The sequence below is a fragment of the Syzygium oleosum genome, unplaced genomic scaffold, assembly GCF_021117445.2.
Source record: "Syzygium oleosum isolate NSW1041296 unplaced genomic scaffold, Sole_v2.1 Sole_v2.09, whole genome shotgun sequence".
Taxonomy (NCBI): Eukaryota; Viridiplantae; Streptophyta; class Magnoliopsida; order Myrtales; family Myrtaceae; genus Syzygium; species Syzygium oleosum.
In genome coordinates this window covers 7,361,867-7,504,480 of record NW_026607493.1, presented here as the reverse complement: position 1 = coordinate 7,504,480, position 142,614 = coordinate 7,361,867, and the positions used below count along the sequence as shown (strand labels likewise).

The 142,614-nt window shown below is 41.2% G+C and overlaps 10 protein-coding genes, 2 long non-coding RNA genes and 1 pseudogene across 26 annotated transcripts in view; 9 read left to right on the top strand and 4 right to left on the bottom strand.

Annotated features, from left to right (window-relative positions):
- Nucleotides 1-483, top strand: part of LOC130138954 (uncharacterized) — a 3,946-nt gene extending 3,463 nt beyond the window's left edge. Inside the window, exon 2 of the mRNA XM_056314732.1 lies at nt 234-483. Coding sequence (XP_056170707.1) covers nt 234-483 — 250 coding nt within the window. The remainder of the gene's footprint in view (nt 1-233) is intronic.
- Nucleotides 484-15,481: 14,998 nt separating this feature from the next.
- LOC130138978 (uncharacterized) lies at nt 15,482-16,438 on the top strand. The gene is made up of 2 exons (XR_008817224.1): nt 15,482-16,233; nt 16,294-16,438. It is a non-coding gene; the product is annotated as an uncharacterized LOC130138978 (long non-coding RNA).
- Nucleotides 16,439-42,658: 26,220 nt separating this feature from the next.
- Nucleotides 42,659-46,057, bottom strand: LOC115691075 (NADPH-dependent aldo-keto reductase, chloroplastic-like). Of its 2 annotated transcripts, none has more exons than XM_056314813.1 (7): nt 45,820-46,057; nt 45,674-45,724; nt 45,512-45,588; nt 45,056-45,143; nt 44,433-44,708; nt 43,610-43,855; nt 42,659-42,873 (listed from the first exon to the last, which is right to left on the bottom strand). In XM_056314813.1, the coding sequence occupies exons 1-7, from the start codon at nt 45,949-45,951 to the stop codon at nt 42,862-42,864; spliced, it is 882 nt and encodes a 293-aa protein (XP_056170788.1). In that variant the 5' UTR covers nt 45,952-46,057; the 3' UTR covers nt 42,659-42,861. The 2 variants fall into 2 exon arrangements, with proteins under 2 accessions (XP_056170788.1, XP_030473504.1); XM_030617644.2 differs by lacking the exon at nt 42,659-42,873 and adding an exon at nt 43,165-43,525 and having other exon boundaries at nt 45,820-46,056.
- Nucleotides 46,058-62,442: 16,385 nt separating this feature from the next.
- On the top strand, nt 62,443-68,204 carry LOC115690501 (transcription factor LHW-like). 2 transcript variants are annotated; one of them, XM_056314482.1, is made up of 13 exons: nt 62,443-62,596; nt 62,839-62,950; nt 63,050-63,326; nt 63,392-63,521; nt 64,088-64,279; nt 64,464-64,557; nt 64,663-64,704; nt 64,871-64,930; nt 65,011-66,174; nt 66,279-66,380; nt 67,084-67,251; nt 67,717-67,842; nt 67,949-68,204. In XM_056314482.1, exons 3-13 carry the CDS (start codon nt 63,236-63,238, stop codon nt 68,036-68,038), a joined length of 2,259 nt encoding a protein of 752 aa, XP_056170457.1. In that variant the 5' UTR covers nt 62,443-62,596; nt 62,839-62,950; nt 63,050-63,235; the 3' UTR covers nt 68,039-68,204. The 2 variants fall into 2 exon arrangements, with proteins under 2 accessions (XP_056170457.1, XP_056170456.1); XM_056314481.1 differs by having other exon boundaries at nt 62,839-63,326.
- LOC130138911 (uncharacterized) lies at nt 63,777-65,228 on the bottom strand. Its single transcript, XR_008817191.1, has 4 exons — nt 65,090-65,228; nt 64,887-65,004; nt 64,656-64,724; nt 63,777-64,532 (listed from the first exon to the last, which is right to left on the bottom strand). It is a non-coding gene; the product is annotated as an uncharacterized LOC130138911 (long non-coding RNA).
- Nucleotides 68,161-74,084, bottom strand: LOC115690520 (ultraviolet-B receptor UVR8-like). Of its 3 annotated transcripts, none has more exons than XM_056314483.1 (11): nt 73,700-74,081; nt 72,941-73,014; nt 72,769-72,853; nt 72,242-72,373; nt 71,922-72,158; nt 71,525-71,770; nt 71,088-71,131; nt 70,646-70,828; nt 69,808-69,898; nt 68,599-68,642; nt 68,161-68,506 (listed from the first exon to the last, which is right to left on the bottom strand). In XM_056314483.1, exons 1-11 carry the CDS (start codon nt 73,911-73,913, stop codon nt 68,384-68,386), a joined length of 1,473 nt encoding a protein of 490 aa, XP_056170458.1. In that variant the 5' UTR covers nt 73,914-74,081; the 3' UTR covers nt 68,161-68,383. The 3 variants fall into 3 exon arrangements, with proteins under 3 accessions (XP_056170458.1, XP_030472757.1, XP_056170459.1); XM_030616897.2 differs by having other exon boundaries at nt 71,525-71,764; XM_056314484.1 differs by lacking the exon at nt 70,646-70,828 and having other exon boundaries at nt 73,700-74,084.
- A 1,627-nt stretch (nt 74,085-75,711) lies between these two features.
- On the bottom strand, nt 75,712-78,464 carry LOC115690561 (tropinone reductase homolog At5g06060-like). Of its 7 annotated transcripts, none has more exons than XR_008817140.1 (7): nt 78,002-78,460; nt 77,787-77,880; nt 77,453-77,660; nt 76,721-76,937; nt 76,526-76,632; nt 75,886-76,187; nt 75,712-75,855 (listed from the first exon to the last, which is right to left on the bottom strand). XR_008817140.1 is itself a non-coding variant. In XM_056314277.1 (7 exons), exons 3-7 carry the CDS (start codon nt 77,873-77,875, stop codon nt 76,017-76,019), a joined length of 792 nt encoding a protein of 263 aa, XP_056170252.1. In that variant the 5' UTR covers nt 77,876-77,880; nt 77,998-78,024; nt 78,124-78,459; the 3' UTR covers nt 75,712-76,016. The 7 variants fall into 7 exon arrangements, 5 of the variants coding, with proteins under 5 accessions (XP_056170252.1, XP_056170248.1, XP_056170251.1 ...); XM_056314277.1 differs by having other exon boundaries at nt 75,712-76,187; nt 77,998-78,024; nt 78,124-78,459; XR_008817141.1 differs by lacking the exon at nt 75,712-75,855 and adding an exon at nt 76,277-76,445 and having other exon boundaries at nt 76,053-76,187; nt 78,002-78,464.
- Nucleotides 78,465-80,501: 2,037 nt separating this feature from the next.
- On the top strand, nt 80,502-83,185 carry LOC115690544 (ribulose bisphosphate carboxylase/oxygenase activase 1, chloroplastic). 4 transcript variants are annotated; one of them, XM_056314806.1, is made up of 8 exons: nt 80,525-80,669; nt 80,873-80,949; nt 81,028-81,330; nt 81,419-81,524; nt 81,620-81,705; nt 81,800-82,272; nt 82,484-82,765; nt 82,893-83,185. In XM_056314806.1, coding segments are annotated over exons 2-8 (1,368 nt in total). In that variant the 5' UTR covers nt 80,525-80,669; nt 80,873-80,947; the 3' UTR covers nt 83,009-83,185. The 4 variants fall into 4 exon arrangements, with proteins under 4 accessions (XP_030472802.2, XP_056170782.1, XP_056170781.1 ...); XM_030616942.2 differs by lacking the exon at nt 80,873-80,949 and having other exon boundaries at nt 80,502-80,669; nt 81,014-81,330; XM_056314807.1 differs by lacking the exon at nt 80,873-80,949 and having other exon boundaries at nt 80,503-80,669.
- A 17,399-nt stretch (nt 83,186-100,584) lies between these two features.
- Nucleotides 100,585-103,356, top strand: LOC115662457 (L-type lectin-domain containing receptor kinase IV.1-like). The gene has a single exon (XM_056314803.1). The coding sequence runs from the start codon at nt 101,014-101,016 to the stop codon at nt 103,015-103,017; it is 2,004 nt and encodes a 667-aa protein (XP_056170778.1). The 5' UTR covers nt 100,585-101,013; the 3' UTR covers nt 103,018-103,356.
- A 6,837-nt stretch (nt 103,357-110,193) lies between these two features.
- LOC115668104 (L-type lectin-domain containing receptor kinase IV.1-like) lies at nt 110,194-111,501 on the top strand. Its single transcript, XM_056314545.1, has one exon. It carries the CDS (start codon nt 110,194-110,196, stop codon nt 111,499-111,501), a length of 1,308 nt encoding a protein of 435 aa, XP_056170520.1.
- Nucleotides 111,502-112,914: 1,413 nt separating this feature from the next.
- LOC115668103 (L-type lectin-domain containing receptor kinase IV.1-like) lies at nt 112,915-115,260 on the top strand. 2 transcript variants are annotated; one of them, XM_056314804.1, is made up of 2 exons: nt 112,915-115,026; nt 115,079-115,260. In XM_056314804.1, the coding sequence occupies exons 1-2, from the start codon at nt 113,101-113,103 to the stop codon at nt 115,199-115,201; spliced, it is 2,049 nt and encodes a 682-aa protein (XP_056170779.1). In that variant the 5' UTR covers nt 112,915-113,100; the 3' UTR covers nt 115,202-115,260. The 2 variants fall into 2 exon arrangements, with proteins under 2 accessions (XP_056170779.1, XP_030445473.2); XM_030589613.2 differs by having other exon boundaries at nt 112,917-115,260.
- Nucleotides 115,261-119,754: 4,494 nt separating this feature from the next.
- On the top strand, nt 119,755-127,871 carry LOC115664010 (L-type lectin-domain containing receptor kinase IV.1-like; annotated as a pseudogene).
- A 1,316-nt stretch (nt 127,872-129,187) lies between these two features.
- On the top strand, nt 129,188-131,676 carry LOC115664009 (L-type lectin-domain containing receptor kinase IV.1-like). The gene has a single exon (XM_030585961.2). The coding sequence runs from the start codon at nt 129,423-129,425 to the stop codon at nt 131,424-131,426; it is 2,004 nt and encodes a 667-aa protein (XP_030441821.2). The 5' UTR covers nt 129,188-129,422; the 3' UTR covers nt 131,427-131,676.
- Nucleotides 131,677-142,614: the final 10,938 nt, after the last annotated feature.

The following is a 142,614-nucleotide window of genomic DNA, read 5'->3' as shown; positions in this document are numbered from 1 at the left end:
CTTGCGTCGAAAATCATATGAAAGTAACACGAACATTCTACCTCCGACGTTTCTTAATGCACATTGCTTCGACGAAGCCATTGGCTCGTCAACTTTCAGTGACGCGGACGACTATAAAACATGAATAGAATTGAGACGGAGCGATGAAGATACTCGTGCCACCGTGTTCTTTTTATCGGCGATTGGAACGACGTGAAGTTTAACTGAAGTCATGGGCTGTTTTTGCTGTGGAGGTCGCGAGAAGACGAAGAAAACGAAGCCACCCACTGCTCGACGGCCGTTTATCAATGCAGATCCGCCAAAAAGAGCGGCGTCCGCAGAGACGGTGGTGCAGGCGCAGCAGTAGCAGCCACTGCTGCTGCGGCCACGATCATTTACAGTACTAATGGTGGTGGCGGCTGCGCTTGCGGTGGTTCTGGTGGAGGAGCTTGTGGTGGTGGTGGAGGTTGCGGTGGAGGGTGCGGCGGCGGTTGTGGTGGCTGAATATTTCTGTTTGTTGCCGTAACCGGTACATGTATTTTATACTTTCACGCAGGACAAATGTTGTAACGGTTGGAGTTGGACATAGAAATAATATCAGAGCAAGTGCAATTCTATTTGCATCTCATCTTACCCTTCTCTTATCCCCGAAAGTGAGAAAACAACTATATGATGCTTACGCCACGGAGATCAAACTTATCTGAACCCATTACTCGTGTGGACTCCATGGTAGAGGCCACATGATTAAATGTTCGAATGTGATGCCGAAACGCGATAGAAAGATTGACTGAACAAGAAAATTCGACAGAAGAACAATTCGTTCTCCAAGTATGATTATCAAATCAAAATATCCAAAGTCTGCTTAAAGGAAACCCTAAAACAAGTTTATATATCCCTAAACCTAGCCCCACTAGGATTAGTAAACATCAAAACGTAAAATTACGAAACTACCCTTTACTAAATTAACCCATAAAAAAATACTAAAAAAAAGAAAAACCCATCTAAACGACCCCGAATCGCGAAAATCTATCGTTAGTCACGGCCAACGGCGTGAGTATTGATCAGCACGCCGTTTCGCTTCAGCCCACCAAATTTGAGCTCAATCCAAGATCGTTGACTTCGAGCCTGTCAGTTCGTCTAGTCGCATAACGGGTCCACCGATCCCCTAGGTGCATCATCCTCCCCTGCTAGAGAAAGATTCGTCCTCGAATCTGCTTCGCCTTCATTATCGTCGTCAATCTCCTCAGGATCTTCTTCCTCTTCAGCGTAGTAAGGTGACAAATCTGCTACATTAAAAGTTCCGGATACATTATACTTACTCGGCAATTCGATCTTGTAAGCATTGTCACTAATTCGCTCCAAAACTCTGAAGGGTCTATCAGCTCTAGGTTGAAGCTTGCGAAACCTACCCGCTGGAAATCGTTCTTTCCTAAGGTGAATCCAAACTAGATCACCTTCCTTGAAGACGACTCTTTTCTTGCGTATATCCACGCGCTGCTTATACTTCATGTTCTGCTTGTTGATCTGATTATGGACTTGGGAATGCAGCTCTTTGATATGCTTTGCATGTTCTTCAGCTTCTGAACTAAATTGCTTGAGAATTGGTATCGGTGTGAGATCCAATGGAGTAATTGGATTATGCCCATAAACCACCTCAAAAGGAGTCTTGCCTGTAGTTCGGTTCTCTGATCTGTTATATGCAAATTTCGCCTGAGGCAATGCCAAGTCTCACTGTCGCGGATTATCTCCAATCAAACTCCGCAGCAAATTCCCTGAGCTTCGATTGACAACTTCTGTTTGACCATCAGTCTGAGGATGATGAGATGAACTAAACTTCAAACTTTACCCATGTACCTCCAAAGAGTGCGCCAGAAGTGACTCACAAATTTCACATCACGATCCGAGGTTATGGATTTAGGAATTCCATGCAGCTTAACAATCTCCTGCAGAAATAATCGAGCAACCTGTGAACCATCATAGGACTTGTTACACTGGACAAAGTGGGCCATCTTCGAGAACCTATCGGCAACCACCATTATTAAATCCTTACTCCGCTGCGTTCTTGGCAAACCCAAGACAAAGTCAAGACTGACATCCTCCCACGGTGCAACTGGAACAGGTAGAGGCATATACAATCCTGCATTAGTACTCTTGGTTTTTGCCACATGACATACCCTGCACCTCTCTATAAAACGTGTCACGTCATGCTCCATCCGAGGCCAATAAAAATGTTCACTCAACAAGGCCTTCGTCTTATCCATGCCAAAGTTCCCAGCTAAACCGCTTGCATGTCCCTCAATAATAATAGATTCCCTCAAAGAACATTGAGGAATGCACAATCTGTTACCTTTAAATAGGTAACCCTTCACGATCTGAAATTGCTGAAAGGATTAATACCACGAAAAACCCTAAACTGATACACTTGTGACACATTTACCCCAAACTATTTTTTTGATCATAAAAAATCCTAAACTGGTACACCTGTGATAATTTTACCATGAACTATTTTTTTGACCACCAAAAACCCCAAACTGGTACACCTGTGACAATTTTACCCTGAACTTACCACAAAAAACCCCAAACTGGTACATATGTGACAATTTTACCCTGAATTAAAATTTTAATATTATTTTTTTATTTTTTTCGAATTTTTATTTATTTTTTATTCTTTTCTTTTCTTTTTTTTTTTCATCTTGCACCCTGGCCGGTCGCGGTCCGTCGACCGGCCGACAGGCTGAAGCCGGCGAGGCCGCCTCGCTCGCACGGCGAGGCGAGCCGTCGCTCGCCGACGTAGGCGAGGGCCGCCCTCGCCGGGCTCGGGGCAGGTCGCCCTCGCCGGGATTTTGGCGAGGGCGACCCTTGCCTGCGTTGGGCGAGGGCCCCCTCGCCTGAGTCGGGCGAGGGTCGCCCTTGCCCCGGGCGAGAGAGGACGGCCTCGCCCGACGCAGCGAGGGCCGCCTGATGCCGGCCTCGCCCGACGCAGCGAGGCCGCCCGATGCGGCAGGCGGCCCGCCCGACGTAGGCGAGGGTCGCTCGACGCAGCGAGGTCGCCCTCGCGGATCCGGCGGCCGAGCGAGGCCGCCGGCCGGCGAGGGCAGCCCTCGCCGGCTTCCGCCTCTGGCCGGTCGCCGGACCGGCGACCGGCCAGAGGTTGAAGGTGAAGGAAAAAAAAAGAAAAGAAAAGAAAAAAGAAAAAATTCAAAAAATTCAAAAAAAAAATATTAAAAATTAGTTCGGGGTAAAATTGTCACATGTGTACCAGTTTAGGGTTTTTTGTGGTATGTTTGGGGTAAAATTGTCACAGGTGTACCAGTTTAGGGTTTTTTATGATCAAAAAAATAGTTTGGGGTAAATGTGTCACAAGTGTACCAGTTTAGGGTTTTTCGTGGTATTAACCCTTGCTGAAAAGGTTCCATTTTGCTCTTCCTTCGGATATCCCCAAAATGAGGATCATCAACATATAAATCTTTAAAAGTATCAAAGCCTAGAACTTTTACCTGCATCGTAGACAGCAAAGAGTGTTTTCTGCTCAAAGATCTGCCACACTATTTAGCACTCCTACTTTATGCTTGATAGAAAAACTTAAAACTTGAAGGAACTTCACCCACTTTGCATGCATTGCGTTCAATTTGTGCTGCCCATTGATGTATTTCAAGGCTTCATAATCAGAAAATAAGATAAACTCTTTCGAAATAAGATAGTGCCTCCAATGCTCCAAACTCCTCACAATAGCATAAATTATTTATCATAAGTTGAATATTTCCTTTTTGCCTCGTTCAACTTCTCACTAAAGAATACTACAGGTTTACATTTTTGACTTAGGACACCTCCAATACCAATACCTGAAGCATCACAATGCACCTAAAAAATCTCATTAAAGTCAGGAAGCACGAGAACAGGTGCTTCAGTCACATTCTTCTTTAATAATTGAAAGGCAGTTTCTGCCTCCTTAGTCCATACAAATTTACTTCCTTTCAGACAATCCGTCAGAGGTGCAACAATAGTACTGAAATCCCGAACAAATCTCCGATAAAAAGACGCAAGCCCATGAAAGCTACTTACCTCATGAATATTTTTCGGAATCTTCCAATTTGTAATAGCCTCAACCTTAGCTGGGTCCATATGAATGCCCTCTTTAGTTACTATATATCCCAAAAAGGTCACACGATCAGTCAAGAAGTGACACTTCTTGGTATTAGCATATAATTTCTGCTCCCTCAATGTCTCGAACACCCTTCTCAAATGCTGCAAGTGTTGATCAGTCGATGCACTATAAACCAAAATATCATCAAAATATATGACGACAAACTGGCCAATAAAAGGACTAAACACCGATTCATCAGTCTCATAAAGGTGCTCGGTGCGTTAGATAACCCGAAAGGCATCACCATCCACTCATACAGATCATCTCGAGTTTTAAAAGCGGTCTTCCATTCATCTCCAGGATGCACCCTAATCTGATGATATCCACTCCTCAAGTCTATCTTCGAAAAGATAGTCGCTCCATGTAGTTGATCAATTAAATCATCAAATCTCGAGATAGGAAAGTGATACTTAATCGTGATCTTGTTAACAGCTCTGCTATCCACGCACATTCTCCATGACCCGTCTTTCTTAGGAACCAACAAAGTTGGTACTGCACAAGGGCTCATGCTCTCTCGAATTGCACCTTTTTCTAATAGTTCCTGTATTTGCCTCTGCATCTCCTCATGCTCCTTAGGATTCATTCTGTAAGCTGCCTTATTAGGAATAGCAGCTCCTGGAACGAGATCTATACAATGCTGAATGTCCCTCATGGGTGGCAATCCAGGTGGCAATTCCTCTGGTACGACATCAGCAGACTCCTCAAGTATAGGCAGAACTTGAGTTGAAATTTCTGGACTATCAAGATTCTGCTCCATGACTACAATAGCAAAAAGATCTAGGGCATTCACCGCCTCCTCCTGGAACTCTGATTTGGAAAGCAGATTACTTTTCCCTTCTTTTCTCAAATCTGAAGGACCCAGAGTAATGGTCCGGCCATCCTTCTTGAAGGTGTATGTATTTTTGAATCTGTCATGCTGTGTTTTCCTGTCAAACTGCCAAGGTCTTCCTAACAGAATATGACAAGCATCCATTGGAACTATGTCACCCTACACTTCATCGGTATATTTCTTCCCAATTGAGAACTGCACTAAACACCTCTTGCTCACTTTTACCTCATTCCCCTTCCTAAGCCATGACAGCTTATATGGTTGACGATGTTCGACAGATTTCAACCCTAACTTTTCTACCATAGTGGTAGATATTACATTCTCGCAACTTCCACCGTCAATTATCATACTACACACCTTTCCCCAACTAGTGCACTTCGTATGAAAGATATTATGCCTGAGCCACGATTCATCATCTACCTCAGCAATATTTAAAACCCGACGCACCACTAAAGACTCACCAGAATCGGCATAGACATTGTCCTCCGGATCTAGATCCGCATCTGCTTGCTCTCCATCATATTCATCATAAGTTGGGTCTTCATCAAAAGTTGGATTATCTATAAGTGTCACAAGCTGTCGGTTCGGGCAATCAGCAGCAAAATGCCCGAGTCCTTGACACTTAAAACATCGCTTGCCTGCAGCTCCTCCCCTGCTAGATCCAGCACTACCTTGCTCTCCTTTTGTTGCAGATTTTGAACTAGCGCTCTTAACTGCTGCCGGGGCTGAAGAACTCCCTGCTTTCCCCCGGGACTCTTTATCTGACCACTTGGAACTGCTGCTATACCACTTGGACTTACTGCTCTTTCTTTTAAACTGCCCCTCCACCTTCAGGGCTAGTCTGCACACATCCTCATATGTCCAATACTGCTATAATTGGACAACATCAGAGATCTCATATCGCAACCCTGCCAGATATCGTGCAATTGTTTGCTCGTCTTCCTCCGCCACATCACAACGCATCCGCAAGCGATCAAATTCTTCTGTAAATTCCTCAACTGTTTTATCACCTTGCTTGACGTTATGATACTCGATAAATGCCTCTTACCTATAATGGGTAGGCAAAAAATTTTTCTGCAATAACTGTTTCATCTTCTCCCAGCGATCCACCTTCGGCTTCCCCTCTCTAGCACGTTGCTTTTTCACGTGTTCCCACCAAATCGAAGCGTGTTTTCGCAGCCTAATAGCCACTAACTTCACTTTTTGCCCCTCAGTTAGGTCTTTAAAATCAAAAATCCGTTCTACCATATGTAACCAACCAATAAACTCATCAGGATGAGCCTTACCATTGAACTCGGGAATCTCGATCTTCATTCCGACATTTTGAGAAGAGCGCTGATTTCCAGGTCGTACTCCTCGATTTCGCCCCTGGTTCAGAACCCCGAAAGGGTTTACGTCCTCCTCTTCATCATCGGATGGATCCTCAGATTCTGCTTCTTCTTCGGATTGAACGCCCAACCTTGCCTTCACAAGTTGTCGCTCCAAATCCTGGATTCGTCTTCTCTGTTCTTCAATTTCTACGTCTCGCAGATGTCTTAGACGCGGTTGGTCGTCTACTTCAGGAATGCCTCCACGCCCTCGGCCACCACGAGCCCGCCATCTACAACCGCGATTCTATTCAGCCATTGATTCAAGCAACCGTGCTCTGATACCAATTGATGCCGAAACGCGATAGAAAGATTGACTGAACAAGAAAATTCGACAGAAGAACAATTCGTTCTCCAAGTATGATTATCAAATCAAAATATCCAAAGTCTGCTTAAAGGAAACCCTAAAACAAGCTTATATATCCCAAAACCTAGCCCTACTAGGATTAGTAAACATCAAAACGTAAAATTACGAAACTACCCTTTACTAAATTAACCCATAAACAAATACTAAAAAAAAGAAAAACCCATTTAAACGACCCCGAATCGCGAAAATCCATCGTTAGTCATGGCCAACGGCGTGAGTATTGATCAGCATGCCATTTCGCTTCAACCCACCAAATTTGAGCTCAATCTGAGATCGTTGACTTCGAGCCCGTCAGTTCGTCTAGTCGCATAACGGGTCCACCGATCCCATAGGTGCATCGGAATGTTTGTGGTCCTTAAGATTTAAATGTCGTGTAATTTACTGGTGGCCTTGAAGTTTTATGTCATTTCAAGTAACTCCGACAAAGAAAAAATAAAATTGATCGTCGGATGGATTAGGCATGAACTTTGGCTTTTTCGACACTAATACGTAATACCTTCTTGCGAGGTTCTATTATTCGCCATCCACAAAATCTCTTTATACTTTCAACTTAGGATAGTTCTTTGGTCTTCCGAGAAACAGATTCTCAAGTTACACGCAAAATCTTAGGGACTTTATGATCAAAGACAATGTTTAATCTTTTCTCTTATCGAACATTTAGCGAGGGATTGGAGTCCGTCCCCAAAAATAACATAGAAACTTCTACAGGATATCCTTGGAAGGCTCATGAAATTAGGAAATTGTTGTGTGGGGTCCCTCCTCACTTGGAGTGAGTGAGACCCACGTAGCTTAAACAAACAGGAAAGGAACGGAAAAATTGGTATCTCAGTTGGAGTAGTTGTAGTTGAAGCCCTTAACGTGGCAAAATACACGTCGCAATATGGTGTGGCTGGCGCATTGGGACCGATGCAAGAGAAAAAGCAAGAGTTGAGATGGAATAGAAGCTGGACAGAAGCCACTTTTGAGAGAAAAGTGAGCTCGTGCGAGAGAAAAACAGTGAGAGGAAGAGAAGCAAAAAAAGAAAAAACGTGAGCGTGTGGCTATGTTTATCAAGAATCCGACGCAGTGATTTCAATGACGAAATTCCAGTACGTTGCTCGTGGCGATGTGTGCTACATGTCGACCGGCGCCAATCATTGGAAAGCCTCTTCCATCTGGGCTTTGTCTGATTGTCTATTACATCAGAGCTGTGCTTATTGTGCTCGTTTAGTTTTCGCTGTACACAGTGTAACGTGTTCGCACTAAGGTCTTTCCCCAACAATGTGGTATCAGAGCGCTAGTTGTATTACATGCCGGTAGATCTCTCTTGTGAAGATGGAGATCTCTCGTGTGAAGATGGAGAGCACGAACAAAATCATTTGCTTGAATGGCACAAATTATCGTACGAAGAGTAAAATGAAGGTGGCATCTGCCGGTGTTTGCTGAGAAACCCGAATTCAAAAGTGATGAGGGCCGGGCATTTGAGCATCGGCAGTTTTGTGGGTTTATACGGCGATTCGTGCATGATAATGTATATAATCTCATCCGTAGTGAGACGCAACGACAACATGTTAAATTTGCAAACCCCGATCCTCCGACTATAAAAACAGAAAACCTTGAAATTCCTGGACGAATCCGTAAAGAGAAATCCATATACTTCTATATCGATCTCTTTGGGTGTCAAGACGCAGTGGTTGGACAAACCCAAAATATGACATGTGAACCGACATTAGAGCAAACGGAGACGACTTTTTCCTGCAAAGAATCAATCCGAGGAAAAGAGCTTGTTCCATACGCGTCCGCGAAGACTAGACAAAGTCTTATACGCGCTAATACGCTGAATTCTTATATTTTTATATCTCAAAGGGCTTGACATTCCACGAACTTTCCCGGTCTGACTATTCTTAACAAAGACATTTCGGAGATATTTGATTATTAGCAGGTGTCGTCGTGTATATAAATGGCATTAGAATGGAGAAACTCGTATCGAAACACAGAAATAGGCGAGAGGGGGGTTTCGGGCGACGGTCGAAAGTTGCAAGCTGTGAGATTTCACAGTATAAACTTTGATAAATCATGGGGTGCTTCTGCTTTGGAGGTAGGAAGAAGAAGGGAACCTGGCGTCCGGGGTCGGGATATTCTGGTGCAACGACGACAGGCGTCGTATCTGCTAGCACGGTCAGTGGTAGCGGAGGTTGCGGTGGCGGCGGCGGCGGTGGCGGAGGGTGTGGAGGGGGCGGCGGTGGCGGCGGAGGGTGTGGAGGCGGCGGCGGCGGCGGCGGCGGCTGTTAGAAGTTGTTATTAGTATGCTTATGCTGCTCATGAAATAATAATGTTACTTTACTAAATTACTAGACCTATATATTTAGTTATTTTTGTGCGTATGCGCGCGCATTTGTCGGTGTACTTCTTGTTGTATTCGTTGACGATATGGGATTGATGACATGTGTTTAAAATTTGGGATTCTTATGAAGACGATGGTACTGCTTGTGATAACCAATGATCATAGCATGTGCCCGCAGATGCATCCACGTCTACCTTAATAATTTGAAAGCCAGATGAGATGTGTGCAAATCTATCATACCCGTTTATGTACCCGTTTGCTATATCTTTCCCCATATATTGACACGTATCTAATCTATTTGGACCGCTCTCTCGCTCTCTCTCGATCCCGCCGCCACTCGTAGCTTGCGCCTACTGACACCAGAGCAAGTGTCGCGCCGACGACCGCCGTGCCCGTGCCACCGAGTTCACCGTGCCATCATCCACGCACCCTTGATCGATTCAATTAGCTAAATGCTTTTGCATGTATGATTGGGTTGGAACCCCATCATCGAATTGGGTCGAAAACCAATCCAGCCAAAAACCAGTTCAACCGAGTTGAATTGGGGTATATTAGAAAATTAGTTTTTCGCTTTGAGTAAAAATGATAGAAAAAGCAATAAATTTTCTGAGGAAATAAAGCTAATGAATTTCTCAAAGTCTAGTAACTTTTTTCCCAATGGTTTGTGGATTTTTATTTGGATTTTGTTAAATTGAATTCATAAGGGATTTGAAAAAAAAAATGTTTGAGGGTGGCAAAACAGGCAGGTCGGATTTATTTCGGCTTGGTTAATTTCGGGTTCGAGGTCATATATGTGGGTCTTCGGGTCATTTCGATTTACAAAACCTTGGGTGCAAGTCAGGCTAAATTCGAATTATTCCAGGTTCGAATCTCCCCGGTTGTTCGGATGCAAATCGAATCTGTTCTGAGGCATTACAGGTCTCGTGTTCTCTTTGGTTTTGAGTAGTTTGGCAAACAGGCAGATTGGGTCGGTTTTGATTTTATTAAATTCTATTTTGATTCATTTTAAAATAAAGAACATTTTGGTTTATGAAATTGTTTCGGGTCAGATCAGATCATCTCAACCTTGATTCGCTGCGGGTTCTTTATTTTCCGAACATAAGTTGGGATTGTTTTAGTTCTTTACTAATTTCAAGTATTCTCGAATGTTGTATAGCTCTCTTTAGATATGGGTCTGCTTCGGTTTTGATTTTGGTTTTGGTTCCACTTTCACTGGTTTCGAAAACATATTTGAATTTGAACTTTTGTTTATACTGATACTATATCTTAATTACAATTTGGTTTTGCATGGGGCATAAGTAAAATATATATACGGCAAAACTAGGAGGTAATTATATTTCTTCTAGACAAAACTACCCTAGTGTCTCAAGGGAATTTACACCAAATATCAAAACGCATTCAAATCTTCTCTCTCCCGAGTCATCTATCTCCGCTACTGATGCACCTGCGCCGCTACCGTCGTGTCCCCGGTCGCCGATGTCTAGCTTGCATTTGCTAGTCAGCCTTGTGCTCCCCTGGTTAGGTCGCATTCATAGACGCCACCCACACCTCCACTCTCTAGATCCCCCTCCCTTGTACGAGGCTCGGTGGCCGGGACCTAGCGACAATTGAGGTCGCAGTTATCCCGGTGTCACCACCTAGCTTAAGGCAATGCCAGCATGTGGCTGGTGAGGCCTCGATCTCCCCTCTCCTATCCTCATTGAGAACATATTACCTTCGCCTGAGGCCAGCGGGACTGGGCTAGGTTGTCGCCAGTCCTGGGATCGGCGATGTTGGATCTGGCGTCACGAACCTAGCTCGACCCGAGATCGATAGTTGCAAGGAGGGGGAAAAAGGGAGAGATGGGGGTATCGGGTCCTTGATGATGGGCCCATTCGACGGCGACGGCGACGAGGGGGTCTGGCAGTGTTGAGGACTGGCGGACGCACAGTTATGGCTGGGGGTCCAGGTTGCCTCGTTATATTGCACCATGATCGAGGGTTTGGTATCGTGCTCATCACGAGGATATGGAACCAAGGGCAAGAAGGGAAAGAAGAAAGAGGAAAAAAAAGGGAAAGAAAGAGGGAAAACAGGAAAAATGGATACCCAATTTGAGTCGCCTTATTTGCATGGTGCCCATATATTTTATATATTAAAGTGATTGTATTATCAAAATCTAAAGGAAATTAACTTTAGAAGATCCCGATTCTTGTAATAAATCACTTGTCCCCTTTATTGGACAACCTTTTAAAGGTTTCAACAACCACTTATACATGTCTCTTACGTATTACTCTTATGGTATTCTCGTGCATGAATTAGAGAGCTTTGGAGAAACCCATATCAAAACTCGAAAATAGACAAGAACGGTTTTGCACGACGGTTGAAACTCGTAAGTTGCGTGGTGGGAATCTCTTGGCGGCGGCGGTGGCGGTGGCGATGGAGGATGTCAAGGATGGTGGGTGGCGGCGTCTCTTACAATTTGTTAGTTGTGTGTTTTTGCTGCTCATGAAATAAAGTTACTTTGCTAAATTGCGCTGGACCAATATATGTGTGCGTTTGTGTGTGTATTCAGGGGTGTACTTCCTGTTGTATTCATCTATGAATTAGAAGTGATGTCATGCATCGAAAATTTGGGATTCTCCTGAAGACAATATTACCGCTTGTAATAGGAATATATAAGGGTTAATATCATGAAAAATCCAAAATTGATATACTTGCGATAATTTTATCCCGACCTAATTTTTTGATTACCAAAAGCCCTATATTGGTACATTTGTGATAATTTTATAAATTTTACTGTCAAATTGCTAAGTTTGATGACACGTAGTAGTTGACAAGTGTACCGATTTGAAGTTTTACTCCTCTGTTTGTCACAAGTTTACCAATTTGTGATTTTTCGTGATATTAATCCAATTTAATAGACACTAATAGAAGGTAAATTTGTCATAAATGTACCAGTTTAGGATTTTTAGTGGTCCAAAAATTAGTTTAGAGTAAAATTATTACAGCTATACCAGTGTGGAGTTTTTGGTAGTCAAAAAAATAGTTTGGAGATAGATATACCAATTTGAGATTTTTTGTGATAAAAAAAATAATTTGAGGTAAATTTATCGTAAATACATCAAGTTTAAAGTTTTTCGTTGTATTAACCTAATATATTATAAGCATGCGCACGCAGATGCATGGAAGTCTGCAATGATTTATGTACGCATGGTGCTATCTCATTCACTAGAGGTCTACGCATGTTTCAACCTACTTTTGCATGTACGTTTGGGTTGAAACTAGGGGTGTACAAAAAAACTGAAAATCGTCCGGACTGCTTAGAATCGGATCAGACCAGTCTAGAACCAACGGTCCCTATGAGGAATGGTCCGATTCCCGGTTCCGATTTACTGGAACCCGTGGGTATCGGTCCGATTCTCGATTCAAGGCGTGGAATTACTCACACGCTCATCCGGATCGAATCGGATCGGAATATATATTTTTTAATTTTTATGTTAAAAATTTCAAAACCCTAAAAGCTCTCTCTCTCATCTTCCCCATGTCAGTCTTTTCCCGTCACTTCTTTTCATGTCCCCACAAACACTCACACTCCCCAAGGTATGCTCTCTCTCTCTCTCTCTCTCTCCAGAGAGATGTAGGTCTTGTGGGTGCCCTATTTTTTGATCAGGCCGGCTCTGGGAACAGAGGGGAGGCGTGCTCTTGGCTGTTGGACTTGTCAATGGAGCGGTAGAAGGACTCGAGGAGTGAGGAGGAGAAAGACAGGGTGACGGGGTCTTTATTCTCTATGGGACAGTGGGTTGGGCGGTAGCTTCTTGGAGTGGTCTCTCTTGCTTGTTCATGGCGTCACATGCAGTAAGGATGCAGGAGTGGAGGAGGAAGGTTTTAAATAAAGAGAGAGGAAGCCAACCCAAATGAAAAACAGAGGAGTAGACAGCGGGGGTGTTAGTTTAAGGTGAGGGTTGTCTGCCGAGAGAAGGTCAAAAACTACAAGAGACAAACTGAAGTGAAGTGAAATCGCAAGCAAATCAAGTGGAGCAGAGCGAGGGCAAGAGGAGGAGGAAGAAAAGACAGAGTGGAGAATTTGGAGAAAAATCTATTCTTTATTTCGATTGAAAGGTGAGGAAGGGCATTGGAGGTGTAAAGGTTGCACGACACAAAAGGGAAAAAAATCTCTTCTTGAATGTCGACTAGATCGTCCTCCTCCGCCCCTCCCCACCCTTCTCTGCCTCTCCGCCAGTTCTTTGGACCCACCCAAGAGCCAGATCGGACGGTTCGATTCTCGGACTATAGAATTGACGAGGCGATTTTCGGTTTCGAAAATCGGAACCGGTCCTTAGTGGGCGGTGGAACCGGTCCTTAGTGGGCGGTTCTCAGTTCCGGCATGAAAATCATCCATTTGGACCATGCTCACCCCTAGTTGGAACGGCATAACTGGTTTTTGGTCACAAGCCTATCCAACCAAAAACCAGTTCAACCGAATTGAATCCAGGTAAATTGGAAAATTGGTTTTTAAATTCAGAAAACCGACAAAATCCTGAGGAATTAAAACTCATGAATTGCTTAAAATCTAGTAATTTTTTCCCACTGATTTGTGAAATTCTTATTTTTGGATTTCAATTAAAAGAATGCTGAGGGCATTTACAAGGAAATATTTGGGGTGGCAAAACAGGCGAGTCGGATTGATTTCGGTTCGGTTAATTTTGGGTTAGGAGTCATACACGTAGGCTCGGGTTAATTAGAATTTACAAAATCTTTAGGTGCAGATCATGTCAAATTTGCATTATTTCAGGTTTGATTTTTCCTTGATTGTTCGGATAATTCAAGGACCATTTGTGTCAAATCTGTTCAAGGTATTACACGTTTCGTGCTCTTTAGGGTATCTCTTAGTTTAGAAAACGGGCAGGTCGGATTGGTTTTGATTTTATTAAATTATGCATTTTCAAATATGGAACATTTAGGTATATGTAATTGCCTCGGGTTAGATCAGATCATCTCAACCTTGATCCATTTCGGGTTCTTTATTTTCCAAACATAAGTTGGGATTGTTTTAGTTCTTTAATTATTTCGAGTTCTCTTGAATGTCGTATAGTTCTCTTCATATATGGATCTATTTCAGTTTGCATTTTAGTATTGATTCAGCTTTCAGTGGTTTCGAATTAGACATATTTGATTTTGAACCAATGGGTCAATACTTATAAACTAATTTTGTGTATACTAATGCTATATTTATATTTACAATTTGGGTTTGCATGAATTCGGGCCACGTCGGGTTCGATTGTTTAGGATTCGAGTTTCTTCGGTTTCTGGTCGGATTGGATTGGATGAATGAAATATTAACCTTTTGTGGGGTCAGATTATTTCCGATACAGGTTGCGTTAAGTATAAATTGTTGACTTTTCTTAATCATCTCAAGTTGGGTCGGCTTAATTTTCGAAGGTCGAACAAGCATACTCCATTTGTGGTGAAGAGAGAGAGAGATGTGTTACGGGGCTGAGGCAGCCGCCTTGACGTGGTCATTTGGGCAACTAATCATGATAACATACTTGAATTTCTAAAACTTGCATTTTGTGCATTTAAATCCTAAAATTTGTTACCTTCTCCATATTAGTACACGATAGTTCTCCGTTCGTCCCCAACCCTCGCCGGTAGCAGTCTTCCCTTCTACAATCCTCATCTGAACGATCTTTCTATCAATTTTTTCTTCTTTTTCTATAATTTTTAGTTTTTTTTTTCTAGAAGCCGCGCGTCAACTCCACTCGTGTGAAAAGTGGAGGGGAAGTAACAGAAAAATGGTACACAGAATCTCCTTCCAAGAAAAAGCTTGTACGCTATAAGAAACAATGCATTCAAATGTGGACGAGAGTAACTAAGATTTCAGCAAAGACAAAACAGTCTTTTTCCGTAGAAAACTCAAAGGGGACAGTAGGTGGAACCCGCAGTCCATTTGAAACTTGTGTTCCATCTTACGCGTCTCGCAAAGACACTAACGTCCTTTGTCAAACCTTCTAGTTAAGGAATAAGGACAACTCCCTGTCGTTATTATGGTTGAAAAATTTAACTGGACAATTCAATACATTGAACATACAAGTGAAAAAGCAAATTACTTACTCGTACCGTGGATTTGGATCACATCAAACTATATCACACCTGTTGTTGTGAATAGAGGAATCGAATTCCATAAATTCACATGAAAATTGAGCTTGGACGAAGCTCATGCCCGTGTTAGAATATTTAAATAATAAAACAAACATTTATCTATGAGCTTAAACTTTTAGAATAGTCGATAATGGTTCCACAAAATCTCATATGATATCAAAACTGAAGGCCCTAAGTTCGAATATTTCTAGGACCCATTTACTTCTCTAATTAAATATTTCTATGCTTAGTATTAGGCAAAAAAAGACAATATTAAATATCTCACAACCCGTACCCTACTGAACTCCAGATTACAGAGAGAGAGAGAGAGAGAGAGAGAGAGAGAGGGGGGGGGGAGGTTCGCACTTGGAACTTGGGTGATTGCACTACATATAAGTATTCATGGGGTGCTCTTGATTTGGAGGTCGGAAAGAGAAGGAAACAAAGCATCCGAAGTCGGGATCTGCCGCCAATACCGCCGCTGCAACGACGGCAGCCACCATGTCTGCTAACGCTGGTGGTGGAGTCGCCACAGGCAAGGGCCTCGCCTGGTCTGGGTTAAAAAAAAATAAAAAAATCAATTATCGCGTTTCTCGACCTGGGTTTACCTGATTTTCCTGCGCGGTCTTCCAAACTTGGACGGCATTTTTGACGTTGACCAATTCCCTGGTCATTATGCAGTTCAGGACCGTGTTTATTATTCCTGTGTTATACTAGTCAAAGTATTGTTGCGTGTCCTAGATAATAGCCTTTCCTTGTAAGATAAGTTTACCTATACATGTCCGTGACTAGCGAGGAAACGCCATGAGTTTATCTATCCAAACACCGGCCCAGAAGATTTCTCTCAAACGCATGAGCTATCGGGAGTATTTGAGCTAACATAGGAAAAATGAAACCGTGGGCAGTCATAATAATAGTTTGGGCTGTCTTAGTCGCCATATCTGTTTTCGTACGCCTTCTCTGGCGAGGTGGACAGGGAGACGGCGGCAGATTTGGTGGTGGAGGCGGCGGTGGAGTTGGAGGAGGAGATGGAGGTTCTGCTTGTGGCGGAGGCGGAGACGACGGCGGAGGTGGAGGTGGGGGCTGCTTGCGGTGGCGGAGGTGGAGGTGGGGGCTGTGGCGGCGGCGGCGGAGGTGGAGGTGGGGGCTGTGGCGGCGGTGGCGGAGGTGGGGGCGGTGGCGGAGGCGGAGGAGCTGGTGCCTGTTGATATTGTTTTGGGAAATGATATGTATTAAATTTAAGCTCGCGATTTAAATATAGAGAAAACAGTTTGTATCTTAACACGTATTGCAAATTTGTATGTTTACACTTCCTCTCATCTTTTATGTTTTCCTGTCTCCAGTTATTTGTTATAATTGGCAAAACCTTGAAAATTTGGTTGAATCATGAATTGATAAGATCATATCATTAAGTGGTCCGATTATTATGGAAATTACATGTACATTAATGCGAAAGTTGAGGAGAAACTAATGGATAAACAATCTCGAGCATTGATCTTAAGATTATACATGAAACCGGTTCTCTCTGTTTCTAACAACACACCGAAAATTTCATCTAAATTGTGAATTTAAGAATCGTGAGTAGAGAGAAATCGGTTTTTTTTTCAAATGCAGCATCTTCTACGCATCCAGGTACCTTTTTTTATTTTCTATAATGCTTTCATGGAAATGCTCAGTTTTCAAGATCTGAACTTTTATGTTATCTGATGAGATAATTCTAAGAAGTGGTAACAGAGACTTGATTTTGAAAACTAGATATTTTTTGAATAAATGTTCTTACCAGATTTATGTTTTCTCTTCATTGGGTGTTTGAATGCTTTCTGCCATTTTCGTTGCCATTTTCTAAGGGGAAAAATACCAAAACAGTCTTAAATCTATTGCAATTGTGCCAATTTTGGCCAACCAACGGCTGACGTGATAATTTTTTAATATTGTTTTTTTGAATTTTTTTATTTTCTTTTTCCTTTCTTTTTATTTTTCCCCTTTTTTTTTTCATCTTCAACCTTTGGCCGGCGAGGTCAGCCCCACTGGCTGCTGGTGAGGCCAACCTCGCCAGCGACGGTGATGCTCGTTCTCACTGTTGTTGGAGCCTCGCCGTCGCTGGCGAGGTCCGCCTCGCCCGCCCCTAGTGAGGCCGACCTCGCCCAACCCCTGGCAAGGCTCGACCTCGTCGTTGCTGGGCGAGGTTGACCTCGCAAGTTGCTGGCGAGTTCAAGCCTTGCCAGATCTGGCGAGGTTGGCCCCGCCGGCCGCTGGCGAGGACGAGCCCTTGCCAGATCTGGCGATGCTCGAACTCACCGACAACTAACGAGGTCGAGCCTCACTAAGGGCTGGACGAGGCCGACCTTGCTAGTTGCCTGCGAGGCTCGGCCTCGCCTAGGAATGGCAAGATCAAACCTCATTAGGGGCGGGCGAGACCGACCTCGCCAGTTGCCGGCGAGGACGAGCCTTGCCATTGCCGGTGAGGTTGGCCACCCTAGCGGTCGGTGAGGCCGACTTCGCCGGCGCCTGCCTCTGGCCGGTCGTCGGACAGGCAACCGGCCAGAGGTTGAAGATGAAGATGAAGAAAAAAAAAAAAAGGGAAAAAGAAAAGGAAAGGAAAAAGAAAAGAAAAGAAAACATTTATAAAATTTATAAAAATTTGAAAAAATAATATTAAAAATTGTCACCTTAGCGTTGGCCGGCCGACCGGCATCTACGTCAGCGCCAGCTAGAAAAATTGGTCGGATGGACTGAATTGGCACAAATGTAAAAAGTTTAGGACTGAATTGGCACAAAAAATGTTTAGAATTGAATTGATACAATTGCAATAGGCTTATGACTGTTTTGGTAATTTTCCCATTTTCTAAGTGCAAAAATGTATCAATCGTGGTGGAAAAGTAGAGAAGAAGAAGAAGAACAGACAAACAAAGTATAAGTACTTATAGTTTTTATAGGAAAGTTTAGTCACTATTATCTTGATGAATGTCGTCTAATTAATCACCGTCCTGTCCGACATTTAGCTTTGACCAGAATTGTGGTGCAAATTACTCAATCAAAAAGCCTAGGATACATATGATAATGATTGTTATCCTGAATTATAATCTAAATCTTTAGTTTAGTGGTTTCGAAGTTACTGGTTGTCTGTTACATTGAAATTATATAATGACGATTTATATTAAACTATAATGACTTATAATTATTGTGTTATTTATATGCGTGTATTGTTATTATAGCTTGACAGTCACCAAAGTTACCAAATTGGAATGTCTTAACGAAAGGTTAAGAAAAAAATATAAGAATATCGTCTCACCATTTGGGTTTGATTGATTTTCTTGCCTAGTTTTCCAAGCTTGGAACGCATTTTTGACTTTGACAACTTACATATGATCATAATGCAATTCAGGACTGTGTTTTACTCTCTCCTTCCACATGTAAATGTTCAACTTCAGAAGCGTAGTTCTAATACCACTTGTTGAGTTGCGGAAGTGCGACTCTCATATCAATTATTGAGGAAGACACACAGGCTCCCTTCAAGAAAACACTCTTATTAGTGGAGGCACTTTCGTACAATGTTGATTGGGACAACTCTTATACACACACACTTGTGTGCCAATCACCCTCTCACCTTCTCACTTATGGGAGCTAAGAGCTCCCTCACGCTCTTACATGGATGCCAAGCTCAAGCTCCACAAATGAAGGTGCTTGGGTATTCATAGGTCTAAAGAGGTGGTTATACCTCCTAAAATATCTAGATATTTCTAGTCAAATAACTTCCTAAAAGTATCCTGCAAATGTCCTAGATGTTTCTAGATAATGTCTTCCTAAAGATATCTCGATAACATCTCCCTAGATATTTTTAGAGAAAAAAATATAGATATTTCTATCTTTCTCTAGATAATTCTAGAGAAAATATCTTCCTAGTTATTTCTACACTCTTCATTAAATATCTTTCAACAATATATCTAGGTATTTAGATAACCCAGAAATATCTAAAATTCTCGAGACAAGAGAGGAGGTGCATTTATTCAACACTCACCCTCATCAACTACTCTTCTCTCAATGCAGGTCTCGTCAACATGCGAAGTTGCCTTCTGAAATTCCTCAGCTTACTTTGGTGCTCCTTCTTGGCTGTACCCGCTTTCAGTGCTACTAACCTGATTTAACGGTGTCTGCTCTAGCTTCAACTGGCTCTACTACTGCGTCTTTCGACTAAGCTTTGTGAAGCTCAAATGTCAAAAACGCCAGTTCGACCTGTGCTTTAGTTGCTTTTTCCTTCATCTCACTTAACTTTGCCTTCGTTATCTGCCACTATTTTGTAAGACCTTTGAGATCGCAGCTCATATGGCCAGGTCTTTCACTAGCGGTTTTCACTTCGTACTTCAACCGATTCAATCCCTTCTGAAGCACTAAGCACTTCATCGTAGGCATCTTGGTCCTTTTTTTGTTATAGGACTTCTTCTCCTCACTCTTATTCCATCGATCCTTACAACATTGGATGTAAGATGGAAACGGCTTCTTTTTCTCATGGCAACCTTTCTTTTTCCCTTTCTCGTGTTCTCTATCCTCATTGAACTTCTATAGTTTCCTGAGCTCACACTAAAGCTTCTCGTGCTCCCTTTCTTTTATCTTGAGCTCCTTGTCTATCTTCGCCTTCTTGATTCTCGGCTTCTTCATCATCTCCCGCATCTTCTGCAGCTCCTTCTAAAGGCTCCATGTTAGCACCACCACTTGCTTCTTCGAGTTTCCCCTTGCTTGCTCTTCTTCTTCAAGGACATGACAAAGGTTGTCGCATCATTTGACTTGGTGATAGAGGAGGCTGCGATCTCTTCTTTTTGCTCCTCTACTGCAATTGCCGCTTGGAAGTCCCTCTCTTCTTCAGTGTCAATCACCTTCGGGATAGTAGTTGCGGCATTTCCTTCTATCTACCTGAATTGACAGACTCTGGCAAAGTGTCCTACTTTACAACAGATGTAGCATCGTCCGCTATGCTTGCTATTGCTTTCATCATCACAGTCATCCTTGTCCCAGCCCCGGTAAGCTCCCCCTGGCTGAGTGCTCCTCCCTTCTGGTCGCCCCCGCTAGTCTCCATTACTTTTCTTTTGCTTGCCATCTCTAGTGCCAGCACCATTTCTACTCTGGCTCTTGAACCCTCCTTTATTACTAAAGAAGGCGCTTTCATCATCCTTGACCGAGACCTAAGACATCTATTTGTCTAAAGCCTCTTAGTTGACCAATATATTTTCCAACTTAATCAGAGTTGGGTCTTTTGCACATCCTCGAGTGGCTGTAACAATGCCTTTGTACTCTGACCTTAACTCATGAATGATAATTCTTCTCATCTTTATCTCAGAGATGGCATTTTTAGGATCTAACTTTGAATTTCTTCACAAATGGATTTAACTTTGTAGAAGTATTGACTTATTGTCATATTTTATTGTGACGCTAACAATAGCTCGTTCTCCAACCTTTGCAATTTGGCACCGTTTGTCCTCGCGAACAGTGTCGCTAAGTTGTCCCATGCCTCCTCTAGAATTTTTGCTCTCTTGATGTGCTGTAACAACTCATTTTCAACAATGACGGCAAGAATGTATAGATCCTTACTCTCTTTGATGTTCAATTTTCTTAACTCGCCATTGTTCATGGGTGGTGTGGTGTTGCCACCGCTAGTGATATCTCACAAGTCTTGACCCAGCAGATAATATTGTATGTGGATACTCCAATTATTATAATTGGAGTTGTAGAGCTTCTCGACTCCTCTTGCCAAACTTGGGAAGTTCACCATCATGACTTGGTTATAATGCCTAATACTATACCAAGTAAGCTTGGTCTCATATCAACCAACTTCACAGTCTCTAACTTGTGCACTAGCAGAACTCCGGCGTACTCTGGTTTCTGACTTGTTGAGTTGTGGAAGCACGACTCTAATATCAATTATTGAGGAAGATGCACAAGGCTCACTTCAAGAAAACACTCATATTAATTGAGGCACTCTCTTGCAATATTGTTTGGGGCAACTCTTACACACACTTGTACAAGTGTGCCAAGCACACTCTCACACTCTCACTTATGGGAGCTAAGCTCACTCACACACTTTTATATGGATGCCAAGCTCAAGCTCCACAAATGAGGGTGCTTGGGTATTTATAGGTCCAAGGAACTGGTTATGCCTCCTAAAATATGTAGATATTTCGAGTAAAATATCTTCCTAGAAGTAGGAAGATATCCTGGAAATATCCTAGATGTTTATAGATAATGTCTCCCTAGAATATCTAGATAGCATCTCCCTAGATATTTCTTGAGAAACCATGTCTATAGATATTTCTATCTTTCTTTAGATAATTCCAGAAAAATATCTTCCTAGTTATTTCTACACTTTTAATTAAATATCTTTCAACAAAATATCTAAATATTTAGATAACCCAAAAATATCTAGAATAGAGAAAAGAGGAGGTGAATTTCTTCAACAGTAAATTATGATGCATGAATGTCCCACAGGCAAGAGGACGTAGTATGGTTGACAGGCCAACGGATTGGGTGAGCCCACGTAATCCTAGAGACTGTTAATTATTCCTGGGTTGTACTGGAACTGGACAAAATATAGTTGCTTGTCCTACATATCCACGTTTTAGTTTTCCCTTGAAAGATTAGTCTACAAAATTCAAAGAATGTCACATCAGGCTGTGGCTCACTGGGAAACGCCACGAGTATAAATTGTCTGGACATTGGCCTAGCAGATATTTCTCAAATACACGAGCTATCAAGAGTGCTTGATCTCCTTACCAAAAAAAAAAAAAGAGTGCTTGATCTAGTTTGAGAAAAATGAAAACGTGGGCAATCATAATAATAGTTTGGGCTGTCTTAGCCGTCGTCATTGCTGTCCTAGGTCTTAATTTTCTTCCAAGATCGTTAATGTTTAAGAGTTGGCGGCGGCGGCAGCATACATTGCACCCATCATCATACGGTGTTTGGAGGAGGAGACGGAGGTTTAGCTGCGCTTGTTGTGAGGGCGGCGGCACTAGAGGCACCGGCAGAGCTAGTGCAGTTTGACTACATATATTATGAGGATGATGAAACAAAGTGGTTGTATCTGTTGAATATTTTACCCTTATCTTGTTTTCTGTTTTGATTTTTTTCTAATACTTGCTATTGTTTAGGATGATTGTAGGAGTAGAGTACCTTTGCGCTTCCATTCATTCGTCGTCATGATAATCTCATGTCACAATTGTCAATAAAAGAATATGTTGACTGAAAAACCTTCTCCAATGACCGGAGGAAAACTGACAACAGGACTTGGCAGCTATAGAATTCTTATTGAGATACACGCGTGAACAATATTAGAAATGTCCCACGTTGAATAAATGATGTAGTGTGCAGTAATTAAAATATCATAATTGGTTCATAACTCATTAACTTAGATTTTTAGTAAAGGCAGGTTTAACTAGATATGTTGGCGGGTTCAGATTTAGGCTCTCTCTTTGCGATTTTTCTGGGTAAAAGTATTAATTTTCTGAAGAAAGAGACCATGGTGAAGGTAGGTGTTGATGGAAATTCAAGTTGAGATCTATTGGTGCACAAAAAACCTAACACTAAGCTCCCACGTGAGAAGGAAATTATTAAGATAGACGTGTGAGAAGTGTCCCGACATTCTTTTTTTGTGATTAATTTGTTAGATCTGGCGACAATGACTGATTAAATCTTTCTTAGAAAAAGAGCTCGTCAAAGTATATCCTGAGAATGTGAGCTTCGTAAAAGTGTTGAGGAACCTATTCTGGGAAAAGTAGCTCCTTCTCATTGCAACCGCTTTAGCCGTGGCTACTTTTCCGATAATTAATTTTAATGACATTAAAAAAAAGCCTAACAAGAGTATTCATAAACCAGCAATCTCAACTCCAAAAGAGATTTTAGGAGGGAAAAGTACCATAAAAATTCCTAACCCTATTACACTAGTACCGATTTAATCATAAATTTTTTAATGATGCTAATTTGGTCCTAAACCTTTTGACTTAAAGTTGATTCAGTTCTTCCGTCTTATTTTGGCTGGATATTGTTGACGTAGATACCAGCTGGTCTACGTGACATGATCGGCATTCGATGCTGACGTGGATATTTTTAATAATATTTTAATAATTTTCGAATATTTTTCTCTCTTTTTTTTCTTTATTTTTTTTTCAACAGTGCTGCCGCAACAAGGGCAGCCACTGTTTCTGCTAATGCTGGCGGTGGAGTTGCCGGAACTTCTGCTGGGCCTGGTGGAGTGGTCGTCCGCTAAACAATTATTAACTGACAATTTGGATCGCCAATTGTCCGGTTCCTAGCTAGTAGTACTTGCAAGTGGCGAAGTTGAAGTCTTCAGATTATATATCACTTAGGTTACACCACCACAAGTCGCCACTTAGATCTAGTTTGTTTTTTGGGTCAAAGCTTAGATCTAGTTGATAGGTTGTAAATTCGAAAAAAATTCCTTATTTACTACACAATATATTCACCGTATTAAACTATAAGTAGCATGTTATTTACTTTAATAGACTGTAGGTGAATACTTTTTTTTTTTTTTCAAAAAAAACAATGACTATGTCCCTTAATCTCCCCCAAAAGAGGGGCTTTTCTGGCGACCTTACCTGCACCTAGTAATTGAGGAGTATTTTTTTGCATGTTATTAGAATAAGAATTCTTCATATTCAACTATAGAAACTAATTGATAGATGATCCTTACCAAAAAAAAACTAATTGATAGATGATTATCTTTGTCAATTGGTGTAATCGTAACATTTGCAGTGAAGTCAGGTAAGTATTGGAATCTGACTATACCTGACTAAATTAATGAAATGTTGAACTAAATTTTAGTTATCTTTATAGTATTAATTTTCCTTAATTTGTTCCCTTTTTGTATTCATTTCAGTTTGATGATTATTTTTGAGGTAGCTATCAAGGATCACCAAAAGGAGAGGTGAATATGTGATTTTAAATAATTGTTGATCAATTTAAAGCGAAAGTAAAAGATCAAGAATAAAGTCTGAATAACGTTCAGATTTAAAACAGTTTTTGATAGCAAGTGTGCAAGTGTGCAATGTAATAGATGAAAGGAGCTTCAAGAGATGAGAAAATATTCTCACAAGATGTATAGTGATTCGGCTTATATCAAGCCTACGTCCACTATCCCAAGCCGATAGCTAGACATGTCAAATGGGCGAGTCGGGTCATAAATGGTCTGACCCAAATTGACCCATTAATCCGTTTATAACTTATTTATGCGCAATGCAATTTTCTTGACCCATACCCGACCCCACCCGTATTACTAAAACACTTTCATATTTAACCAAATATAATTTTTATGATTTAAAAAAATTTATATTGCTAATTCGTGGACAATTTTTATAATTTTAAAAATTAATTTTTTAATTTTTATTTCTTTCTTTTTTTTTTTCACAAATCTTGAAATGGATTTGAGTTTTAGTTTTGAATTAAATAGAAATGAGATCTTAAAAATTAACACCTATTTTTTTTATCAGATAACACCCGTTTAATAATACATTATTTGATACAATATTTTTTTTAATTTTAATTGCCGATTATGCAATTCTAATACCCATAAAGAAGTGCACAAATATAAAATAATAATGTCAATATTTATAATAATAAATTCATAAAACCAGGTTCTAGGTTCAAAAGCATTTACATTATAGACCTATCAAATGGATCCAAAATCCACTTGTGTTTGCTTAAATGGGTCGTTAATGGGTCATTCCCTTTTTTCAGATCAACCATAATGGGTTTTAAAAATAAGAAGGCCAAAATATATGGGTCTTAAATGAGTATATTCTAAACCCATTTACAATCCAATTTCTTTTCGATGAAAAGCCTGGCTCATGATCTCACTTCACGATCTTCTCTCCCTCTTCTTTGCTTATTGCTTCGATGAATCTAATTCGCAACCACCTCCGCCGCTATCGCCGACTTCACGCTGCCCTTCTCTGGTGGCTGAGGTTTTTGAATTTTAGTAACATTGAACGGGAATTGGATGTTTCAACAACTAAAAGACTGACACAAAAAGATAAACACAAATCATCTTCATTGGTTCAAGAGGAGACTTAAAGACATATTCAAATGCCCACTTGTTCTCCCGCCGCACCTCTTCCTCCTCCTGGTGTGAAGGCATTCTTGAATCCTTCATCCACTGCTAGATTATGGCCACCATGGTGACGGACTATGCAAGTTTTGCAATGATCAATCAAATATCAGAAAGGTGTCACAATGTCTTCAATGTTAGCTGTTATAGTACAGATAGAAACAAAGATTCTCACCATGAACTAAGGATGCAATTCTAAGTCTCTCGAATCATTCAGTAGTTGAATATTCTTCTCGATCCTCGTTAGCTCTTGACATTTCAACTAATTAGTAAGAGAAAACATAAATTAGAACAAGTTCACGATTGCACGTTATGAGTTCAACATAAGGGGTAAAGACTGAGTTCATACATGGAATTTTAATCAAATTAATAATGTGTCACTTGGAATTTTAAACCCCAAAACCCAAGTCTCCACTATCCATCAAAAAATTGTAGCATCCAACTGCCCATCCTACGACATTATACAAAAAGCTCCAAACAAACAGCAACCTTTTGGTGACGAAATCATCCAGATATCAAATAGGTGTATCATAGCAACATCACAATTAGCATACTCATTATTCCTCGCTTGTATCAGACAAACCAAAGAGAACGTGTTCCAACTATTTCACACACATACATAAACAGAGCAAGCGAATATAGAAAAATAGAGCAATTAGACGATAATAAAATTGAAATGCCACGTAACCAAATGCGCGCTTTCCCAAAACACATAAGATCAAAAAATAAACATGTCTACGAGCCTTTTACTTTGTTATCATGTCGCGACTAATGAATAGCAATTAACACAGCAACTACAGTGATCTCAACAGACTGAATTTTTTTATGAGAAGAATGTATTCTGACTATCCTAAATCACCTGCAATATGTCAAAGACTTGTGCTGCTATGTACTTTTGAAGTACAACACCCTTCTACTGCAATTTGTATGGATGAAGGCAAAGCAAGGGTTTCTGATAAGCTCTATTCAATACAGGTCACCACTCTTTGTCCAAAGAACTTGCAATGAAAATCACCCAAATACTTCAGCCGGAAGAATGGCCCAATTGAGAAGTGTGTTGAATCCAGCATGTCAAGCACATTAAAGAAGTTTTCATTTTTCGTATTAGAATATTGTGATTCAATTCACTACAAAGCAGAAGAAAGTATGAAACTTCCCTAGCACGAACCCAAATACCTTAAAAACAAAATTGTAGGCAAACTCAACAAAAAGGTAAGCAAATAGAGAAAACCCAATATCCGGAGACAAAAATGCCGGTCCCTTCGATCCCCGCCGAGTACGAGAAGCTCGACTCGTACGCGCTGATTGGCCTCCCTTCGAGCTATGAGACTCGATTTGTCGAGACAAACGAGACGAAGACCAAGTACTCGATCGTCATTGGGGGAGCGAACTTCGTGAGCACATGCCGGAGGCGCTTGGGACGGCGGGAGTCGAGGCGTTGGTGGCAGAGTCGTAGGCTTAGATAGTCCTCAGGAATTCAGTGGCGATCAGAGAGATTTAGCTGCAAGAAACGGAGTTTAGGGTTTGCGAGGAGTGCAGGAGGGCGATATTGAGTCATCGAAGAACCTCAGCTACGACGGAGATGGGCGGCGCGAGGTCGACGATAGTGGCGGAGGTGGCTGCAAATTAGATTCGTGGAAGCAATAAGCGAAGAAAATGGAGAGAAGATTGTGAAGTGAGAGTGAGATCATGAGCTGGACTTTTCATAATGGGTTATTAAATGGGTCGTAAATGGGTTCAGAATATAACCATTTAAGACCCATATATTTTGGCCTTCTTATGTTTGAAACCCATTAAGGCTGATCTTGAAAAAAAAAAGAATGACCCATTAGCGACCCATTTAAACAAACATGGGTTCATAAATGGGTTTTGGACCCATTTGACAGGTCTACTGACAGCCTACTGGCTGGATTCCACTAGATGATCAAGGAGATTACAGATGTGAGTGATAGCACTTGGTGAATAATGGGTCACACTATCTCACTTTTACAATGTATCTCTTAAGATCACAGATTTTAGCTCATGAAGGACAAGTAGTAAAGATTGGAGTATGCTCAGACTTTGGAATTGTAGATTTTGGATTTTGTCTCTTGCTTCTACTCCTCGGCACTTGGTCTCTTTTTATACTTCTCCGCTTCCAATCTAGCCGTTGGACAGTTTTCAGAGAATTATCTTCCAATCTTCAAGTTAGACATATTTGTATAAAGAGGATTGAGCAGTTGTTGACAAATTTAAATCCTACTGAATTTGATCGTCCATACAACTAAAGTCTTGGTTTTCATAAATAGAGATTCTCCACGAATCTTGCCTCGGGATTGATTGCCAATCAATTTAAGATATTTTGCATTATAAAGTTGATATGCAAAATAACCTTCAAGATTGAGTAAAACAAATCTTTTTATATGTGAAATACAAGTCAGATCACTAGCCGTTATGTTCATTGTGAGTTTGCGCCATAGTCTGGATTTATATCATCTAGACATGTATTCAGAATTTATGTCAAGATGGGTTGTTTTATAAAGTGTGAAACCTTTATTTCCAATGTAAAGTCTGAACCACTTCTATTGTATAAAGTTTGAAGTTCTTCACTTGCAGTATAAAGTTTGAACCTTTTCAACCGAAGTATAAAGTCTAAACCTCTTATAGTTATTTCACAACCTGAACTTAAATTAAGATAGCTATATCTTTTCTTCGAAAAATAACTTCCTGAATAAAAAATACTTCAAGGCATTTATCAGATTTACAAGACACACGTGGATAGTTTTGTCAACTTCAAAATCTATTAGGAGGTTTTCTAAACAATTTCAATCGGTCATAAACATATTGTACATATGTCAATTTAATCTTAAACTTTTCAATTTTGCTAATTTAGTCATAAACCTTTGCAAGAAATTCTAAATGTAGTCCTTCTGATCAAGTTTTGCCAAAAATTATTGACAGGTGGTTTAGTCATCGTTAGCCATTCTACATAGTACATCGCCATATCCGCAATTTTTGGCTAAAATTGCCCGGAAGAATTATATTGGAATTTTGAACAAAGATTTAGGATTAAATTAGCAAGATTGGAAAGTCTAGAGCTAAATTGACATCCGTATAATAAGTTTATGATTAATTAGACAATTTTCCTTAAGAAATTAAGTTATATATAAACTGACGTGAAGCGAAGACTAGGAAGTTAAAATGAAATGCTGGCGGAAAAATTGTCCAAAAAGTCCTAAACCAACGCCGGACGCCAGGTTCCCTTCTTCTTCCTACCTCCAAAGCAGAAGCACCCCATGATTTATCAAAGTTTACACTGCGAAACCTCACAGCTTGCAAGTTTCGACCGTCGCCCGAAACCCCCTTTCTCGCCTATTTCTGTGTTTCGATATGAGTTTCTCCAATCTAATGCCATTTACATACACGACGACGCCTGCTAATAATTGAATTTCTCCGAAATGTCTTTGTTATGAATAGTCAGACCGGGAAAGTTCGTGGAATGTCATGCCCTTTGATATAAAAATAAGAATTCAGCGTATCATCGCGTATAAGGCTTTGTCTAGTCTTCGCGGGACGCGTATGGAACAAGCTCTTTTTCCTCGGATCGATTCTCCCAGGAAAAAGTCGTCTCCGTTTTCTCTAATGTCGGTTCACATGTCATATTTTGGGTTTGTCAAAGGAGAACTGTCCATGCGTCTCACTACGGATGAGATTATATACATTATCATGTACGAATAGCCGTATAAACCCACAAAACTGCCGATGCTCAAATGCCCCGGCCCTCATCACTTTTGAATTCGGGTTGCTCAGCAAACATTAGCAGGTGCCACTTTCATTGTACTCTTCCTCGTATGATAATTTGCGCCATTCAAACAAATGATTTTGTTCGTGCACTCCATTTTCACACGAGAGATCTACCGGCATGTAATACAACTAGCGCTCTGATACCACATTGTTGGGGAAAGACCGTAGTGCGAACACGTTACACTGTGCACAGCGAAAACTAAACGAGCACAATAAGCACTGCTCTAATGTACTAGATAATCGGACAACGCAAACTGGCAAACGAGATTTTAAAGTGCAAACCACAACTGGGGAAAAACCACAGAGCAAGCTCGCCGAAAGCTTCCACTGTACAGAGCAAGATTACCTCTAGTCCGACTAGAGGTTAAACAATGAACCACCAAGATAAACTATCTTAGATCACAGCAACAACAAGCTTATCGCGACTAGATGGTTGACAATAATATAGAGAAAAGTGCGGCTGGTTCTCATAGAGTGCAAATGTCGAAAATGCACGGATGGAAGAGGCATTCCGACGATTGGCGCCAGTCGACACATAGCACATCGCCACGAACAACATACTAGAATTTCGCCATTGAGATCACCGTTGGATTCTTGACAAACATAGCTACACGCTCACGTTCTTTTCTTTTTCCTCTCTTCCTCTCACTTTTATTCTCTTGCACGAGCTCATTTTCTTTTTCTTTTTTTCCGAAAAATGGGTAAAGCCGAATACAAAATTTTAACGCTGTATATTTATTATCCCTATTTTATCACCTAATAAAATGTGAAGTAATTCTATAGGAGGTAATGAAAAGAAACTAGTATCTAAGTGCTTATTGATTCCGAGATTAACAAGCCAGTCAGCAGAGTGATTTTCTTTCCGAAAGTTTTTTTTTTTTTTTGGTAAGGTAATCCTTTCCGAAAGTTAAGTCGCACTTTAAACTTAAAAAGTGATAACGCAGCAGTCTTATGATATCTTTAATAAAAGTAGGGTTAGCATTATCAATCGTGCGCTCTGAACTGATCAGGATCGGCAGAGAAATTTTATTTTATTAAACACTAGCCCTCAATACCATAAGTTGCGGATGTAATGAAAAAGCCAAAGTTCATGCCTAATCTATTCAATGATCAATTTTTTTTTATTATCAGAGTTACTCAAAATGACATAAAACTTGAAGGCCACCAGTAAATTACATGATATTTAAATCATATAGACCATAAACATTCGAACCACCATTAATCATGTGCCCTCTACCATGTAGTCTACACGAAAAATGTTCCGGATAAGTTTGATATTTGCGGCGTAAGCATCGTATGATAGTTTTGTCACCGAGATAAGAGAAGGGAAAAAGTTGAGGTGGTAATATGAGATGCAAATAGAATTACACTTGCTCTGATAATATTTTTATGTCCAACTCCAACCGTTACATAAACATTTGTCCTGCATGAAAGTGTAAAATACATGCACCGGTTACGGCAACAAACATACAAATTCAGCCACCACAACCGCCGCCGCACCCTCCACCACCACAAGCTTCTCCTCCAGAACCACCGCAAGCACTGCCACCGCCGCTATCGGTACTGTAAATAATTGTGGCCGCAGCAGCGGTGGCTGCCACTGCAGCGCCCGTGCCAGCAAGAACAGCCATGCCGCCATCTCTATGTACGCCGCTCTTTTTGGCAGATCCGCATTGAGAAGTGGGTCGTCGAGCAGCGGTCGCAGTGGGTAGCTTCGTTCTCTTCGTCTTCTCACGACCTCTACAGCGAAAACAGCCCATGACTTCAGTTCAACTTCACGTCGTCTCCAATCGCCGATAAAAAGAATACGGTGGCAAGAGTATCTTCATGGCTCTGTCTCAATTCTATTCATGTTTTATAGTCGTCGCGTCGCTGAAAGTTGACGAATCGATGGCTTCGTAGAAAAGTCAGAGCGAGACACTTTGTGTTACTTTCCCATGATTTTCGACGGAATACTTATTCAGACTTGACCAAGTCAAAACTCATCGAAGATCCTCCATGATGACTTCGTTTGCAGTCTTTTCTTGCGTCCGTGGACAAAAGTTCATGGGAATTTCCTGTGTACTTCTTTGGACATAAATCGACTTTGTTTTTTCTTTTTGGTTTGGTTGGTCAACGGACAAGGCGAAAATTATCAAAAAAGTCTTAAATTTATTATGCTTTTGCCAATTTAGTCATAAACCTTTTAACTTTGCTAATTGAGTTCTAAACCTTTTTATTTCTTGCCAATTGAGTTCATCCGATCAATTTTGATCGGAAATCGCTGACGTGGACGTCGGACGGCCACGTGGTGTTGACGTTGACATTTTAAAATAATATTTTAATAAGTTATGATTTTTTTATGTTTTTTTTCTGGTTCTAAAATTAGGGCTGGTGAGGGTGGCCGGCCGACTGTCGCCGGCCACGAGCAAGGGCCGGCGACCCTTGTTGGCTCTGGGCTAGGGCCGGCCGACCCTCGCCGGCTTTGTGCGAGGGCTGTGACACCCTCACCTAGAGCCCGCGAGCGCCGTGACGCCCTTGCCGGCCAAAGCGAGGGTGTCGCGGCCCTCGCCCAGATCCGGCAAGGGTTGCGACGCCCTCACCCAATTTGGCCAGGCGAGGGCTTGGCGGCCCTCGCCAGCTCTAGGCGAGGGCCGGCCGACCCTTGCCGGCTCTAGGCGATGCGTCGCGGCCTTCGCCCAGATCCGGCGAGGGTCACGATGCCCTCACCGGATCAATGACGAAAAGAAAAAAGCATCAATAACTACATTTCTAGTTTTGCGGGAAAGTTTTAGTCACTATTATCTTGATGAATGTCATCTAATAAATCACTGTCGTGCCCGACGTCCAGTTCTGGTCAGAATTAATTATATTGTGGTGCAAATTACCCAATCAAAAAGCCTAGGATACGGACTATGATTATGGAGAGATGATATATTATATGTTCATGATATCTTATTTCGATAAGAGATAGAGATTAACAGCTCCCACGTACTCAGAGCCAGCTGAATTTCTTATGCATTAAGTGAAATATCGAACTAAATTATAATTATCTCTATTGTATTGATTTTCGTTGATTTGCTTCTTTATATTCATTTTAATTTGATGATTATTTCAGTATATGAACTTTCTATTTTTATTTTGTCCAATCATTTAATTTGAGAAATTAAGTTATATAGAAACCCACCTGGAGCGAAGACTAGAATGTTCAGGAAAATTACTCAATTGGTGATAAATATATTATACGAATGTTAATTCAATCTTAAACTTTTTAATTTTATCAATTTAGTCATAAATTTTTGCGCAAAATTTCAATATAATTCTTCCAATCTCTAATGTCTATAGACAGAGAAAATACGGTCTACGCCGGTTGCGTTCAACATCCGGATCTCAAAACAAGGCCTCACGAACTACCAAACAACCCCAACTCTCCATCGCTAAACCTGGTAGTTGAAGCCCTCTGGAACATATGGAAGAGCAGAAATAATTTCGTTTATCAGGAATTGCAAGATCAACACGAGCAGAACAGTGGACGAGACCCTTGACATGAACAAAAGCTACAGTAGATGGAACCATAGAAAGGTAAAAAAAAAAAAGAAGCCTCGCACAATACAGTACCTTCAACTTGGATTCCCCCGAAGAGAGACTCCCTAAAGCTCAACATGGACGGATCGGTTGTTGAAGGCTGGTCGGAAGGGACAATTGCATGTACTTGTCGCGATCATACTGGGAAATTGGTGGACGGCTTTGCTCGCTCGGTTAGGTTTCCTCAGCATGCCACGCGGAGGCTCTAGCTTGTTACATCAATTCAAGAAGAGATCTGAACTTTACTCTTGAAAGTGGCAACAAATCAGTAATAAGTTGCTTATCTGGAGAAGACCATCCTTCATGGGACGTGGAGACGGTCATTACTAGGTACAAAATGCTGATGGCCCATTTCGGTGACTTTGAAGCAGCTCATTCTCCGAGAGATTTCATTCGAGTTGTGGATAGCGAAAGCCCAAAGATCGAAGCATCTCCCTTGTAATTGGGTTTTTAATCCCCCTTCAGCTTTTTGGGATCTCTTAGTATCGGAAGCCCATATTTCTTATTCATCTGAAGCTACTTAAGAAATGGAAAAGCTTTTGTTTCAATCGAAAAAAAAATGTTTAGGATTGATTCGACATCTATATAATATATTTATGATTAATTGGATAATTTTCCCTAAATGTTAACATAAGGTGTCTGTAGACGATATATCATTTTGTCGTGTGCATGAGAGAGGAGAAATATGAGAGCTCATATTATAAACCGTGCATGTCAACGTGTCTACTATTTGGTTATGTCGAGGTGAGTTGGATTGCAATGACTGAGCACAGAATTCACGAAGCATGGTCATTGAAATTGTCAGCCGTCGAGAAGGGTTACAGATCAACGAGAAACTGTGTCACGTGCCCACTACTCCGCAAGGCTGTACATTGTAGGACTAGACTAGTTCTATGATGAAACAGAGGGACTAAATCACCAAGAAGCTGTCACTTACAAGAAAATTCACGTTGATTATGCTAAGATTGGATTAAGCATAGTAGTGGATCTACAAGATGATTTGACAGAGCTCATTACGTATCGAAAATGACCCCACATACCTATATTCCCGTCTATAATCTTGTTATATCAGTTTGTAAATCAATCGTAATAAACGTTTAAAATATAATCCATCTTTGTTTAACAATTTAAACTTTTATTAAAAAAAATGATTGTACACCCTTGGTACTTGTAATTAACTGGGGTATTGAAGTAATTTAATGTTATTGATCATGTATTGGGTTCCTACATATATATATTCACCTACAACTTATCGGATTTTGCGTGCTACATATTTTTAGTCATGGAGTATTAGTCTTTGCAAGACGTATAACATTGATATTTGAAATATAATCCGCATCATAATCTAAAAAATTCAAGCTTTTCAGGGAGGACGGTTGTCTATCCATCCGTACCATTACATAGCATCACTCAAACTTGAAATCTCCTCATAAATTCAATATAGCTTCAAACATCCTTTAATAACAGAAAAAGGAATCACAGGCATAATAAGATTAGTCTTTAAATAAATTATCGCAAGGCGCCATAAGTTCCAAAAGGTTAAGTTAAAATGTAAATATCAATGATTGTCTTGCGTAGTTTTCCAAGCTTGGACAGCGTTTTCATGTCGACCACTTCCATGGTCATCATGCAATTCAGGACCGGGACTATTATTCCCGTGTTGTTCTGGTCAAAGTATAGTTGCTAGTCGTAGATGTCCGTGTTTTAGTTTTCCCTTGAAACATAAGTTTAGAAAATTCAAAGATCAAAGTTGCCTGAAAGAGCCCCATATATATAGTATTACTTGGCGAACTAGGAAACGCCACGATTTATTTATCTGCACATTTTGCCCGGCATATGTTTCTCAGACACACGAACTATCAAGAGAGTTAAAGCTAGTTGGTAGAAAAATGGAAACGTGGGAAAGCGTGATTATAATAGTCCTTGTCGTGATTTCTGTCCTTTGTATTTTCTTCGGAGGTCGTCACCGCTTACAGTATGCCCAAGGGGCAGCTGAGGCCGCGGCGGGGGTGTCAGAGCAGGCAACGGAGGTTTATGATGATGGGCGCGATGTATGCCACCGCCGCCGCCAACTCTTGAGCGGTAACGACCTCGGAAGAAAAGACCTAGGACAGCAATGACGACGGCTAAGACAGCCCAAACTATTATTATGATTGCCCACGTTTTCATTTCTCTCTAACTAGATCAAGCACTCCTGATCGCTCTGGTATTTGAGAAATATCTGCTAGGCCAATGTCCAGACAATATATACTCGTGGCGTTTCCTAGTGAGCCACAGCCTGATGAGTGACATTCTTTGAATTTTCTAAACTAATCTTTCAAGGGAAAACTAAAACGTGGATATCTAGGACAAGCAACTACACTTTGGGGGGGCTGATATTTATTTGCCCAATAAACGTTTCATTGCTTTCCAATGATTTTCATTTGGACTAACTCAAAATCGACTTAGCTTGCTAACCGCACAAGCTATGTCCGGCCTAGTACGCTTCATGACATACATTAAACTCGCCTAGTATACTAGCATACTCATTTTGAGCCTTACTTTCACCAAGATTCTTCGAAAGATGTAAATTAACATCTATCGGAGTCTTTACTACAAATATCTAGATTCTTGCACTTTCCAAGAATCGTCTCAATATAATGGGATTGTGATAGAGCTAATCCTCCATATGTTTTATGGATTTTAACTCCTAAAATAACATCTCGCAACCCCCATATCTTTCATATCAAATTTACTTGTGAGCATGCGTTTGGTTGCCTTAACAACCTCACTATCGCTGCCCATTATAAGCATGTCGTCTACATATAAGCACAAAATGGCAAAACCATTATGAGTGTTCTTAACATATACACATTTATCACACTCATTGATCTTGAAACCATTCGACAACATGACTTGGTCGAATTTAGCATGCCATTGTTTCGGTGCTTGTTTCAATCCATAGAGTGACTTGATAAGCCGACATACTTTCTTCTCTTGACTTGGAACAAATGAACCCTTCCGGGTTGTTCCAAATATATTTCTTCTTCCAAATCCCCGTTTAAGAAGGCCGTCTTAACATCCATTTGATGGATTTCAAGCTTATACACCGCTGCTATGGCAATTAGCATCCTTATGGATGTAATTCTAGTAACAGTGAATAAGTATCAAAATAATCAAGACCTTCTCGTTGCTTGTATCCTTTTACTACAAGCCTAGCCTTATATTTATCAATAGCACCATCCGCTTTCATTTTCCTCTTGAAAATCCACTTACATTGTAGTGGTTTATTACCAGGAGGAAGGTCAACCAATTCCCATGTATGGTTTGACAAGATGGATTCAACTTCACTATTGATAGCTTCTTTCCGTAACGGCTTCGGGAAGCTCACAGCCTTCTTTGAATGTCCGAGGCTCATTCTCTAACAGATACGTTAAGAAATCAGGTCCAAAAGACGTGGAAGTCCTTTGTCTTTTACTACGTCTAGGTTCATCCTCAATTGGATCATTTCTAGATATAGTATCTCGAGACCTCTTATTATTATCAATTGGCTCATATACTATGTTATACGGAAATATATTTTCAAAGAACGAAGCGTCCCTTGATTCAATTATCGTATTAACATGTATATCTCTGGGATCTCCGACTTGTGAACAAGAAAACGATATGCATTGCTATTCTGAGCATATCCGATAAAAACACAATCAACAGTCTTTGGTCCTATCTTAACCTTTTTAGGCTTAGGAACCGCAACCTTAGCCAAACACCCCACACTTTGAGATAATTCAAGTTAGGCATTCTCGCTTTCCATTTCTCATAGGGAGTTTGTTGTGTTTTTCTCATGGGCACTCTATTTAAAATAAAATTCGCCGTCAAAACAGCTTCCCCCACAAATTCTGTGGTAAACTGAACTATTCAACAATGCATTCATTGTTTCCTTTAAAGACCGGTTTTTCCTTTCGCCACTCCATTAGATTGCGGCGTATAAGGAGGAGTCATTTGGTGAACGATACCAAACTCGCACAAATTTCCTCAAAAGGAAATTCATATTCACCTCCTCCGTCACTTCTTATCATTTTAACTTTCTTATTCAACCGAGTTTCAACTTCGGACTTATAAATTCTAAAAGCATTCACAAATCATCTTTGCTACTAAGCAAATAAACATAACAATACCTCGAGCAATCATCTATAAATGTGATAAAATACTTATTACCACCTCTTGACGGTATTGATTTCATATCGCATATATCGTGTGTATTAAATCTAAAGGTTCCGAGACTCTATTGTCTACAGTAATGAAAAGGAGGCTTAGAAAATTTAGATTCAACACACACTTGGCATTTCTCACTAGAACATTCGAATTTTGGCAATAATCCCATGTTCATTAATTTCTTTATCGACTTATAGTTAACGTGTCCTAATCTATCATGCCATAAATTAGAGACTCAAGCACATAAGCGTAATGGCTTTATTCATAACAACATTGGGTACAATAAATATTACATTTAACTTGAAAAGACCATCACCGAGGTAACCCTTTCCTACATACATCTCATTCTTGGAGAGTACAAACTTATCGGATACAAAAACCAACTTGAAGCCATTCTTGCTAAGAAGAGATCCGGACACTAAATTCTTGCGTATGTCCTGGCACATGTAGCACATTATTTAGTGTCACAACTTTCCCAGATGTCATCTTTAGAGCAACCTTTCCAACACCTTCAACCTTAGAGGTCGATGAATTACCCATGTAGAGTTTTTCATCACCTTCCATAGGCATGTAAGATGAGAACATTGATTTATTGGCGCAAATATGACGAGTTGCTCCAAAGATCAATCCACCACTCCTTGGGATTTCCCACCATATTACACTCGGATATCATGGCGCTTAGATTGATATCATCAACACCATTGGAAATTTCTTCCACCACATTAGCCTGAGTTTTCTGTCTTTTCTTGGCTCTGCAGTCTTTGGCTCGATGTCCGGACTCTGCCACGCTTGAAGCACTTGCCAACGAACTTCTTCAGGCCTTGGGTGAATCCCTCTCCGTACTTGCTAGTCATTTTTCTCTTCTTGTTGGGTTTTGATCCTTCTTCAACAACATTGACCCTTGAGACCGCCAAATTGCTGCCAACTTTCTTTTCGGAATTTCTATTGTCTTCCTCTATCCTCAACCGAACAATCAAGTCTTCAAGTGACAACTCCTTTCTCTTGTGTTTGAGATAATTCTTGAAATCTCTCCAGGATGGTGGCAATTTTTCAATGAATGCAGCCACTTGAAATGTCTCACTTAGAGTCATTCCTTCAAAGATGAATATCATGCATAATCACTTGAAGTTCTTGAACCCGACTTAAGACGGTCTTTGAATCAACCATCTTGAAGTCCAGAAATTTACCGACAATGAATTTCTTCAATCCGGCATCTTCGGTTTTGTATTTCTTGTCCAGACTATCCCATAACTCTTTAGCCGTTTTTAGCGGACTATATACGTTATAGAGAGTATTGTCCATCACGTTGAGGACATAGTTGCGACACAGAAGTCGAATGATTCCATGCGTCCACACAGCAGCTAAAGCTTTTCTTTATTTGTCTCTCCAACGTCCAATTTAGGACCATCCTCATTGAGGAATCTAGCCAAGTTCAAGGTCGTGAGATAGAACAACATCTTTTGTTGCCATCTCTTGAAATCCGTACCATTGAACTTTTCCGGCTTTTCTCTCGTGATTCGGAACAGATTAACCGAAGTCGAAGCCATTTCTGAAATATAAACACATACCATATTCACAAACAGAATTGAAAATTTCTAATATGAACAATATTCAAAAATTCGTTAACGAACAGTAATGTGCAAATAGAATCGTATTCTATACGATATGACAAGGAACATACGAACTATACAAAAGTTCGAATTAAAGAAACGGCAATATGATATTTGATATGAACAACGCATAAGAATATACGAACAGAACCGAAGCAAAATTCGTCTTAAGATTGTTGTCGGCTAAGTTCGTATATCAGAAATTAAAATCAAACGTTAGAAAAAACTAACTCGAAAGCGCAGCAACCAAATAAGCGTAATGTTGATCCGAGCCCAACGAATTAACGTCGTGTCCTTAAGACGAATTTGGCCCTCAATCGAGTACCCGAGGATATTGGACAATCGTCTCCCAGAGGATAGAACGGATCTCGTTCCTCCGAAGCGGTACGTATTCGGGAGGACTCCAACGAACGCAATTTTGCGAACAATCGCACCAAATGACAATGATGAAGTGAATATGCGTAGAGTGCGTCTAGGAAAAATGAATGCCACGAAGTGATATATATATTCCGAACTAAACTGTTCGGTCTTATTCAAGTGACGAAAAATGAAGAGTCGCGAGTTTTTCTGTTCTCGCGAACCGAACCTCACGAACATACATGTTTATTTGTCCAAAAAATAAATAAATAAATAAATAAATTCTAAACAACGTGTCTGTTCGAAAAAAATAAAAACCGATGGACCCGGCCGGCGGCGGCGGCGCGCGCGCGGGAGGTGGACCGACCTAGCTTGACGTAGGTCCTCTCTCTTCCACAAAAGTGGGCCCTCAGGCCCAAACCCATTTGTGAGGCGCTCAACTATTCAACCCATCTCCCATCTCTCTTCTACCCTATGACACTTTCACCCACACACTTCTCATTCACCCTATGGATTTTTGGCCCAAAATCCCAACAAGTACAACACACGAAAAATTGACGAGACAGTCTCTAGGATTACGTGGGCTCACCCAACACGTTGGCCTGTCAACCATACCACGTCCTCTTGCCTGTGGGACATTCGTGCATCACAATTTTACTGTCGAAGAAATTCACCTCCTCTCTTTTCTAAGAAATTCTAGATATTTCTAGAAATATAGATATTTAAATATTTTGTTGAAAAATATTTAATGGAGAGTGTGGAAATGACTAGGAAGATATTTTTTTTCTAAAATTATCTAGAGACAAGTAGAAATATCTATAGACATATTTTTTCTAGAAATATTTAGGGAGATGCTACTAGATATTCCTAGATATTTTTAGGGAGACATTATCTAACAACATATAGGATATTTCTAGGATACTTTTAGGAAGATATTTTACTCCAAATATCTAGATTTGTTAGGAGGCATAATCTCCAAGAACCTATAAATACCCAAGAACCCTCGTTTGTGGAGCCTTGAGCTTGGCATTCATTTAAGAGTGTGTGAGCGAGCTTAGCTCCCATAAGTGAGAGTTGTGCTTGGCATACAAATGTGTGTGTGAGAGTTGTCCCAACCAATATTCTGAGAGTTTTCTTGAAGTGAGCATTGTGTGTCTTCCTCAATAATTGATATTAGAGTTGTGCTTCCGCAATTACCATAATTTTCTTTGGTAAGAAAAGGGTATTGAAGAGGAAGCTGATTGTTTGTTGATAGAAAATTCGAAGGTGAAACACTCATTACTCACACAATCTCAAAGAGGAGAAGAAGATGGATAGACTTATTTGTTTTCTTTATTTCATCGTACTAGTTTTTAGCTTATCACAAACAATTACAAGACTCGCCTTTTACATGCTTCATACATGACTCTTGACTGACTCATAAATGTATATAACATTTTAAGGAGATAGGTTCATAAGAATTTACAAAACATTAACTAAACCTAAAAACATGAACAGTCAAGACATAGAAAGACGAACAGACTCTTTGAAAATAACATTACAATAAATACTCTATATAACTCATACACCGAACAATCATCAATATTGACAACGAGGTAATCGATCGACGATCGATAACTTCAACCTTGAATCGACAACTCGATAATTGATCGATAGCCTCAACATTTATAAATTTGGTTTAATTTCTAACAAGCAGTACTCCCACCAATGCCACAGCCGCCACCTCCGTCAAAAGCCGAACTGGCGGCTTAGCTGCCAGTTCTGCTTGTGGCGGAGGCGGCGGTACTGGAGGCACCGGCGGAGCTAGTGCAGTTTGATTACATATATTTTGAGGCGAATGAAAGAAGGTGGTTGGATCTGTTCAATGTTCTACCCTTAATTCTGTTCTTTTTTTCGGCTTCCTTCTAATACTTGCTATCGTTCGGGATGATTGTGGGAAGTAGAGTACCTTTACGCTTCGATTCGTTCATCGACATGATAGCCTCATGTTACTGCTATTAATGAAAGAACATGTTGAGTTGCAAACCTTCTCCAAGGAGTCGTTTCATGTGATTAGTTGAAACCCATTATAATCAGCTAATGTAAAGCGTAAGGAAAACCGACAACAGGACTTGGCAGCTACAGAACTCTATTGTTTCTTGTTTTGTCTCCTGTTACGTTTGGGGATCTTACAATTAGGACACTCATGTTTCCCGACATTCTTTTTTTGCGATTAATTCATTAGATCTGGTGACGACGACCGATCAAAGCTTTCCTAGAGAAAAGAGCTCGTCGAAGTGGATCCTCATAATGTCAGCTTCATAATGGCATCGCAGCAAAATATGGGAGAAGTAGCTCCTTCTCATTGCAACAGCTTTAGCCGATTCTACTTCTCTGATGACTAATCTTAACGATAAAAAATGAAGAACCAAACAAGAGTACTCAGAAACCAGCAGTCTCGACTCCAAAAGAGGCCTCCATTCGTTGTATTCACTATTCAAGATTACAAAGCATCACTCAAACTGGAAAGCTCCTCGTAAATTTAATATAACTTATAGACATCCTCTAATAACAGGAAAAAAAAAAAGAATCACATGCGTCCCAAGGTTAGTCGTTAAATAAATTATGGTAAGGCATGAGACATGTTCCAAAAGGTTAAGAAAGAAAAACGAATATCGTGCTTCGCCATTTGGGTTAATTGATTGTCTTGCGTAGTTTTCCAAGCTTGGATCGCCATTTTTTACGTTGACCACTCACATGGTCATAATGCAATTCAGGACCGTGTTTATCATATCCTTCCGCAGATGAAATGTGTTGCGTGTCAACCCAATGCGTTGAATGAGCCCACGTAATCCGAGAAATGGTCAATTATTCCTGTGTTATACTGGACAAAGTTCGGCTGCTTGTCGTAGATATCCACGTTTTAGTTTTGCCTTGCAAGATAAGTGGAGAAAATTCAAAGGTCAAAGTTGCCTCAATGACCACCATATATATATATATATAGTATCAGTCATCAGGCTGTGATTAACTAGGAAGCGCCTCGAGTTTCGTTATCTGCACATTGGCCTGGCAGATTTCTCTCAACAGACGAGCTATTAAAAGTGCTGGAGCTAGTCAGAGAAAAATGAAACCGTGGGTAATCATGATAATAGTTTGGGCTATCTTAGCCGTAATTGCTGTCATAAGTTATATCTTCCGAGGTCGTTATCGTTTAAGAGTTGGTGGAGGGGGCAGCTGGGGTGGCGGCGGAGGCGGGCATCATGCCCATGGACATACAATATTTGGAGGAGGAGATGGAGGTTTAGCTGCCAGTTCTGCTTGTGGTGGAGGTGGCGGTGCAGCTGCCAGTTCTGCTTGTGGCGGAGGCGGCGGTGCTGGAGGCGGCGGATCTAGTGCAGTTTGATGGCACATATTTTGAGAAGATTCAAGGAATGTGGTTGGATCTGTTGAATGTTATACCCTTAATTTCTTCTCAGTTTCAGTTTCTTTCTAATACTTGCAATAGTGTAGGATCATTGTTGAAGTAGAGTACCTTTACATTTTCATTCATTCTTTGACATGATAACCTCATGTCGCCATTGTTAATCAAATAATATGTAGAGTGCAATCCTTCTCCCGTGAGTTGTTTCATGTGATTGGTTAAACCCAGAATAATTAGCTTCTGTAAAACATAAGAAAACTGACAACAGGACTTGGCAGCAGAACTCCTCTGTTTCTGGTTATGTTCTTTGCACTACGGTTGGGGATCTTACAATTAGGACACTCATGTTTGCCGACATTCTTTTTTTGTGATTAATTTGTTAGATCTGGTGAAGAAAGGGGCCGAAAAAGCTTTTCCTAGAGAAAGAGCACGTCAAAGTATATCCTGAGAATGTGAACTTCGTAATAGTATTGCTGCAAAATGTTGGAAAAGTAGCTCCTCCTTGTTGCAACAGCTTCAGCCGTTTCAACTTTTCTGATGATTCATTAATGACATAAACAGAAAATGAACAAACAAACAAGAGTTTTCAGAAACCAGCAATCTAAACTCCAAAAGAGGCCTCCATTCGTAGTATTCACTATTCAAGATTCTAATTTAGGCCCCGGCTATGGTCCCTCATGCGACCAATCACCCATTGTAATCAAAGTATCCCAAGTTCATCTTTATCGTAATTCCTGTATAAAGTGTCGTAACACATTTCTAAGAGTTTATGCTCAATGAGACGTTATGCAAGAGTTATGACAAAAATAAGCTTAGTTTACGATCGTTACGTGGGGATTGGTTCCTAGTGAGGGATCATTTGCATGCCCTTCTAATCTATATATATCAGATTCAGGGTGTTGAAAGGGAGTTAGAAGAACTCTATACCATCAGTTTGCATCATCTCCTATTCAATCAAGAGGCAACATGTTATCAATCAAATTGTAATTTAGGATCGACCTATGCAACAGTAGACGGACCAGACGGATGGAAACAAGTCTGAGCAAATGTTAAAGATTTTACTATTCGGCGATTGATTCACCATGACAAGCCTAAGTTCACTACTAGCAAAGCCAAATTGTAGGTAGCAAACCTAGACTGATGTTTATCCTGATCAGAAGTTCCAAAACAATGGAAAACATGATCTTTTCAAAATGCTAACATTCATCTGAAGGTCTATATGCTTTTGAAAAAAGAAAAAGAAACAGAGCAATTATTTCCCTCTTCAGCGGCGTCGTACCAAGGGAAACCTAACTGCTCTCATATTTCGCCATCCCACAAATCATTCAGGCTTTTATAAGGACTGCATGTTTCATGGACTGCAAAGTTCCCTTGGAGAAGCCTTTGCTGTATCACAAATGTGCAAGGTCAAATGAATACATGCATCAAGAAAGAAGATCCAACAAGAGTATGGAGAGGTGACGTATATACCTGGTGGAGTCCAGAGAATTTTGCAAAGAGCTCAGGAGGGATGCTCCAACTGAACAAATCGAAGTTCTCTCTAATCCTGGATGCGTTTACACTTTTAGGGAGGACGCTGTGCCCCATCTGAATCCCCCAGCGCAGAGCTACTTGGGCAGGCGATTTATTGAGTTTCTTTGCAATTTCAACCAAAACTGGCTCCTTCAGGATCTCCCCCTTGACCCATGACCCTGGAGATCCCAAAGGAGAATAAGCCTGCAAAGAATCGAAATCCACAGTTGAAATTGAAGCTTCCATAATACACAATCATCAGTCCAAGATTCGTGCTATATGTTGTCGGATGCCAATAAAAAGCTCAGGGTGCATGTTTTAGTTGCAGGAAAACATCTCCTTTTCCACACTCAATACACTGAAAACTGAAGGAGAACTAGCTCTTCTTATGAAATGATGAAAGATGCACATTAAAGTTTGGAAGATGGCTTCCATGATCAAAAGACGTCTTGTAGAACTAGCTTGACTTTTATTTTGCTCCTCCCATGATCAACCGATGATCACACCAGTGACCATAGTCTGCCAGCAGCTGCAACCATCATTGCCAATGGTCACGACAACATAGGCCATCACGAAGGCAACTAGCCTACTCCGGCTAGCACTGTTAACATCAGGTTCAAAGCATCGTAGGTGAGACATATACCATTGCCAATCGCCAACCAACCCACATTGTCCAACTACTACTTGATGACTCACATCCTCCGATATTCTAAACGTAATTTTAATGAGAAGTTGAAATGAAATGGGAGAGTTTTGAGAATCTTAATTTTTCGGAGATTACCGAGAGATGGACACCAGTAGATTTGCACAAGTTGTGGAGTGCTGGTTGCTCCCAAACAGGGTGGCATTCGACCTGATTAACAGCTGGAGGCACTTTTGCATATTTGAGGAGATCCTGCAGCTTTTTAGTTGAGAAGTTGCTGACTCCAATTGCACGAGCCTGACCTGATGCATACAACCCTTCCATAGCCGTCCATGTCTCGGGAAGGCATAGAGGAACCATGTCTCCTGGGGCAAAGCCTCGAGTACCGGATTTCGTCCGCACAGGCCAGTGAATCTATTATACAGCAAAGAAAACAAGAAAATGAGTTAATGTAAAAAGCATCATCATTATGATAGGAAACATCTGCACTATGTCAGCTTCACTCTTGGCCTTTGGCCCGAACCTCAGCATCAGCCTCTACTAGAATTTTAGTTTTCCTTTTTTTCACTTTAAAATTGGCAAATGAGAAGCTTCTACTCTCCAATCTCAATCCTGAACTGCACAAAAAAGCTATGCAATATTCTACTTTGGCTATGATCAAGCTCCTCAGGAATGGCCAAATTCCAGATCTACAATCAATTGACTAATTTAAAGTCAGTGCACAAACAAATATTGGAAATGCTTGTGCCAAAACAACATACAAGATATAAATCAACGTAGTCGAGTTGCAGGTCTTGTAAGCTCCTAGTTAGAGCCTTGGAAACATCTTCAGGCGCATGGTCGCTGCACCTGCATTTGTAATCAATCTGAAACTTAAATGTTGTAGCGGTACATAAATAAACAAAATAGCAATCCAAACCAAAGTCACAAGGCCCAAAAGTTAAAACCATTCGTTTTTAGAAAAATCTTGGATTCGGAACCCATGATTGCTGTGGTTTGAAAAACTAAATTTGAAATTATAGACGTGAAAAATTATGGGCTGTTCTGCATCATCAGAACTTTTCTTTCATTTTTTTGCAATCAATCTGAAGTCACGAGAAATAATAACGGCTCACCTGTAAAACAAATGATTTAGACAAATTCTGCAACTTTGAAACAACTCCAAACCACAGAAATGAAAAATAATGTCTCAAGACAGAGGCTGAATGAAGGCATACCACAACTTGGATGTGATAAACATCTCATTTCGATCCACGTCTCCTGTGGAGAATAGCTCCTTCAACGCCACGCCTATCTGTAATATTAATTATTTTTCAACTACATAAACAATTGCATACTCAAGGCGAATCAAAAAACAATGGGAAAGAAACCCAGTTCACCTCCTTCTCATTGTCGTAAACGCGGGCACAGTCGATATGCCTGTAACCGGCCTGCATTACGAGGAATGTTGAAGCAACATCGTCCATGGACAAATCAATTCGGACCGTGATGAAAGGTAGAGAGAGGAAAGGAGAGGAGAGGGAACCTTGACGGCCTCGACAACGGCTTGGCCGACGACGCCAGGAGGAGCCTTCCAGGTCCCGAGGCCGACGGACGGGACCTTAGCACCCGTGTTGAGATCGAAGCACAGACACTCGCGTTCGCTTTCTCTCGCCATGCTGATTGGTTTGTTGCAGAGTATGCAGCGTAGTAGTAGCAGCAGTTACAGCTTCAATAAAAAACAATTCTAAACTGGGAGGAGCAAAGGAGCGGATTTGTTGCGCACGTTGCCAAGTAGAAGACGACGACGAAGAAAACGAAAGAGAATAAGGTGGCGGCGGAAGCGACACGATGAATGGTCGCTCCAATTTTGGCATTTTGTGGCCGATTTCTGTCTGAGAGACGGTCAAAGTCAAAGAGGCCAAGGGTCTTGCCGGACTAGAAGTAGAACCCTCCGACTATTTCAGCCTAAAATTCCTCCTTTTTCTTTTTTCTTTTCGGATTAATACAATAGAAAACACCAAACTATACCTGTTATGACACATATATCCCGATTTTTTTGTTACTAAAAAATCTAAACTTAACCATTACGACACAAATACTTAAAACAAAATTTTTGTGTCATAAAAAACCCCAAATTTATATTTTTTTTTTGGTAAGGAAAAATTTATATTAGTTTGATTTAAATCAAATCAAATTAATTAAGAGATAGCTCTCTTTCTCTCTCCCCTAAAGTCCATCCAAAAGTATCTTCAATGCATATATTTGTCACAAAATTTGATAATAGAACTTCTACTCAAAGTTTTGTAGTCTTCGAGTAAAAGCTTTTTCACGATAGGAAAAATCCCTATAGTGCTTTTTTCATGTTCAAAGGTACTTAAATGTAGAAGGATAACAAGCTTGGGTATGTAGAAACTTGGGAAAATTGTCCAAAAAGTCATAAATCTATTGTACGGCGGCCAATTTAGCCCTAAATTTTTCGATTTCGCCAATTCAGTCATAAACCGTTTTAAAAGTTGTCAATTCAGTCTTAAATCTTTCAATTGTGCCAATTTAGTCCTAAACCTTTTAATGAATTGTTAATTTTGTCCTTCCGGCTAATTTTGGCCGAAAATCGCTGACGTGACAGTCCAGCCAGCGCTGGCTGTACGTGGCGTTGACGTGGATAATTTTATATTTTTTTAAAAAAATTCGAATTTTTTTATCGATTATTTTACTTTTATTCTTTTTTTTTTCTCTTTCTTCTTCTTCATTGAGCTCGCCGGCTAAGGGCTGGCGGAGGTGGCTGGCCACTAGGCGATGGCCGGTAACCCCCGCCAGCCTTGGGTGAGGGCCACGAAGCCCTCGCCGGATCTGGGCGAAGGCGTTGTGAGCCCTCGCCCAGGCCCTCACGGGCCACAGCGAGGGTGTCACGGCCCTCGCCTGCCCTCGCTGCAACCAGTGAAAGCTTGGGCAAGGGCTGCGACGCCTTCACCAGGATATCGCGAGTCCTTGTTGCGCCGGATTTGGCGAGGGTCACGAGTCCTCGCTACGGTCGGCGAGGACATCACGAGCCATCGCTCGCCTCGCTGTGGCCGGCGACGGCCTGGGCAAGGGCCACGACGCCCTCGCCTCGCCAGATCTGGTGAAGGCGTCGCGGCCCTCGCCGGATTTGGCGACGGCTTGCAAGCTTTCGCTGCGGCTGGCGAGGGCATCAAGAGTCCTCGCCCAAGCCCCCGTTGGCCATAGCGAGGGGGGGCGAGGGCCGTCGCCCAGTGGCCGACGGGGGTCGTTGGCTGTCGTCCAGTGGCCGACCACCTGCGCTGGCCCTCTGCCAGCGAGCTCAACGAAGAAGAAAGAGAAAAAAAAAAGAATAAAAGTAAAATAATCGATAAAAATCAATAAAAAATTCAATTTTTTTTTAAAAAATAAAATTATCCACGTTAGTGCCACGTAAGACATCTGGCGCCGACTGGACCGCCACGTCAGCGATTTCTGGCCAAAATTAGCTGAAAGGATAAAATTAGCAATTCATTAAAAGGTTTAGGACTAAATTGGTAAATAGTCATAGGTTTAGGACGGAATTGATAACTTTTTAAAAAGTTTAGGACTGAATTAGCAAAATTGAAAGGTTTAGGACTGAATTGGCTGCCGTACAATAGGTTTAAGACTTTTTGGACAATTTTTCCATAGAAACTTGGATGGAATTAACTACAAGAAGGTGTTCTCACTACAAACAGGATAATGGTTCTACTATGAGTCTCTACAATCTTGGATGGAAGACCACACTCTTCGGGTGCGTTCGTTTCGTGGAAAATGAGTTATTTGGAAAATATTTTCCAAAAGCTGATTGCTTATATTGTTTAAAAAAATTAGTCAATACAAAATATTTTCATCATCAATAGTAATCTATGCCTAACTATTTTTATGGGCGATGAAAATTTTTTCCACTCACCTATTTTTCTAAACGATATAAATGATAATTTCTCGGAAAATATTTTTCAAATCACTCATTTTTTGTGAAACAACCGCACCCTTAATCAATTTGATTTGATTTCAAATTGGTGATTTATAATTTGTCCTAGGCGCTAGAATACACAAAAAGTGGACTGGAGAATATTAAAACAATTTAGCATATATAAATAGGTAGCAGAGGATGACAGACAGCAACAGATGCAAAACTATGTTAGGAAATTGTTACTACAAAGCTGCAGAGTGACGTTTTGCAATTGCTAATGGCGAAACCAATGTTTACTCGTGGGATTTGGATTTCAAATGTCCTTTGAGGTCTCATGGCTATAAATTTTAGTCAAAAGAAGTAGTAGAGTCGGAGGGAAATGAACAGAAATTAGTTTATATGCTCCGAGTGTTCATCTTCTTGTTGTTCTTGTGTATAGAAGTTGTATAAATACGTTTGTATTTATCTATAGAATCTGAGCATCTCTCATGAGAGAAGAAAGTGTTTAGGCTAATGAGGATTACTTATATCAGAAGCAGAGCTACAAGTAGGATGAAGCATCTTTAGACGCTATCACATCTCTACATAGTGGATTCCAACCTTGATTTAGGTTATTAGAGCTAGAGAGCGGGGTAGGTCATGATCCAGGTACTATGTATGAATTGGTAGCTCTACAAAATGGAGAAAACTTGGCCATATTTAAGCTAGGTGAAATGGGCAAAAATAAAAGAATTTGAGCGTTGCTGAGAGGTCTTGAGTCCTTTTATTTTTCTATGCTTGTAATACCCATTTAAGTATTGCTCTTGAGAGCTAGCAAGAGTGACAAACCCATTTTAAAACAAATAAGGGAAGTGTCGTACTTTAGAGTGAAGGCATTTATCTACCTAAGAGACAAAATGTGCAAGGGACTCTTTTTATACATTTAGAGGTGTGGTTAATAATTTGCAAAGAGGATCTACCGTACTGTAAGCACAAGCATGTGAGAACGACTATTGGAGGGTCCAATAATTATTTAACCTATAGCGGGGTTGCCGTAGAAGAAAGTCAGATTGTGGCGTTAGCAATTTTTAGACTCGAATTTGGAGCTCTATAAATTGGAGATTGCTCGGGCAAATCTGATACGGTTGAGAAGGGCAAAAATAAGAGAATTTGAGCAGCGTTGTGATGTTCTTGATTCCATGTCTTTTGCAAGATTATAAAATCCATTTGAGTGTTGCTCTTAAGAGTTAGCAAGAGTCACAAACCCATTTATAGACACATGAGAAAAATGATTATAGTTAGAGCGAATGCATTTGTCTAAGTCAAAGACAAAGTCAAACTTTGAGTTGTAATTAGTTTGAGGAGATGATCTACTGTGCTGTGTTTACAAGGTTATGAGAGGTCTAATAATTACTTAGTCTATAGTGGGGTTGCTAAAGGAGGTCAGATTTTGCATAACAAGAAGTTACTCACTGGTAATCAGATGGTATTAGTGGAATTTGGCCTATAAGAGAAGTAGCACACCTGAGTCAAATCTCAATAAATCTTGTTTACAATTTCTCTTTCCCTAAACTCTTTAATTTTTTATGCTTATATTGCTAGTCCATTTTGTGGACAGGAGTAGAACTTTTATAGCGGTGGGCTCTACAAAATTAGCTTGTGTTCTCTTGAAGAACCAATTCACCCTCTCTTGGTTGCTTATTTGGGCATGACAAATGTAGCATTGCTCGAAAGAATTTGCTAATCGTCCTACGACGAACTTATTACCAATACTTTTACTTTTATTTCCTTGACTGTGATTGATTAGCAATGTCAATAAGTTAGTGGAGGATTTGTAAGTATAAGATTGAATAAAAGTTACTAATCTCAGCATCTGCGAAATAAAAACCAATATACATGATACAAGTAGATGATATAATTTATGTGTAGTGATGTTGAATGTCTCACTTATGTTTCGATTATACGTTATGTCATTCGAAGCTATTCCACTCTTAATTGCTTTCTTTTAGCACAAGTTTTTAATTGCTTTAGGGTGATACCGTATTCAATAGAAAATAATTAATATTGACTTCAACTGAAAATAACATTGAACTTCTTAACTATCTACCTTTCATTCATTTTAGGGTTAATACCACAAAAAATTTTAAACTGGTATACTTGTGACAAATTTACTTTCCGTTAGTTTCCGTTAAATTGGATTAATACGGCGAAAAATCACAAACTGATATACTTGTGACAATCGAAGGGTAAAACCTCAAATCGGTATAACTGTCAACTGTCACGTGTCACTCAATTCAACAATTTGATGATAAAATTTAACGGAAACTAACGGAGAGTAAATTTGTGATATGTGTATCAGTTTGGGGTTTTTGGTAGTTAAAAAATTAGTTTATGATAAATTTGTCATAGATATACCAGTTTGAGATTTTTCATGATATTAACCCATCATTTTAGCAAATCAATTACATGTAGGAAATAAAAAAACAGATCCAAATCCTAAAAATAGTAACTTTTCAATTCCAAGTAAAGTAAAAAAATGAGAAAACAGTGGGGCCGCTCAGCCACTAAGGCTCGGATCTAATTTTTCCTTAATCATCACAACCCATAATATACGCAATCCTAGTGCATATTCCTCTTATAACAACTTCACATCTTGCATACTAGACAACAACGCACGGGCCCCCTTTGGTTTCCCCACACGCTTATTTCTTGCAACATAAGTCCCAAAAAGCAAAGAAAAAATTACCAAAAACAATAGTAATAAGGCTACAAACCACACTAATTACACCATCACCAACCCCATTTACAATTCAACACAAGTTCCTCCATGCACATGACGCTTTTGTTTCACGTAACGACGAGACGAGATGTGAGGCGGCGAACCGGAGAATGAACTCCGGACGAAACGATAATCTGTGAATTGTCGCTGGTCGAATCCGACGATCGTAAAGTCGTCGAGAAGTTGCCACCGCGGTCCGGTTGGATCACCTGGAGGTCTGTGATCTGAGCCCGGCCCGAGTCGAGGGGGAGCCTGGCGTATGAAGCCGAAGGCGACTCATTCAAGAACGCCCCGAGCGGCCCTTGCTTCCCGTTCTTGTATTGCACCACCACTCTATACACGAACGGAATGAGACCCTCCATTATAATCTTCCCAGGAATGTTTTCCCAAGAGTGGAGAGGAGATGAATGAAGAAGAAGACGAAGAAGAAAGAGAAGTTGAAGTTACTTTACACGAGAGCGGTGGCTCGTTTGGTTTATAAGAGAGAAAAAGGTTGATGACGTGGCACTAGGGACAGGATTATTACAATAAGGAATTGTATTATTTTTCTTTTTGTTTGGATCAGAACCGAGGTCACCGATGTTTTATACATAATTGACTTGGTCCATCATTATAAGTTTAATTGTTTTTCCCGATTATTCCATTGAACCTCTTCGAGCGAAAGCCAAAATGTGTTGAACGCAAAAACCACACGAAGGCCTTGAAAGCTACGTCTCATGAAAACTCTATCCAAACCCCACCCTTCCCTCCATTGCACAGCTCACCACATCATACTTGGCGTTGCTTTTGTTCATCCTTTTGGACTTGTTTAGTAGTTCTTTGCAGGTGTTAGTTCGATGACTTTGCACTTTTTCGTTTTGATTGGTCGGTCCTTGCTTCTTTAATGTTTTCCATGGCCCCTTTTTGATTCGTGCCGGTTTCATCTTGCTAATATTTTATGCAAGTTTGATCCATTTTGGTTTTCGTCAGAGGTTACTTCATTATCGGGTGGATGGGGAGGGCTGATGCGCGTCTGCCATCTGTGTGGCTCGTGTTCTCCATTTTTGGGGTGTGTCTCGTTTATCATATGGTTCACGCCAAAACAATTACCACTGTCCGATGCAGTTGGCGCATGGGAATCATAGTTTTACTTGGTCGATATCACGCGTTGCTAATTATTTTTCGTTTTGTTCAACATTCTTGATGAACAAGATAACTGAAGCTACTAGGTAGCCTTCATCTTTGTGGCTTATTGCATAGGTTTTCTCTGTCCAGACGAAGGAACCGACATACCTCTATTGTTTATATTGCTATGTCATTATTAAGAAAGAGTATTTCATGTGATGGTTACACCATGGACAGTAACGATGCATCAAGACCAGCTAATCACTCAGGGAAAAAGTACCCAAAAAAAGTCTTAAACCTATTGGCATTAGTATCAATTCAATCGTGAACTTTTTAATTGGACAAATTTAGTCATAAACATTTTCTCTAGTACTAATTCAGTCTATCTGACCAATTTATACCGGAAATTGCTGACGTAGACGCCAGCCGTCTTACGTGATACAGCCATCACTGACGTGCACATTTTTTTTTAATTCGTAAATACTTTTTCAAAATTTTTATTATTAATTTTCTTTTCCTTTTTTTCTTTTTTTCTTCTCTTTTCCATCTTTTTTTTTCTTTCCTTTCTCCTTTTTTCTTTATTACCCTCTACTATTCGCCAGCTAGCGAGCGCTAGGGCCGAGATGCCCTCGCCCGAGCAAGTCCCCTGGTGATGGCGGCGAAGCTGTCCCTTGCTAAATCTATTAAGGGGACCCACGCCCTTGTCGGCGGCCAGCGACCTTCACTAGCCAGCGACCGGAGGAGGGTAATAAGGAAAAAAGAGAAAAAAAAGGAAGGAAAATAGAAGAAAAAAAGAAAAGAAAAAATGATAAAAATTTATTAAAAAAATAATTTAAAAATTAGAAAAAAAAAGTTCACATTAGCGTCGGTCGTCATACGTGGCCATGTAAGCAATTTCCGGCCTAAATTGGCTGGATGGACTGAATTGGTACCAATGTGGAAATATTTAGGACTAGATTGATCCAATTGAAAGGTTTATGATTGAATTGATACAAATCAAATAGGTTTATAACTTTTTTGGTACTTTTCCCAATCACTGAGCATCATTTATGTTTTGCTCTCATTTTTATTGACTTGTTACATCACTTGTCATTGCCCATGGGGTTTATGTATATTATGTCAAGTGTGACGTTCCCACGACTTTCGAGATATGATGAGTTTTATCTTTGAGCAATTCACTACAAAAAAATCATTCCGTCACAACCAAACATTTTGGTCAAAAAAAGCTAGAAATTGGTTGCAAGAACGTTTCGCAACTAAAAATTAGGTCACGCATCATGATCTTCGTCTGCAAGAATCTCTAACCGCCTCTAAACTTGTGCACTAGTCTAGGGATGATTTGTAAGTGCTCTCGATCCTTTGCATACGATTATCCCTTGGTTGATGGCCCCTCCTTGATTCAGTCTTCCACTACTTTTTTATGTTTCAAATCGATCGTGACCACGTGTCATGTACTCCACTTAAAATATGTATATTGAAAGCTCATGATCAATGAACTCAACAGGCATTCCATTGATAGGCCTCGTGGATTGTGCTGTTACGGCCTTCATAATCGGCGAGCCTATTTAGGCATTCCATCCCTCCGCTTCGTGGATATGCTATTTATGACCTTCGTGACTGATAAGCTTATTGAGGCATCCCATCGATGGACCTTGTGGATTGTGCTATCTATGTCCTTCATGATCGATGACCTCATCAAGCATCTCATCAATCGGCTTTGTGGTTTGGGTAATTGCCATAATTTGGTCTGGGCCACTAACTTCTTTATGTTTGAGTCCAGATTTTAGACCTAGTGCCAACAATAGCGAGGGTGGCGGAGCTTGCACGGCATGGCTGCTTACAGGGCAGTAAGTCAGAGCAGAGGGGCAGATAGAGAGAAGAGAGATGGGGGAACGATTACTATAGCAGTTTTGATCAGAGGTGTGGGTAAGCATAAAATGGAATATCCACATATGGTCGTTCGGCGCACGGGATCCGATCGAACTCGACCTCAACAGCTCAACCACATGATGTTCTATAAATGGGCCGTGTATAAGATTGTGAGCTTGCTAGTCGTCTATATACCTAGAGATCTCTCACCAGCAAATGGAGTCAAGAGTTACGTGTTCTGACAAGAAAAGTGAAAACGATTATAATGCATGCAAGCACATCCCCAACCTATGTCAATCGTCTCTCATCATCTCTCTTAGCTGAGTGACATTAGAGGAACAGAGAAGAGAAGATACAAAAAGCTGGTGAACTGCATAAGGTCGCGCTTATCGGACATGTCACTTTCATTTTCGCTTGCATATCCAACTCGATGCGAGGCGTGATTTACAACAAGCTGTGAAGAGAAGACGAGTTGAATTCGCATATAGACCTGGTGGAGTTTTCTTTGACATTCAAATAGAAGTTGTTCCTTGCTTCATACATCAACCTACTCTGTTGTCTTACTCATGATAGTAGATGAAGCCGCCCTCAGAGTCTTGTACATTATCATGTGTATAATGAAAGTATTAGGTGAAGATAGAAGCAGGTGGAGTCAATTAACTTTCTTCAATTTTTTTGTGAATAAATGAGCCTTTGTCCCCTTGACTATCCAAATGTTATTACACGTTCTGATATACGAAAACAAAAGGAAAGAAAACAAACGAGAATAGAAGTAATCAAATAATTTGATATTTAACTTCTCAACAAAGCAAATCCTTTAGAACCCATCCTATTCAATAAAGTAAATGTGTCGACCCAGTATAGACTTTAGAATTAAAACCCTCCTAAGTTCCAAAAATATTTCTCCATACTGGTATAATTTTAATAAGCTTCAGTATTTTCTTTGAGACAACTTGATGGTAACTTATTAACGCTTTTTTGAAATTACCAACCTTTTTTAATAATAACTGTGGCCCTTTAATACATTAGACATGGGTTAGTAACATTTTGAACATTTTTTTGTTTTGATTGGTCGGTCCTTGCTTCTTTAATATTTTCCATTGCCGCTTCTACCTTCGTGCCGGTTTCATCTTGCTAATTTTTTTTATGCGAGTTCGATCGAGGTTGGTTTTCACTAGGGTTAATCTCTCATGGGGTGGATGTGGAAGATTAATAAGCATATGCCACGTGCGGTTCCTCTTATCAATTAGGGGTGTGTCTACGTTTATCATGTGGTTCACGCCAAAATAATTAGCGTGATCCGATGCGGTGGTGCTGGGGAATCATAGTTTTACTTAAATGATATCACGCGTTGCTATTCACTTTTCGTTTTTTTCACCATTCTTGATGAACAAGATAATTAGAGCTACTAGCTAGCCTTCATCTTAGTGACTTATTACATGGGTTTTCTTCATCCGGATCAAGGAGCCAACATACCTCTCTTGTTAAGATTGCTACGTCGTATATAAAGAGAAAGTATTTGATGTGATGATTGCGCCACATTACAACAAAAATAAGAGTAACCAACTAATAATCGAGCGCCATTGTCTTGCTCTCACTTTCGATTGGCTTGTTATCTCCCTCTGGCGACCAAAGTGTTGGTTGCAAAAGACCTTCTTTGGGGGCCAAAGCATTGGTCGCCGGAAGTGTAGCCAGGACCAACACTTCTAGCTGTTTAAGCGGCTAATTAAGCTAGAATAGTATAAATAGGACACTCTCTCACTTAGGGGATCAAGATCCGCGAACACATTCAAGCAAATACTCACTCTAACTTCTTGTAATTATCTTGCAATCAAACATTCGAGTAAAGTTCATTGTAGTAAAGTAAAGAACTTGTGAGAGAGCCGTATTGTAATTTTGAGAGTGTACGGAGAGTTGGGCTCCAAAATTCTCCGGTCTTTATAATCAAATTTTCGACTAGTTGATTGAGCGCAACTCCTGAAAGGATTTGGGGAGTGAAGTAGGCGTTAGTTTGGAGCCCAACCACAATAAATCTACTGAATATTTCTCGATCCCTTTTCCTTGTGTACTGTTAATGCCATGCGTTCGGTAAATTGCTTATTTGTCATTTACGTTTAATTGTTGATATATTTGGTTTAATTATTCGATCATCAAGACAAACACGACTAAGGCAAGATCACCAGGAGGGATAGGTCTGAAAGCTTTCCGGCTGTTCAATTTTGCCCGGCTGACTAAGCAAGCTTGGAGAGTCCACCAAAATCCTACTGCTTTAGGGGTTATAGTGCTCAAAGGTCTTTATTTCCCATGTTGTGACTTTATAGAAGCTGGGAGATGTGCTAGGAGGTCTTGGTGGTGGAGCAGTATCGTTGAAGGCAGAGATAGCGTGAGAGAAGGGGCAACTCGGCAGGTGGTCAGTGGTGAAAGTATTAAAATGTGGTCCAATCCTTCGGTTCTTAGTGTTGGAAAATTGTAAACATCATCCAGAGGATCCGGACCTTATCGAGGAAAGGCAGAAGGTGGCCAGCTTGATCGACAGGGACTTGGGATCTGGGACCTTGCTGGAATTAGTCATACGCTGGAAGAGGAGGAGGGGGATGTTGTGTATCACATCCCAATTGCAGCTAAAGGTGATCCAGATAGGTTCATATGGCTGGCTGAGGAGACAGCGATGGTGACAGTTATATCAACAAACTACTTCTTAAGGAAGCTTAGGGTGAAGGAGTTATAAGGGGCCTTTCAACTTCGCGTGAGATAAATTGGGGGAAAATTATCAATTCAGTCCTCAACCTATTGTATTTGTGCCAATTCAGTTCTAAACCTTTTGCAAACCAGCCAATTCAGTCCTTTTGGCCGGCCGGTGCTGACGTGGCCGCCGGCCGGCTGACGTAGCGCCGGCTGGCGTCCACGTGGCAATATTTTAATATTTTTTTTATTATTATTTTCGAATTTTTTTCTTTTTTTTTTCTTTTCCTTCTTCCCCTGGCCGGACAGGCTAGGGGGGAGGCTCGCCGGCGAGGGCGGAGCTCGCCCAGCGGTGGCGAGGTGGAGCTCGCCCTGCCATGGCGAGCTCCGCCTCGCCAGATCTGGGCGAGGGCGGAGCTTGCCTAGCCAAGGTGAGCTCCGCCTAGCCCGGATACGGCGAGGCGGAGCTCGCCCGGCCATGGCGAGCTCGCCTCGCCCGGCCAAGGCGAGCTCCGCCTCGCCCGGCTCGGCGAGGCGGAGCTCGCCCAGCCATGGCGAGCTTCGCCTCGCCCGGCTCGGGCGAGGCGGAGCTCGCCCATCCATGGCGAGCCGGGCCCTCGCCGCTCGCCCAACTCGCCATGGCTGGGCGAGCTTCGCCTCGCCGGAGGCCGGGCGAGGCGGAGCTCGCATTGGCTGGGCAAGCTCCGCCTCGCCGGAGTTGGGCGAGGCGGAGCTCGCCATGGCAGGGCGAGCTCCGCCCTCGCCCAGCAGCGGAGAGGGCCCAGCTCGCCTCGCCGGAGCTGGGCCCTCGCTGGCGAGCCTCCCCCCTGGCCGGACAGGCCAGGGGGGAGAAGGAAAAGAAAAAAAAAAGAAAAAAATTCGAAAATAATAATAAAAAAATATTAAAATATTGCCACGTGGACGCCGGCCGGCGCCACGTCGGCCGGCAGGCGGCTACGTCAGCGCCGACCGGCCAAAAGGACTGAATTGGCCAAATTGAAAGGTTTAGGACTGAATTGGCATAAATGCAATAGGTTGAGGACTGAATTGGTAATTTTCCCAATAAATTGGAGTCTCTGGAAAATACTTTGGAGATCAGATTGTGTTCCGACGATTAAACACTCCCGATATGCAAAGTGATTACAAATGCATTGTTAGGGTCAGTACTACGTGGAAATGTTAGACTAGAGACAGCAAACTATGCCCTTTTCATCAGGAAGAAGAAACCATCGAACGTGATCTTCTTTGTGTGACTGGTGTAGAGGTTTGTGGTTAAAAAATATGAGGATTATAATCCATAAGGAAGCCATCTCCATCCCGGGTATATAAATTACTAGAATGTTAAGAGTAGTTTCGAGTAGAAAGACTTGAAGTAGAATTGCTAGCTAAACTTGCGTATACTTCTTGGTATATCTGGAAAGGGAGATATGACGCCACTTTTGGGTATCCTAAACCTAATCTTAACGCTTGGGAAAGCAGGTTGAGGAAGAGTTGGTGGGGATACAGGAACTTGAAGAGTAGAAAGCTGCAAAATGTGGGTGATAAGCAAAAGACAATGGGGCAAGGGTGGCATAAACAAAGAATCAGGGTCTATACAGACAAATTGTGATGGTGGTTTAACTGCAAAAGGAGAGAGTGACCATGGCATCGCCATTCGAGATTGTGAGGATCATGTCCTGGATAGTTCAAGACTCTCTGTGCAAGCTGACGGTGCCAAAGCAGCCGAAGCGTTAGCCATGAGAGGAGGGATCGGGTTGGCGAACAATGGAAGGTGGTGTTGCTTGAAACTTACCCTGAGTTGATCTTTAAAGGTCTTACAAAGGACATGGCCAACTGCAGCTGGAAGATTTCAACGCTTATTGCTGATACCAAGCATCTTGTTGAACAAGACTTGTTCCGATTTCGAAAGCTAAAATTTTAATATTATAGTGCGGCATGAATGCGCCTTGGTGATGGGGTGGCGATGCCCCCATCTTCTTTAGCTATACGGTATTTGTAGTAGTGACCACTAAAAGGAAAATGGCCAACATGTTGACTAAAGGGTGGAAAGGTATTGGATTTTGCAGCGCTCCCAACAGATCTTCATCGAAATGACAATGGCCAAAGTGTTGACCAAGGGACTTGATTTTTAAGAAATGTTTTTAAGCCGAAACCATCGCCTACATGGGGCAACACATTTTTCATATGGTTTCTACTGACACTTATTTGTCCAAACTTTGATGGCTAGATTGGGAGATCCTAAAGTGATGCGAGTTTGCTCGAAGCAACAGGCATTTAGAAACTACACATCGCAAAAAATTAAAAACCAAAGGAAAGAAAGAGGCCCATGATAAGTTGATCACTCAAAGTTTGTGCAAGCCCACTACCGTGCGCACTAGTGAGCTTTTGAATTGTTGGGTTCTACGCTTTGTGAATTGTTTGAGGAAAATAATAATTGAGGTGAATAGCGAGCACATTGGCCTAGTTATTTTTTTTATAACATCGGCTATTCAACTTCGCGACTTGACTAATCCCACCCATAACATTTAAAAGGTTGAATTATTGTTGTTCATCTTGTTTTTTTAATTTAGCATAACTTTATCACAACTTTGCAAGGTTGCCCTTCAGCTGTTCTATGACTAGAAGTAACTGATGAAAGCCATCGACATAAGAAAAGAAAAATTCATAAAGTGAGGACGGAATGGAAGGAGTAATGATCTTAATCGACACTATCTCCATGAAATTGACAATGGAAATTGATTTTATTGGTAATAATGCATGTGTACAATGAATCCAATCATCTCCAGTCGCTTTCCATGTAAACAATTGGTGAATTTGGAGCTATATGTCTGCGTTGACATTCATATATGCGTATATATCTTGACCAATAAGAGATGAGATCTTGGCATCCTATGTAGATTCAGATGGAACTCCCAAGTTAATTTACTAATGAATAAAAAAACTAAACGCCTGCCAACGTGACCTACTCGTATAAGTTTTAACATAACTTAGTCAAGCCCACCATAGCCACACAAGAAAAATATTGAAGAAAAAGAAGGAGAAGAAAGAATACCTTTATCTGGCATATTCTTCAATCAACTTAAAGACAAAAGACATAAGGTTGACATTCTTGGGTTATTGTGACCCAAAACGTAATATCGCATTATTGAAGACCAAGAATAATTGTGTATTTCAAGGGGAAAAGTACCAAAAAAAGCCATAAACCTATTATATCTGGCCAATTTAGGCTAGAAATTTCTAACATGGACGCTGACTGTCCTACATAGAGCGATCAACGCTGATGTTGATAAATTTTTAATAAAATTTTGAATTTTTATTAATTTTATTAATTTTTTTCCTTTTTTTTTTTTGCGTTTGTTCCTTTGGCCTAGGGCCGATCGCCGGCCATGGCCAAGCACCAGCCAAAGGCCAAAGAAAAGAAGAAGAAAATGAAAAAAAAAAAAGAAACAAAGAAAAAAAAAGGAAAGGAAAAATAAAGAAAAAATGAAAATTTTTAAAAAAATTCAAAATTTTATTACAAAATTATTAAAGAAAAAACGTTCACGTGAATGCCGGCCGTGCCACGTAGGATGGCTGGCGTCCACGTCAGCAGTTTTCAGATCTAAATTGATCGAATGGACTGAATTTGTACGTACAAATGTGAAAAGGTTGAAAATTAAATTGGTCCAATTGAAATGTTTATGATTGAATTAGTATCAATACAATGGGTTTATTTCTTGTTTTTTTTTTTTTGGGTACTTTTCACGTATTACAGGAGTCCAATCATTGTCAAGAAAGAAAAAAGAAGAATGTAGGGAACATCCGCCTCCTCGATTTCATAGAGGTGTGGAGAGAGCATTAGAAGAATCAGTTTGCATGAAATTTTCAACATTAGCAGCAGGGACGGAGCCTGGAGTTTGTATCTAGTGGGGTCAATAAATTATAGGGATGATCGGTTCCGATCCGGTCCAGTTCCAGTCCGGTTTAATGGAACCAGTCACTTTTTAATTTTTTTTCCCATCACAACAAGATAGAGAGAAAAATCTCAACATATTGACGGAAGAGACGGTGAATGAAGAGTCATTGTGGTGCGACGACAAGGGAAAAGCATTATACGTGGGTTTAGTTCACATTTTATTAATTTTTTTGAAGAAATAAGCAAAAGTATATATAGTCGGTCCGATATGGTTCGGTTCCACTTTTAGGAACCGGAAACCGGACTGACACTCCCGGGAACCGGACCAAACCGGCTGGTCCGGTCGTGTCCGCACGGTCCGTTTTGCACACCCCTAATAAATTAAACCAAACTCTCTATATTTATGTTGTGTTTTTGCAGTACTCATAACCTATATAAATTACAGAGTCTACAGGCAATTAGATGACCGGATTTGCAGTAAGCAGAAAAGTGCAAGGACAAAATTACAAAAGCCGCTCAAGTTAGAGGACCAAATTTAGACCCTTCCTTATCTTATAGTATAGAAATGAAAACATTAATCATGCGTGATGCTGTCAACATATCTTATACATTTGATGAAAAACGACTTTTGCAAAATCTCCTTCCATACGGGAAGGGCAGAAACATCAGATTGGTAGTCCTGCTTACAATATGATAATAAATTACAATCTCTCAACATAATATATTTGTGAAGTCATTTAGCAAAAGAAACATAAATTATATATCATAAGTCAAGAGGTGGTTGGGCGTGAAAGGTACCGAATTCATTATATATTTTGCGTAGTCATGAATCGAATCCTTGACAGAGCACCGTAACAACCATTCTTCCGAGGGGTTTCCATAGATTAACAGTGTTGTCAAGCTTGACGATAAGCCAGGATCATAAAGTAGGAACTGCTGATAGCAATCGGCCAACAATTACTGCTCTTCTCAGAAAATTTAACCTACTTATCATTTTTGTCCTACTAAATACGTGCGCGCACAGCTATTTTCCGTCCTACGTGATTGATGCATTCGTTTTTCCTAACGTCCGACATTTTTGACATTTTGGATTGCATGATGACATTTTGAATTTCGCTCACATCACTCCATGGATCATCATCGACAATGACTTCGAACTGGCCAGATTAGTCAAGAAGATTCATAAGCCAATACTGGTTTAATGGCGAGTCAAATCTTGATTCACGTTTCGCGAAAGAGAAGGCCTAACTAAGGTTGGGGTTTGTATCGTGAACGTAGTTAGTGAAAGCATTTGTTTAACGCAAACACGCCTGACGCAGAACAACACCCTCTTGATCAGAGTGCATGAACACGGTTGTTCCATATCAAAAAGAAGAAGAAATTGAATATGCTCACCATCAATCCTCACTACAAGTTCTTTACGAAAAAAAAAAAAAATCCTCACTACAAGTAAAATTAGTTAATTGATTCTTGTTCGATCAGATTTGCTCTAGGAGTAAATTAGTCGATAATAGGAAGTTTCCGCGAAGGGAGAGTCGCAATCAAGAAACTCTTGAGCTCAATTTCTTTTTTTTTTTTTTTTTTTTGATAACCGAGGTGTCCGCGTGGCCGGCGAGCTAGGGCTCAAACCAGCGGTGATGCCCGACTAGTCCTCGAGGGGGGTTAGCGCAGCATCCCACCGCCACGACCCCCCACTTAAATCACCGATGGGTGAGTTTGAACACAGGACCTCTCGTGAATTGAGCTCAATTTCTTCTCCTTCGAAACTTCAAGATTTGAAAATAACGTCCGATCTGAGAAGGGGTTTAGACGAACCAACGCAACTATGATTGGACCGACCATATGCTTTATAATTGATAAAATATAGGTACATGATGAAAGGTGACTGGTAACCGGTGGCGGGAAGAGACTATATAATAACAATGTCAACAGATGAATCGACCCAAAAAGCAAAAAGAAGCTGCACTTGCCTCTCTTCATCAATAGTATTGGAGTCATAGCAGCAATCAGTTTCTCCAAGAGGGAAAATTTCATGGAGGCCAACGAATTTTTTGGAAACGAGTGGGTTTAGCGTTTAGGTAAATATGCAATCTGTGCTGTTGTTACTTCTCTGTTAGATTTTCTATCAGCTCTCCGGCTTCTTAGAAACTGGAAAATGGAAAACGACTTCGAGTCCGCTGAATAAATGATTTCGCTTTCCTTTCTGTTGTTTCTTTTCTCTTGTTTCGCACTGCTAACGTCCATTTGTTTCTGCAATGTCCTTGACTGTTTTCAATGCCTTCTTCCATATTTAGAGCTGATCATAGTGTACCTGTTTTAGGCCGAGCAGTGACAGGCATCGAGTCGACGTTTGTCAGCCGCTTTTCATGTTGCTTTGCTCGCACTAGAAATATAAAGCAACAACCATCCTGCTTGTCTCAGCCTTCGTTTGAGTAGGAGGCTGCTTCTCTTCACTAGATTGCCACTTCTGTCACTGCTAATTAAGGAGGATCCATCAATTTGAAGAAGAATTTGTTGCTTCCTAATCTCAGCTCCAACAAAGTGAGCACTCGGACTTTTAGTTGAGTTGACTGAATCTCTTAAAACCATGGACGGGATCAACTCTTTCCACCAAACTCAATACAACAAGCTCACCGCTGCTTTGCCCGGCTTCTAATAGTCAAGTACAAGATCAACAAAGGCACAAAAACTTAATTTCTGAATTGGCTGTTTGAGAGATGAATTGTTTGCTGTTCGGATCGAAGGGGCCACCGGTGAAACGAAGAGATGGTTTAAGGATACAACAGGCGGGACGAATTTCATATAGAGGTAGTTAGGGAGGTAATTTCGTTGATTCCGTTTGTCTCAGTAATAATTTTTTTTTGTCCATCAAGAACACTGTGGTTTCTGTGAAAATCGCTACTGCATGGGGAAGATAGCCTTAAGAGAATTTCTCAAGAGCCTATGCGATAATTCGTGCTGGAAATATGCAATCTTTTGGAAGCTTCAACATGAATATGAGATGTAAGTTTGCTTCAACCTCTATTCCGTTTGCTGATACATTTTTTGCCCTTGCGATCAAGGCATTTGGTGAAACCGAACTAGTTCTTGCTTTAAGTAATGAATATACAATAGCAAATTTAGTTCTTGGACAAGTCAATCAAATAATTTTTAGTAACCCTTTTTAGTCTCATGGATAAAGGTCATGCATATGTGTTCGATGCAGTGTCCGTTCATCTGCTGTATCAGTTAAGCAGATTTCTATAATTCTGTTTGCCGTGAATGGAAATGGGATCCGATCACACTAATTCCTCTCGTCAAACATAGGACATTGGAGTATAAGAAGAGCACATGTACAACTTTCCTCTTTTGTTCTTTTATATATCTACGGCTTGAAACTATCACACAAATACATCATTTTCCAGTGGACATATAGCAGATACTCAAGAGGATTGTGTTTGGGGAATGAATACCGATATTGTGAGTTGTGACTCGGTGTTCATAGTATGCTATTTCCATCATCAGAAAGGATATGCAGAAGTGGGCTATTAGTTTCATGAGAAATGAAAAATTGCTTTGAATTCTCTCAGGTTCCTATCATGGGAAGATTGGTACTATGATTATCCAAAAGTGAGAACATTGACGGGAAATTTGCCCGCTGAACTGTCTGCCAATGATGCGAATCAATTCCTATCCTTTGATGATGGTAGCGTTATAGACGGGACTGCAAGTCAGATCGCTGTGTTGGAAACATCATGTCTTCAGTACAAACTGGGAGAAGGGTATGCTCCTGTTCTTGATGTTGCGCGCTCATTTCATCAAACACCAATCCTCAGGTGTTGAGCTTCTATGACAGAGCTAGTTCAATGCACCAGTCTCTAAAATAAGTTCAGAAGGATTCCCAAAGATAAATCACTTGTTTTTATTCTTAAATTGGTAGTTTGACTCAGATTTCATGTTTGCTAGGATTATTGGTGAAGTGGTCCGCACACAGAGTCATTGCTGGATATCATTGGATGATGTGTTGGCCAGTAACTGCAAATCAGAGACACCTTTCAATGTGAGTATCTTTCTCAGACAACTAGTATTAAAACCTAGTAGAACGGCTGACTATGGTCACAAGTTCAGTAATGAGAATTGACAATGTTTACTTCCTACCATGCAGATACCAGATGAATGGTTGCCCCAGATTTCAGCTGGTGTCAAGGTACAGGTTCTTGACATGATCTGTTCATAGTAACCAGCGATTCCAACCATGTGATGACAAATTGAGTTCAATGGCGTAATTGCACTATTACTGCATCTCTCTGTCAATCTTATGCCAGTTATCTTTCAATCACGCGTCAATAATGATATATTCAATGCTTATGCAGACTATTCTAGTATTACCTCTTTTTCCACATGGAGTTTTGCAGCTTGGTTCACATGAAAAGGTGCGCTCATATGTGGTTTTGCATATCCAACCGAGTATGTTTTTTTGTTTTTTTTATGCATCCAGCAATTCAACCTGCAGGTTCCGGAAATTAGGGAGGCGGTGAGTCACATCAAAGCGATGTTTAGTTCTATTGGATACGAACAGGCACAATATGCACCTTTGACTCCAAACAAGAATCCAACTCACTCATTGTCTTCGTTAATGCCGTTTCTCTTGGATACCATGGATGGTTCCTCGCTTATAGATAGTATATATTTAAGTGGTATGCAGTTTGAAGGCCCAGAGAATGGTGCCGAAGCAAATCGAGACAGAGCGACTGCTTGTCAAGTCATAGGTCAGCTAGAAAATCTCCTACAAGCTGATGATAGTGAGACTCTTGTTCTAACAAAGGGACTTCCTGAAATATCCAACTTACCGAGTCAACCTGTTAATGCAAACCACACGGACATAGTGGATGATAACGATTTGTGGTTTTCTAGTATGGCTGAGGACTTACTAGTCTTTAAATCTCACAACCTAGGAATGTCCGCAGAGTTTTCTCATGAATTATTGAATTCTTGCACCGCCAATGATGCTTCCGAATGGCCACTCAAAAGCAAGGATATTGATCATGCAGATCATAAGACTACAAGAGATATGTTTAACTTTCCCACAGATTGTGAGCTGCACAAAGCACTCGGACCATCTTTCCAGGGACAGGCACATGAGACATCCATCTTATTTGAAAATGCATTCAGCGACTTCAGGTTGAGTCATGAAGTGGATTACTTTTATGATGTTGAGAGATCAACCGAGTACCTCTCCACAGATGATGCCGAGTTTCTGTTGGAATCTGTCATCCCAAATAGATATGGAAGCTCACATCCTCCTTCACCTAGCGAGTCAAACGATACCAAATTAACAGTCTTATCAAGGCAATCCAATACTTCCTCTAAGGTACTCAATATTCTCGAAGGAAGAACCTCGGGCGAAGATGTCTCTGCTGTTATTACTCATTGTAAAGACAGGATTAGCGTTCCATCTTCTCCAGTTTCCATGAAGAGCACGACGAGATCATTAATGAAGAGGGAGCGCTGGGAGGAAGAGAATGCTCCAGCACTGGCCAGGAAGGGAGAGAAGCCGTTATCTGGCTACAAAAAGAGGAGCAGAACAGGTGACAACAAAAAGCCTAGACCAAGAGATAGACAGTTGATCCAGGAGCGACTCCGAGAACTTCGCATACTTGTCCCCAGCAGCATGAAGGTAAGTGCTCTGTCATGTACAGTCTTTACTCCTCGTCTTCCAACAATTCCCATGAACAACTGCCCTATGTAATTTCTCTCTTTGCATTTGATGACGATTTCCAGTGTAGCATAGATAGCCTCCTAGAACGGACGATAAAGCACATGCTCTTCCTGAGAAGGGTGACTCATCAGGCCGAGAAGCTGACAAAATTGGAAACCTTTGAGGTACAACCATATACTACTAACTTTCATCAAATAAGACCAAAATAACCCAATGTAAGTGTGGTCTGACGGTAACTTGACGCATAAGCTGGTTTTTGGTCAAAACTCGAAGCTTAGATATTCATCTTTAAATTTCGAAACTTGGCTGCGTATGAAACTGGAACACTATTCAATCAGAATCAAATTCCTGGGTGCCATTTCCATGAAGCATCCCGTGGGGTTGTGATTAAGACCTTGCAGCATATACTGCCATCATTGTATGACTAAAACAGACATATGCTGCTGTTATTTTGCAACTTTGCAAGATCTAACACGTTGACATGCGACGCAAGTCAAACATGTGAGGGAAGACAACTAGCTTGCAAGAATTCTAAAGAGTGCTACTGTTTCAGTATTATTTGTCAAGACATCATTATTCTAGTCAAGCCAGACTATAAAAACGAAGAAGTGGACTAACCTAGTTGTTTGGGTTTATCTGTACATCCCTAAGTTTGTGGGTCACATCTCCATCAACCCTTTCCAGGGTGCAGTACTTTCCTATGAGCCAAATGAGAAGATCAAACACAGGTTTATACTATATAGTCATCGTCAGGAATATCTCATTTCATATTTACTTAGCCTTAGGTGAAACTGCTTGTTCACTGTATCATAACATCTGCATAGGCCGCTGTCTGATAGTCTTTTGAATCTTTGTTAACCCAAACAGCAAAAGGTCGGTCTACAAGATAACAAGAATGAGTGGGAATATTTACATTTTAGTGGCGGTTTCCGTGGAAGAACTAACTTGGCTGTCGAAAGTGGAGGCGAGTTCCAAGCCTGCCCTGCACCTATAGCTGTTGAAGATCTTAATCAACCGGGGCACATGCTCATTAAGGTTTGACCTATCGCTCCAACTTTATGCTCCAACTTTTCTTCACATGCAACCTTCTGATTATTAACATTTCACGTGGCTTCTCATGTGAACAGTTTGTTTCGTTTTATTTGTGTGCCTTCAATGGAGATAAAAGTCCTGTTAGTGTCTAAGCTCACTGTCCAAAATGATCGACAATCAAATTTCTTGTCTCACACTATTCATAAGCATTAGAAGGTTTTCCCCTCCTAGATTGTTTCTGATGTATTTGTTAAGATTTTGTCTGAACACCACGGAATCGAGCCTATTGCTCTCACAAGTAAAGGATCTGTCAGCAGGAACATAAAATCTCTCCATGCTAACAATCTAATGTTTGGTGTCACTTTGAGAACAGTTTAAATGGTCTCAATTACTCAAGTACATATATTAGTATCTCCTTTGTGTTTCTAAAATCATTGACTTGACTGTTTCTGGTTTCTGAATCTGCAGGTGATATGCAATGAACAAGGGCTATTCTTGGAGATTGCCCAGGTGATCACACGTCTAGAGTTGACGATTCTTAAAGGACTAGTTGAGAATTACTCCAATGATAGCTGGGCCTGTTTTATTGTTGAGGTATCTGACTGTTCAGTATTAGCAAAAGTGACTGTTAGATCGAGATCATGAAATGCCATCCATACAACAAGCCCACTAAACCCTCATGTTTTATCTTTGCCAATAGGCTTCCAAGGACTTTCAAAAGATGGATATCTTCTGGCCACTCATGCAACTTCTGCACTGCACAAGACCTAAAGTATCAAGCAAGAAATGATGCACTGCCGAAATGGGCGATAGCACGCAGGACTTTTCCTGCTCGTTGTCTGCAACCAGAGGGTCATAACATCCTCAATGTGAATGCATGTAACCTAGTTTGATGAAGTAATACAATGTCTATGAATCAAACTAGAAATGAATAAGAATTTGGACGTTATGTACAAGGAACTGCAACTTCTTCTGAATCCTGTCAAAGTAGCTTCTGAATAAAATGCTCTTTGTTATGTAGATCAACCTAAGGAAACACAATATACATCCCAGATGCTACATGGACAAATTCAAAAGAAACCCCTATCCTAACAAAACTGTCCTGCCTGGCCCTCACAAGTGACATGTCAGAGATCTACACGGAAACTTCAGCCAGCAACAATGTGTGCCACCACCCACACGCAACATTTCTTGGCAGACAGCCATCGATTGGTACTTGGGAAGGGATATTGCGATCAACTGAATCTCCAAGACCTAGCTGCATGATATATTAACAAAAGCGTGAATAGACAGATCTATACTGGTCAGTAGTCAATCTTTGGATCTTAGTAAGTGTTCACTTCATCCCACCTGTCCATACTTGTTCCATCCCCAGCTAAATACTTGTCCATCCTCTTGAAGATAACCATAAGACACAGAAGCAATAACACATGAATGAAAAACTCGTCCTCAAATAAAAATTAAAAAGAAAATCATTTGCAATAGAGGTGCAGATTATGTTGACAATCTACAAGTAAAAACTTTGTTAGAAAAGGAAGGATGCAAAGCTTTGCATACCAAGTGACAAAGAAATGAATTGAAACACGAACTATTCACTTCAAAATGAAGTGGCAGCTTGTTACTAACTTACGATAGAAGGTTAAAGCAACCATTAAAAACTCCTTTATTTCCTCTTCACTCTAGCACAAAAAGGGCCCTTCTTTTCTTTATTGATAAGTATCTTCCATGGTCGATTCAGTTTACTGACCCAACTTGATCAACTGTTGAGGGTGGCTTTGGACATACAGGCTTTCTAATTTTCTAAATGAATCGAAAGGTTCTTGAGACAGAGGAAAGTGATATGGAGGAAGAAGATGGGCTCAAAGAACAGAAATGGTATACATGCGCCATCCATGTGCTGCTTCTTTGGATGACAAGCCAAGTGATTAATCGACTGGCTAAACAACAGTTATATCAGCCCCCATACTTAACATGCTGTCATATAATTGTCTCAAGGGAAAAAAATACTGGGGTACAGCTCATGCCTGTTCGGAGAGTTAAAAGCAAGCATCTTTATATGAATTGGCATGCTACTCATGCAAGGCACATCCTTTGGCGACATAATTTGACAGGCTCAGCGTTCCTGATTGTAACTACAATAGCAGCACTTCTCTAGGGCATTACTTAAAGACGAGAAACCCCTCATTCACATACATTAATCCACGTAAGCAAAGAAAGGCTGTGAACGGCCAAAGGTGGAAAGGGCCCACAAGAGAATATTGAGTGATAATAACATCCCTAAAATAACACCATTTATATTAAAGTGTTGTTACCTCAAAGAAAAAATTTTCTTTTGAAAGATCAATCTCCCAATTACTTCCCAAACAATGAAATGAAGAGACAAGTGAGATCATTGACTACATGTTAACAAATTAGACGAAGCTAATTGCTCAAGTCAGGACAAATCGGGCGTGGACGGCAAAAACATATCAAATTAGGAAATCCAGGATACAGAAAGAATCAATCATATGAGACATCAAGAAATAAGGAATGCACACTGTATTATCTGTTTGTGCATACCTGTCAGTACTGCATTATGACGGGCTCCGGACGATACTGTCTTCACTTGCCTGCCCTTCCACTCCGGACATTCCAAAAGTCGGGGCAGAGTCTGAATTAGGTATCAGAGAAAGTACTCAAGTCAACAGCATGACAAGACAATAACGAGCCTACGGAAGACAGATCATAAGAGACTACAGCAGTAATCTACTGGTATCTCATAAGTGGACACAACATCCTCATCGAGGAGCATTAAAGAGATTATGCAGAAGAAATAAAGGTCATCTAGTGAAGCAAATTGATGCAAAAATGATGTAGATGGCACCAAACAATTCTTAACTCCGTCATAGATGCAATCTTGCACAATATAAGTTAGGCCTGGTATATGCATCCCAATTCAAACTTCTCACATATACAAGGCCAAATATCCTAAGTACCTCGAACTTTCTATTTTATATAAAAGATATCACAAAAGATACCCAAAAAAATTTTTTGTATTAAATGGAGCCTCTGCTTGTTTTGTCAAGAACATCGTCGAACAGCTGATGCGACAGCTGAAGTGCCAAATTTCATCATAAAGAAAATAATAAGATCATAATAATTGCTGTGGCAACTAATTGCTTAGAAGCTGCCATGTCAACAACCATGTCAACCATTTAGTGGTGTTCTTAACAGCCAACATAGCAAAAGCTATAATTGATTTTGGGCATCTACTGAATAATTTTCAAAGTTGGCGGTATTTTCACACAAAAAGCACAAAGCTCAGGAATTTTTAAAATATTTTGGCCAATATTAATGTATTTCCAGCCAGATGGATTTGGAAAAGTTGGGAAAGCAGTGGATAACAAGAAAGATAGACCTCTACACTTTCTCCACCGGTCCCTAGTTGTCCAAACTGGTTCCCGCCAAAGGAATATAGTTGACCTTCAGTAGAAACACAGATTGTATGCCAGAGACCAGCAGCAATTCCCCCAATAGCAGTTCCCAGTAAAGAAGATACACAGGTTGGTCTGAGTTGATCATTCGTACTCCCTTGTCCACACTGAATCACAAAAACAGAAAGAAGTTTCAATTGGAGAAAATACAAGAGGTCCTGCAGTCCTAAAGAGAGAGAGAGAGAGAGAGAGAGAATTCAATAACAGTGTGCCTATCTCCTCCCATAAGCTATTTAACTCACTTTGGTTTGTTAAACCTTGATAAATCTTCATCTCAAGAATATCTTCTGCCTATAGCATTAGGAACCATATAAGGAAGGGCCAGCCTGATTTCGTGTAACATTACAAGTAGCCATGGTAGCTCACCTGCCCATAGAGCCCCCATCCAAAAGTTAGCAATGCTCCAGTATCTACAAACAAACAAAAATGAAGACAGAAGAATCTCTTCAAATAATTTGCTAATCCGAATAAAGCAAGTAATTTGTAGCACAATTTATTTACTATACAACACACCCATGCTGAAGTTGGTAATTATATTTGGTAGACAACGAAAATGTCAATGAGGTACATCAATCCAAAGAATTGCGGATGCATGTAATCATTTAAGTCAATTATAGATGTTCCTCAATTCCTACCATCTTGTTACTGCTCCAAAAAAAAAATCATAAAAACAATCATTCAGAGGGGCTTAGATGACCAAATCACGTTAAACCCTATAAAGGTGTATCTATTAGATTACACTCTTCAATTCTAAACAACTGAATGAGATAGAAATCATTGTCAACAACTACAAGCGAGCAGACCTGTAATTACCGCACTATGTCGACCTCCACAAGCAATTCCTCTCACATAATTTCCAGGCATTTTTGGAGTTTGTAATCCTGAACTGATGCTTCCTTGGCTACTGGTCAGAGTGCCATCTTTACCCGGATTGGGTGTCTGAATGCAAGGTATTAGATGAGGAGAAGAGACCATTTTTATCTTGGAACCCAAACCTAGCTGTCCTTCACCTCCATAGCCCCAACCCCAGACCTGCCCCACATCTGAAACTTCGGTAAAAATATGATGAATCAGGTGTCTTGCTTTACATCAAAAATCTTCCATAGCTTCATACTTCAAATAACCTACAAAACTAGATGGGTTAACCACGAAGAAAGAACAACAGAGGAAAAAAAGCCGGCACATTTGAAGAAGGTTTACCTGACAAGGCTAAAGAGTGGCGCCCACCAGCGGCAACTGTGGTAATCCTCACTCCAGGTCCCAAGGTGACGAGACAAGGTGATGGTGCAAATGTTTCCTCTCCTGGTGTTAGACTCTCATTTTCTTGTTTAGCTGATGATACTTTTCTTCGCTTCACAGTTTCTTCAACAACCTTTCTGTCATTAAGTTGACTGACCGTCCCACTATTTGGGCTTGTCGCTTGAGATCTAGGGCTCACTATGGAAAAAAGTAAAATTCTAGTTAAAATAGAAGCCCATAATTCCAACGGATCTATGATCATCTACTATCCATAAAACCACCTTGCTCACTCAATGAAGAGCTTTGTCTTATGAAAGCTTCCTTTTGGAAGCTTCCTACAAAAGCCAAATCTGAGATGAGTTTGCTAGAAGGAACACATTCTTTCCAACCCCATGTGTATGTTTCACCTGGCTCTGCAATATGAAACATCAACACGTGAAGAGGGCATAATAGTCAGTCAATAGATAACTAAAAGAGCTCACACGTCATTTCATGCAGATGAAATCTTTGTCTATTGTGTGCACTGCAAACTGTTGCAAATAATGAAAGGGGCTAAATGACACTCAATATTTAAATCATTGTGCGTTGATGTCGCAATGACTAATGAAAATGTGAACACATTATTGCAAAACTGCAATTACTAGCGCAGACAGCATTTCCAGGTAAAGAGAATTCAATAACAGGCAATCCGCATCATTTACTCCCCTGTGGATAATGGAGAGAAGATTGGTATAAGCTCGTACAACATAACATAACCACAGAATTGCTCAATGTGCGTGCGAGAGAGGAGCAGCTGGAAGGGTGGTACCTGTTACTGTAATACAATGAGCCCAACCAGCAGCAGCCTTCAAAACCAACGCTTGAGTTGGGAGAGGAAAAGGCTCCGGAGTATCCTCAATAATTGCAATCAAGAAGTTCCAAATCAATACCAAATCAAGGCAGACATTAAAATCTTGTGAGCTAGAATAGATATGAATTACCCCATGCTTTCCTGATGTCATGTAGCTTTGACCTTCATCATCTGCTGAACCCCAAGTAATTAGCTTTCCAGAATCTGATCCCACATTTTTTTTCAAATAAAATAGATCAGAGGTATCGACACATATAAAAGTAAAAGAGAGAGAGAGAGAGGACATATAGGAAGGGGTTTACAGCAGCCAATTCCAATCCAAAATTCCGACTTGACTACGACCATGTTGGTTCAGTGAATCTTAAACTCATGATATCAAATGATTCTTGTTAATTTTCCTTCCATTCAGATAATGCCGCTTATCCAAATATGTCCACTTCTGTTTTTTTTTCGGGGAAAACGAATTCATCAACCCAATGACAGTTTCGGATATTTGCTGCTCCAGCCAATGGCTGCTCTCATAATTTCTTTTTCCGCTTTTACACAAGAGAGCGTAATTGCGAATTCCAACTCCGCCCTGGACTTGATGCTGGAAATATGAATTCTTCTAATGTAAAGCTGCGAGCCGTAGCTTTAAACAGGAGCTCTACTTATTCAATCAAATAGTGTTGCGCGGGTAAATCACGGATCAAGCAAAAAAGCAGAACGAAGAAATTTCAACACTCACTACGCACGGACGAGAATCGATATTTCAAAAGCACAACCTGATCAGCCACAGTTAACACGAGATGAACAGACCGACTTCGTCTCCTAGTAGCTACACAAACCAAAAGCATCGATCGAGCCTCGTTGGCGGAAGCGACAACCAACGAACGAACTCACTCTTCACCTGAAACGGCCATGGCGAACCCGCAGCCGCCGCCGAAGACGTCCTTCCACGAATCCCCGCCGGCGGGATCCCGCACCGGCGTCGGGGATAGCATCGGCGGCTTCTCCGGCGAGGCTCCGGGGAGGTAACCGCACATGTACACCGCATTCCGCCTGCTCCCCTCCGCCTCGACTCCGCGATCCCCTCCCTCTCGCCCCCCGCCATCCGTCGCCATCGAGGGACGCCGGCAACCCGAGGCGACGAAAGAACGATCGGGAACCGGCCGGCGAGCCTACACCGATCTCGGCGATCTCAAATCTGGAGTGGGACTCCGAGAGAGAGAGAGAGAGAGATGGAGATGGCAGAAACGGAAATTTCTCGCTGTGGGGGAAAGAGGTGGTGGTGGGGAGGGCAGGAGGGGGAGACGTATCATTTCCAGGGATGTGGAGGGCGCCACGTCGGACGCCACGTCGTCGGAAAATACACGTGGCGCGATCTGGGCCGCGAGCGGGGATCTCCCTCTTGTCCTTCCGTGTTTCGGGGGGGGTGGGTCCCACGGCATTTCGCTGGACGGATGTTTCTGGAAGGACGGAGGGGGGGGGGGGAATAGACCTTTTTCTTTTCTCGCCCGGTTTCCAAGCTGCCACGTGGCGTGACCTCAATGGGCCGTTATCTTTTGTTGAGCCCGAGTGCGGTGCGGTTAGTTTAGTTCCTCCTGTTCGTGGCACGCCCCTGAGCCGTCGATTCTCTTCGTCGAGTCGTGCGATTGACGAGATGGACGGACAGAAAGTTGACGCGGATTTGCGCCTTGCTTGACTGGGGCCGAATTCTTTATTGTGAACTTCTTTGTAAGTTCAGAGGCTTGCTTGTGATCTTGCTGGTCATTGGATTTGTTACGCATTGGCACCATAAAAAATGTCCACTAGTAAAGTTAAAGTGTAAAAAATTTTAAAAAAATTAAAAAATAAAAGGAAAAAACCGTGGAAGACCTCGAATTACACTTGCTATGACATATTTACCCAAACTTTTTTTACGTATCTCAACCCTGTATCTATGCCACGTATTTACTAGTCGTCGCGGTTTCATCCAAAGTCCGCCGTTGGAAATCTTATGTGGCAGCGTACGTGTACATGGCCAAAAGAAGACAAAACCAAGTTGACAGCGGCGGCAAATGTATGTTTTGCTTTTCCATTTTACTCTTTTATTTTTCTATTTCCCCTTCCTCCTTCCTGCTCTTTCTTGGTCTGCAACCGCGGCCGCCCTCGCCCTTCGCCAAGGCCGCCCTCGCCTTCGCCTATCGCCATTGTCGATTTCTCTCCGGCCGTGCTCGACTCCACCACTCTGCCTATTTCTCTCTCGCTCGTCATTACATGCTCCAAGACGGCGGCAGAGTGATGGAAATCGTCCACATCATCGTCCCTCCCTTGAACCGAGGCCTGAGCTTAGCTTCCCATCCCCGCATCTCCGTATTCCAACACGCGAAAACCAACTCCATCGGTCCCCATAGCTCTTATGTCTGGGTCCGTTCGAAACCCTTTGTCCAGTTTCTCTATTTTTTAAACTTATAGCGAGTATAGTTTTAAAATAAATAAAAAAACATTGGTATCTCAACGAATCTCACCCATTGATATATTAAACGATAATTTTCAAAAAATTAATAAATTTTACAGAAATCAACGGTTAAGGTTATTGAGGCACCTAACGAGAGCATAAATTGACTAGAGGATCTCTTTCCAATATGTATATAGGCAGAGCCAACTTGAGATCTAATGAGAATGCTTCATAATAGCCTCCCGAGACTTCGGCTATATCAAGAAAACAACTGAAAAATATAATCTTTGGGATGCATGATCTTATGGCAAGATAAAGGGTCAATGCGCTGTAATCACTTAAAAGCAGATGTCGAAGTCATTGTTGTGTATGTACGCATTAGATGGAACGATACCAACTTCTATTTTCGTCAGTCCATTGACTTGTGCCTAAGGTAGTAAGCCAATCAAGAAATCATGGATTACTCAAAGAAACCCAGGATCGATTTGCAAAATCATCGAACTTTATTGGAAAGATTCACGAGGCGAAGCCATGTTCGCCGGAGACCAACACGGTATCTGAACTTCTTCCGCCATAAACAACGTGTGAAAGTTCAGATAATTTTGGCAATCAATAAGACGGGAAGTCTCCGACTGACACCTAAAAGGAAGTTGAACAATTCATCGACTATAATCTTGAGGGTTTGTTCAACCGCATCACGGCCATCCATAGTTTTCAGCTACAAAATAGAGTTCATTGACTTGAGAGATAGTTAACTTAGGAAAGGAGAAGATTGTGTGACTTTGGCTTAGTAGGCCACTGTATAACCACCATCCACACTAATGACCTGCCCCGTGACATATGAAGCCGCAGGAAGGCAAAGAAACGCGACCACGGACGAGATCTCGTTAGGCTCTCCCAACCGACGGAGAGGCGTTCGTGCAAGCAGCTTGATGAACTCCTCTTTGATTTCCGCTTCCTGAATGATAAAGTTCAACGCGAGTTAAGTTGAAGCAAAACATAAACTTTTCTCCTAGACAATTTTGTGATGAAACTTTTACTAAATACCATCAGTCCCTATTCCTGTGATCCTTGCTTTTGTGTAATTGGGTGTCTGAAGACCTGTTATATTGTATATGGTGCTTCTCATTTCAGTGCCCTAGTTCAGTGTCAATCAGTTTGCCATGTTTTGTCTCACTAGGCCAATTTGTGGAGAGGATGAGTTATTTCTCAGCAGCTTAAGATAAACAGAAATATTTGCAGGGTCAGCCTAAGGCAGACGTGAAATCCAGATAGAGAGATCAGAAAGACTATTACAGGTTTCGCTATGGTGGTTTTCACGCCCCACGGAGCGACGGCGTTGATCCGAATATTGTCTTTGGCCCATTCACATGCCAAGTTCTTGGTAAGCTGATTGATAGCTCCTGGAAGAGCAACACGAGTTCATGAGCCGTGTACAGAGTGCCGGAAATGACCCTTTGAGGAAGAGCCTGGACAAAAACATCACTATACCTTTGGAAGCAGAGTAAATCGAGAGTGCAGGCAGAGCTACTACACCAGCAATTGAGGAAAGAAACACAATGTGGCCAACTCCTGAAGCTTTCAGGAGTGGATGCACGAGTTGGCACAGATGGTAAGGGGACTCGAGGTTGGCTTTCAATATGTAAGAGCAGTCCTCGGGTGTGTAATCTAGTGCCCCCTTAAGAACAGCTGTCGCCGCATTGTTCACCTGCATTAGCCGTACTAGCATCAAAACCGAGCTTGGTAACAAGACTCAGAAAATTGCATGAGGGCAGTAGTAGGGGAATATCGAATTAAAGGTTGTTGTGTCTGATCATAACAAGTGCAGTCCAACATCCATTGTCCATTGATTCAGCACAGCTAAAGCAATGTCAGTCTGGAGATTGGAGTTGCGACAGCTCTAAGAGTAGGACCTTTCGCTATCGTCTCTGATTAATCTACTACTACCTCCGGAACCCTTTTCTTTTCAGTGAATTCAGTCCTCAAAATAGTACAAATGGGACTGACCTTTCAAACCGAACCAGGTTCTTAAATCGATTGTAAAATTCAAAGCAGCAGAAATCAAACGAGAATTTGCAGAATGGTTCTTCTATGTTATAGCTAAAACCACAAACCAATTGAAGAAGCGACTTCTAGTTCTTGCTAATCTCAAACAAGAGATCAATAGAAACAAAAGTTGCTTCCGTAGCAACTGCCAGATGATGATTATTGGGTGTCACTAACCAGAATGTTGAGTTTGCCGTCAAAAACAGAGGAGACAATCTTGATCAGCTCTTCCCTTTGGGTACTGCAAGTGAGGTCACAAACCGAACCGCTCACTCGAAACCCTTTACCCCGCCACTCTTCCACTCGCTCGTTGAGCTCTTTCTCGTTGCGAGAACACGTGTGAACACTCGCGCCGAGCCCCGCAAGCTCCTCTACGATCGCGTACCTAATCCACAGACGGATTGATCAAGACTTGAATCGAAATTGCCACAAGAGCGAGAGAGTTAAGGAAAAGATATGCTGGAATTTATATGTAAATGGTCACGCAGATAGTGAACTGAGAGAGACTGACCCAATCCCTCTGGTTCCACCGGTGACCAAAGCGGTCTTGCCTTTCAGCGACCACCTTCGGTCGTCGAAGCTCGATTCAGCACGTTCCATGACTTCTTCCATGAAAAGAGCATTCAAATCTTGAGAGGGAGATGAGAGAGGAAACAAGAAGGCGAAGAAACTAATGCACACATAGCGGGTTGCAACGAATCGACAAGAACATGACCAAGAACAGACCTGTAGCCATTTCTGAGCAGAAGCTGTAAGAACAAAGGCGAGAAGGCAAGTGTCGTGAAGATGATTGGAATTTCGTGCGGATGTTTTGACGGTAAATCAGAGAAAGGTACTAGAGAGCTTCCAAAGATGTTGGCTGAAGGATCTATGCAAGTTGAAAGCAGAGACGCGGGACTTATACAGCCGGAGGCTACACTGATCGATGCTTTTTAGTTGCCGTTTCCCTCTGTGATCTTATATGAAGGGCCAGATGATTCTCGGGTCAAGAAATGGGAAGTGAAAGCAACTAATGTCCATTGGCAAAGCTAGGCAGAAACCAATTAATGAGTCCAGACACGAAATGACAAGATCGCTGGACAAGGCATCAGTTTAGGTTAGTGTAAAATAATGTTTCGTGGATTAGCAGGACATACATGCTGATGGACAACCGGCTTCGAGAGGCAAAGATGCAAATGCTCGGAACAAAGGAAGCGAATTCAACCCCGTCTAAAAATGAGACTAATGAGAGATTCCGAAGAACGATAACGACAAGCGACGTTTCCTCTGTTTTTGGTGAAACTACCCAGACGTGATTTTGGGCTTTGGGTTGGCGTTAACCGGATCGCAATCCGTCTCATATGAATCTGAACGGACGTATTATTGAGATATCCTAAGTCTTAAAAAAAAAGATTAAAATTTATGCCGTTTAATATGATAAATATCCTAAATCTTAAAAAAAAAAAAGATATATTCCGCGGTCATATTTTGATAGTTTACATTTGTGGGGTAAATAAATTGTTGAGATTGTCCCACATAAGTTGTTGAAGGGGTTGGTGGTCAATTTATAAGTATGAAGGAAAACGTTACCCTTTAACTTAGCTTTTGGGGTAAGAAAGGTCCAAGACCACCAAACATTGTATGCTTCATGTTAGTATGGTCTCGACTCGAATACGAACACTTTATTTTCACCCATATATATTAGATGTCATAACTTTAGTATGACGCTCATTTCAATATTAAAACTTTTCAAACGATCACTTAAATGCCACATCAATTAAAAGACGATCAAGTAAGTGGGGACAAATTCCGCGATTTGTCATACATGGCTTTTTTAATAAATTCTAATCCTATTTGGTCTTTTTAGCAAAATTGAAATCCAACGTGCATAAACGACGGGACAATGTGGCAAATGGTCTCATTAACTCATCAATTTTCCTTCTCTTCTCGTTCATCTCTTTCATCTTCATCTTCTAGTTAACAATTTTCATTTTCATGCACGGTTTTTTCCTTTTCTTTGTCAATTATTTTCTTAATCACCCTCTTTCTCTCTCTCTCTCTCTGAAGCTTTTTGATTCTGCAACGAGGATGATGATGATCCGGCGAATCTAGTGGATGATCTTTGTGGTGGCTGTGATTTTGCCAGTGTGTGGTCCTTATTTCACAAGGGTCGGATACATAGTCCACGGCGATGATTTGACTCCGAAGAAGCCTGATTGCAACAATTTGTTCTAATTACTATGTTTCTCCCTGTCCTTCGCAACTCTTGTTCGTCCGTGACTGAAACTTGCTTAATTTGGTGATGTTCATCCTGCTCCTGCTTTCCATTCCAAATTTCAGCACCTAATTTTGCCCCAAATTCCTCGGTTCAAGAACACAATGAAATCAGGGTTTGGAAAAAAAAAAGATTTTAGCCCCTATTCGTTAATTTGGGGGCAAATAACACACATAAACGATATCGTTTAGCACTAGCATCGGTGACTTCACTTTGCTGGCGAGCCATGTTGCCGGCGATGCCCTATTCGTTAATTTTGCCACATTGGATTTTCAGATCACACAAATCGGCGATAGCACTAAAGTGATCATATTTTTACAAACGTTACATTCAGGTGATTGCTTGAAAAGTTTGGGCATTAGGATGAGCACTGTTCGAAAGTTATGACGCTTCTGGCATTTTCATCCCTTTGGAAAAATTAAGAAAGTGAATGTATCTAAATGCAAAGCTATTGCACCAAACCTATCGCTATGTCAATGCAAGCATTTCATTGTGTTTTAGCTTTTGATTACAAGGGAAAGTTATACCAGCAGTCACCATTTGGGGTCAGCTGACCCCACCGAGTCAGCCAGAGGCTCCCTCCTCCATCTCTAGAAAGATGGAGATCCTTCCTCTTCTTGATCCTACCTCGTGCTCACGTCCCCTTCAGCGGAGGCGAAAGGGGAAGAAGCAAGTAACAAGAAAATTTATGGCGAAGCTGGATTCGATGGTGTTGGTGGAGATGGGGGAAAGCAAAGCGTAAGCCCTGACCTCACCCCAGTTGAGTTCCCAGAAGCCTCCATTTCGTTTTCTCTCTCCTCTTTCTTTGACTTTGTGCGGGAAAGTTCTCAATATACAAAACCAACAACGTCTATGTCACCCACTGCCACGTGAATACAGGCCAAAAATCCCAACGTGTGGCCACTGGGAACTTAGCAAGCTCACCCACAGGATTTCTTCTCTCTGTCTCTCTCTATAAAACTCCTCTTTCTCCGTCGTCACCGACAACACTCCAAAAACAGTGCGCTCAGGTCTAACGTTCTTTCGTCTCCTGCTTACCAATCTCTGTTGTCAACTTGCCCTTTTGATCGTGGCCGTTGGGTTCGGCACGGATCTATGGCTGCCTCGGTGCCAGCTGCCGCAGCTGTTTACACCGCATCGGTACTCTGTTTTTCCCGCCCATTCCTGTTTGTGTGTGTTGTTTCGGGCTCTGACCTCATGAAAAGTGCCGAGCCCGCTTCGTCCTTTCGTCTCTTTTTCATCGTCTTTGCTTGATCATCGTGGTCATTCAACTGTTTAAGCACATGAGCTAAAAAAATACTCTGTTTTCCTGAAAAGAGTTTGCTTTCTCTGTTCGTCTCTAGGGAAGTTATGAGATCACGCGTAGCTGGTTAAGCTTCCATAGCTAGTGAGTTCATACTGTGTTCACGGAATCTGCAATGTCTGCGTTAGAGTCTCCTGCTTTAGCGGGACTTCGTGTTAACAATGGCCTGACCTTGATTCAGCTCAATTGGAGCAGGGCCGGCACGAGAAATTCGGGTCCTAGCTCTCTATTCTTGGGGAGGAGCTCGAAGAAACAGAGCTCTAAGATCAACCACCCGAAAGTGTTGTTTAAGAGACTGAAGGCGGTCGCGGAGTACAATGAGGAGAAACAGACATCTAAGGACAGATGGAGAGGGCTTGTGACCGACAACTCCGACGACCAGCAAGACATAACCAGAGGAAAGGGGATGGTCGACACTCTCTTTCAAGCGCCGATGGGGACCGGTACTCACTATGCTGTCATGAGCTCGTACGACTACATCAGCGCCGGCCTTCGACAGTGAGTAACACACATGGCCACGTCTTTTAAATAAGTTTTGGAAGTGAAGGAAAATCAGTTGATTCGAGTACTGAACTCGTTGTGGTAGGTTTGCATTTGATAACACCATGGATGGCTTCTACATTGCTCCTGCATTTATGGACAAAGTTGTGGTTCACATAACCAAGAACTTCTTGAATCTTCCAAACATCAAGGTTAGTTTAACATATCGAAATTACGCGACTTAATTTTGAAATTTGAATTTGAAGAGGAAAGAAATTGTATCGATGATTAACTCCATGGATGGCAGGTTCCTCTCATTTTGGGTGTTTGGGGTGGCAAAGGCCAGGGAAAATCATTCCAATGCGAGCTCGTGTTCGCCAAAATGGGAATCAAGTAGGTTTCATCAATTTCTATTCCTTAAGATATTGAAAATCTTCAAATAAAGAGATACCTGAGCATTGATGACTATATGGAAATGGATTTTCAGCCCCATAATGATGAGCGCGGGAGAACTAGAAAGCGGGAACGCTGGTGAGCCTGCAAAGCTGATCAGACAGAGATATCGGGAGGCGGCCGACATCATCAGGAAAGGGAAGATGTGCTGCCTCTTTATCAACGATCTCGACGCGGGAGCGGGAAGGCTCGGTGGGACCACACAGTACACGGTGAACAACCAGATGGTGAACGCCACCCTCATGAACATTGCCGACAATCCCACCAACGTGCAACTTCCCGGCATGTACAACAAGGAGGAGAACCCCCGAGTTCCCATCATAGTCACCGGGAACGACTTCTCCACACTGTACGCCCCTCTCATTCGCGATGGCCGGATGGAGAAGTTTTACTGGGCACCCACACGGGAAGACAGGATCGGCATTTGTACTGGGATTTTCAGGACCGACAATGTCCCAAAGGAAGATATAGTCAAGCTTGTCGACACATTCCCTGGTCAATCAATCGGTAAGCTTCTTCTTAATCTTAACATGACATTCCTTAATCCTACTCTTTTTATCATTGTGCAACATAGCAAGCGAACTAACATTCCTAGCTGATTAATATATTTGTTATGGCAATCTTTGTTATTGTTGGAAGAGAGTTCATACTTTTGACAGTAGATGAATGGAGAATGTAAATTAGGAAGATGGAACTAACATCAGTGTCTGCTGTGCAGATTTCTTTGGAGCACTCAGGGCAAGAGTGTATGACGATGAAGTGAGGAAATGGGTTGCCGAGATCGGAGTTGAAAACGTCGGAAAAAGGCTCGTGAACTCCAAAGAGGGACCCCCGACCTTCGAGCAGCCGAGGATGACTCTGGACAAGCTACTCGAGTACGGGAACATGCTTGTCCAGGAGCAAGAGAATGTGAAGAGAGTGCAGTTGGCCGATAAGTACTTGAAAGAGGCCGCTCTTGGGGATGCGAACGAGGATGCCATTAAGAATGGGAGTTTCTATGGTTAGATCCTTTCTATCCTAAAAGGACAGGGTCGAAGATTTGGCTCTGGATTTAGGATGACAGTACAAATGAAGATTTGGGAAGAACCATAACTTAAGCATTTCAATTGTTGTTGATTTCGATGCAGGCAAAGCGGCACAACAGGTTCATCTTCTGGTTCCTGAAGGATGCACCGACCCATCTGCCACAAATTATGATCCAACTGCTCGAAGCGATGATGGAAGCTGCGTGTACCCCTTTTAGATCCCTTACAAGCCATTAAGGATAGTTAAATAGGGTTTTAAACCCCTTAAGTATACTGTATACGAGTTAAGAGTGTTTACACCAAATCTGTAGTAGCATTTTCTTAATTTTCCCTTTCTTTTGGCTAATCACATGGAAGTATGTCAAGATTGGGGCTGCTTGCTCAATTTCTTGCAACCTCTCACAATCACAAGATGTCCTTCGTCATGACATATTGTTCGCTCAAAGTTGCCAATAAAATAGCCAACAACGTGCAATAGCTTGAAATGACCACCTTAAAATCTCTCCGCAGTCGTTGAAATAGAGATCAGACAAATTTCAGCCAAGAAAGGAATGATTACTCGGCTTATGGGGTTCGACTGCAGCTGGAAAATGGTTGGATCTTCATAGCACAATACCGCCGAACAAGAGAACAAGATGGTTTGTCACATGAACATGTAAATAATAGCAAAAGAATAGAAGTCTCAGATGGAAAAGACTAAACGAAGTTGAGTCATGTTCTTCAGATGTTTTTGCGTGCCTTCCTCTCTTTCAGAAATCCATCTGTACCTGGTGGCTTCTCGAACTCCACTGATCCATGTTCTGGTAAATGATTCCACTCCCCCGGTAACTGTCTCGGCTTTTAAGTTTCCATTTTCCCCCGATCTTCAAAATCCATTTTTGTTTTGGTTGACGGTATGTACTGTAGGTTTGCCACTCAACTTCTCTGCCTTCTTCATCGGCTTTATATTAACTGCCTTTCAGAATCTTGACATTCACAACTTCAGCTTTTCTACCACATACTGGATTTTATCTAAATTAATGATCACTTGGCTGCTCGAGGTTCTTAGGGTGGCCATCTAGCAATGTTCCCTTTGGACATTTTAGTCGACAAAACAAACATATCATCGTCTGTCTCTTGGTCTTAGAACTGTTCTTAGATCTGCCACTCTTGCTACTCAACTATTTCAAATCAATCTTGTCCCGATTAATCATTTTCTTGGCTTGCTCATCTTCGCTTTTCACACAGCTGAGTCCATGGCAGCCTTGACTGCAACATCTTCCACTGAAATCATCACTACACTCTACACCATGTACCAGTTATCGAATAAACATTCATACGATGTAAGCAGCGAACAGAACGGCGTGAGGGCTTGATCCTCATGATCTATCTCAATAATAGTAGTTGTTAGATAAAACTGATTCCAAAATGCACTCGGAAATAGTATTATAATGCTGCAACGTACAATTCATCCCAAAATGCATTCAAATATATCAATCAGCGTACTAACAGTCATACAACAATTCCAAACCTAGACTAAACTATCTATGAACTCATAGGCGACGTTTGCTTGTAGATACTCAGAGAGTGTCAACGGGAGGTTTAAGTTCTAGAACGAAATTGCTTAGACCAAAGGCCTATACATTATCAAATGGAGGCGAACACGGAAATTCTAGTGTTGGAATACAACAGTCTTTCAAAATAATTGGAGGAATGCAAAGAAAACCCATGAAGAAACATATACTTGCAAGTCCAAGGAGTGACCTCTCAACTGACTCATTAACACCATAGACTTTAAGTGCGTCCACCTGTTTTCTTACAACAGAGGACTCCAAATCTTTCTTCCACTTCAATGGGAAGATCGATGCATCATGCTGAGATTGAAGTGTGGCTATTGCTGCTTGATGATTTCTCTTATCTTGCTCCTTCTCCTTGAGTCGACACACTTCATCGTTGTTTTTACTTCACTTGTAAATGTGGGGCATGGAAAATTGAGTTGGATTGACACCAAGCCTACAGCCCGCTATGCTTCTGTTACTGTCATTTCCAAATATCTGATTTACACTTCTTTCTATTGAAGTAGACTGATACTGTTGCCACGTTCCCACTCTTAACTCCATTGCTCTACTATGTAATTTGAGAAAACATTGAAGACCACACAAAGATAAATAAGAAACTAAGTGGAAAGATTATAATTCTGCAGGTACGTAACAGCAAGAATGTAATACATACTGTGCAAAGTATGTAACAGCAAAACCTAAGCGCAATAACAGCTGTTGCTCTAAAACCAAACCTTCAATTCAGAATCTGACAAAATGGGTGCAAACGCATAAAGAGTAAAGCCATCAACTAATGTGCAAAGAAAGACTTATAAAATGGACCGATCAGAAGATTAGGAATTATAGATCAGTCTGCAGACGTTGAACAGATCTGCAAATCAGTCTTGGACTATCCTCGCATACTAACAGCAAACAACAAAAATGCTGTTAGACTGGACTTCTAACAGCAAGCAGCAAAACCCCTCCAAATGGACAATCTATACCAAGTCCATATGTATCTCAATCAGCACACCTCTGAAAGTTAACCATGCTCACGTCCAGTAGAAGTTTCATTGGCATATGTTTCTCAAGGTTGTGTAGGTGTTGTTTGAGATGCAAACAATTTGTTCTCGACTTGGTCACGTAATACAAACAACCCAATGATCATACCGAGTGATATCCTAGCAAACACTAAACATTATTGAACAGATTCAATTTACGCGGTTCAGCCACCCAGATCAATTTCACTATTCAAGAATTAAATGGTTTCTCGCGTCTCTCAGCTTTCGGACAACCGACATGCATCACCACCCCAACACGATCCGAAAAAATTAGCAAGAGTGGGAAACTATCAACAAGATACCCACAGAATTGATAAACTAGCTCTTTCCTAATCCTTCTTTAATAAAGTAAGATCCCAGGAAGTCGCAAGTTGAGCTAAAACCTAGAACCAGCATGTTTACTCTCATCTGTCGTCTCAAAACATCAACTAGTTTGGAGGATTACCAGCATTTGCATGAGGTAGAGACAAGTATCATTAGGATATTAGCGAAGACCAAGTGTGACATTGTTTCATTAGCATATTCCACCTCTTCACATTTTAGGGAAAATTACCAAAACAGTCCAAGCCTATTGCAATTGTGCCAATTCAGTCCTAAATCTTTTTTTTTTTTGCCAATTCAGTCCTAAACCTTTTGTATTTGTACCAATTCAGTCCATCAGGCTAATTTTGGCCAGCCGGCGCTGACGTGGACGCCGGCACCGGCCCTCTGGCCGACGCTAACGTGGCAATTGTTTAATATATATATATATTTTCAATTTTTTTTCTTTTCTTCTTCCCTTGGCCGGTCGTAAAAAATTGCCACATCATCGTCGGCAGGAAGGCCGGCACAATCTGGTCTTCCAAATAATAATGGGAAATATATTTACCCGATTTCATTTGCTGCAATTTTTTCTGGAACGTCTCAAGCAATTTGTTTGTGACCAAAGCCGTTTGATCAACTTTCTGGTCAACATGATCAAGACGGGCTTGGACAGTTGAAAGCTTTGTATCAATTGTCTTGAGGACATTATTTTGCACCAGGGCATTTTTTGACTGCCAATTCAGAACAGCTTCAACGGCAGTAACTTTCTTTTGTCTCCCATGATCATCGATATCTGTAGGGTTTGGGATTTTTGGCATATGTCGAAACTGATGATGTGCGTATGTAAATTCTTCTAATGCTGGGAAAGGGGCACTAGAATTGGTCATTTCCAACCCGGATGGCGCATATGGTATGCTATCCCACACAAGCCAGGGAAGACGAAGACAAGGCTTGTGGCAGATATGTTATCCTACACACAAACGGCTCTTCAAGCCTTTAAAAAAGGGGCCGCTTTTTAGCCACCAAACCCTTCTCCGAATTTTGGTTCGCACCTTAGAACTGCTTTATAGTAGCAGAATTATGATACACAGGTTCCATACCATGACAAGTGCAGAGCATACTACCAGGACTAATCAATGCATGTACGTTTGTTTAGAGAATCATACCAGGCAGAAAGATAGAAGCAAAGAATTAGGGATTCATAACAAAAGTTTATTTCTTGAGGCTTTTTTCTAAGAACAGATCGTGCCTCCAAATTTTACATGCGTGGCCTTTTATAGGCTCGAACGATTACACAAACGGACAATTATTGGTGAGGTTCTGGAAGTCACCAATAATTTAACACTCTACGACTAACTTTAACACATTATAGACTACTTATACAACAGGCTTTGACACCTTTCTCTTTCTAAAGACGCTTTCAAGGGCAACACACGTATGAACAATCTACATATGACTTTTACAGTACATGAATACTTCTAAACGCAAAACGTTCATAGGGCTTTATTGAATCGGACGACTACCTTTTCTTCTAATTGCTATATTGCGGCTTAATACATCTTCATGTAGTTCCAAACTTTGCTTCACCCTCATATCAACGTTATGGTATACTGGCTATTCTTAATGCGGATATTTTGTATGAACAATGCGCTACATCGATAGGGTGATAGTGAGATGAGACAGGGAACACAATACATATAATTACCTAATAGTTCCTAACACAGTAATAGAACTCAGAATGGCAGAGTAGTTCCTACATCAAGGAATTTTCCTCACGACAACGGATTGATTTTTCAAACGCGCTTGTCATAGCTTCAGAAGTCATATTTATGGATAGTTTCTTCAGTATTGTCATCATCAGAGCTGTTCAAACTACCTCCGCCGTTTTGTCTCCTGTAATTTCTAAGGATTCATTCAATTTCCGCAGCTTCAATGTCCACATCTTCATGTAGTTCCGAAAACTTTTGCTTTTTTCATGAAGACACATCGACTGAGGAACGTTAACTACATGGAACTGAGGACACACAAAACCTGAGCAAACGAACTTAAGGTTTAGTGAAACAGGCAATACGTGGTTGAGGAAAATTCTTTAATTGCAGTGACAGATTATTTTTGTCATCGACTAGATTGAGTGTTAGTTGTAGCTCACTGTAATCATATGGGTCTTGCGATAATGATCCTCCCCATGGATCTTGTGACTGAGGGGCCTGAGATGAGGACAAGGCTTCTTGGGAAGAGGATGAGGTAGCGTTATCTAAAGTAGCAACATCATCCATATCTACTTGCATGTCTATGCCATAATATTATCCTAATGCTATATCAATTATTGTCTAATAGTTGTGATCAGCTGGATGATCCCAAGACACACTGGTAGAATTGGCTAGAAATATTTCTGGTGGTATCATGTGGTTGTATTGGCACAGAAGTCTCTAGAGTTCTTTATATTCCTGGGGAAGTGCCGAGATTTTGCATGGAAGGGTTTTATAGAACTTTTCTAGAATTGGCTAAGGTTTGTAGGTAGTTACTTTTACATCATATGGAGTTTTGCTCACGTCTCCGTTTGGACGAATAAAACCCATGACCCGGCTAAACATAATTATTGTATGCAATTCTGGGGCTGGGTCTACTGTGCCTAACAGGCCATTTAGCTCCTCCTAGAACATGCATTTCCAAACTCAATCCCAATGATTTGAACTAATTAAGAATGTCACCCAAATGCTTAAACTTCTTTTCTTCCGAGATAATTCTGCCAATATTGAAAATAAATTCTTCCGAGATGATTTGAACTAATTAAGAATGTCATCTCAACAATTTTCATGGTCGAAAGTTGGTTCAATTTCCACAAAATTCAGGAAAATGGGAGGAAAATTGTCCCCTAATATTAGGCCAAAAATTTCTATTTCTAGTCAAAAATTTCTAGTTCTAAGGCTAGAAATTTCTTTAGTCGCGCGAATTCATTCCATTTCTCGAAATTTGATCGAAGGAACACAAGACAAATCGTAAACTTTCTTTAGTCGCGCGAATTTCAAATCCCTAATTAGCCTTTCCCTAATAATAATGGTTAGTATTCCCGAAGTGATCAATTTCGGGCGAGATCTAACTACAAGCATGTCCATAAACTATTCATTTCATAAATCCCAAGTGGATCGGATTTCAGAATGTCACACTTAAGATGCATTCTGAGAAATTCACTTTCCCGTTAGGCAATAATCATCTTCTTTTGGGATAGCATGATGCCATATTTCTGGACCAATTCAGCAAATTGGCTTAGCAATTTACAATGAGAATCCTCATCAGGACTGTAGAAGAGAATGTCATTAATGTAAATTTGGGCATTGATCATAATAGGCTGAAATATTCTGCACATCGCCTTCTGGAATAATGAATGAGCTGTTTTAAGATCAAAAGGAAGCACCGTCCACTAGAAGTGCTGATTGGGGATGCAAAATCCAGTTTTGTGCCTATCATCTGGATGAATTTATAATTGCCAGAATCCAGCTTTGAGGTCAAATTTGGAATAAACCTTAGCTTGAGTAAAGCTGGAGAATAACAAATTCCGGTGGGGTAATGGGAACTTATCATCTTGGAGAAATTGATTGAGTAGCTTGTAATTGATGACTAACCTCATTTTTCCTCTGTTCTACTCAGAATGCTTATTCACGTAAAATGCTTCATAAGACCACTGAGAATCTGATGGCTCGATTAGTCTTTGGCGAAGTAAGTCTGAGCATTCCCTTTGGGCTAAGATTAAATGATCTGGATTCATTCCCGAATGAGTTGCTTTGGTGGGATTGATATCTTCATTTTTCTTCTAGGGTAAATGGATAAAAAAGTCAGGATTTTTCCACAAAGGGTTTGGACATTTTAGGACAAAGTCTGAATGAGATTCTGCACATGCTCCAAGAAGGGTTTGGATGATAGGATCTAGTATATGCATTTGGATGGCAAAAAATCGTTGGATATCCACAAATTCTTTGAATTGTCCTTTGAATCGAAGTCCATTAGACGAAATTCTAAGTTTGGGAACCTGGGTTAGAACATCCCATCTAATAATGATATCTTTGTCTGGTGAACAACAACTAAGGATTTTAGTGGTGAGGAAACATTGTGAGAAGAACTCAAGGGTAATGGGTTTGCTTTGAACTCTTGTAGCAAAAGTGTCTCCAGAAGCAGAATTGAAATACTAGGTGTATGAAGTCCAGTATTCTTCTTGAAGAATTTTTGTGTCAAGAATCGAAGCACTCGCTCCAGTATCTACAAGTGCTATAAGAGAAATGGGTTTACTATATTTTGAAAGATAGATTTTGATGGGAAAATAGGGAAGGGTGGAAGGTGTGTATGCGCAGAGGTTTTGGATTGTGAGGGGTTTTGGATTTTCGAAAGAAAAGGAGTAAACTCCCTTTTCTATTTCATCAAATGGGTCTTCAAAGTCATTGGTCGGGACCATGTCTGGATGGCGCATATAGTGTGCGTTGCAGGTTCATCTTCTAAAGAGAAGACAAATTCGACATCATCATCCTGAAGAGAAATTCCAGCTTCTTTTTCAAGTTCCTGGATCAAATGAGAATTTCTTTTTCGGGCCTTTGGACAATTCTTTGCAAAGTGACCTTTTTTGTTGCAGATATAACACCTGTCAGATTTCTTACGTCTTCCGGGCTAATCTCGTTTGGATCATCTTCTTCTTAAGAAACGCCATTTGCGCTTTCTTCTTAAACCGAAGGAGAAACGTTTAAAGTGCTTCTTCTTTTTACACCTATCTCCGCAAGAAGGGTCATCACATGACTTTTTATTTGCACACTTGATTCTTAACTCGGGCCTTCGGCAAGCTTGGTCGAGTTCTCTGTTGCTTTTAAGATAGCTTTTGAATGTCTTTCGACACATACAGAGGTCATCAAGAGCTAAATGTATTTCCTGCTGCAATTCTCCTATCTGGACATTAGCGATTCTTCGCTGCTTATTCTGAAGGGATCTTTCAACAACTTGGCCGATATCCTTCGGAATATAAGAGAGAAATACTTGCTTCAGGTTTGGATCAGCTCCAAGGGCGTAGAATAATTTAAGCATTTCATGGAAATGCTTATTCAAATGTTTTCGATGCAAAGAGTAGCGTTTTCTGTCAAATAACTCTCTTCTTTTTAGCTCAAGAAGGTCTTCTAGCTTATCAATAAAGAACTAGTGGATAACTCGAATTATGTGATGAAAATCTGTTTGAAGTAAGAACGTCATCTGATCTTGATCAGAGACAGTTTTCCACCAATCCTTGAAGCTACCAGTAAATATGCTGACGAACTCGGTCAATATATCATATCGATTTTCAATAGTAAGGGCTCTAGTGTTGAGCGAAGCATGAAACTCCTGTAATCTTTCTGGCCATTTTGTATATGGAATATCATCAAGAGTGAAATATTATTTGGAGGTTGAAGATTCAAAACAAAAGTTCTAATTATGGATGTTTACTACTTCTGGCTCAGATGTTTGTGATTCCATATCTGCCTCGGGGGGATCGGCCATAAGAACAACAGGTTTAGGGAAATTTGATGTCTTAGGGTCAGAAGGTAAGATTTCTTCCGAAGAAAAGGAGGCTGTTTCAGAGCTGGAATGGGTATTTGGCTGAGATGGATCAATTGTAACAATAATTGATAGCTGTTGTTGGCATTGATCTCGCAAAAAGGCCTCTAATGGATTTGAAACCATGTGGGAAGAAGGAGGTTCCTGAGAAGGCTCATGAACGTCTAGCTTCTTCTCTTGCTCTTGCTGCATCTTCTTTTGTTTTTCCATTTCGCGGATACAATTTCGAAGTGTAACAATATCACTCCGACCTTCTTTTGGGGCTTTCGCAATGATTGAGGCAATTAAAGTGACTTTTGGAGGAGAGATTTCCATTCGGGTTGGATACAAAGGTTGAAAAATGAATCTAGCGTAGGAATAAATTTTCCTTCTTGAAGGAGTTTAATTTGCCTATGTAACTTTTCCATTTCAATAGTCTAGTCTTCCAAATAATGATGGGAAATATATTTACCTGATTCCATTTGCTGCAATTTTTTTGGAACGTCTCAAGCAATTTGTTTGTGACCAAAGCCATTTGATCAACTTTCTGGTCAACATGATCAAGACGGGCTTGGACAGTTGAAAGCTTTGTATCAATTGTCTTGAGGACATTATTTTGCGCTAGGGCATTTTCTGATTGCTAATTCAGAACAGCTTCAGCGGCAGTAACTTTCTTTTGTCTCCGATGATCATCGATATCCATAGGATTTGGGATTTTTGGCACATGTCGGAACCGATGATGTGCGTATGTAAATTCTTCTAATGCCGAGAAAGGGGCACTAGAATTGGTTCTTTCCAAAGGTGGAAAGTCCGATGGTTGAAACATGCAGACAGTTGGAAGTGATGGCGGTGGTTCAGGCTTTGAGACACCTGAAAGCTAGGGTGCTTTGGGTAATTGCAAGGGATAGGAATTTTTCCTAATCCATTTTTGGATGGGTTTATAGAAAGGCGAAACAACTGGCTTTTGTGGTGGAGCTTTTCTGGATGGTGATTGTGGGGGAGAAGAAGATTTACAAGATTCAGGAATTGAAGGAGGAATCTGTGGCTAAGGTGGTCCATATGATACCATAAATTGGTGTCTTCCTCCATCCTTACTAAGGGGTCCCATGGTAGGATCCCCATCAAGATATCTCTGATAGAGACTATCTTTAGGCCGCTTCTTTTTCTTTTTGGATGGTCTGTCATCTTCTTCGTCATCAGGAGGGCTTGTACAAAGGGAACATTGACAATCAAGATCCCAGAAAGAATGTTCTGTTCGAGGATCCTTGTAATAATGGATAGGTCGTCCATCTTGGTCAAAAGACTTTATCATAGTTTTCGGATCTGAGTCCCCTTCCTCAATTGGAACATTGACATGACAGGGTTGCATCATAAAAATAATAGGAAAAATAGAAGAAGAAGTTTCCTCCTTTTCCTTACTAAATTTAATGACAACCATACCATCTTTCTTTTTTGTGAACTGAGATTCCGTAGACTGGATAGGCCTGGAATTTGGTGGCGCTTTTCATAGTTAATTACCCAAGTGTCAGGGAGTAACTTAACTAGTTGATCTCGAGGAATTTGTCTAGGTACATGGATGCAGGAAGTCTGGTCATTGTCCACTGAGATAAAGAGAGCATCTTCTGTGCCTGGGAAGTTGAGATCAATAGCATGGTTCTAGACCCGATATACCATCCGGTAGTGTAAGGTTGCAGCTATAGAATCAGGAGTCTGAGGAGCCCTAATGAGCTGTAGCTGAACTTTAAGAGTAGAAAGGAGTCTAGGGTCCGTAAGAGCTGTGTTGAAATTTGGAAACAGTGTAACAAACATCGTTCCAGCATTTAGTGTGGTTTGGATCGTACCAATACAGGCATGTTGGTAGTCCAAGAAACGAGTGCCTAAAAGGGCAATGCGAGCAACAACGGATAACCCTTTTCGGCCATGGAAAGAGAGAGCAAGGCTGATAGCACCAAAGTGGAGATGCGTATATCCTTGCTGTACCACTGACATGGAAAATCAGAAGGTATTTGGAGAGTAAAGAAATGTTCTTGCTAAGTAGCAAGAATGGGATGCTGGTCGAACCGAGATAACTGAACATATTCTTTAACTTCCCGGGGTCTGTGTTTGATGAGTTGTTTGATGGAACGAAGAGAAGAAAAAGAAGGTGGTTTAGCGAAAGCAAAGTAGAAATTAATAAGGGGGAGATGAGTTTCCGAAATTTTACTATTTTCATTAAGGTATGAAACCTCATAAAGATAGTCAATTTTAGAAACATTTGAAGTGCGAAGATCTAAATAGGCATTTACAGTGACCGGTGGAGTAGTATCAGTAGAATCACTTATGATGAAACAAATCTTCCTTTTCCACCTGGGATTTCATCTAAAAACAAACAAGTAGGCTGATTAGTGCGCTGGCTCTGATACTATGAAGAGGTGCTAATATGCAAACTAGGGAAGATGAAGACAAGGCTTGTGACGGGTATGCTATCCCACACACAAACAGCTCTTCAAGCCTTTAAAAAAAGGGACTGCCTTTTAGCCACCAAACCCTTCTTCGAATTTTGGTTTGCATCTTAGAACTGCACGTCAGCGTTGGCCGGCTAAAATTGGCCAGATGGACTGAATTGACACAAATACAAAAGGCTTATGACTGAATTGGTAAAAAAAAAGATTTAGGACTGAATTGGCACAATTGCAATAGGTTTAGGACTGTTTTGGTAATTTTCCCCACATTTTATATCAATAAAGAAATACAAATTGAAATGGAAAAGTAAAATTTTACACGTTATTTATTAACTTGATGTATAAAAATAATTTTTTAAGTATAATATATAGTCTCTTAAATTATTGAGAAAAGATATACTCTTCCATCTTGATAAATGAAGAAAGTAACAATAACCAAGGAAAAGTGACACTATCCCAAACTTGGATTGAATGATATAGAATAATACAACAAGATAGCCAATATCTTAAATTATATTAAATTGTCAATTTACATTTCATAAACGTATGTCATTTTGTAAGCTGAATTAATTTCACGCTTCAGATTAAAAAAATCATGAAGCTACCATTGAAATAAATTTTGATTATATTTCAAATAGTATGCACTTTGGTGGGGAAAAGTGCCAAAAAAGTCCTAAACCTTTTGCATTAGTGCCAATTTAGTCCTAAACTTTTTTTTGGTGCCAATTTAGTCCTAAACCTTTTTTTTGGTGCCAATTAAGTCCTAAACCTTTTAAATTGGTGCCAATTCAGTCCTAAACCTTTTGTTTTTGTGCCAATTTAGTCCTTCCGGTCAATTTTGACCGGAATTTGCCAACGTGGACGCCTGCCGGCCGGCGGCCGATCACCGGCGCCAAGGTGGGGTTGACGTGGACAACTTTAATAATATTTTAATATTTTTTTGAATTTTTATTTTTTTTCATTTTTTTCATTTTTTTCCACCTTTTTTTTTGGTCCCCCCCTCCTTCCTCTAGCCGGTCGCCGGTCCGGCGACCGGCTAGAGGCCAGAGGCTGGCGAGCTTGACCTCGTCGGCCACTGGCGAGGGCGGCGGCCTCGAGCCCTCGCTGCCCGGCCATTGTGAGGCTTGGGCCCTCGGCGAAGGCCGCGGCGAGGCCCGACCTCACCGAATCTGGCGAGGTCGAGCCTCGGCTGACCAAAGCGAGGCTCGAGCCCTCGCCAGGCGAGGCCGCCGCCCTCGCCCGTGGCCAGCGAGGTCAAGCTCGCCGGCCTCTGGCCTCTGGCCGATCGCCGGACTGGTGACCGGCCAGAGGAAGGAGGGGGGGACAAAAAAAAGTGGAAAAAAAAAGAAAAAAAAGGAAAAAAAAATCAAAATTCAAAAAAATATTAAAATATTATTAAAGTTGTCCACGTCGGCGCCGGTGACCGGCCGCCGGCCGGCAAGCGTCCACATCGGCAAATTCCGGTCAAAATTGACCGGAAGGACTAAATTGGCACAAAAACAAAAGGTTTAGGACTGAATTGTCACCAATTTAAAAGGTTTAGGACTTAATTGGTACCAAAAAAAGGTTTAGGACTAAATTGGCACCAATGCAAAAGGTTTAGGACTGAATTGGCACCAAAAAAAGGTTTATGACTAAATTGCACTAATGCAAAAGTTTAGGACTTTTTTGGCACTTTTCCCCACTTTAGTGGCTTAGGTACTTTTTTTATTTTGAAAATACTTGGCTTTTCAGCGACCTTCCGACCGAAACAAGTGTACTTATCAAGCAACATTATCGCAATAAAATAATTTCGTATAAGGACAGTTGCATTAAAAAAAATTAATTTGTATTATCACCATGCACGAAAATCTATATTTGCAGAACAATTGAGCCGATCGGTGCACGAGGTTGCCAGCTAGTTGTGCAAGAAAATCCAAGTAAACATAAGTCACACGTGGTGGGGAATCCGCAATGACCAACGTCTAAATAATTCGCAAATTTGCAACTTGATCAATAGAAAAATCTGGATTGCATTCAAAATATGTGAGCCAAGAGAAGACAAAATTGGCCACCTTTCCACGAAAGAGAAGTAAGTGCCCCACGACTCGGGGCAATTTAAATTAATAATATTGATGTGATAATGTTTAAATATTAAATTTCGTATTGATCTTCTCGAATAATTGGCGATCTAGGCTCCTATTCGATCTAGTTCAGAGTGAAAAGTTGACAGGGACCTCATAAACTCTCACAATCCCCATGAATCCGCCACTCTGTCAAACATTTTGTTCTGGAATTATTGATAGGAGTGGCTGCTTTCAAAACTTCAAATTATATTCCAAAGATTGAGATGGAAGTGGGCGTGTGATGTCACTGAGCATTTAGGAAACCAGCCAAGTTTGACCAATGTACCGCATTGTGGGTTTGTGCTAGGAGAGTTTAATAATTAATATCCTCGTTGCCGAGTTTGAAATTTCTCTTCATATATAAAAAATATTATCTTCGTGCACCGTCCATGTTCAGTTTCTGGCGACATTGTTCAAGCTAATGTTGATCGAACCTAGGATGTTTCCTGCTATGCCTTACTTTAACTTTGATACCAGGGTACGGCCTAGAACAATATCTTCTCGAGCTGTATCGGATGCATTGGATTAATGTGAATTTGATCCGTGAAATTTTTTTATCGCGTCAATCTTCTTTACAAGAGAAAAAGTATTTCGTGTGACGAATACATCACGAAACAGTTATGACATGGTGCAAATGATCAATTATTGTTGGCTCGTGAGCTATGAATTGCATCGTACTTGACGCTATACATGTATCCATTGGCGGACCTAGGGGATGGCGGCGGCCCCGTCCCCTCATTCCAAAAATTTCCAATTATTTAGGGGAAACATTGATCAGAAAAGAGACTTATATGTATTAGTTATATGAAAATTTTGTGTCACACTCCTCTTATATAGCATTCTTGATTCGTCATTGTCTGTATGCATCTTACTTTCTCATGGTGAAATTATCACAAACCTCCATTCAAGAAGTGCTGACTAATTTTTTTAAATGATATAACCAATCATTCGTCGAAAAATATTTTCTAAATGCTGAGTTTTCCGTGAAACAAACGCATCTTAAGTAACTTTTGAAAAATTCTTTATGGAAAGTAGGATTGTTATTATTCTTACTTTATCTAGATCATTAGGTTTGAATCCAGTAATTTTTCCATCGAACCTAATCAGCTATTCCTATTATATTCATAAGCAATGTGCAAAATTTATCAGTTCCTATTAACTCAATAATGGTCCTTCATATATTTATTTATGCACGTATACATATTTCTTTGTGGAAAGTAATTAAGAACCCTAATGCAGGAGTACATTCTGATCTTGTCTAGATCATTAGGTTTGAATCCATTAAATTTTTCCACCAAACCTAATCAGCTATTCCTATTATATTCATAAGCAATGATGACAGAACTAATTTACTTCCTATTAAAGTCTAGTCTACTCCCATTGTTGTTCTTGATAGCTACCCATCACCCCCCACCAGATAACAACACCTGTCGCTTTTGCTGCTTAACCAAATGATGAGGCTTGCTTAGCAACCTCCTCTCCTGATGATCAAGGGAGAAACGGGGACGAAACATCATCCCCCGTCCATAGAGAGTCCCGTGAGATCATCCCACGGCTCGTTTTCATTAGAATAACGAGAGAGGGCGACGGTCTATTTACTCTCGTCGCCATTGACGGACCTACCGCTGCCAAGAAACAATTTGCGGGGAGCCGGATGATTTGATCATCCCTGTTTTTGGAGAATGAAAGTATAAAAGATCACTTTCTTCTTCCCATGTTTCTCTGTATTAAAGGCAAGTGATGTGGAGGAAAGAAGTGAATTTACGAGGGGTAGACCCCTCAAATCTTTTCTTGTTTTTGTGGGCAGAGTTGTGGACTCCCCCAGTTTGATTAGTTTCGTTTTGCTGGAACAAATTTACATTAGTTATCACGCAAAAGGCGATTTTGTTTCACAAGCTACTTAATGTTTGATTCACGAAAGGTATTTTTTTTTTCCATAATCAACACATGCATAAAGTCTTTTTGATTTTATCGCTATTCACCGATGCACATAAATCGTCATATATACACATATTGGGTATGGTTCTATCTAGTTTTGCCGTAGTATGTAAATTAAATATAAATTGTATTGCGAAATCAAAGGGGACCCAAAGTAAGCACTTCATATGCGGTCAACATTTCACGTTCCAAACAAGTAATGTATTGTTGTTTAGAGATTATATGCATCGTGTATATCAAATTCTTAAATTAAGTTAGGCCAGCATAAAATTGACAGCAAACAGTGCAAGAGAGTCAATAAGTTTGGTGGCGGCTGTTTGGCGTAGAATGACGTAGAGTGTTCACATGGTTCTTTTCTAGGGATAATGGTACCGCTAACCTTCATGGTGGCTCGTGGCCACCACCTGGGCCAGCTGGAGTGGGGTGGAGCAACTTTGTTTAGGACTGAAGTGCAAACCTTTTTCATTTTGTATTTTCTATTATTTAAATATATTTATTCAATCAAATAATTCTTAGATAGAATTTAAAAGAGAGGTAAGATGCCACGTCAACATTTAATGCTGCTAACTTGCTAAGCAACTTCCTGTTCACATTCTTGAGAACTAAGTCGTGCTCGCATCGCTAAGAATAAGACTAATCTAAGTGAACTCCACAGATTTGTATCTATATCTATCTAGGATTACTATCGACTGCAAAATCTATGTAATTTTTTTCTACACATCACGTATGCATTACTGTCAGTAAAACAACCCACATCAACTGTGATTGACGTATGATGTGCAAAGTAAAACGAGTTACACGTGCTGTATATGTAGGAGAGAGCTCTAATCTCTTCTTTGAATCTCCAAAATACCCTAAAAAAATCTTGCCATACTTTCCCCATTTCTCTCGTGCCATTGATTTGAACAAGATTGTAAACTATGGGACGTAGAAACAGATTGTCAATTAATAATTCGGCATCAAAACTGTCGTGTTCCTATCTTTGAAACACGACGCGTAGCGTGTGGCATGCACTAAAGTGTCAAGATGAATTGCCGGATCTACACCGACACCGTGCTTGTTAGGAGAGATTGGGAAGGAAGAAAAAAGGTTTCTAAAAACATAACCGTGTTTGGATGGACGAGGAATACGACGGATAAATCCAGTTAATTTCATGTACATTCTAAAACCATGTGAAGGGATTCGTAGGTATTTGAACGGATGCGTGCGTTACTCCATAAATTTATTCTTCTTTCTTACTTGTGCGACTATTCTTTCCCATAATAAAAACAAACATGTGATCGTGCCACTTGTAAGGCATGGGGGTCCATGGGAATATTTGAGGGTGGACAAACCCATGGCGGGAGGATGAAACGCTACGAAAGTCCACAATTTCGGTCGCCATTTCTAGAATGGTCTCCAAATTGTCCACGAACGTTCGGGGAAGAAGTTCTTGTCAAACGTTTCTGTCTTCTGGTACGTTAGGATCTGTTTGATAACTGGCCAAACAGTAGCTGATTCTATTTTTTTGTTCCCGATAACAAACAAAGAACAGAAATCGGTTTGGTAAATTTGTTGTTTCCGAGCACAAATTTATTCCCAAAATCAATTTTGAAACATAATCAAGAATAAAAAAAAGTAACAAGAATCAGAAATAGAAGAGAAACAAAAAATTCTTCTTCTTTCCTTCTTGGCTGTGGCTGGTTCTTCTTCTTTCTTGGCCTATGGCCGATGGCCAATGACCGACGACTAGTGACCGGCCACAGGCTAGGGTTGGCGAGGGCGTCACGACCCTCGCCGGCCACAAGCGAGGGTTCCCCTCGTCGGTGAGGGTGAGAGCTGGACCCTCGCGGCCTGGGCGACCTTCGCCAGATTCGGCGAGGCTAGCCCTCGCCTAGGCCACGAGCAGCGAGGGCTGCCCTCGCTGGCCTTTTCTAGCCCTCGCCCAAGCCAGCGAGGGTGGCCCTTGAGGCTTGTAGCTTGGGCGAGGGCGGCGGTGAGGGTCCAGCCCTCGCCAGATCCGGTGAGGGCGGCCCTCGCCTATGGTCGGTCGTCGATCATGGGCCAAGGAAGGAAAAGAAGAAAAAAAGAAAGAAATATTAAAAAATTCGAAATATTATTAATAAAAAGAAATTTTGTGCAGTTACCAAACATATTTCTGTTCTTTTTCTATTTTAGGAATATAAATTTTGGGTCATTACCGAGCGCCTTCGAATGCTCAAAAATTGTTTCTGAGAACAGAATAAAAAAAATCATTTCTGAACAGAAATTGTTTCCGGGAACAGAATAGTTACCAAATGCACCCTTAGTGGTCCACAAGGAATCGCTGCCTCATTCCTGGTCTTCTTGGTACGCCCCCCGCCACAAGATTTTTGTGTGTACATGTAACGAGAAGAAGGGCATGGGCACATCTTGTGGCACGAGAGAAGTTGTATTTATCTTTTAGGTTTACATTTGTAACAACTTGATCCGATAAGGGCGGAGAGTGATCGACAAAGCCAGAGAATCTGGACAAGGAGCGGCTCCAGACAAGCTTTTAGGATGTCGAAGGGGGCAGAAATGAAATTAACTCATAGAGGTACATTTTGAGGTAATGAAAACTCTAAAGTTAAGCTAAGCTACCCCATGTGGTAGCACTCCTAGGATGGGTGACCACCTATATGCCAAAGGATAAAATCGTGAGACTCGGTATGTGACGGGTCAAAGCGGACAATCCCTGGCAAGTTAAATCCAAGGCGTCACAACATTAGTTTGGATGAGGTGATTAGAAAGAACAAAATTGGGATTTAGATAGTTATAAGAGAAAAAAGAAAGGAAGGGTATGAAGGGATTATGTTCTACGGGTGTTAAGATGCGAGCGGCCGAGGAAAAGGAAGTAAAAAAAATGCATTGTGATATGAATAGCATTTTCTATCACACCCACCTTCCTTCAATCTCTCTCCCCCAGATTTAAATTTTGACAAAAAGTCGTCATCGGATTCGGAGGCTGCGACTTCTTGCGATGTCCATAGCAGTCAGATTGCGAACTACTCGGCAGCATCCGTCGGATTTGTTTATTCAGGGTTATCGCGACCGCAAATGCAGTATGAAATCGAAGTTCTCTCTTTCACACCTTGAGGTCCTCTTTGCCTTATGAACAGGACTCTGTTGGGTTCGTCCATTGAAAGTCCAAGACATTCATCAATTCATTAATTGGACTCACGTGGAGCGGATATTTTTGAAATTTGCACCACTCGGTTGACGTTGCAAGATAAAGATTCTTCTGGATTTTTATAGCCGATGTAACTGCATCCTTCTTCAGCTAATTGCTGAGCAGACTATGAGTTAGAGCCATGTTCTTCAAGATTCTTGTTGTGCTCTCTCTACTAGCAGTTTCGGCTTACGCTCAAGAGACCAGTTTCGTGTACAACGGTTTCCAATCGGCCAATCTGAGCCTCGATGGGATCGCCGGGGTCACCTCCAATGGCCTCCTGAAGCTGACCAACGACACCAAACAGCAGAAGGGTCACGCCTTCCATCCCGATCCTGTCCAGTTCAAGAACTCACCGAATGGCTCCGTCTTCTCCTTCTCCACCTCGTTCGTCTTCGCGATTCAACCTCAATATGCCACTCTGAGTGGCCATGGGATCGTCTTCGTAGTTGCGCCCCAGAGAGGCCTTCCCGGGTCCCTGCCAAGCCAATACCTCGGCATGTTCAACGAAACCGACAACGGAAACTCCACCAATCATGTGTTTGGGGTAGAACTCGACACGATCCTGAGTAGCGAGTTTCAGGACATTAACGATAATCATGTCGGAATCGACTTGAACGGATTGACATCAGCAAACTCAACTGCGGCGGGGTATCATGCAGACGGTGGGGTGTTCCAGAACTTGACTCTAATCAGCGGTAAAGCAATGCAAGTTTGGGTGGACTACGATGGCACGGAAAAGCGGATCGATGTCACCTTGGCTCCAATCAACGTGCAAAAACCGCAGACTATCCTTTTGTCTCTTAGTAAGGATCTCTCGTTGATCATCAACCAGAGTATGTATGTCGGCTTCTCGTCATCGACCGGTTCGGTTCTAACTTCTCACTATGTTCTGGGTTGGAGCTTCAGGGTGAATGGATTGGCTCAGGCACTTGCCCTGTCCCAACTTCCTAAGCTTCCTCGGATTGGCAAGAAGGAGACGTCGAAAGTACTGACTATAGGGCTACCATTGATGGTTCTTTTTGTTGTATCGATGCTGATCTTGAGCGTAGTTTATGTGATAAGAAGGAAAAAGAAATTCGCCGAGGTCCTTGAAGATTGGGAGAGGGACTACGGCCCACATCGGTTCAAGTACAAAGATCTTTATATTGCGACGAAAGGATTCCGGGAGCAAGAGCTATTAGGGACTGGTGGATTTGGTCGGGTCTATAGAGGAATCTTACCCACATCAAGGATAGAGATCGCGGTGAAGAGGGTCTCCCATGAATCAAGACAAGGCATGAGAGAATTTGTAGCGGAGATCGTCAGCATCGGTCGGCTCCGTCACCGCAACATAGTGTCGCTCCTCGGTTACTGCCGCCGGAAAGGGGAGTTGCTCTTGGTTTACGACTACATGCCCAATGGGAGCCTCGACAAGTACCTCTATAACCAACCAAAGGTCACCCTCAATTGGAGGCAAAGATTCAGGGTGATCAAAGGAGTGGCATCTGGGCTGCTTTATCTACACGAAGGGTGGGAGCAAGTGGTGATCCACAGGGATATAAAGGCAAGTAACATCTTGCTAGATGCTGACTTAAATGGAAGACTTGGAGATTTTGGGCTTGCGAGACTATATGACCATGGAACCGACCCTCAAACGACTCACGTGGTAGGAACGCTCGGTTATCTCGCCCCTGAGCACACGCGAACCGGCAAGGCCACTAGGAACACCGATGTGTATGCCTTCGGAGCTTTCTTGCTCGAGGTTGCCTGCGGGAGAAGGCCGATAGAGCTTCGGGAAGCAGAGGACGTGATATTGGTGGACTGGGTATATTCTTGCTGGGACGGAGGTGCAATTCTCGAGGCAAGAGATCCGAAGTTGGGGGCGGAGTTTGTGGAAGAAGAGATGGAGCTGGTACTGAAACTCGGGTTGACGTGTTCCCATTCCGACCCGTTGATGAGGCCGAGCATGCGTCAAGTTTTGCAATACTTGGAGGGGGATCTTCCGATGCCGGAATTGTCGTCCATCGGCCTTTCCTCCGGTGGGTTAACCTTTGCTCATCGCGAAGGTTTTGATGATTTGGCCATGTCTTATCCGTCCTCCATGTACAAGGCATTTACGCACTCGTCTTCTGTCGCAGAATCGCATCTCTCAGGTGGACGATGAGCCACATGGTTTAGTTTCCAATTTAATTCTATCATCTGTATTTGGGGAACATCGATATGTCCACTGTCACTTTTCTTGTAGAAACCGATTAGTTGTAAGATGAGATCATGTGTAGATCTAGAATACGTAGGCTATATGAGTCATTCTGGTACTAGTCCGAGTAAGTATCGCTAAAATACACGCTCTTGTTTTTTATATGGCTCAAATTAGCCGCCGGCGCGGCAGCCGCCGTTGGCTGCTGCTCCGCAGGTGTCGTTCACTGATCGATGTTCTTCGTAATTCCTCTGTAGGCCTAATCACAATTCCACACATCGCTGAAAATATATATATTTTCTCTCTCGTCCTCTCACTTTCCTTTACTTTCGGCTCATTTTCTTCATTTTTTTGGCCGCACGCAACGATCTCGTCTCTCCCCTCCGTTACAAAATCGAGTCCCATACGTTGAGTATAAATTCTCGTCTTCCTCTAACCAGCTATATTGTAAGCTCAGTTCAGCTATGGCATGATGCCTGATCTTTTCACGTATTCTCTTGGCGAGTCATTGACGCAATGTACTTCGTGGCAGAAGCTTGCGCCAATGCAAAATCAAAAACCGAACTCGTGGCATAAGCTACTAGGAATTAAAAGATGAACCAACATTCCTTCTTAGCGTCAAATAGAGAACAAGTTAAAAAAATGATTAATACCACAAAAAACACCAAATTGGTACACCTGTGATAAATTTATCCTCCCTTAAATTGGATTAATACCACGAAATACCACAAACTGGTACTTCTGTGACAAATGGAGGGGTAAAACCTCAAACTGATACACCCGTCAACTGCCACGTGTCATCTAACTTAGCAATTTAACGGTAAAATTTAACAAAAATTAATTGAGAGTAAATTTGTCATAGATATACCAATTAGGGTTTTTGGTGGTAAAAAAATTAGTTTATGGTAAATTTGTCACAAACATACTAGTTTGAGATTTTTCGTGAGTCAAAAAATTAGTTTGAAATAAATTTGTTACAAGCGTACCGGTTTGAAGTGTTTCATGGTATTAACCCTTTCAATTATACCCCCTCAATAGAGAGAGAGAGAGGGAGGGAGGGAGGGAGGGAGGGTAGTGGTGTTGGTGTTTGCAATCACTACCCTACGGAGAAACTTTCATGATATCGACAAGATCTGTCATGGCATCACAAGACTCTGCCAGATCCAAGGGTTGTGCGACCCTGCCCTAATTTGGCCTGTGGTCGTGCATCCTCGGTCTGCGCTACCCAGACACAGAGAAGCAAGGAAGGGCAACACAAGAAGCGTTTAATTTTTCTTCAATAAAAAAAAACGAATTGACTTACGGCTTGAGCAATAGAAAGAGTTCCTACAATGAGGATTGTAATTTGGACATCATCATCAACAAGTGATTTCTGTATGGGCCTGATCCAAACTGGAGGATCTCTTTTGTAGCATTTTGTAATTATCGGAAAGGCTTGAGCAAGACAAAGTGGGCTTGACCTCTACCCTACCCGGTTCGGATTAGTGACATTGCTAGAGGATTACAAACAAGACTTCCACAAGGGCCCGCATATCCAACATAGTTTATCTACACTACAATATAAAGAAAAGATTTTAAAGGATCTCAGTCATTTTTTATTCGTCAACTATGCTTAAATATGCTGTTTACACATATGTTCATGGACAAGTATGTAAATCGATAGTTCTATTTTAACTCATGAAGTTTAACCAATGATGAACATCACCTACCTACAACTTTACGAAATGGAAAATGTGGATTATGTTCGTAACCTAACTCACCAATCAAAGGCATGACATGAGGACTCCTCTAACTAGGAATAGAGTAAACAAAGCCCAAAGGTTATTACCCCTTTACATAAAAAGTTTGTTTTAGACAATAGTAATTGAGCATTGCTAGGTGTAACAAGGCCAGGTGTTGGTAGTCATTTGAATAAGCGTGTTATAGCAGTTTACCACATCGCTAAATTGATGTAAATCTCTTCTAGTTTCTGAGGATATATATGAATTGTTCCAATGAAAAGTATAATTAACTGTAAATTTTTACGACTATATAAGAAGAACCAAAAAATGGAACATATAAGTAATTTATTGATTAGATTATCTATTTAGTTTCTATATGAATGATTAGTAGAATATAATTAGAACAAAACTTTTGTATGGTGCTCACTCGAGGATCATAATATTTTTTTTATCACTTGAGTGCCACATTGACTAAAAATCGCACACTTGAGTGCCATCAACGATTTGTATAGTCGGAAAATCTGACGTTGCATTAATTTAAATATAAACAGTCTGACATGGCTCGTTGGTAAAATAAAATCAGCAAAATAGTGCATAAACTATGTGTTTGTCCCATTTGTTTGCCTTAAATTAACGAATGGGGGCTAAATCACAATGTTTGTCAAACCCTAACCCTAAATTTAGGAATTGTAACAAAATTGAAGGAGTTTGAAGTGTTTTGATTGGCTTGAATCAGTCTTCTTCATCATCTATAATTGGGCATGCGCTCCCTCTCTATCTCTTTCCAACAACCATTCAGCTTGTGATGAAGTAGGTCGGGAAGTTCATCATCTCTGTTGACGTTGGTGACGGTCTTCGATTCAGCGGATCTGGCAACTGTAAAGCTCATCTCTTTTTCAAGAAGTTGTTCGTCCGTCGGCGGCCAAATCCATCTATCGAATCTCGTGAGTGCCAATAGTTTTAGCAGTGGCTATGGCGGAGAAAACAAGAGGTAGAAGAACAACAGAGAAGAGAAAGAGAGAGTGAGAGAATCAGTTTCTTCATAGCATTGGCTATGATGTTTATAACATAATGCACTCTTTTCCTTTTTTCCATCGCCAGCATCTCAACAACAGCAGAACTAAACCTCTTCAAATCTTTTCCTTTTTGTTCTCTCTCGTTGTTACCCAAATCTCTTTTGTTTTTTTCTATCTAATCACACCATTCAAACTGAGTGTGAATCTAGAAAGTTCAATTGAAGTTCTCACATACCATGAGATGTGTTCATGCCCTTTTTCTTGTTACATTCCTAGGTACACAAAATATCTCATGGGGAGTGTCTCAAGAAGACCAGGAATAAGGCAGCGATTCATTTTGGACCACAAGAGCTCCAAAAACGTTTGAGCAAGACTTCCTCCTCGAACTTTCATGGACCATGTACAGACCAGCCTACAAATGGTGACGGAAACGGTGGACTTTTGTGGCCTTCATCTTTCCATTTTTCTTTTTATCCTACCTCAAATATTCTCGTGGACCCGTTGTCTTACAAGTGGCACGATCACATTTATAATCGGAAGAAAATTGACGGGCTTTTGATTTTATCACGCCCACCTTCATTGAATCTCTTTCTCTCCCCACATTTAGTTTTGACAAAAAGTCGTTCTCTGTAGTATCGGTCGGACTTGTTCATTCAGAGTCTTTGCGACCGCAAATGCAGTATGTTAGAACATCTAATCTCTTAAGTTTATAGGTGAAGGGGGATAACAATATTAATAGCATATAAACTCTATAATCAAGTGATGTGGGATACATACAAGCCATATTAGAAATGACACATGAAATTGATCAATTGAATGGGCGCACACACAAAAAGTAAATTAGGGCAAACCTACCTTTATAACATGTTAAAATCTTCAACCCAAAAACTTAGCTGATAGGCGGAGGATACCACAAGTATACAAAGAGCATATAGACCTTATAATCAAGTGATGTGAGATATTTCGATGATGTTAGAGATAAATAAGATAAATCATTTGATTTTTCATATCTTCAAATATTGTGCATATATCTTCCTTGATTGTCATATCCCTAATCAATTAGAATTGATATCATATTATCTTGTTGTTTTAAACAGTCATATCATAAAACCTATAAATATGTTGATGTTTGAAGTAGGCTAATAATATTACCTAGAGGGGGTGAATAGGTGATTTCATGAGATCTTGACAATTATTGTGGAATTGGAGATGTCAAGGTGAATATATTCAAGTGTTAATAAAACAAATTATGAGTATTATCAGAAACCGGTAATATCCAAGTTAGTAAGTGCAATATTTCTATCAAGCGGGAATGTAAATATAGAGATAGAAGACTTTGCACATAGAGCTTTATAGTGGTTTGGCTTAGTGTAAGCATACGTCCACTCTCCCATGCTAACAGCCTACTGGCTAGATTCGACTATAATAGATGAGAAGTTACAATTGCATGTGCCTACTAACACTCAAGCACTTTTCTACAAAAGTAGGTGTTGCTAATACTCAGGCTGAGAAGTCTCACTATCTCACACCTAAGCACACACTATCACTCTGTCACTTCTTATCAAATGATTACAATTGTAATCTCACAAAAGTCAAATAAGAATATGCGAAGCTCTCTTGAACTTTGGAATTTGTGCTCTCTTGACCTATCTCTCTCCTCGGTGTCTTGATCTTCTTTTATATACTCCTTAGTATCCAAAACTTCCCGTTGGACAATTTTCACAAGCATCAATCTCCAAGCTAGCCATTGGACAATTGACAAGAAAACTAGGGTAGCCATTGAAGTAGAACAATCAAAGATTCCGTTGATTTGGTCTCCCATACAAACAAATTTTGATTTCCATAAGTAGAGTTCTTAAATTATAGAAATAATCTTGTCTTCACAATGATTGTTAATCCATTAGCACTACAAAAAATGGATTTTTGCCACGAAAATTTGCGACGAAAAATTTTCGTTGTAAATTTGCGACAAATTTTCCAACGAAAAGTAAAATTCGTTGGAAATTTCCAACAAAAAATTTTCGTCATAAAATTCGTTGGAAATTTCCAACGAACTATATTTCGTCGCAAAATTGTTGGAAATTTCCAACGAAAAAATTTTCATTGGAAAATTAGTTGGAAATTTCCAACGAAACAAAATTATTGGAAAATTCGTTGTAAATTTCCAACGAATTTTTTCCGTTGGAAATTTCCAACGAATTTTCCAACGAATTTCAATTTTCCGGCAATTATTTTCGTGTGTGCAATTTTGTTGGAAAATTCGTTGGAAATTTCCAACGAATTTTCCAACGAATTTCAATTTTCGGGCAATTATTTCATTGTATACAATTTTCGTTGGAAAATTCTTGGTAATTTCCAACGATTTTTGTCGTTGGAAATTTCCAACGAATTTTCCAACGAACTCCAAAAAACCGTGTACCGTTCGGCATTTTCATATTCGTTGGAAAATTTGTTGGAAATTTCCAACGAATTTTCCAACTAATTTCAATTTTCGGGCAATTATTTCATTGTATACAATTTTGTTGGAAATTTCGTTGGAAATTTCCAACAATTTTCCAACGAATTACAAAAAATCCCCCCTTCCTCCTCCGACTCGGCTCCGGTGCTCTCTCTCTCCCTCGCCATGGCCGGCGAGGCCGCCACCCATCCCGCCTCACCGAGGATAATTTGTGTGATTAAATATGTCGCAAAGATAATCTCAAGGTGGAAGGTCAATCATTATATTATCTTCTTAAGAAAGGAATCCACACTATATCACCAGCTATCAGTGATGAGATAAAATATCTCAGAATAATAGTCTCAATATTTGTGATAGGATTGTCATCGTAGGTACAACAAGTATTCTCCTAATATTCAGTCATTGCATTACTCTAATGATGTTTTTTGTTTTTTTTTGGTCAAAACTCTAATGATGTTGAGTGCCTGCTAATATTCAAGTAAACTTTGATAATATCCAGCCTTTTGCCTTATTGATATCCAGCGTTTACCTTGCTGATATCCAAGTATAATCCTTGATAATTTCCATGCACTAACTTAGCTGATTTCCATTTAGTAACCTTGCTAGTATTCACGTAGTTCAACTACTGATATCCACGCAGTTTACTTGTTGATATCTACGTCAGAAATCATAATGTGGATTATGTAGTCATAAACCCTTGATGCTCCCAAGCCATATATGAATTTCATATACTTTTAGACTTGTTTATATAGGTCTTTTAGTCACAAGGAATCTTTTCGACGTGAGTATTACCTAAAACATAAACACATCTTGCAACTATCAAAATTGTTATAAATCATGTACAGTTTTTTCATCTTCAAAACATATAAGGAGGTTTTCTCAACAATGTTCTCTTCATATGAATAAATCAGAATATATCCAAATTAATCAATTCTTTTTTCGCTTTACTCCTATCTTTGTATTAGATCTTAGGTAATCATGAGGAGATTTTGAGTGCACTGGATTCACATTGCACCGGGTGCACACTCGTAACACACATCTCATCTCATGCCATTCCCTTTTTCAATAACAACTAATATTCCTCTCTCAAAATCGATCATGTTAGTAGCCTACCACACAGCCTGTTAGCCTTTTCTATTGTCCTTGTGCCGTAGCCACGTCAATCTCTTTTGCAACCTTGCGCCGCAGCCACATCGACCTCTTATGTTGTCCCTGCACCGCAACCACGTCAACTTGTTCTTAGCTTGCTGGACCGGTTTTTCTACCAGAAGTTGATCAAATTATTGATGTATTCAAACTCCAGTTGACGTCACTTGAGCTTGAGGGGTGTTAGAGTTAAATAAGATATTTTCTTTCATTCTCCATATTTTTCAAAATTATGCATATATCTCATTGATTGTGCATATCCTGATTGATTAGAATTAATATCATATTATGTTGTTACTTTAAATAGTCATCTCATCAAGTTTGATGTACTATTCATCATAATAAATCAGAATATACAGAAATTACTCAATTCTCTTTTCCGTTTTATTCTTATCTTGGTATTAGATTCACTGTCCCTCGCACCTGTGTGTTTACTCATTAATCAAATTCCATGTGGCCGGGTGGCACATGAGAGAAATGCTAAAAGAACCTCTTGTCTATATTCCTTAGATACATATAGTCTCTCTCTACTTATCTGGTTAAATTTTTGGATTGGACTTTCCAACAAAACATTCTCTCTTTCTCACTTTAAAGTCTTGTTTGCCTTATAAACAGGGCACTACTGGATTCGTCCATTGATAGTCCAAGACATTCATCAATTCATATGACTCAATGGAGAAGAAATTTTTGAAATTTGCATGATTCGTTTAATGTCGTAAGAAAAAGACTCTTTTAGACTTTTATAGCTTTCGTAAGTGCATCATCCTTTAGCTAATTGCTAAGCAGACTTTAAGTTTGAGCCATGTCCTTCAAGATTCTTGTTCTGGTCTATCTGCTAGCGGTTTTGGCTTATGCTCAAGAGACCAATTTCGTGTACAACGGTTTCCAAACAGATGATCTGAGCCTTGATGAGGTGGCCGGGATCACCCCCAATGGCCTCCTGAATCTGGGCTACGACACCAAACAGCAGAAGGGCCCCGCCTTCCATTCCTACCCAGTCCAGTTCAAGAACTCTCCGAACAGCTCCGTATTCTCCTTCTCCACCCCGGTCGTCTTTGCCATCCGACCTCAGTTTAAGACTCTGAGCGGCCATGGGATCGCCATCGTGGTCGCCCCCCAGAGAGGCCTCCACGGGTCCTTGCCGAGCCAATACCTCGGCATGTTCAACCAAACCAGCAACAGCAACCCCACCAATCATGTGTTCGGGTTGGAACTCGACACGATCCTGAGCAGCGAGTTTCAGGACATTAACGATAATCACGTCGGGATTGACTTGAATGGGTTGACATCAGTAAAGTCAGCTCCAGCGGGGTACTATGCAGATGGGGGCAAGTTCAAGAACTTGACTCTAATCAGCGGTAAAGCAATGCAAGTTTGGGTGGACTACGATGGCACGGAAAAGCAGATCAACGTCACATTGGCCCCGATCAATGTACGAAAGCCAAAGACTCCCCTTCTGTCTCTTACACGGGATTTCGCATCGATTATCAATGAGAACATGTATGTCGGCTTCTCGTCATTGACCGGTTGGGTCGTGACTTCTAACTATGTTCTGGGTTGGAGCTTCGAGGTAAATGGCAAGACTCCGGCACTTGCCCTGTCCCAACTTCCTAAGCTTCCTCAGATCGGTAAAAAGCAGACGTCGAAAGTGCTGACAATTGGGCTACCATGGGTGGTTCTTTTCGTCATATCAATGCTGATCTTGAGCGTAGTTTACGTGATGAGAAGGAAACGGAAATTTGCCGAGGTGCTCGAAGATTGGGAGAGGGACTATGGCCAACACCGGTTCAACTCCAAAGATCTTTACATTACGACAAAAGGATTCCGGAGCCAAGAGCTATTAGGGACCGGTGGGTTCGGTCGGGTCTATAGAGGAATCTTACGCACATCGAAGATAGTGATCGGGGTGAAGAGGGTCTCCCATGAATTGAGACAAGGCATGAGAGAATTAGTAGCAGAGATCATCAGCATCGGTTGGCTCCGTCACTGCAAAATAGTGTCGCTCCACGGTTACTGCCGCCGAAAAGCGGAGTTGCTCTTGGTTTGCGACTACATGCCCAATGGGAGCCTCGACAAGTACTTCTATAACCTGTTGGTTGTTTGTTTGTAAAACAAACAAAATAGTACTTTTTTTTGTCTCACATAAGAAAGTTTTGATTGTATGGGCCACTATATTAGTGGAGATGTCTGCTAACATGTTCAAATGAAGACGATGGGTTATGGGCTAGACTCCATAATACCTGAGTGCGGGTGCGCAATTATTAGGCGCGCTTAGCACTTGATATATTAATACAGAATGATACTTGAATTAAATAATTTAATCGGTCATCAATCACCCTCTATTCAACTTTAATTACTATTTGAAACCATTGAGTTTTTTTCTATCACAAACTTACAAAATTTTATGTAACAGGACAAAACCCTTATAGTAATGCTAAGAAGGTTAATTATGTTGGTCGCCCTCCCCCACCCTTATTATCCATAACAAAAAAATAAAGTCCGTAGCTTTAAAGTTTCTTTTAATAAGTATATGGGTGTTCTCTATATCAAAAATGTATTACTTTTTACGGCTGATTTCAATCTCAAATTATCACTAAGAAATACATAAAATTCCACGTGGATTGTTAAGTTGTGTTGTGATGATATGTTATAACAAAATAGATAAAATATCTTATTTTCTATAATTGAATTTAAATTTGTCATCTATGGACTAATTAACTTTCTTTCCCCTATTAATTTTCATTTTTATCACTCTCTCCACAAATTTAATTTGTTTTCTTCTATCCTTTAACACACACACATATGCAGTTTTGCCAGTTATTGGAGAAAAGAATTTTACTTCTTCCAAATTGTTCCTCATATATATAACAAAATGAAATTTCGATGGACTTGTACAAAAGCTCTAAGCAACGTTAAATTATTAATTCGACCAAAAAAAAGGTTAAATTATCAATGCTTTTATGAGAATAGACTAATCAATTGCCACTTAGAATTTTCAACCTCTGTTCTGTGGCCATCTCTTTTTCTATTTCTTTATTAATATTTTCCCACTTTTACCTAGCAATTTTATGGTCCACAAACCAGGGCCAAAATTGACATCCATCGGCCAATTGACCGCTCACCATATTCCACGTTAGACATTCTCATTTAAGTACAGCATAACTATACAATGACCAATATGATCATGCCATAACCTTTTAAGTGAACATATCGAAAAAGGGGAAAAGTATATCCAGTCCATCATAAAACTATTGGATGAATGTCAATTCGGTTTAAAGTTTTCAATTTGACAAATTTAGTCCTAAATCTTTGCGCAAGAATCTAATATAGTTCTTCCGATCAATTTTCGCTCGAAAATTATTAACGTGGCAATCTAATCATTGTCGGCTGTCCTACATAGCTCACCACCATGTTTCCGTGCATGACCATCCAGATTTTTTAAATCCCATTTTACCCAAAATAATTATGAAATCGAAACTCTCTCGTTCTCACCTTGAGGTCCTCTTTGCCTTATGAACAGGACATTGTTTAATTCGTCCATTGAAAGTCCAAGACGTTCATCAATTCATTGGACTCACGTGGAGCAGATATTTTTGAAATATGCACCACTCGTTTGACGTTGCAAGATAAAGATTCTTCTGGATTTTTATAGCCCTCGTGACTGCATCCTTCTTCAGCTAATTGCTGAGCAGACTTTTGAGCTGGAGCCATGTTCTTCAAGATTCTTGTTGTGCTCTCTCTGCTAGCAGTGTTGGCTTACGCTCACGAGACCAGTTTCGTGTACAACGGTTTCCGATCGGCCAAGCTGAGCCTCGATGGGATTGCCGGGGTCACCCCCAATGGCCTCCTGAAGCTGACCAACCACACCAAGCAGCAGAAGGGCCACGCCTTCCATCCCGACCCTGTCCGGTTCAAGAACTCGCCGAACGGCTCCGTCTTCTCCTTCTCCACCACGTTCGTCTTCGCGATTCAACCTCAGTACGCGACTCTGAGCGGCCATGGGATCGTCTTCGTGGTCGCGCCCCAGAGAAGCCTCCCCGGGTCCCGGGGGAACCAATACCTCGGCATGTTCAACGAAACCGACAACGGCAACAACACCAATCATGTGTTTGGGGTGGAACTCGACACGATCCTGAACAGCGAGCTTCAGGACATTAACAATAATCATGTCGGAATCGACTTGAATGGGTTGCCATCAGCAAAATCAACTCCAGCGGGGTATTATGCAGACGGTGGGGAGTTCAAGAACTTGACTCTAATCAGCGGTAAAGCAATGCAAGTTTGGGTGGACTATGATGGCACGGAAAAGCAGATCAATGTCACATTGGCTCCGATCAATGTGCAAAAACCGCAGACTCCCCTTTTGTCTCTTAGTCAGGGTCTCTCGTCGATCATCAACCAGAGCATGTATGTCGGCTTCTCATCATCGACCGGTTCGTTCCTAACTTCTCACTATGTTCTGGGTTGGAGCTTCAGGGTAAATGGAGAGGCTCAGGCACTTGCCCGGTCCCAACTTCCTAAGCTTCCTCGGATTGGCAAGAAGGAGACGTCGAAAGTACTGACTATAGGGCTACCACTGATGGCTATTTTCGTTGTATCGATGCTGATCTTGAGCGTAGTTTATGTGATAAAAAGGAAAAGGAAATTTGCCGAGGTCCTTGAAGATTGGGAGAGGGGCTACGGCCCACATCGGTTCAAGTTCAAAGATCTTTATATTGCGACAAAAGGATTCTGGGAGCAAGAGCTATTAGGGACGGGTGGATTTGGTCGGGTCTATAGAGGAATCTTACCAACATCAAAGATAGAGATCGCGGTGAAGAGGGTCTCCCATGAATCGAGACAAGGCATGAGAGAATTCGTAGCAGAGATCATCAGCATCGGTCGGCTCCGTCACCGCAACATAGTGTCGCTCCTCGGTTACTGCCGCCGGAAAGGGGAGTTGCTCTTGGTTTACGACTACATGCCCAATGGGAGCCTCGACAAGTACCTCTATAACCAACCAAAGGTCACCCTCAATTGGAGGCAAAGATTCAGGGTGATCAAAGGAGTGGCATCTGGGCTGCTTTATCTGCACGAAGGGTGGGAGCAAGTGGTGATCCACAGGGATATAAAGGCGAGCAACATATTGCTAGATGCTGACTTAAATGGAAGACTTGGAGATTTTGGGCTTGCGAGACTGTATGACCATGGAACCGACCCTCAAACGACTCACGTGGTAGGAACGCTCGGTTATCTCGCCCCAGAGCACACGCGAACCGGCAAGGCCACTAGGAACACCGACGTGTATGCCTTCGGAGCTTTCTTGCTCGAGGTTGCCTGCGGGAGAAGGCCAATAGAGCTTCGGGAAGCAGAGGACGTGCTATTGGTGGACTGGGTATTTTCTTGCTGGGTCGGAGGTGCAATTGTCGAGGCAAGAGATCCGAAGTTGGGGGCGGAGTTTGTGGAAGAAGAGATGGAGTTGGTGCTGAAACTTGGGTTGACGTGTTCCCACGCCAACCCGTTGATGAGGCCGAGCATGCGTCAAGTTTTGCAGTACTTGGAGGGCGATCTTCCGATGCCTGAATTGTCGTCCATCGGCCTTTCCTCCAGTGGGTTAACCTTCGCTCATCGTGAAGGTTTTGATGATTTGGCCATGGCTTATCCGTCCTCCATGTACAAGGCATCTGCGCGCTCATCTTCTGTCGCAGAATCGCTTCTCTCAGGTGGACGATGAGCCTCGTGGTTTAGTTTCTAATTTAATTCCATCCTCTGTGTTTGGGGAACATCGATATGTCCACTGGCATTTTTCTTCTCTTGTAGAAATCGATTAGTTGCAAGATGAGATCCTGTGCAGATCTAGAAAACGTAGGCTGTATGAGTCATTCTGGTACTAGTCCGTGTAATTATCGCAAAAACACACGCTCTTGTGTTTTTATATGGCTCAAATTAGCTGCCGGCGCGGCAGCCGCCGTTGGCTACTGCTCCGCAGGTGTCGTTCACTGATCAGTGTTCTTCGTTATTCCTCTATAGGCCTAATCACAATTCCACACGTCCCCAAAAATATATATTTTTTCTCTCTTGTCCTCTCATTTTCCTTTACTCCTGTTTAGACCTGTTATATGGGTCTTAAACTCATATATGATCCATTTAAAATAAATGGATTATATATGGATCACTACAATTTTGAAGAGCCCATCTTAAATGGATCTTAAAATTTTAAGCTTATAATAAATGGGTCTTGATAGATTGAGTGTGGAATCCATTTCTAACCCACTCATTAAGCCAACACACACTTTCCCCCTTTTTATAAAAATATGTTTTAAAAAAATCGAAATTATTTATTATTTTTTCTCTTTTTCTTTTATTTTTCTTTTTCTTTATTTTCGGCCGGTGGCCGGCCACGGCGACTGCCAACGATCGGCCACCAGCCACAGGGGAAGGACGACCTCGCCGGAGGCCGGCGAGGCCTCGGGCTCACCGAAATCGAGCGAGCTTGGCCTCGCCGACCTAGGGCGAGGTTGGCGAGGCTCGGCTTGCCAGAATCGAGCGAGCTCGATGCTCACCTGAGGCCAGCGAGGTCGAGGCCTTGCCAGAATGGCGAGCTCATCCTCGCCTGTGGCCGGCCGTCGCTAAGGCCGGCCACCGGCCAAAAGTAAAAGAAACAGAAAAAAATTAAAAATTCGATTTTAAAAAATAAATAAAATTATTAAAACTATTAAAATGAATGCATGAAGTAAAATGAAATCAGATTTTATGTACCAAATGTCGGAAAAAAATTTCTAGTTTATTTTTAGGTTTCAACCAAATACTGGAATTTTTTTTTATTTTCTTGGAAAGTGATTTCATGGAAAATATTTTATAAAAATGTTACATTTTTTACGAAACAAACAGAATCTCAATTTTAAAAAAAATTATAAAAATTGTTCACTAGCTTTATATTGTATGAAAATTTTTTATTAGTATAATTTTTTAAAAAAGTCATAAGAAATAAGTTTTCCTATATTGAGTTAAATATATAAGTGTTTTAATAATATGGGTTGGGTCGAGTATGGATTGGGTATGGGTCGGGTCAAGTATGGGTCGAGATATTTATATTACAAATAAATGAGTCATAAACGAGTTAATGGATCAATTTGGATCGAACCATTTATGACCCGACCCAAATCCGACCCAACACACCAGTTTAACAGATCTACTCCCGTCTCATTTTCTTCATTTTTTTGGCCGTACTGCAACCATCTCGTCTCTCCCCTCTGTTACAAAATCGAGTCTCATACGTTGAGTATAAATTCTCGTCTTCCTCTGACTAGCTATAACGGAAGCTCGGTTCAGCTATGGCATGATGCCATGATCTTTTTACGTATTCTCTTGGCGAGTCATTGACGCAATGTACTTCGTGGCAGAAGCTTGCGCCATTTACAAAATCAAAAACCGAACTCGTGGTATAAGCTACTAGCAATTAGAAGATGAACCAACATTCCTTCTTAGCGTCAAATAGAGAACAAGTTAAAAAAAAGGGTTAATACTAAAAAAACCCTAAACTGGTATACCTACGACAAATTTACCAAAAATTAATTTTTTTACTACGAAAAACTTCAAACTGGTACACCTGTGACAAATTTACCTCAAACTAATTTTTTGACTACCAAAAACCCCAAACCGGTGCACTTGTGACAAATTTAATCTCCGTTAAATTAAATTAATACTACGAAAAATCACAAATTAGTACACGTGACAAACGGAGGGGTAAAACCCCAAACCGGTACACCCATCAATTGCCACATGTCATTTAACTTAGCAATTTGACAGTAAAAATTAACGAAAACTAACTAAGGGTAAATTTGTCACGGGTTTACCAATTAGGGTTTTTGGCAATCAAAAAATTAGTTTGAAGTAAATTTGTCACGGGTATATCAGTTTGGGATTTTTTATGATCAAAAAATTAATTTAAGCTAAATTTGTCGTAAACGTACCGATTTGAAATATTTCATGGTATCAACCCTTTAAATTAAATCCCCTAAATAGAGAGAGAGAGATAGAGGAGGAGGGGAGTGGAGTTGGTTTTTGCAATCGCTACCCTACGGAGAAACTTACATGACATCGACAAGATCTGTCATGGCATCACGAGACTCTTGCTCTGCAAGATCTAAGGGTTGTCCTACCCTGCCCTAATTTGGCCTGCAGTCATGCATCCTCGGTCCGCACCACCCAGACATAGAGAAGCAAGGAAGGACAACACAAGAAGCCTTTAATTTTTCTTCAATAAAAAAAGGAATTAACTTACAGCTTGGCCAATAGAAAGAGTTCCTATTAGGGGTGAGCATGGTCCCGGTGGGCGGTTCCTACCATGAAATCGAGAACCATCTATTAAGGATCAGTTTTAAAAAATTAGAATTGGGAACCGTCCATTGGTCCGTGGATCCACCCGAAACCGGATCGCCGGCTCGGTCCGATTTTCAAGTGGGTCATTTGGAACCGATCCCACCAAATTTCATGCAAATGGAGGTGACTGAAAGCAAGAGAGGGAGGCAATGAACGGTCAAAGGTGCAACCATGAGTTGATGAAAGTTGAGAGTTGAGATCGTGAGTCCATGAGTGTTGAGCTTGAGAGTCGAGATCATAAGTGAGAGATAAAGAAACGCCTCGAACAAGGTAAGAGTGAGATGAGACGAGCACTCAGTTAATGAGTGTTAAGCTTTAGAGTAGGGATTTTAGGGTTTTCATTTTTTTTAATTTCTTTTTTGTTGGAAATTTTTTTTTAAAATTATATATATTACCGGTCCAATTCGGGTGGGCAGGTGGGTAGTTCCATGCCTAGAACTGGAAACCAGACCGGTACTGACCGGTTCTAGTAAATTGGAACTGGGAACCGGATCGGTCCCCACAGGAACCGCTGGTTTCGAGCCGATCTAGTCCGATTCCGGGCGATTCGGCGGTTTCCGGTTCCTTTGCATACCCCTAGTTCTTACAATGAGTATTGTAATTTGTACATACTAATCAACTAGTGATTTCTGTATGGGACTGATCCAAACTGGAGGATCTCTTTTATATGATTTTCAGGCTTTTGGAAGCATTTTATAATCATCGGAAAGGCTTGAGCAAGACAAAGTGGGCTTTACCTCTAGCCTACCCGGTTCAGATTAGTGACATTGCTAGAGGATTACAAACCAGACTTCCACCGGGGCCCGCATACCCAACATAGTTTATCTACACTACAATATAAAGAAAAGATTTTGATGGATCTCAATCATTTTTTATTCGTCAACCATGCTTAAATATGCTTTTTACACATATGTTCATGTACAAGTACGTAAATCGATAGTTCTATTTTAACTCATGAATTTTAACCAATAATGAAAATCACCTACCTACAACTTTACGAAAAGTAAAATGTGGGTTATGTTCGTAACCTAACTCACCAATCAAAGGCATCACGTGAGGACTCCTCTAACTAGGAATAGAGTAAACAAAGCCCAAAGGCTCCAGACCAAAAAAAAAAAAAAAACGGAGCTCAAAGATTATTACCCCTTTACATAAAAAGTTTGTTTTAGACAATAGTAATGGAGCATTGTTAGGTGTAACAAGGCCAGATGTTGGTACCCATTTGAATAAGCGTATTTTAGCAGTTAACCACATCACTAAATTGATGTAAATCTCTTCTAGTTTCTGAGGATATGTATGAAGTGTTCCAATGAAAAGTATAATTAACTGTAAATTGTTATGACTATATAAGAAGAACAAAAAAAATGGAACATATAAGTAATTTCTTGATTAAATTATCTATTTAGTTTTTATATGAATGATTAGTAGAATATAATTAGAACATAACTTTCGTATGGTGTTCATCATAACTTTTTTTCGATTACTTGAGTGTCACATTGACTAAAAATCGTACACTTGAGTGCCATCAGCGATTTGTATAGCCGGAAAATTTGATGTTGCATTAATTTAAATATAAACTGTCTGACGTGGCTCGTTGGTAAAATAAAATCAGCAAAATAGTGCATAAACGACTTGTTTGGCCCATTTGTTTGCCTCAAATTAACCAATGGGGGCTAAATCACAAATGTTTGTCAAACCCTAACCCTAAATTTAGGAATTGTAACAAAATTGAAGGAGTTTGAAGTGTTTTGAATGGCTCGAATCAGTCTTCTTCATCATTTATACTTGGGCAGGCGCTCCCTCTCTATCTCTTTCCAACAACCATTCAGCTTGTGATGAAGTAGGTCGAGAATTTCATCATCTCTGTTGACGCTGGTGATGGTCTTCGATTCAGCGGATCCGGCAACTGTAAAGCTCATCTCTTTTTCAAGAAGTTGTTCGTTCGTCAGCGGCCAAATCCATCTATCGAATCTCGTGGGTGTCAATAGTTTTAGCAGTGGTTATGGCGGAGAAAACAAGAGGTAGAAGAAGAGCAGAGACAAGAAAGACTACTCTGGGAAGAGAGAGAGAGAATCGGTTTCTTCATAGCAGTGGCTATGATGTTTATAACATAATGCATTCTTTTCCCTTTTTCCCCTCGCTAGCATCTTAACAACAGTATAACTCAGCCTCTTCAAATCTTTTCCTTTTTGATCTCTCTCGTTATTATCCAAATCTCATTTTTTTTTCTATCTAATCACACCATTCAAACCAAGTGTGAATCTGGAAAGTTCAATAGAAGTTCTCACATACCATAAGATTTGCCCATGCTATTTCTTGTTACATTCCTAGGTACACAAAATATCTTATGGGGAGTGTCTCAAGAAGACCAGGAATGAGGCAACGATTCATTATGGACCACAAGAGCTCCAAAAACGTTTGAGCAAGACTTCCTCCTCGAACTTTCATGGACCATGCACAGACCAGCCTACAAATGGTGACGGAAACGGTGGACTTTTGTGGCCTTCATCTTTCCAATTTTCTTTTTATCCTACCTCAAATATTCTCTTGGACCACTTGTCTTACAAGTGGCACGATCACACATTTATGATCGGAAGAAAATTGACGGGCTTTTGATTTTGTCACGCCCACCTTCATTGAATCTCTCTCCCCCCACATTTAGTTGTGACAAAAAGTCGTTCTCTGATTCGGAGTCTGCGACTTCTCGCAATGTCCAAAGCAGTTAGATTGTGAACTAGTCAGTAGTATCGGTCGGATTTGTTCATTCAGAGTCTTTGCGACCACAAATGCAGTAAGTTAGAACATCTAATCTTTTTAAGTTTACAGGTGAAGGGAGATAACAATATAAATAGCATATAAACTCTATAATCAAGTGATGTGGGACACATACAAGCCAGATTAGAAATGACACATTAAATTGATCAATAGAACCGGCGCACACACAAAAAATAAATTAGGACAAAACCTAGCTTTATAACATGTTAAAATCTCCAACCCAAAAGCTTAGCTGATCGGTGGAGGAGACCACAAGTATACAAAGAGCATATAAATCTCATAATCAAGCGATGTGAGATATTTTGATGATGTTAGAGATAAATAAGATAAATCATTTGATTTTTCATATCTCTTAATATTGCGCATATATCTCCCTTGATTGTGCATATCCCTAATTGATTAGAATTGATATCATAATATCTTGTTGTCTTAAATAGTCATCTCATATAGCCTATAAATAGGTTAATGTTTGAAGTAGGCTAACAATATTACCTAGAGAGGGGTGAATAGGTGATTTCACGAGATCTTGACAATTATTGCGGAATTAGAGATGTCAAGGTGAATATATTCAAGTGTTAACAAAACAGACTATGAGTATTATCAGAAACTGGTAATATCCAAGTTATTAAGTGCAATATTTCTATCAAGCAATAAGGAAATGTAAATATAGAGATAGAAGACTTTGCACACAGAGCTTTATAGTGGTTTGGCTTAATGTAAGCTTATATCCACTCTTCCACGTTGACAGCCTACTTACTAGATTCTACTATAATCGATGAGAAGTTACAGTTGCATGTGCCTGCTAACACTTAAGCCCTTTTCTACAAAGTAAGTGTTGCTAAAACTCAAGCTGATAGATCTCACAATCTCACACCTAAGCACGCAACATCACTCTGTCACTTCTTCTCAAATGATTACAATTGTAAGCTCGAAATAGACAAATAAGAATATGTGAAGCTTTCTTGAACTTTGGAATTTGTGCTCTCTTGATCTATCTCTCCTTGGCATCTTGATCTTCTTTTATATACTCCTCAGCATCCAAAACTTCCCGTTGGGCAATCTTCGCGAGGATCAGTCTCTAAGCTAGCCGTTGGACAAATGACAAGAAGATTAGGGTAGCCGTTGATTTGGTCACCCATATAAACAAATTTTGGTTTCCACGGGTAGAGTTCTATAATTATAAAAAGAATCTTGTCTTTGCAATGATTGTTAATCCAATAGGATAATTTGCGTGATTAAATATGTCACAAAGATAATCTCAGGGTGGAAGGTCAATCAACATTTTTTTAAGAAAGGAATCCATACCAGATCACAAGCTATCTGTGATGAGATAAAATATCTCGGTATAATAGTCTCAATATTTGTGACAAGATTGTCATCATAGGTATAAAAAGTATTCTCCTGATATTCAGTCATTGCATTACTCTGATGATGTTCAGGGCCTGCTAATATTCAAGTAAACTTTGATAATATCCAGCCTTTTGCCTTACTGATATCCAGCGTTTGCCTTGCTGATATCCAAGTATAATCCTTTATAATATCCACGCAGTAACTTAGCTGATTTCCATTGAGTTACCTTGCTAGTTTTTGCGTAGTTCAATTGCTAATATCCACGCAGTTTATTTGCTGATATCCACGTCAATATAAAACAATAATTATACGGTGGATTATGTAGACAGAAGCCCCTGATGCTCCCAAGCCAAATATTAACTTCTTATTCTTTAGACTTGTTCATATGGGTCTTTTAGGCCCCGTTTAGTTCAATATTCCTGTAACGCCCCCACCTCGGAGTCATTAACGTGACGTCTCGTTCATTGTTATCTTTTTAATAAGAAAAAGCGAAAACGTAAACTTGGGACAATCACATTCAGAACAACAGCGGAATTTAGACAAGCAACATCATGAGCAAACCTTATGTTTACAGTACATGCAAACATATTTTAACAAGCCCTTCGGGCCATGGCAAACATCACATATTTTACACGCATATTTTAGAAGCTCATCTGTTCCTAGCCGACTATGAATAGCAAAACTCGGCTTGGGTGATCCTATCCCCTCTACTTCATCTTCTCGCTTCTAACTCCATCCACATCTCCTCCCCGCTTCCCATTCGCATGGCTGATCTACACGCCACCCGTGGCATGCCCCGGAGTCGGCCTGCCCGCGCCGTAAAAAGGTCCATTGAACCCACGTGGGAGTCCAACCCATTCTCCGTCAGTGTAGCCATGCCATGCTATGTACGGGTGAGGCACCAAGTCCGTTAGGCCCTCATCGACCATCACATACTTCGTGATCCGGCGGTAGGCTCGGCCTTCTCGGGCATCTATCACGATGAGCACTTTAGCTCTCATTTCCACAGGGTTGCCGAACCGGGTCGGGGGAGACGCCATTCTTCGGACCTGAAAAGGAAACAACGGGGGATGAGTCGGGGAGGCTTAGCAAGTAAACCTACTAATATCAAGCGAGGACGATGGGATCGCCGTTAACATAAGTCGGCTCTTACTGCACCCGCATCAATGGCAGATCAATAGCAAAGTTCATACAAGAGAACACCACGCATGGCTATAACGTGTGCACTTTACCAGCCAAATCTCGGTTCTAGCTCAAGACAAACATCAAACATGAAAGATGGTCAAATCAAGGGATTGAACCAACTACGACCAACCAAACGACCGAGAAACGGTCCAAGCAAACCGTATCACAACGCATCACAACTTCCTTTTCCGATATTAGGAAGTTTACTTACACAATGGAATAAAACAAGAACTAGAGAAAACGGTTGGCGTGGGGTGAGCACGTGAGCCTTGACGAGTCTCGGGCGATTCTTGGCGTATTGCTTGAGCACGTGGAAGGTGGGGTCGTGATCGGTTCTTGGGCGTGAGCTTTCTTGTTTGGCCGAACAAAGAAAGGGAAGATTCGGTGGGTCTCTCTTTCTTGGGCCTGAAATGAGAAGAAGATGGTGATGGCGTGAGAATGGAGAGAGTGGCGTGAGAGAGTTTGAGGGTGGCCATACAAGTGGTGTCTTCTCTTATTTATAGAAGTTCTTTCTTGCTCCCTACTCAAGGCCATTAAAGCTCTTCATTATTAAGGGGCCTCAAAGTCAAGAGTAATAATGGCCATTAATGCATGTCATGATGATGGTGCCTCCAAAGTCCAACTAATTAAGGCTTGTCATCATGAATGGGGCTTCTAAGTCAAGGGCCATTTAATGGCATTAATGAACATAGACCAAAATAAAATGATGAGGAGATCTAGCAAAATCTAAGCAATTAATGGCCTAAATCTCTTCCCCTCTCTCTCTCTCTCTCTCTCTCTCTCTCTCTCTCTCTCTCTCTCTCTCTCTCTCTCTCGGCTTCTCCCTCGACCGACCTTCAATCAAGGCTTAGCATAACTCATTTGAAAGCTCAAAAGGTGCACATTAAATTACTAGAAGACATAAATTCGAAATTCCAATGTTCTCATATAGAAAATGATAAATCGTTGAAATTTGACAAAACTAGACAATTTTACACTGTTCTAGAAATCGGGCTTAAAAACATAGTAAATGAACTAAGAAAATTCCCAAATTTGAATATGTCATAAACAAGGCCTTAACAAACATTTCTCATGAAGAATATGAAATCTAAATCTTTTTGTAAACACAACTTTTAATAGCTCAAAGATAGACTAAAAACAATTCGCTGGAACAGAATTCTTGCTTCTCAAAGTAACTCTTTTTAGAATCTAAATCATCTCTAAAAATTCTCAAATTTATATATTTTATAAAAAATAAGTTCTCAACAACTTTTGTGAAGGAAACTTTTCCAAAATCGGCCCAGAAAAGCTTGTAAAAAATAAAGAAAGTATGAACATCACCGAAATACCCATTCTGGGCAGTTTTACACGGTCCGGAAATGAGGTTGCTGTACTACTCATATCAAGTCCAAAAATTCTGAAATTAAAATATGTAAAACGTCAAGATGTTTGGAGAAACTTTCATGAAGGAAGTATTTGTAAATTCGGATCACAAAAGTCTCCACAAAAATAACAAAACGAAGGGGTACAAAGGATCCGAAACTGGGTTTTCCAGAACAAGAGTAAAACTTGGTTCCAATTGAAAAACTACCAAACTTAAATCATAGCCATTTCCCAGGGACTGAAATTGAGGATGTTACAATTTCCAAGGGGCTTTCGGCCTCGAAAGCCTCTTGGGGAAATGTTGAGGCGTTTGACAAGCATTCCCAATGGGGTTTTGGCCGAAAGCCAACATTGGTAATGCTGAAACCAATTTTTTTTTTCCAAACTAGCCTTGCTAATTCTTTAATATTTCAATTTTGCCCCTCGTTGTTACTGTTCATCTTCTTTGCGTGAGGGCGGCTGGCTAACCGATGAGACCAGATCAGGACGCCAAAGGGCCGACGAGGTTACACAAACTCGGCGATGGTCGCCTGAGGTCGAACGATCGCCTAAGCGATGGTCGCTTGCGTCGCGCGACCCCAAGCGACTGTGACCTGGGTCGTGCAACCTCAGGCGGCCGTCACCTGGGTCGCGCTACCCCAGGCGACGAGGCCTGAGGTTGCACGACCCAGGCGGCTGTCGCCCTGGATCACGCGACCCTCGCCGGGGGTCGCCCGATGTCGAGCGACGGCCATCGGCGCTAAATTTGGCTCGCTGGCGGCCGTAGCCCTTTGCTAACTCCGACAAAGGGTAAGTTTTTTTTTAAATAAAAAAAATCCCTAAGCTCTTTGCAAAAAGAGATTTGCCAAATAGTACTTGGACCAAAGTAGCTTTATAAAGGATTTTTTACCAAACACAATTTGTATTTCCCCGATGAGCTTTAAGCTAAAGGTATTTGTATTTCCCCAAAGCTCATTTGTAAAGTTGAACCACACGGGCCCTAGTCACAAGGAATCTTTTCAACTTGAGTATTACCTGAAACATAAACGCATCTTACAACTATCAAAATTGTTATAAATCATGTACAGTTTTGTCATTCTCAAAATATGTAAGGAGGTTTTCTCAACAATATTCTCTTCATCTGAATAAATCAGAATATACCGAAATTACTCCATTCTTTTTTCGCTTTACTCTTATCTTGGTATTGGATCTTAGGCAATCATGAGGAGATTTTGAGTGCACTGGATTCACATTGCACCGGGTGCACACTTGGAACACACATCTCATCTCATGTCATTCCCTTTTTCAATAACTACTAATATCCCTCTCTCAAAATCGATCATGTTAGTAGCCTACCACGTAGCCTGTCAGCCTCTTCTACTGTCCTTGCACAGTAGCCACTTCAATTTCTTTTGCAACCTTGCGCCGTAGCCACATCGACCTCTTATGCTGTCCCTGCACCGCAACCGCGTCAACTTGTTGTCACTTAGCTTGCTGGAGCAGTTTTTCTTCCATAAGTTGACAATAATGTATTCAAACTCCAGTTGACGTCACTTAAGATATTTTCTTTAGTTCTCCATATTTTTCAGGATTATGCATATATCTCATTGATTGTGCATATCCTGAGTTATGAGAATTGATATCATAGTATGTTGTTACTTTAAATAGTCATCTCATAAAGCTTAATGTACTATTTATCATAATAAATCAGAATATGCATAAATTACTCTATTCTCTTTTCCGTTTTATTCTTATCTTGGTATCAGATTCACTACCCCTTACGCCTGTGTGTTTACTCGTTAATCAAATTCCACATGGCCGGGTGGCACATGAGAGAAATGTTAAAAGAACCTCTTGTCTATACTCCTTAGATACATGTAGTCTTTCTCCACTTATCGGTTTAAAATTTTGATTGGACTTTCTAACAAAACCTTCTTCTCTTTCTCACTTTGAAGTCCTGTTTGCCTAATAAACAGGGCACTACTGGATTCGTCCATTGATAGTCCAAGACATTCATCAATTCATACGACTCAAGTGGAGCAGAAATTTTTGAAATTTGCATCATTCGTTTAATGTAGTAAGAAAAAGACTCTTTTAGACTTTTATAGCTTTCGTAAGTGCATCATTCTTTAGCGAATTGCTAAGCAGACTTTAAGTTGGAGCCATATCCTTCAAGATTCTTGTTCTGGTCTCTCTGCTAGCAGTTTTGGCTTATGCTCAAGAGACCAGTTTCGGGTACAACGGTTTCCAAACAGATGATCTGAGCCTCGATGGGATGGCCGGGATCACCCCAAATGGCCTCCTGAATCTGGGCTACGACACCAGACGGCAGAAGGGCCACGCCTTCCATCCTGATTCAGTCCAGTTCAAGAACTCGCCGAACAGCTCCGTCTTCTCCTTCTCCACCTCGTTCGTCTTTGCGATCCGAACTCAGTTTAAGACTCTGAGCGGCCACGGGATTGCCTTCGTGGTCGCGCCCCAGAGAGGCCTCCCTGGGTCCTTGCTGAGCCAATACCTCGGCATGTTCAACCAAACCAACAATGGCAACGCCACCAATCATGTGTTCGGGGTGGAACTCGACACGATCCTGAGCGAGTTTCAGGACATTAACGACAATCACGTTGGGATTGACTCGAATGGGTTGACATCAGTAAAGTCAGCTCCAGCGGGGTATTATGCAGATGGGGGGAAGTTCAAGACTTGACTCTAATCAGAGGTAAAGCAATGCAAGTTTGGGTGGAATACGTTGGCACAGAAAAGCAGATCAACGTCACATTGGCTTCGATCAATGTGCGAAAGCCAAACACTCCCCTTCTGTCTCTTACACGGGATCTCGCGGCGATTATCAACGAGAACATGAATGTCGGCTTCTCGTCATCGACCGGTTGGGTCGTGACTTCTAACTATGTTCTGGGTTGGAGCTTCGAGGTAAATGGCAAGACTCCGGCACTTGCCCTGTCCCAACTTCCTAAGCTTCCTCAGATCGATAAAAAGCAGACGTCGAAAGTACTGACAATTGGGCTACCATGGGTGGTTCTTTTCGGTATATCAACGCTGATCTTGAGCGTAGTTTATGTGATGAGAAGGAAACGGAAATTTGCCGAGGCACTTGAAGATTGGGAGAGGGACTATGGCCCACACCGGTTCAACTACAAATATCTTTACATTGTGAAAAAAGGATTCCAGAACCGAGAGCTATTAGGGACGGGTGGGTTCGGTCGGGTCTATAAAGGAATCTTACCCACATCGAAGATAGAGATCACGATGAAGAGGGTCTCCCATGAATTGAGACAAGGCATGAGAGAATTTATAGCTGAGATCCTCAGCAACGGTCGGCTCTGTCACCGCAACATAGTGTCGCTCCTCGGTTACTGCCACCGGAAAGGGGAGTTGCCCTTGGTTTACGACTACAAGCCCAGTGGGAGCCTCGACAAGTACCTCTATAACTTGTTGGTTATTTGTTTGTAAAACAAAGTTTTGATTATGTGGGCCACTATATTAGTGGAGATGTCTTCTAACTTTGTTCAAACAAAGACGATGGGCTATGGGCTAGACCCCATAATATCAGCGTGCGGTTGTACGTGCACTTAGCACTTGATAAATTAACATAGAATGATATTTGAATTTAATAATTTAATTGGTCATCAATCACCCTCTATTGAACTTTAATTACTATTTGAAACCATTGAGTTTTTTTTTTATGACAAACTTATTTTATGTAACAGGATGAAACCCTCATAGTGATGCTAAGAAGGTTAATTATGTTGGTCACCCTCCCCCACCCTTATTATCCATAACAAGAAAAACAAAGTCCGTAGCTTTAAAGTTTCTTTTAATAAGTATATGGGTGTTCTCTATATAAAAAATATATTACTTTTTACAGCTGATTTCAATCTCAAATTATCACTAAGAAATACATAAAATTCTGCGTGGATTGTTAAGCTGTGTTGTGATGATATGGTATAACTAAACAGATAAAATATCTTATTTCCTAAAATTGAATTTAAATTTGTCATCTATCAACTAGTTAACTTTCTTTCCCATATTAATTTTCATTTTTATCACTCTCTCAACGCAAATTTAATTTGTTTTCTTCTTTCCTTTAACACACACACATATGCAGTTTTGCTAGTTATTGGAGAAAAGAATTTTACTTCTTCCAAATTGTTCCTCATATATATAACGAAATGAAATTTCGATGGACTTGTACAAAGGAAGCAACGTTAAATTATTAATTCAACAAAAAAAAGTTAAATTATCAATGCTTTTATAAGAATAGACTAATCAACTGCCACTTAGAACTTTCAACCTCTGCTCTATGGCCATCTCTTTGTCTTTTTCTTTATTAATATTTTCCCACTTTTACCTAGCAATTTTATGGTCCACAAACCAGGGCAAAAATTGGCATCCATCGGCGAATTCACCGCTCACCATATTCCACGTTAGACATTCTCATTTAAGTATATCATAATTATACAATGGCCACTATGATCATGCCATAACCTTTTAAGGGAACGTATCGAAAAAGGGGAAAAATTTATTCAATTCGATCGTAAAACTATTGTATGAATGTCAATTCAGTTTAAAGTTTTCAATTTGGCAAATTTAATCTTAAATCTTTGCACGAAAGTCCAATATAGTCCTTCAGATCAATTTTCGCTTGAAAATTGTTAACGTGGCAATCTAATCATTGTCGGCTGTCCTACATAGCTCACCACCACGTTTCCGTGCATGACCATCCGGATTTACTAAATCCCATTTTACCCAAAATAATTATGAAATCGAAACTCTCTCGTTCTCACCTTGACGTCCTCTTTGCCTTATGAACAGGACACTGTTTTATTCGTCCATTGAAAGTCCAAGACATTCATCAATTCATTGGACTCACGTGGAGCAGATATTTTTGAAATTTGCACTACTGGTTTGACGTCGTAAGATAAAGATTCTTCTGGATTTTTATAGCCCTCTTAACTGCATCCTTCTTCAGCTAATTGCTGAGCAGAATTTTGAGCTGGAGCCATGTTCTTCAAGATTCTTGTTGTGCTCTCTCTGCTAGCAGTGTTGGCTTACGCTCAAGAGACCAGTTTCGTGTACAACGGCTTCCGATCGGCCAAGCTGAGCCTCGATGGGCTCGCCGGGGTCACCTCCAATGGCCTCCTGAAGCTGACCAATGACACCATGGAGCAGAAGGGCCACGCCTTCCATCCCGACCCTGTCCGGTTCAAGGACTCGCCGAACGGCTCCGTCTTCTCCTTCTCCACCACGTTCGTCTTCGCGTTTCAACGTCAGTACGCGTCTGTGAGCGGCCATGGGATCGTCTTCGTGGTCACGCCCCAGAGTGGCCTCCCCGGGTCCCTGGCGAACCAATACCTCGGCATGTTCAACAAAACCGACAACGGCAAGAACACCAATCATGTGTTTGGGGTGGAACTCGACACGATCCTGAACAGCGAGTTTCAGGACATTAACGATAATCATGTCGGAATCGACTTGAACAGGTTGACATCAGCAAACTCAACTCCAGCGGGGTATTATGCAGACGGTGGGGAGTTCAAGGACTTGACTCTAATCAGCGGTAAAGCAATGCAAGTTTGGGTGGACTACGATGGCACGGAAAAGCAGATCAAAGTCACATTGGCTCCGATCAATGTGCAAAAACCACAGACTCCCCTTTTGTCTCTTAGTCAGGATCTCTCGTCGATCATCAACCAGAGCATGTATGTCGGCTTCTCGTCATCGACCGGTCCGTTCCTAACTTCTCACTATGTTCTGGGTTGGAGCTTCAGGGTAAATGGAGAAGCTCAGGCACTTGCCCTGTCCCAACTTCCTAAGCTTCCTCGGATTGGCAAGAAGGAGACGTCGAAAGTACTGACTATAGGGCTACCACTGATGGTTCTTTTCGTTGTATCGATGCTGATCTTGAGCGTAGTTTATGTGATAAGAAGGAAAAGGAAATTTGCCGAGGTCCTTGAAGATTGGGAGAGGGACTACGGCCCACATCGGTTCAAGTTCAAAGATCTTTATATTGCGACAAAAGGATTCCGAGAGCAAGAGCTATTAGGAACGGGTGGATTCGGTCGAGTCTATAGAGGAATCTTACCCACATCAAAGATAGAGATCGCGGTGAAGAGGGTCTCCCATGAATCGAGACAAGGCATGAGAGAATTCGTAGCGGAGATCATCAGCATCGGTCGGCTCCGTCACCGCAACATAGTGTCGCTCCTTGGTTACTGCCGCCGGAAAGGGGAGTTGCTCTTGGTTTACGACTACATGCCCAATGGGAGCCTCGACAAGTACCTCTATAACCAACCAAAGGTCACCCTCAATTGGAGGCAAAGATTCAGGGTGATCAAAGGAGTGGCATCTGGGCTGCTTTATCTGCACGAAGGGTGGGAGCAAGTGGTGATCCACAGGGATATAAAGGCGAGCAACATCTTGCTAGATGTTGACTTAAATGGAAGACTTGGAGATTTTGGGCTTGCGAGACTATACGACCATGGAACCGACCCTGAAACAACTCACGTGGTAGGAACGCTCGGTTATCTCGCTCCTGAGCACACGCGAACCGGCAAGGCCACTAGGAACACCGACGTGTATGCCTTCGGAGCTTTCTTGCTCGAGGTTGCCTGCGGGAGAAGGCCAATAGAGCTTCGGGAAGCAGAGGACGTGATATTGGTGGACTGGGTATTTTCTTGCTGGGTCGGAGGCGCAATTCTCGAGGCAAGAGATCCGAAGTTGGGGGCGGAGTTTGTGGAAGAAGAGATGGAGTTGGTGCTGAAACTCGGGTTAACGTGTTCCCACTCCGACCCGTTGATGAGGCCGAGCATGCGTCAAGTTTTACAGTACTTGGAGGGCGATCTTCCGATGCCAGAATTGTCATCCATTGGCCTTTGCTCCGGTGGGTTAACCTTCGCTCATTGCGAAGGTTTTGATGATTTGGCCATGTCTTATCCGTCCTCCATGTACAAGGCATCTGCGCACTCATCTTCTGTCGCAGAATCGCATCTCTCAGGTGGACGATGAGCCTCATGGTTTAGTTTCTAATTTAATTCCATCCTCTGTGTTTGGGGAACATCGATATGTGTCCACTGGCATTTTTCTTCTCTTGTAGAAATCGATTAGTTGCAAGATGAGATCATGTGCAGATCTAGAATACGTAGGCTGTATGAGTCATTCTGGTACTAGTCCGTGTAATTATCGCTAAAATACACGCTCTTATATTTTATATGGCTCAAATTAGCTACCGGCGCGGCATCTGCCATTGGCTGCTCCACCGCAGGTGTCGTTCACTGAAAATATCTTTTTTCTCTCTCGTCCTCTCATTTTCCTTTACTCCCGTCTCATTTTCTTCATTTTTTTGGCCGCACTGCAACAATCACGTCTCTCCCCTCTGTTACATCGAGTCCCATCACAGACGCTCCTCGTCGCCATCTCTCGTAGCCGCGTCGGTCGCTCCTCTCTTTTCGTTCCCCGGCGTATCGTCGCCAAAGAGAGAGAAAGAGGACGGATCTGGAAATGGTCATGACGGAGTTGCGGTGGTCATGGACGTGGCTATGGAAGTGGACGGTGGTGGTGCTGACCTCAAAGAGTGAGAGAGAGAGAGAGAGAGTGGGTTGGTGGCCATGTTCTCAAGTTGCAGATCAAGAAGAGAGGGGAACAGGTGGAAGCCAAAAAAATGACTGTACAGAGAGAAGAAGAAAGAGAGAGAAAGAGAGGTTCGAGGATAGGGTTTTTTAAGTGCATGTGCGACCTATACGTTGAGTATAAAATTCTTTTGTCTTCCTCGAACCAGCTATATTGTAAGCTTAGTTCAGCGATGGCATGATGTCGGATCTTTCTACGTATTCTCTTCGCGAGTCGTTGACGCAATGTTTTACTTCGTGGCCCTCCGAATTTGACTGGCTTTTAAGAAAGCGAACGTAAAAATTTTCATGGCATGCCATACATAATGATGCACTTCCTCCCCCGAATGCTGAACGGATGGATTAACGTCGCCTCGGAGTCTAAGAGAATGTCATGTAGCAGAAGTTTGCGCCGTTTCAGGATTCGAAAACCGAACTCGTCGTATAAGCTAAGCTACTAGGAAATTAGAAGATGAACGAACGTTCCGTTTTAGCGTCAAGTAGAGGACAAGGATACGAATTTTTCTTGGTATACACGGTGATGAGAAGACGAAGGTGTGCGTTTGCCTTTGCTTTTGCAGGAAAACGAGGCAGTGGGCATCGCCCTGGAATTGACTTTTCATAAGAAAGACCGGTGTCATGAGTGGATTTTTTTCAAAAGAATATTTTCTTATAGGTTGATTTTACAGGCCCAAACAAGCCCCCACCACCACAAAATTAGTCAATGTGGGACCATATGAAGATGGAAATTCATAAAAAGCAATTGCCCCACGTTACTTATCTAGAAGTCTTTCCAAGCTTGGATCTCCTACTAAAGCAAATATTGTAAGCAAAAGAGATTGTTCTTAATTTTAATTTGTGTTATTGTTATTGTTATTGTTGTTACTATTATTGTTATTATTTTATAATTTTTAACAAGTAATATAAATAAAAGAGTATAGAAATAAGAATAGGTATTTTTTTTCTAAAAGTACACAAGGTTGAATTTCAGGGCGAGACAAGCTAATACCGACCCCCTCTCCAGCCTAATACCCTATTGGCACATATTCCCCTCATCCCATGCCCACAGGCTGGAGAGGACCATTCAGACCTTACCGATCATCTCCATGGTCAGGTGACCATAGCTGACACCTGGCCGAGGTCACGCGACCCCTGGCATGGCTAAACTTTGGCTCGAGTCTGGCAACTTTAGGCCAAATCTAGCTTGGGGCCTCGAGGCAACACTTAGGGTCCTGCAACCCAACCTCAACAGCCGCCTAGGTCGCGTGACCCTATCCCTCCCTTGGGCAAGGTTGCGCAACCCTAGGTACGACCAGATCTGGCCTCAAGTCATGTGACCCGACTTAGATTTCGCTTGAGGTTGTGTGACCTTGACCAAGTGAAGCTTAGGGCCGTGCGACCCCCACTTTCAACCGTTGTGGTCGAGCAACCCCCGGAGATGTGTGACCCCCAACGACGCTTGACCAAGGTTGCCTCACCTACGTCATATTTGGCCCGGGTCACGCTACCTCAGGCGAGATCTAGACTTGGTCACGATTGCGAAACTCCAAGACAAATCTGGCTCAGGACGAGCTACCATAGGCTAGATTTAGCCGTGGCCAAGGTTGCACAATCCCTGACCAAAAGCGTCACCTCTCTCTAGGTTTATCTTTTCTTTCTTTTTCAGATTTCTTTTTTTGTTAAATTCTTAATATTTATTAATTCCAAGTATTTCTTATTTTTGAAATTATTTTTTACTTTTAAATGCCACTTAGGATATCATATAAGCAATTAACAAACACTTAAGGCCATGCCAGCATCTCCGTCCATAATTTTTGTCGGAATGATCAACTTGTACAAAAAAAAACATATAATTTAGGGATCCTATTGTAAAAAAAAAGTTGAGGAACTTGATTGAACAAATTGAAAAAGTTCATGGACTTCTGGTACCTTTTTTTCTATATATTATGTTAATAATAAGGTCACAAATTTCTTTAATACAAATTTGAATAAATAAATAATGAAGAGAGAGGAGAGGGAGAGGAACAAGGATAATTAAGAGACAGCAAAATGAGTGAAGAATGCAAGAAAAGCATTTCTTGGAAGGAAAATTATCATTCCCCTATAAATTAGAGTCCTATGTATCAATCTTAGATGCAATCCTTAATGAAGATATTATTGTTATTATATATTTACTAGTAGCCCTTGCGTTACACGGGCGGGAATTTTTCCAAGCATGTAAAGTTTGAATATGTATTTTAGCATGAGTTATTCGTTAAATTTATCATATTTCATTTGAATTTCCTTTTTTGAACAAAATAAATATGTAATTAGTTCTTATTATATACCAATGTAAAATATAGAGACTTCATAACAATTAGAAAATCCCTAATTGTGGTTATATGATATAGGGATATAATATATAAAAGGGAAAATGACATAAATGGTCCCCAAACTTTGGTCCAGTGCGCAATACAATCCCTGAACTTTTGATTTGTTCAATGTGATCCATGAAATGTAGCCCAATGTGCAATGTGGTCCTTGAACTTCCAATTTGTTTAATGTGGTCCCTGGACTTTTGGTACATGTTTGGGATAATATTGAATATTTTCATATAGTTCAGGGATTAAGTTGAAAATGTATCAAAAGTCTAGGAACCACAATAAACAAATTGAAAGTTCAAGGACCACATTGCACGTTGGGCTAAAGTTCAAGGACCACATTAGACAAAGTAAAAGTTTAGAGACCACATTGCACATTAGGTGTCACGCCCCGAACCCCATCGGGCACGCGACACCTTTACCTGGTCGAGCTATGTGACATCCCAGGAATGTCGCCGACCTCAAAACGCCATTAGAGATTTAAAGCCACAGCGGATACAACAAATAATCCCGAACAATTTAAAACTAGGGAAAACATTCAGGGAGAATGCACATATTTCTTTTCATTACCAACTTATAGAATATTCACAATTACAATCTTAATATACAAGTGCACACCGTACTGTCCACCTCCGATAACAAAAGGACTAGATGACCTGGCGTCCTAACTTCCAAAAATGGTACACCTCAAAAACTCTGATTAGACCCATGTACTAATCCCTACGGTCCTTACTCGGCGTCCACTCCGAGTCTGATTCATCACCATCTGAATCCGAACTCCCTTGAACAGTTTGCTCCTCTGAGGACTCCGGTTCTGCTTCGATCACAATTGGGTGATTGATGTCGCCCGACTCAGCTGGAGCTGCGTTCTGATACTCCTCAGCCAGAAAATCGAAGAAATTATACTCAGGCACGTAATTGGGATCCATGTATTCCTCAAAAGGGAGTATATACTCCGAGTCTCCTACAGGCTCTTCAGACTCGCCAGATTCGTCCTCGGGTTCCACTTCGGGTTCTACCTCGGCCTCCGCTTCCTCTGGTTCTTCCTCGGGGATCGGTTCCAATTCGATGTCCATTGGATCATCTTCAGCTTGCGACACTTCGGGCTCAGGTTCATGCTCAGCCTCTGAAGATCCCTGAGCTGCGGCCGCTGATTGCAAACCCGACTGAGCTAAACTAGTATCCACACTAGTCAACTCTCCGTCTATCGGGGGTACGGCCGTCGAATCCCAATCCCCAACTAAATCAAACGGAACGTCAAAACCCCTAACGGGCCCGAACTCATCCCCGGCTTGATCCCGGAAGAACCAGGCAGTGTACTTATGCTCTTCCCAAAGAGGCAAACCTACATCTATAAACACTGTAGAGGTGTGCTTAATCCAGGTCATCCCATCTCCCATCGAAAATTCTGTAGCGTCAACCTCAGTGTGCACTGCGACCCCAAAACGTTCTGGTGGCGACGATGGAGGATTCATGGTTCCTGTCGGGGTTCTGAAAATGTTGGTTGAAACAACCATGAGAACACTTCTTAGCAAGTTCACCCCTAAACCCCACCTAGGCTATCACGTACCTCTAGACAATTTCACAAAACACAATCACACACCTACACCACATAATCACATAGCAGGCACATCAATGCAATCGCCAGCATGCACAATTCTCATGTCATGCGCTCGTTCCGTTCTCATCATATCTCCTCCACATTCCTCGCCAGTGACCTGTGTAAACGTACACGCCTCAGGTACACTGCGACCTCTTTTCACATCACTGCCGGGCCCGCGTAAACGTACACGCCTCAGGCCATGTTTCTTGCCCGCGTAAACGTACACGCCTCAGGCTCAACACCTACCACCTACTGCACAACCCGCGTTGAAGTACACGCCTCATGCTAGCAGTCTTCCGGTAATACCGAACATCGTCCCGCGTAAACGTACACGCCTCAGAACGGCACAATTCCCACGATCTCACATATCGTACCACGCACTATTTCTCGTTCTTTCACACGTGCAACAATCACTTGCCACATAACTGGTCAATCGCACGTGATCCGTGCACGCAACAATTATACACAAACCATGCTCACTCAGCATTTGACACGGCCAATTTTTAATAATTAAAATAATCTGGCCCAAGCGTGCACCCAACAAACATAATTAACTCAACCAATCGCACAATCACACATTTAATTTCACCACCACAATCTAATTATTTTCAAACGCACGTTAAACATGGAAATCATTATTTTTCTCCTACCAAACGACGCCAAATCAATTCCGGTCCTTCACGGGACTTTCTCACCATAAATTCTCGGTTCTAAAAATCCAACTTGCGTCCCAATCGGCCCATCACGGCCCCATGAACAATAGACCACAGCCACTGTTATTTTCAAATTTCCAATAAATATTGCCCGAATTAAATCCTAAAGCCCGCCATAAAATTTCTACTTCCTATTCATGCAATTCCGCACCTAACTTTTACCAGATTTCGCCCAAAAATCGGCCGTCGATACCCGAAGTCCTACATTGGGTTTAGAGCGCGAGTTACCCGCGTTCTGGACTATCGCGGCTAGAACGGAAAGCGGCGGCACTTAATCAGGAACGGCGGCGACGACGTACGGCTCCCTGGTGGCGGCGATCGGCTTGGGTGGCGACGGCGCGGCTTGGGGGGTGGCCGGTGAGGCTCACGGCCAAAAGGGGACCGAGAGAGAGAGAGAAAGAACGGCGGCTTGGGGGGCGTGAAGCTCGGTGGCTATCCGGCGAGCGTGACCGGCGGTAGTGATGGCGCTGCGGTGACAGCAAAGGGCGAGAGAGAGAGAGAGAGAGATCGGTGGAGGGGGAGGGGTTCACGGCAAGGAGGGGTTTCACGGGGGAAGAGGGAGAGAGAGAGGAGAGAGAGAAAGGGGGTCAAGGGCTAAATAGTGTCAATTTTGACCAATCTTGGCAATTTACCAAAATGTCCTTCTCTCACATTCTTGATCCGACGGTCCAGATTTGATCTAATCTTGAAATCGACTGCCCAGATCGAATCTGACCAAAATATCCAAGGGTAATTATGCCTTTTCCAACTTTGGACCCAAAATGACCAAAATGCCCTTGTCCAACAAAACTAATCCTTTATTAACTCTTAGGGGCATTTTGGTCACTTTCTCCGTTTCTCGTCGAAATCGAGTTTTTCTGAAGGATTCGGGCACAACAAAAATTGCACGTTACAACCACAACATCGTCCTAACGTCCCGTTGTGACTTCCAAATTTTCCGGTGTCCGATTTGGGCTGAATTAAATAATTCAATTCTATTAAACGTAACTCGAGCGTTTCTCAAACTAACAGGCGGCTTGTTGGGGAAATTTGCTTATTCGACCCGTGACTGACACTAAATCGAGTCATGTGCAATTTATTCAGACCGTCACGACTTCGGTTGTCAATAAAATCGCGAGGATCAATTACTAGATCCGTGGGGCACGATCGTTAGGTATAGGTTCAGGATCGTTCGTCAATTCATTTCGTGGTCCAGCGGTATCACCCGCGATCCACTACTATGACAGTGGCGAACTGACCCCTGACTATTCTTAGATCGGCCAACAGTGGCTGAAAATATCACCTCGACGATTTAATAGTCAAAAGTCAATCCACGATCGAATTTTCTTTAGTCGTACGAATTTAATTCCCCGATTAGCCTTTCCCTAATGGTTAGCATCCCAGGAATGATCAGTTCTGGGCGTGAACTAACTACGAGTACATTCATAAAACTCAGTATTTTACAAATCCCAAATGGACTATTTTTCAGGATGTCACAACTCTTCCCTCCTTACAAAAATTTCGTCCTCGAAATTTACAAACCTCACCACTATCCAGAATTTACAAATCCTCCTACTGCTCAAACAACTGGGGGTATTGACGTTGCATCATCTCCTCACTTTCCCAAGTTGCTCCTTCAGTCCCGTGGTGCTCCCAAATAACTTTGACCATCGAGATCGTCTTGTTTCTCAAGAATCGTTCCTTGCGATCTTCGATTCTTATCGGCCTCTCGACATATGACACTTTGTCATCTACTTCTAACTCCTCACAATTTAGCACATGCTTCGGATCCGGTTCATATTTCCTTAACATCGATATGTGGAACACATTATGCACTTGCAATAAATTCGGCGGAAGTGTAAGACGATAGGCTAAATCTCCAATTCTTTCCAGTACTTCAAATGATCCCACGTACCTCGGACTCAACTTTCCCTTCTTTCCAAATCTGGATAGTCCTCTCATGGGCGATACCTTAAGAAAAACATGATCCCTGACTTGAAACTCCAAAAGTCTTCACCTTCGGTATGCATAACTCTTTTGACGGCTCTGCGCTGTCCTCAGCCTTTCACGAATAATCTTAACTGCCTCAATTGACTGCTCAACTAGCTTTGGCCCAGTTATAGTCCTTTCTCCCACTTCATCCCAACACACGGGCGTTCTACAAGCCCTACCATATAGTGCTTCAAAAGGCGCCATTCCAATGCTCTGCTGGAAGCTATTATTATAAGCAAACTCTACTAACGGCAGTTGCTCTTCCCACTTACCCTGAAAATCCAGCACACATGCCCTGAGCATATCTTCCAGAGTCTGAATTGTTCTCTCAGACTGACCATCCGTCTGAGGGTGGTAAGTTGTACTGAATTGCAGCTTCGATCCCAATGCCATCTGCAAACTTTTCCAAAAATTGGCGGTAAATCTGGGATCACAATCTGATGTAATCGTTACTGGTACCCTATGCAATCGAATTATCTGCTGCACATACAACTCTGTATACCGCTCCAATGCGAAATCTTTTCGCACAGCCAAAAAGTGTGCCGACTTGGTCAACCTGTCGATAATCACCCAAATAGTGTCATGGCCTCTTTGACTTCTTGGCAATTCCATCACAAAGTCCATGGTTATATGTTCCCATTTCCACTCTAAGATTTCCAATGGTCGCAACAATCCTCCAGGCTTACAATGTTACGCTTTCACTTGCTGACATGTCAAGCACTTAGCCACGTGCTTAGCGATATCTGCCTTCATACCATTCCACTAGTAGTATTGCCTCAAATTCCGATACTTTTTAGTACTACCTGGATGGATACTGTAACTGCTACGATGCACTTCAGACAGAATCTCTTCCTTAAGTCCTGCATAGTCCGGCACACATAACCGTCCACGAAACTTTAATATCCCGTCTTCAGATACTTGAAAATCTAGCTTTCTCTTGGCCTCCTCCATCTCTAAAATCTTTTGGATTTCCTGATCCGAGGATTGCAACATCTTGATCTTAGCCTGAATTTCCGGTTCAATCCTAAGCGTAGCCAACAAGCTCAAGACTTGACTCACTTCGAATCTGAACTCTGAGTCTCGTACCTTTTCCAACATTGTCCACTCCTTGACCATCAAATATGCTATATCGATTTACGACTCAAAGCATCGGCTACCCTATTAGCCTTTCCGGGATGGTATAAAATTTCACAGTTGTAATCCTTCAACAACTCCATCCACCGACGTTGCCTCATGTTTAACTCCTTTTGAGAAAATAAATACTTGAGGCTCTGATGGTCTGTATATATCTGAAACCTTTCTCCGCATAAATAATGTCGTCAAATCTTCAAGGCAAACACAATTGCGGCCAATTCCAATTCATGCGTCGGATAGTTCAACTCGTGCGGTCTTAACTGCCTTGACGCATAAGCTACTACTCGTCCATTTTGCATAAGAATACACCCTAACCCTTTCAACAACGCGTCGCTATATATCTCATACCCTCCGGGTCCTGACGGAATAGTCAGTACTGGTGCCGTCGTCAATCTATGCTTCAATTCTTGAAAACTCCTCTCACATTTGTCGGTCCATTCAAACCTCGTAGGAAGGACTGACAATAAAATCATCAGCATCATCATCATCATCACCAATCGCCGCATCATTGTGTGGCTCAGCATTATACCCATCATCAATTGGATTAATATGAGGTAGAGGAGGAACCTCATTGCGATCGATGTCGAGATGTCGCATGACAATTTGCGTTTGTTGTTGCATCACCCTTATTTGTTCGTCCTTCTGTCCAAGTAAATGCTTCATTTCTTCGTCCTTCTGTACAAGCAACTGTTTCAGTTGGCTCAATTCTTAGGTTATATGCTCCTCATGTCGTGTCCTCCTTGAAACAGCCGCATTGGAGGATGAAGTTGCAGCAACCTTCGTTTTGTACATCCTTGACAATGATCCCATCCCAAATATTTTTCCTCCCTTCATCCCACCCGCTGCCTCCACCCATAATGCCATACTATCAACCGATGGCTCAGACACGGCAACACCATCACCACCACCACCATCACCACCATCACCACCATCACCACTAGCAGTGCTCATTAAAAGCTCATCATATTTTTCCTATATTAACATTATAGATGGAAATAAAATAAATGCATATATATTACCATAAATATTAAAAACATTCATGATTTTCATTCTAGTATCCATAAAGTTCGAATTATAACCTTACATACCTTAATAGCCTTTGCTCGAGCGCCAGTCCATGTCTTATCCTTTTTTTGGAATGCGCGTTCAAATGTAGCTGTAAAAGTGGGTTCCGTCCCCAATTCATCTGCCTACAAAATATAAACATAAATGAGTGATCATTGAATTAAATGCACTGACATGTATAAACAGACTTACCATTCTTCTTTTATGCTCCCCGATGCTGATAGAGCCTCCAGCATATGTGGCAGACGCAGACCCGTCACTAGAACTAGAAGTTCGATTCTTCTTGTTCCGTTCACACATTTGCTTATGCGTCTCAGTTTCCCAAGTTCTCGTAATTTCCGTCCAATTGTCAGTTGTAAAAAAGGTCGGCTTTTCTTTTCTTCTCTTCGCTTTATTTATCACATATCACATGTGATCACCGATTTTCTTCTTGAAAATTCTTCTAATCTCATCCTCTTCCATTTCATCCCACGTGAACTTACGCTACAACCAATAGAAAAGCAACTAAAAGTTATCCACTAGGGTCACATGTCACATATCCATTACAATGTACCAAACAATTCGTGACAAAATTCATTATTGACCATCAGTATGCTACACTGAACTTAGTTTATGAAGAAAAACAACACTAACCTTGAACTCATTCACCACAAAGTCTTTACTTCTGCGGGAGTGCTGCTGAAAGTAATAAACTGGCCCATCCAACAGTTATTGACTATTTTATTAAGTTCCCTCACAACATACATAGAATCCGTGAATCTGAAAACATGTTATAATAATATGGACAATGAGACAATGAAGCATACAGATAATTCGCAACACGGAGAATTTTATTTACATCGATAATTTATATATACATAAAAAAATGAAGTACTTACGAATCTCCACATGGGTATATAATGAATCGGGTATCTTCTTCATCATTCGAGTGTTGCATTGAAGAAGATAGTGGAACCGAAGGAGATGGAATCGGAGATGGAACTGAAGTAAATTCAGTTCGCATGTCCCAAGGTTCTACCCTAATATGTTGTTGAGGGTCAGAGGATGGGCCAATGTGTTCGTGTTGTCCATGAACATGTTGTGGTTGAGGGTTACATGAAAGGGTAGAGGCAGGGGAAGAGGACAGAGTCGGGGATGAGGACGAGGCAGCGGAAGGGGCTGATCTTCTTTGTGAACCCGAACCACGCATGAGACCTCCACGTTTAAACTAACAAGTAGAAAGGTTAGACAAATATATTTAAAAATAAGAACATGTAATAGAGACTGAAAATGACGTTATTCATTTTGCTTACCATTTTTGTTTCAGAGAACAATAAATAAACTCGACAAATTGAAACAAACCGACTATCGCCTCAGATAAATAGCAAACTTTGGCCCTTGTCGAAGCAACCTATTGAAATTTGGACCACATCAAATTCCACGAAAAATAAAATGAAGCATATTAAATGTGCAAAACGAATTACAACAAGTATCAACTCTGATGCCACATTTGTACAAATTTATGCCCGAAATATGCTATTTCGCAAAGTTCTAGTACAGAACTAGAAAAAATATCACAAATTACGTTCAACAAGTAAATTTGCCACGAATGCAACACAATAATTTGTTCCATTTTTAAGCTTTATTTTACCTAAGTTTATATGTTAGCACAAAAATCATTAAAAAAAAATTGACAACCGTGCCGGAATCACGGCCGCGAGCCCCCCCTCCGGCGAGCTCGTCGGCCACCCCCTCCCCCACGGC

Coding starts and splice junctions, on each gene's coding strand:
- LOC115691075 (XM_030617644.2), bottom strand. CDS start 45,951: ATGGCGAGAGAAAGCGAACGCGAGTGTCTGTGCTTCGATCTCAACACG. Junction 43,856..44,432: donor CTACTGGTGTCCATCTCTCG/GTAATCTCCGAA, acceptor GATTCTTTGCAG/GCTTATTCTCCTTTGGGATC. Junction 43,526..43,609: donor AATTCTCTGGACTCCACCAG/GTATATACGTCA, acceptor TTTGTGATACAG/CAAAGGCTTCTCCAAGGGAA.
- LOC115690501 (XM_056314482.1), top strand. CDS start 63,236: ATGAATTGTTTGCTGTTCGGATCGAAGGGGCCACCGGTGAAACGAAGA. Junction 64,280..64,463: donor CAGTACAAACTGGGAGAAGG/GTATGCTCCTGT, acceptor CATGTTTGCTAG/GATTATTGGTGAAGTGGTCC. Junction 66,381..67,083: donor CAAAATTGGAAACCTTTGAG/GTACAACCATAT, acceptor TAACCCAAACAG/CAAAAGGTCGGTCTACAAGA.
- LOC115690520 (XM_056314483.1), bottom strand. CDS start 73,913: ATGGCGACGGATGGCGGGGGGCGAGAGGGAGGGGATCGCGGAGTCGAG. Junction 72,854..72,940: donor TGACATCAGGAAAGCATGGG/GTAATTCATATC, acceptor GCAATTATTGAG/GATACTCCGGAGCCTTTTCC. Junction 72,374..72,768: donor TCATTGTATTACAGTAACAG/GTACCACCCTTC, acceptor TTCATATTGCAG/AGCCAGGTGAAACATACACA.
- LOC115690561 (XM_056314273.1), bottom strand. Junction 76,633..76,720: donor GATTTACTCTGCTTCCAAAG/GTATAGTGATGT, acceptor TTGCTCTTCCAG/GAGCTATCAATCAGCTTACC. Junction 76,188..76,525: donor AAACCACCATAGCGAAACCT/GTAATAGTCTTT, acceptor TTTATCATTCAG/GAAGCGGAAATCAAAGAGGA.
- LOC115690544 (XM_030616932.2), top strand. CDS start 80,948: ATGTCTGCGTTAGAGTCTCCTGCTTTAGCGGGACTTCGTGTTAACAAT. Junction 81,331..81,418: donor ATCAGCGCCGGCCTTCGACA/GTGAGTAACACA, acceptor TCGTTGTGGTAG/GTTTGCATTTGATAACACCA. Junction 82,766..82,892: donor TAAGAATGGGAGTTTCTATG/GTTAGATCCTTT, acceptor ATTTCGATGCAG/GCAAAGCGGCACAACAGGTT.
- LOC115662457 (XM_056314803.1), top strand. CDS start 101,014: ATGTTCTTCAAGATTCTTGTTGTGCTCTCTCTACTAGCAGTTTCGGCT.
- LOC115668104 (XM_056314545.1), top strand. CDS start 110,194: ATGTCCTTCAAGATTCTTGTTCTGGTCTATCTGCTAGCGGTTTTGGCT.
- LOC115668103 (XM_056314804.1), top strand. CDS start 113,101: ATGTTCTTCAAGATTCTTGTTGTGCTCTCTCTGCTAGCAGTGTTGGCT. Junction 115,027..115,078: donor GTTTTGATGATTTGGCCATG/GCTTATCCGTCC, acceptor CTTCTGTCGCAG/AATCGCTTCTCTCAGGTGGA.
- LOC115664009 (XM_030585961.2), top strand. CDS start 129,423: ATGTTCTTCAAGATTCTTGTTGTGCTCTCTCTGCTAGCAGTGTTGGCT.